This window comes from Tachypleus tridentatus, chromosome 13, assembly GCF_004210375.1.
Source record: "Tachypleus tridentatus isolate NWPU-2018 chromosome 13, ASM421037v1, whole genome shotgun sequence".
In the NCBI taxonomy this organism is placed as follows: Eukaryota; Metazoa; Arthropoda; class Merostomata; order Xiphosura; family Limulidae; genus Tachypleus; species Tachypleus tridentatus.
Genome location: NC_134837.1, coordinates 221,734,970 through 221,879,148, shown reverse-complemented (window position 1 = coordinate 221,879,148; position 144,179 = coordinate 221,734,970). Strand labels below are relative to the sequence as shown.

Below are 144,179 nucleotides of genomic sequence, written 5' to 3'. Positions count from 1 at the left end.
TGAATTTATACGCATAAGACCAGTACTTGAAATGGGCCAGTGTTTGTCGGTACACTGCTATACTGTGAACAGTATAACATACCAATATTTCTCTATATCCGGAAGGATGTATTCCATGATAATAGAATGAAAAACTGTAAAGTCAAACAGTTTGTTGAACACTTGATTTAATTGCCTGAGGTTATTTGGTAAGATATGTTTATAATGATAGAAAAACAAAAAGGGTTTATATTTGTTATAAAGTTCGTTACAATTCGTAATGTCAAAAGAAAGAAAACTAGAAAAAATAGTTTGTAAAGGATTTGAACTAAATCTAAAATAAAATTCTGGAAAAAAAGAGCATAAATGTAAGAGGAAAAGTGCCCAGAATTAATTTCCAAAGATAAGTTCCAAGTTGAAACCAGTTAAAGCTAACCACGAAACTTCGAACACCCGATTAGGCCCGACATGGCCAGGTGGTTAAGGCATTTGACGGGGATTCGAACCCGTGCCCTGGAGATTACGAGTCGAACGCCTTAACACACCTGGACATGCCGGGCGCTATTTGAAGTCGTAATACGTAACATAATAAATTGGCGACTCGTCCGAAATCAATTATGATATGTAACAATCATCATTACCGGATCCACACTTTCTAAGCAAGTACTTTTCTTGCATTGCTGGATTCAAATTATGTAAACATATTATATATATGCTTCTGAATTAAAAATATCTAAAAATTTAGCTTCTCTACTGCTGGATCGATGTTAACTAACAATTTTATTTATATACGACTGGATAAAAGCATCCGTCATGGCCAGGTGGTTAGGGTCCTCAACGCATAATTTTAGGAACGAGGGTTCGAATTCCTGTAACGCAAAACATGCTCGTTCTTGCAGCCGTGGGGGCATTATTATATTTTAGTCAATCCCACTCTTCGTTGGTTAAAAAGTAGCCCAAGAGTTTGCAGTGGTGTTCATGGCAAGCTGTCTCTATCTGGCTTTACACAGCTAAATTAGGTACGGATAACCATTGTGTAGCTTTGCGCGAAATAATCACAAACAAATACGTATCTAATAACATTACTTGTATGTTTATTAACGTTGTTTTTGTTCTCCTAGATCTAAGTTATCTAAAATTGTTACTTCTATACTGCTGGACCATAGTTATTTAATACTGCTTTACTCAAGTCATCTATCAGTGTTATTTACATTATGCTAGATCGATTTCTTGTTTGATTGTTTGAAGTTAAGCGCAAAACTACACAATGGTCTATCCTTGCTCAGACCACCACGGGTATCGAAATCCGGTTTCTAGAGTAAGCCCGCAGACATTCCGCAATACCTCTGGGGCCTTCTAGATCAAAGGTGTCTAATAACTCACTCGTGAATGATGGTTTAGAGTTATCTAACGATATTACTGAAACGGGATGGAGCTATCCGTCTAAAGTAATATCTTGATCACTGAAACAGGAAGAACGAACATTTCGAATTAATGTATTACATGCTTTGTTCTAATGACGAGGAAACATTTTTTTTTCATAACCGGATTTTAAGAGCAATACTTCTATTAAAAATCTCACGATTTGAATAAAAAGAAAAGAAGGAAGCAGAACTAGTGGTTTTAAAGTTCAGAATCGACAGCCTCTATTTCAATCACACAGAAAACATAAATATCTGGAAAAAGTTTAAACAATCTATATCAACGATGTTGTTTATTTTTTCCTGAAACGAAACTGGACTCTTTACCGTTCTTAAGATAAACTTAATAAAATAAATACTATGAAATAATAAAAATCAAGTAATCATCGGTTTTCTATTACTAAGTTCAGATAAATTATGAAATTAAAAAATTTCTTCATTAAGTGCGAATTTTAATATTTTTACAGATAGTTTTGCGAAAACATTTTATGCTAAAATATTTAAAATACTGAAAAAATAAATATAACACTTGTTGATCATGTAACCACTCAGTTTACATACTTAAAAATTACGCCATCTACATATAATTTTATTTTCTAATCCATCATCTGTTTTTAAAGTAAAATTATGTGTTTATTGTTTCGTTATTCCTATGATTAACCATAATGTTAAAAAGGTAAACATTTTATTTGTACAGTAATGACAGCAACAGTATATTGTGACATAATTTTTGATAGGTTAAAATACACTCACAAATTTAAACTTTTTTTTTTCTAAAAAATAAGTAAAATGCTGCCTCCAAGTAGCTAGCCAAAAAATACATAGGTCACATACATTAAAACAAAAATATAAAAAGCTGTAACACTGTAGGTCACAAACCCGATTTTGTCCAAAACAATACTTCAGAATGAGTACCTATGTTCTAAAGTAATGGTTACTGAAATAATATGTTGAACATTCAAATACTTCACTTAAACGCTGTGGTAGCCTAAAGTACCTTTGCTCAGTAATTCTTTCGTGCATTGTCTTTAAGTAAATGTGACATTCACTAACGTGTTTCAGTAACAACCTAAACAACTAATTCCTAAGAAGCTAACTTCCAAATTTCATCGGAACTATATAGATTTGAAAATATCAAATCAGAAGCCATCTAACGAATCGAATTCTTAATCTTGATTCACAATTGGATGCTTCTTAAAGGCCATATGGTTATATTTTATATCATATTCTTTATTAACTTTGTTTTGTTCTGTTCTTTGGTTATTGTTGTACATCTAAAAACCTGTGCTTTAGAAATAACGTTAAACAAAACAAAATATAGATGATTATACCAGATGACTATACTTTGAAGTGAGGACCAAAATTAAGTCATGTGTAAGTGATACATATAAACTGAAAATCATTGTATCGGACAAGAATTTATTTGAGTTTAATTTCGATTAACTGAGCTAAACCCGAATATTTGTAATTCTTATTTCAGTGAAATGAGCTGCTGTATTGATCTGAAAATGATATCAATATTATTCAATCAGGTGCAACCCGGGTTTATGGAATGTAGTATTTGGTGGAGAATATAATCTTTTCTTTATTCGCAAATATATACATTGCTCTAAGAAGTCTTGTATATGCAACAAGAAACACTTCAACAGTGTGTATTTATTTTTGTTTTGTTAAAGATGGAAGTCCGTTCGTTCGTTTGGAGTTAAGTACAAAGCTACACTATCGGTTATCTGTGCACTGCCCATTACGGACATCGAAATCCGATTTCTAGCAGTGTGAGTCCGCAGACGTATCACTATACCACCAGGGGAACACTTCAACAGACATTCAAAATAGTTCGAGCTGATGCCAAACTGTGCTAAAAGGATGCACCAGTTATCGACTCTATCCACATTTCACTTGATTCATCTTTTAAACTAATATCGGTCACTTCTATTCATCTATAGTGTGAGTTGACAAGACACAAAAGTAAGCGTAAGAAAGCGAGGCTTAAAGCAAGTGAAAAAAAAAAGAAGATTGATGAACTCACAAATGTTTCAGAGGAAAGTGGTTCATCTTCCATTACTGACGAGTTCATATCTCAAGCACTGTATATAATAACAATGTGAAAATGTCTGAAACTGATCTATTAGAAGTTAGAACAAGGATGTTCCTCACAAACAGGACAATACTTCTATAGCTTCTCATCCAAAACAAAATGTCTTTATGTAACACCTTTAAAGAGCTTCTGTTGTTACACAAATAGACAAAAATATACATTTTACCAAACTATCAATTTCTCTTCTCGATGACTATGGATGGACAATGAAAGGCGACCAGTTTACCTTTCATGTTGGCCAGCCCACATCTCTGATTACAGGAGATAAACCAGTCAATTTTATGTGGTTGTAACAAAGGCTACAACCAAAACTGTTCTTGTTCCAATAATTAAATACCTAGCTACCTTGTTTACCCTGGATCTCTGTAGAAATGTTCTAGAACAAAGTATCTCGCTCAGTGTGAAGAAACCAACACTTCTAAATCAGATGAATAAAGTAAAAACTCAACTTTATCTTATTTTCACGAACATTTCTAGTGATACAGCTCATTCTGTTGTTGTTTTTATACTGAAACTGAGCTTAGTTCGCATTTTTGTTGTCTATTTTACTTGTATGTTCAATACTTTGTATCAAAATACAATTTATCATTAAACCTTGTGTAAAGATACATAAATTTTGATACGTGCATGATCTTGGAAACCTATTAATTACACTGGTCAACAAAGTTTTTGTTGCATTTATATCAAACACTTGGTATTACATAATTTCTTGCCCTGATTTCAGATCTGAAGTTAGTTTTTTCCTCAGTGCTCTACTTTTTTTGCAATCAAGGTATTTGAAAATCTCAAAATTTCGTCATCATCACATTGACGTCGTAGTCTATCATGAAAAATATGTGATAAAATATAAAACTCTTTAATATAGCCGGGTAATAAAAAAGAAAATGCAAGATAGTATAAATGTTTTCAAGTTATTTATATAATTTCAATTTTATATCATGTTATAATTCAATTTATTTATATAAAACTGATTAGTAGATAAGACATTTGCTACTATGAGGAGGCAAAGCTCAATTGCAGTCTACTCAGGCATAAATTTCCGCTTGTAGCTCTTGCGTTTGTGGACTGTCTCAGGACATTCTCGTTTAATGCTCCAGCAGTAATCTGCTATCATATGTTTGTCCCATCTCCCTTGGTGACGCTCTTCCATGGTCTTGAGGTCCTGATGGAACCGCTTGCCTTGCTCGTCACTTACAGCTCCTGGGTTCTCAGGGAATCTATCAAGATGACTGTACAGGTAATGGAGTTTGACACTCATGTTACATCAAGATCGCGAAAAGCTGACAACATATTCGCTACAAGGGTTTCATAGTTGTCAGCTTTTATTGCCGAGAAAGTTTGCCATCACCGCCACAAATGAAAGCCATGCAGTCCTTTCCTTGTCGTTCATCTTTCTGGCAAATTCTTGATCACGCACAAGTGCACGAATCTGTGGTCCATCATAAACACCTGCCTTGATCTTCTCGAAGGACAAACCAGGGAGCACAGAAAATATGTGTTGGAAGCATTCACCGTCAGTATTCAACGCCTTCATAAACTGTTTCATCAAGCCCAGCTTGATATGGAGAGGAGGAAATATTATCTTTTCTCGACTGACAATTGGATCGTTGACAATATTTGGCATACCCGCCTTCAGAGTCTCACGTATGGGCCACTCCTTCTGGTTCCAGTGCTTTTCTCGAGCTCGGCTGTCCCACATGCAAAGATAGCAGGGGTACTTTGTAAATCCTCTTTGTTGACCTAGGAGGAAATTAACCATTTTGAGGTCCACACAAATTGTCCAGTTGTGCTCGTGGAATTTTAGTAGGTCAATCACAGTCTTAATGTTATTATATTCCTCTCATAAATACACAGAGTGTCCAATTGGAACAGCTGCATAGACATTGCCATTATGAAGTAGAACGCACTTCAAACTTTGCTTAGAACAATCTAGAAATAATCGCCAGTCATTTGGATGGAAAACTGGCATCCCTAATTCCTGGAGAAGACCTGAGATATTATGACAATAAACAAACATATTCTCCTCTGTAAAAAATGGCACAAAAGCCTGCTCCCGATTTTAGAAGTATGACACTTTAGTTGTATGGCTCAGCTGATTCTTTTCTTGCATCCTGGAAGCTAACACTTCAGCTGCATTTTTGGAGAGATCCAAATCACGCACAAGGTCATTCAACTCTGGCTGGCTAAACTGTTGAGGAGTTAATGACTGTGGGGTCTCATAAGAAGGATTGCCAGATTCTGAAAGTATTTCTTGAGTTTCATCAGCAGTCTCTTGCTCTTGGTCACTACCCACATCTTCAGATGGAAGAAATCCTTTAAAAACTGGGATTGGGAGCTCATCAGAGTGCAGAGCAGGTCGGATTGCTGAGGGGATACTAGGATATGAGATTTTGTGTCTGTTTTTCTTGCCAATGCCCTTTGTATTTTACCAGACAAAAATAGCAGTCAGTTGTGTGGTCCATCGGTTCTTGCCAGGTCATGGGAATTCCGAAAGGTAAACCCTTACGTTTCCCTTTTGTCCAGTCACGCAGCATTTCCTCGCAGTTATGACACACAATATGTGAAGCCCATTTCTTGTCTTGGTCACCAAAAGCAAGTCCAAAGTACGCTTTATAAGCACGCCTCACAAACGATGTTATATTACGCCTTTGACGAATAAGCGTGAAGCATCCGCAAATATAACAGAAAGCGTCCGGCTTGTTCTCACATTGACGTCTCCTTGTAGCCATGATCAGATCTGAAACAAAATCAAAACAATTTTAATATCTCTGTTTGTTAATAATATAAACATGTAAGTAATTAATTTGACCACAAAATCTAAACAATTTTAATATCTCTGTTGATAACATAAACGTGTAAGTAATTAACACGTTTCCTGCGATGGGACCCACCGGTGTCCCACTATTGTCTTACCTTTAACTAAGTTGCAGGCTAGAGACAAGTGTAACGACAACCTCACGTTATCATAGCTCATGCAGCACTGAAGCTGTCAGATGTACAAGAGCATCGCAGCAGTTGCCGGTTTGCCAATATAGGCATCGCAGGAAACGTGTTCATTTGATCACAAACGACTAGAATGAAAAACTTAAAATTGCATTAAAACTAGAGCATGTAGAGCTGAACCGTTTTCATATTTGAATTTAGCAGGTCACAAAGGGTAAGAATGAGTAAAAAAAATCTTATGCAACTGAGATTTCGAAAAAATTTGTTGACCTGTGAATTATCTATAAATGGATAAAAACTGCAGTTGCTATTTTTATTGATATGAAGTGTTCTGAATGTCTCATGGTATGTTTGGTAATATCACTTATTGAAGCTAATGTGCATAACTTGGTCCATGTATCCTACACTAATGTGTGTAACTTGGACCATGTGTCCTACACTAATGTGCATAACTTGGTCCATGTGTCCTACACTAATGTGTGTAACTTGGACCATGTGTCCTACACTAATGCGCATAACTTGGTCCATGTGTCCTACACTAATGTGTGTAACTTGGACCATGTGTCCTACACTAATGTGTGTAACTTGGACCATGTATCCTACACTAATGTGTGTAACTTGGACCATGTGTCCTACACTAATGTGTGTAACTTTGACCATGTATCCTACACTAATGTGTGTAACTTCGACCATGTATCCTACACTAATGTGTGTAACTTGGACCATGTGTCCTACACTAATGTGTGTAACTTGGACCATGTGTCCTACACTAATGTGTGTAACTTTGACCATGTATCCTACACTAATGTGTGTAACTTTGACCATGTATCCTACACTAATGTGTGTAACTTTGACCATGTGTTCTACACTAATGTGTGTAACTTGGACCATGTGTTCTACACTAATGTGTGTAACTTGGACCATGTGTTCTACACTAATGTGTGTAACTTGGACCATGTGTCCTACACTAATGTGTGTAACTTGGACCATGTGTTCTACACTAATGTGTGTAACTTGGACCATGTATCCTACACTAATGTGTGTAACTTGGACCATGTGTCCTACACTAATGTGTGTAACTTGGACCATGTGTCCTACACTAATGTGTGTAACTTGGACCATGTGTCCTACACTAATGTGTGTAACTTGGACCATGTGTCCTACACTATTGTGTGTAACTTGGACCATGTATCCTACACTAATGTGTGTAACTTGGACCATGTGTCCTACACTAATGTGTGTAACTTTGACCATGTATCCTACACTAATGTGTGTAACTTTGACCATGTATCCTACACTAATGTGTGTAACTTTGACCATGTATCCTACACTAATGTGTGTAACTTGGACCATGTGTCCTACACTAATGTGTGTAACTTGGACCATGTATCCTACACTAATGTGTGTAACTTTGACCATGTATCCTACACTAATGTGTGTAACTTTGACCATGTGTCCTACACTAATGTGTGTAACTTGGACCATGTGTCCTACACTAATGTGTGTAACTTGGACCATGTGTCCTACACTAATGTGTGTAACTTGGACCATGTATCCTACACTAATGTGTGTAACTTGGACCATGTATCCTACACTAATGTGTGTAACTTGGACCATGTGTCCTACACTAATGTGTGTAACTTTGACCATGTATCCTACACTAATGTGTGTAACTTGGACCACGTATCCTACACTAATGTGTGTAACTTGGACCATGTGTCCTACACTAATGTGTGTAACTTGGACCATGTGTCCTACACTAATGTGTGTAACTTGGACCATGTGTCCTACACTAATGTGTGTAACTTGGTCCATGTGTTCTACACTAATGTGTGTAACTTGGTCCATGTATCCTACACTAATGTGTGTAACTTGGACCATGTGTTCTACACTAATGTGTGTAACTTGGACCATGTGTCCTACACTAATATGTGTAACTTTGACCATGTATCCTACACTAATGTGTGTAACTTGGACCATGTGTCCTACACTAATGTGTGTAACTTTGACCATGTATCCTACACTAATGTGTGTAACTTGGACCATGTGTTCTACACTAATGTGTGTAACTTGGACCATGTGTTCTACACTTTACTTCAATTTGAAGCATTTGAGAATAAAAGTTTTTAATTCCTTTTCATATTTGTTCTGTTAATGTTCCACGTGCCAAGTGGAATATATTTTAAACATATCAGTTATTTGAGGTTGTACATAAAAATTGATTCATTCTACCAGCTTAACTAATGTTATTTTGGATCATTTCTGAACGGGTAAGGGTTTCTAATTGTTGCTTAATCGTGTATATTCATTATTTTATATTCAACTTATGTCTTCAAAAATGTTATTTGTTTGAAGCCGTATACACACCTCAATTTTTTAAGGCCTCAGATGGATACAGATATAGTAACGTATCATATCTATGTTACTGTATTTTAGAATAAAATACTCCACCAGGAGCTCATACGTTTATAAAACATTTCCAGTAGCTGTCCGGTAATGACATGGAATTGGTTGGTAATGTCCGAATAATACTTAGCATAAGCGTAATAATAACGTAACTTCTTTGTCAACCTGAAGATGATTTAGGAAGGTCGAAACGTTGTTTTCTGCTTATCAATAAAGGTACCCATACCAGCCGTTCTGAGATACAATAACGTAACTTCATAACATTGTGTCAGTACATAGTCAGTATGTAACTTTACAGTACATAGTGCTTGTAAGTAGCAATAACATGAGAATATTAAATTGTATACGAAAACAAAAAACAATGCATCACCTAGCGGTGTAACTCATAGATTATTAGGTATTCCACATGTAGTATTTCGTTTTGATCTTTAATTATTAGTTTCATGTATTTAATATCACATTAAAAAAAATACTATAAAACATGTAAAATATTATGAACGTGTGGAATATGTTATGTGAAGTAATTTCTGTAAGATTAAGATGTCTTGAATTAAAGACTTTTCACAACCTGTATATTTCCGTTTATTTATCAGTAGCAGCACACCTGAATTGATGGTGAGATTTACCATAACACGGTGTAATCTACAATAGCTTTCCAGTGGCACAGCGACGTGTCTGAGGACTTAAACGGTAGAAACCGAGTTTTGATACGCTTAGTGGACAGAGTAGATATACCCATTGTGTAGCTATGTGCTTAACTTCAAAACAAGTGAACATAATGTACCATAAACCAAACAAAAGCTTATTTCTAATATATTTTTTATTTATCTATCCCCAAGAAAAGTGAAGATGGTTAGGTAAAACAAAACGTGGACAATGATTGTTTTTAACAATAACTTTACTAAAGTCATACACTGAGGAACTTTATTAAGATTACAAAATTTTTCTATGAGAGAAAAGGAATTAACTAAGTCCAATAAATTGTAGACTTGTTGATTTCGTTTTTATTGTTACAGACAATTAGAATAATTTTACAAAAATTAAAAATTTATAAATATTAATCAGCAGGTACCCAGGATAATTAACTTACTAAAACTGTTGAATTACAAAAAAGATGTTTATATAACTTAATAACATAACTCAGAATTGTTTGCTTTATTTTTAAGTAGTATAAAATAAACACGATATGCCACAGGATTTTATCTCTTACAGTGAAGTCACCCAGGATTTAATAATGTCTCCACATATAAATAATTAAAAAAATTAAAAATTTCATTGTTCATAGATATATATAACATGGTGCTAGTGACAGTACGGTAAGTGTTTGTGTACCACTTACATATTGGTTTTGTTTGTTTTAGTACAACTTCTGTTTGTGTAACTATGTGCTTTACTATGCAATTTCGGTAAATTTCAAAATTTCTTATATATATATTCTTATTATAACCATAAAATACTCTAGCCACAAACCAAAACACATTAACATGAATGTTTTTAAAAATACGCTGCACATTTTTATTAAAAAGGGATCCTAGGGTACAAGCTACAATGTGGGATTATTGTACACTAGGATTCCTTTTTTCTTAAAAAAATGTGCATTGTATTTTAAAAGATTTCATGTTAATGTGTTTTGGTTTATGGCTTGAATTTTCATGGTTATAATATAATTAATCAGAAGTTGGGATTTACTCTTTGTAACGCAGTCCTTCCTCATGATTTTGTTTATTCATTTATCTTCATTTAGATATAAATTATTTAATTTCACTATATATATATTTTTATATGTATACCTTCATCGTATTGTTGTTATTGGCTCATGTTGCCAACTTATTGTCATAACGGATAATGCCTGTGATAATAGCATCCAAATGCATTGGGTATATCCCATCTATCTATGACTTTCCATGACGTCTGACTAGACCGACATTGGTATTTGGATTTTGTCTTGTTAATGAGTTATCACCAACGCATTCGGGTACTTTATAACAGGCGTTATCAATTATGATAATACGTTAAAAACCTGGACCAATAGTGGTAAGGAGATATTTAATTCATTATTGCTTTATACTGCTGATTTAATTGCCTATTAACAATAAATGTAATATATAGTTTGTAAGCTATTTATATATAGATATTGTGAAACAATGTCAAAAGTCACTTTCCTAATCTGAGGCCAAAGAAAATCCTTTCTTTAAGTTTCGCTTCTGAAAAAGTTGGAAACTGTCCATACAGATTACTTGAAAGAGTTAACATAACTTGAAAGAATTAAGTACTTTGAACGTTGTTGTATCGAAAACCCAGTCAGACAAAGTTTTCACGTTTCTTTGTGTGAAATGGAACAACATAACACAAAATCAGCACAAGATAAAGAAGTAATGACCACGCAAAATCAGCCGGATACCAGGATTGAAATCATTGAACGTGAAAGTCTAGTTGACGCAAAGAATGTCCTATTACCTGCTCTTTATATAAAACATGGCTTAATGGATCACTTTGTAAAGGTCTTATACAAAGATCGTGACTGTTTCAAGTATCTATATGAGCAATTCCCAGCACTTTCAGAAGCAACGTTTGAGGGGAATTTGTTTAGCCTCAGAGTAGGAAATTGACTTAAGATGAACATATTTTAAGGAAAGAAAGAAGGCCCAAATAACGATAATATTGTCAATATTATGCTTGATAAATTCAAAAGGTTGAGTTGTAATAAGAGTTTGAAAGTTAATTTGTTACGTTCACATATTGACTATTTCCTTGAAAATGTCGGTGACTTCAGGGGAAAATAAGGTAATTTTTTTTTATTGAAAGAAGATGCAATATCTAAGTCTGTTTGTTTGTTTGAATTTTACATAAAGCCACTCGAAAGATATTTGTGTTAACCATCCCAAAATTAGCAATGAAAGACCAAAGAAAATGCAGCTAGTCATTACCATCCACTGTCAACTTTTGGGTTACTTAATACAAAAGAATAGTAGGGTTCATTATAATATTATAATACCTCCTTGACTGAAAGAACAAGCGTCTTTGATTGGCCAAGGATTCGAACCCGCAACTCACAGACTGCAAGTTGAACTTGCAATATGTAAGACCATAACACATAGTTTTGAGACTAAAAGACGTAAATTTCATAAAAATATCAGAATGAATCAGAATGTATATTCGTTTGACATCAACGTTCTTCTCTTTTATTCATTTTTTATTTTTGTCAACAAAAATAGCAATAAAAATGTTTATTGTGGTAAACAAAATAGATTCCGAGTCGAGCGCCTTACATACCAAATCATACTAAGTCTACAACGGTTGCACATAAGTTATTAGAAAAGTAGAGTGTAGCGCAGCGATTCACGACCTCTAATCTTGTACTTGATCTCAAAATAAAGGTTCTTGGGTTTGAAACGTGCGTATTCAGTTTGATAGTGTATTTATAGAAGTGGAATGTTTAATGTTAAATTTTAATATAATCACGATGCTAATATCTGGATGTATTTCATTACTCACAATCCCCAACTGTTACAGATTAGAAGTTTGGGAACAATTTTATTATGGACTGTAGAGTGATATATGAACACCTAACTATTTATTGTAAGAAAACATAACTTGAGTATATGTTCAACCAGGTAAGCGATAAAGATTGTAACACACAACGTAAATATTAGCGATCAAAACATAGGTGATTTTTTATCTAAGCAAGTACCAGAGATATGAACATAGGTTACTATTTATCTATACGAGTACTAGAAATCAGTAAAACGTGCGTATGTTATGGACGACGAGAAGAATCATGCACTTTGTTGGTAACAACACAGCATGGCATATAAACTATAAAAGCAAGAAATAAAAATACTTGTTACTTTTAATTTCAGTGTTATTTTCTCTGAACTGGTTTCTTTGAATTTCGCGCAAAGCTAGTCGAGTGCTAACTGCGCTAGTCGTCCCTAGATATTAGCATCGTGATTATATTAAAATTTAACATTAAACATTCCACTACTATAAATACACTATCAAACTGAATACGCACGTTTCAAACCCAAGAACCTTTATTTTGAGATCAAGTACAAGATTAGAGGTCGTGAATCGCTGCGCTATACTCTACTTTTCTAATAACTTATGTGCAACTGTTGTAGACTTAGTATGATTTGGTATGTAAGGTGCTCGACTCGGAATCTAAGGGTCGCGTGTTTGAATCTCCGTTACCAAAAATATCTGCTCTTTCATCCACAGAGTATCATTATATACGACGGTCAGTCCCATTATTTTGTAGTAAAAGAATAGTCCAAGAGTTCGTGGTGGATGGTGTTTAGCTGTCTTTCCTCTAGTTTCTAGCTGCTAAATTATGAAGAGCTAGTAGAGATAGCCCTCGTCCTGCTTTTCGCAAAATTCAAACCAAAGCGGATTTGGTCTGTGGATTTAGAACGCTAGACACCAGGTTTTGATACCCGTGGTGGGCAGAATACGGATAGCTCATTGTGCAGTTTTGTGCTTAACTTCAACCATTTGAAACCACATTTTATGTGTATCCTATCCTCCGCTATGGGTGAATTTCGTACTGGGGGTTAATGTTATGTCTAGTTATATGGTATTATCAGAGTACCTGGCGTTGTTCTGATGAAAATGTCTTTAAATACGCCGAGTTATTTTTATTATATCAACCATATTAATAATTATTTACCTAACTCGATTGTTTGATTAAAATCAATAAAAATAACAATGGGCGAGGAGAAAATAAAAATTTGCTAAAGCTATTTTAATCAAAGAAAACCCAGATACATTTCTCCTGCTTCTTGTACGTGCTTTGCATGGCGTATCAAGTTACCCAAACAAAATTTCTTACCTTTTAGTGTCCTGATTTGTAACGTGTGGTAAAGTCCCGTTTGCAGCGTATTTTGCTTTTATTATTGTCCCATTCAATGAATAATTCATTTATTGTTTTTCTTATCTATTTATTATTATTTGCAACACAAGGTAAAAGAAAAATTTCCGATACCAAACGTTTTTGTAAAGTCATCGTAAAACTGATTAAACGCAAGCAAAGCAGAAGGTATGTGAAGTAAGTCTATTTAACTGAGGGAGTGAAGGTACGTATTAGAGATAAACAACTGCTTTTTTCAGTTAAGGTGATTTGGAGAGCAGGTATGAAAGTGTAGAATTGTTTGTTTGTTTTTGAATTTTGCGCAAAGATACACGAGGGCTATCTGCGCTAGCCGTCCCTAATTTAGCAGTGTAAGACTATAGAGGGAAGGCAGCTATTCATCACCACCCACCGCCAGCTTTTGGGCTATTCTTTTACCAAAAATAGTAGGATTGACCGCACATTATAACGCCTACGCGGCTGAAAGGGTGAGCATGTTTGGTGCGACGGGAATTCGAACCCGCGAACCTGAGTTAACGAGTCGAATACCTTAACCAACTGACCATGCCGGACCAAATTTATACGGAAATCTCAAATTATATTGAGTAGTTTTTAAGTGTCATATTCAACCAAAATATATGAAAAATATGCCATTGTTTCATAAAGAATTATTGTTGGATTGGTCTGATATAGGTAAACCAGGTTCTATATTTCCAGAGAAATTACAAAGTATTATGGAAGAACCATTATTTTTAAATCCACGCATTAAAATAGTTGAAGGTAATTATTTGTATGGTGAACTAATGTTTAAAAGTGATATTGTTTGTATTAATGATTTATGTTATGAAGTAATGCCTGGATTTTTTAAAACATACTATATTAATTAAATGTTTACCGGAAAATTTTCCATCTTTTACTAACATCACAATTAACAACTTTGAAAGATATTTTCAGACATTACCGAATGCTATTCCTCAGAGTTGGAGAGAGGCAATTCAGAAGTTTACCTATTCAGTTGAATATGGTTTGAGAGTGTTGCCACATACAATTTATGTTCAAGTTAATAATAAGCCTATTGATGCTGTTAATATCACCGTAAAAATCATTTATGTATATCGTGAAATTTAGCTAAGTAATAATAGAATAAAACTTGGTTGGGATCCACATTTCAAATCTATAGAGACTCTACAATGACGAACTATGTGGAATAGTGTATATTCAGGGTATATTGAAAATCTAAAGGTTGATATATATTATTTATTTTTATATAAATCATTGATAACTAATATGAATCTCAAAAAATATGAATTTAGTCGATGATGACAGTTGTTGTCTTTCTAGCAAATGTAGTGAAACAATTGAACATCTTTATATGGAATGTGAAGAAACAATGTCTGATTGGAATTACGTTAAGAATCATTTGTATTTATCACAAATAAGCCTGTTAGTAATCAACAATTTAAATTAGCAATAATATATGGATATTACAATATAGAAAAGTCACTACACCAATAACGTGTTTTGCCATCTCATTAGTCAAATAAGTCGTGTTTACATCTAAGAATTAATAAGAAATGGTAAAACTAAGCCTAATATTTTTGTATAATATAAAGCCAGACTTGTATTTCATCTCCTTGTAATTCTGCTACACCTGTTTCAATATACCAGTGAATAAACATTTGTATTTGGTCTTTGAACTTGAACTGCGACTAATCAAAATACCATAAAGTTGTTTATTTTCATGAAAGTGAGTTTTTTTGTAATATCAAAATTTCTTGAAAATGTCAGATTTTTGTATATATGTATTGGCTTTTATCTTTCAATTTGGATAAGAGTTATAATAAAAAAACACTCGTTTAGTATGTGAAACGAACCGGGATTGATACTCGGCGTTTCCAATCTATCATTTTCGAAAGGTTCCACAGCTAATGGACTTTCATTCCGTAAATAACTGTCTGTGTGTTATGAGTTATATATTAACAATTTACTTTATTCAACATAGGATGAAGTAATTTATTGTTTTTGAGATATATATATATATATTCAATTATGACAGTTTATTCATAACTAAAGTCTGTTGTGAGTGTCTTCTAAACCCTCAAATTTGTATTATTTCGTTAAGATTGTATCTGAAGTTGTTTAACTAGAAACTACAATCCTGAGATGTTCATGGTTTGTATTTTTAAGTTATAGCTAGACCAACACGTTTCGTATTATTTGTTAAACTGAAATAGCAATCTAACTTACATAACAGAACCAGTTATCTTTCTTAACCTTTTTTACTCATGCTAATTGTACTTTGTAAAATACTTGCATTTTCATGTTCAAACTTTGGTCTCGGTGGGCTTTGAGTAAAACTGTTATATAATTAAATGACTTGGGAACTCCAAAGAAATATCTCAACTTTATGTGTCAACCAGTAAAGAAGCTGATATCTTTGCATAATGACACTATACCATGAAGTGGAGGCATTCGGCAGAAATATATTTGGTGTTTGTTACTATGGTTACGTCACTTTGGAACTCAGCTAGTCTTTGATCCATTTCGTACTAAATTATTTTTATGTGTATTATGTGCTCTAATAAATACATAAACTAATGTTAGTGAAGAAAATTATAATAAAACTTTTTTATTTGTACTTAAACACATTGATGAGAAACGGAACGTATATGATTAATAAATTTAAAACATGATCAGTTGGTAATTCGTTGTGATAATCTTGCACTAAATGTTGTGTGCATGTTTAATTAAAAGTTTATTTTTAATTTATTACTTGTTCGTTTCTTTGTTTTTTGAATTTCGCGCAAAGCTACTCGAGGGCTATCTGCACTAGCCGTCCCTAATTTAGCACTGTAAGACTAGAGGGAAGGCAGCTAGTCATCACCACCCACCGCCAACTCTTGGGCTACTCTTTTACCAACGAATAGTGGGATTGACCGTCACATTATAACGCCCTCACGGCTGGAAGGGCGAGCATGTTTGGTGCGACTGGGATTCGAACCCGCGATCCTCGGATTACGAGTCGAACGCCTTAACACGCTTGGCCATGCCGGGCCCTTTATTACTTGTATACAAATGTGTATTCAGGCACATGATGTAGACATATCTGACTTTCGAGAGATGTTGCAGTGTAAGATAAAGGACTTCCCAAAACAATGAAAGATTCGAAAATACAATAGCAACTAAATTACAGACATATTCATTGAAAGTTTCGAAGATATATTTAAAAATCATTTGTTATTTTTACAATTAAAAAAATCTTAGCAATGGTCTAGTTATATGTAATACGTTTCCTGTTAAGCTTTAGTAAGCATCACTAACAATGTTTACAAATTATCATATAAAAATATAAAGTTACAATGCTTCTTTGGAATTATGTTCAGCGTTTGTTTGAATTTTTTTACAATCAGTCCTGTTAGTATTACACAATTTAAGTTAATCATGGCACCTGGATGTTTCAAGATAGACAAATCTCTACAACCGATTATGGTTTACGTTTTCTTGGTGAAATACATGTTGTTAAAATCCACAAAAAATTAATAAAAAATAGTAAAGCTAAACATAACCTGTCTTCCTATTATAGAGCTGAACTTAAGAATAAAATTTATTGTGATTGGTTGAGATATAAATATAAGGATCTAATACAGTCGTTTATTCAATGGTATGTTGAGGTTGGTGTGACTGAACAGCGAGGAGATAAGCTACACATTAAAATAACTTAATTAAATGTAGGAGATTTAAATATATGTATGAAGGTAGTTTATCTGGTATCTTGGATGAGTGTAGTATAAAAGAAGTGCCACTTAGTATACGAGAAGTACCAGAATTGCTACCTGATGTCTCCTAGTTTTCAAACATTTATAATTTTACGAACTTACTGCACGTAAATATCTCTGTGTGTTAACAGTAGAACAAATGACAGTCAGCAATGTAGTAATAGATAACATTTATGGTTTGAAAATTTAGTGAATGGTAGGACCTGTAAAGTGGACGGAACTTATGTAACTTCTTGATTAAAGAAAGGTTATCTCAGAACAGAAAGGCTGCTTCCCTTATACGTAATTGTGAGAAAACACAAAAACACCCATAAAAACCGAAAACTTGTATGTCTCTTGACATAGAACCCACGAACCTCCATAATGTTCTTACTGACGATCCTTCCACATCTTGGATTATTTTGTTTTCATTTTTGAATTACCCGAAAAGCTATACGAGGGTTATCTATACTAGCCGTTCCTAACTTAGGAGTATAAGACTAGAGGGAAGGTAGCTAGTCATTATCGCCCACCACCAACTCTTAGGCTACTCTTTTACAAACGAATAGTGGGATTGACCGTCACATTATAATGCCCCACGGCTGAAAGGTCGAGCATGCTTGGTGTGACGGGGATTCGAACCCGGATTATGAGTCGAATTCCTTAATCACTTGGCCATGGATGGAGGTAGGTGTTTATTGCAAGATGGGTGGGTGTTGCAGAGGAGGGAAGCTGGTTAGGAAAGGGGTGAGCAAAGTTTTTTATAATAATTGAGGAAACAGCTGTGATAGGTTGGAATGCAGTTAGTTAGGAAGATGTTACGATCTTGACCAAACGAAGTAACTTTTGAAATTAAGCACAAAGCTGTCTATAGGATATTTGTGCTTTACCCACCATGGGTATCGAAACCAGGTTTTTAGCATTGAAAACCAATAAGACTTGCTGCTGTTCCACTACTTATCAAAGTACTTTTATATGTGACAAAGAAAACAGTTAGGCTTTCTATCTTTTTATGACTAATACACAAATAGTTTGATGTTCAAGTAAATGTTTGGCCCTATATGGCCATATGGTTAGAGCACATGACTCGCAACCCGAGGGTCGCAGGTTTGAATCCATGTTACACCAATCATGCTCGCCCTTTCACCCGTGTTGACGCCATAACGTGACGGTCAATCCCACTGTTCGTTGGTAAAAGAGTAACCCAAAAGCTGGCAGTGGGTGGTGATAGGTAACTGCCTTCCCTCTATTCTTACACTGCTAAATATGGGACGGCTAGCGCAGATAGCTCTCGTGTAGCTTTGCGCGAAATTCAAAACGAAACGAATAAAACAAACTCAGTAATTTTTATCAGAGGTAATATATAGACTCCATTATTTTCTTATTTAAAAAAAGAGCAATGGATGCTTAAAATTGTAAAGTTTTCATCACAACTGCCTGATGTCTTCATTTAGTGTTTTCATCACAACTGCCCGATGTCTTCATTTAATATCAATTTGTGATAAGTTTGGTACGGTTATTCGTGGTACAGAGAACAAATCACAACAATGGCTTCAAAATAACACCAACATTCTGTCATGTTGAACTGATAAAATCATATTTTCAGTTATATTTATCGACAATGTACGAACTGTTTTATTATCACATGACAGCTACTTATTCAGTTTCGGTTTTATATCCAGAAGTTCTAACAGCTGAAGAAAGATTATGTGGCCGTATTTTCTGTGTGTGGAAAGTAAATGTTGATGTTGTCTTTATTATCGTATAAGAACCAATCGCTTATTTAACTTATCCTTCACAAACATGCAATTGAAATAGCTTTACACAAGTTAACTCTTTATGGCTGAAGTATATTTCTAAACAAATATGCCATGAAAAGTCTTTCTGTGTACAGAATTGCTCATTAAAGCGTAATATTTTAGGCTTCGTTCATGTTAATTTCAAATGTACTTTAGGAATTTAACAGAAACAAAAAACCACACAAAGACCAATACTTTTACTGTATTCTATATTAACTAAAAAGAAACAGTAGTTATTAATACAATCTCATTTGTAGTAAGGAAGTAATATTTATCTGAAGTTGCAAACTAGTGTTACGCCCCACCCCGCTAGTACAGCCGTAAGTCTACGAATTAACAATGCTAAAATCAGAGGTTCGATTCCTCTAGATGGACAAGCAGATAGCCTGAAGCGGCTTTACTATAAGAAAACACATATCTAGTGTTACGGTACTGTATTTTCTTTTGTTTTCATATCAATTACGTTAAATGGAAAAGATTTTTTTTTAGATTAACAATTTAGTAATTTATTTTAATGTAAACTGATCTGTATCTTCAGTTTTGACAGTTACACTATTCCCACTTTCAGAATGGTTAACGATAACTTCTTTCGGGATATATTTGCCATCATTTTGTGTAAGGTTTATTCTACACCCTGTCGAAGAAACCAGCGTATTTTCCACTTGTTCTAGAAAAAGCGTCCTCACAACAAGGCCATTCATCTACCGGAGACATATATTTCTAATATATGTTGTTTGGGTATACTGAAATCAAGGTTAACGCTACTTCTGAAATTATAAGTAAGAGGTAAACTATGTCAGTACAAACGTTGTAGGACCCAGTAACATTATCACAGAAACGTTGGTTTCCATATGGATTTTGTACAAATTGCACAAGTATTTAAATTAAAAATATATCACTTTAATACATAGTGAATTATAAGATTTTGCTAATATGTGTATTTGAATAACATTCATTTCATCTTAATAATTATGAATCATGGAAGACTTCAACCGTTATGCGACCAAGTTCTGCTTTAACATTATGATGGATGGTTGGAATGTCATCAAAAATTTTTCCTTTCAATTAATTTTGAATTTTGGGAAAAGAACCACACAGGAGTTGGGAGAATACGAGGGGTGTGGTATCACAGGAATGTTTTTGCTGCCAAAAATTCTTGAACAGATACAGAAGTGTGTGAAGGCGCGTTGTCATGATGAAGAAACCAGTGACCATTCTTCCACAACTCGCGGCGGTTTCTTCTAACTTTCTCCCTCAAATGAATTAAGACCTCTTTGTAAAAGACGTGGTTAATTGTCTGGCCACTTCGATTTTTTTCTTTCACCTTAGCAACCATTTTTTCAGTGGACGATGTCAACGGTCGCCTAGAACATGGGCCATCTCCCGTTTTTGTTTCTCTTATATATTTGGTTGAATTTATACAAAGTTTCGTCTAAAGTATGATCTTATAGTGTGAGTCCGTAAACATACCGCTGTACTACTGGGGTCTCACTGACTGGTTAATACATCAGAAACCTTTTGACGTATTAACTATATTGCTAGTGTTTTACGAGAGGCCCTTTCAACGTCTGAGATGGCATATATAATGTGACTAACATATAACATATTCTCCTTTGCTTTCAATTATGCGTTCTTATAATTACCATAACATGAAAAGTATCTTAATGTTAATATACTAACTGGAAATGACCAGTCTCAGGATATAAGAAATTCTATAAACTAATTTCCCAGTTTTGTTAAACTGAAATAAGTTTTCCAGAACTTAAAATTCATTATTTTAACTTGCTATTTTCATTTTTTATATAAAATTTTGTTTTGTTGTTACTATGTCCACTACTGTATAAAAACATTGATGTCTGGAGATAAAGGTTGTCAACAGCATGTTAACAAGTGTTTGTGTGTATGTGTTTATTATATATTTGTATTCCCCCTCGGAACCAACAAAGGCTGAGCAGATAGCCTTTGTGGCTTTGCTAAAAGAAAAACACACAAACACACACATATATTTGTATATTACTTTCAAGAAAACACTATTTTAGTTTCACAAAAGTTAACATTTTACAAAACTATTATAAATGTCTGCCATTTTTAAAACAAAATGTATAAGGTATTAAACTATCTATATAAAATCTTATATTTTTATGAATATTTTAATTCCACTACACGTTTATTTTGTCATGTGTTTTCAGCTTTAAGGTAACAGGGTATCTGTTCCCATAAAGATAATAGAAGTTGAAATATCCTGCAGTAACATAAAATTAATTACTAAACCAATCGTGGTTCTCAACTGCCTGTGATTTGTATGATTGGTTAGTAACAACAAGGTTATACAAACAATGTATTTTATTGGCTGATTCACTGTGACAGTTACCTGCCCCTAATATTATTGTATATGTATTTTTTTACCATTCAACAAAATGGAAACCAAACAATACATGAAATACGTTTACACTTATGTTATTTTTAATTTAATTGTCTCTTTAACTTACAATTCTTTAAAATAATCAAACTTTGAATATTATGATATGAACTAAGCACTTTTCTGTCGCATATCAAATGGAAGATATATCACACCTGGTGTAAAAATATGAGAACAGGGTGAACAAATATATTTCTTTACCAACCATGTTGCCTATAAAACAAAATTATCATAGAACTCAAGTTACCAGTAAAAATCGCTGCATCAGAGGAACCATTCCATCAGTTGATAACAGATATAATAATGGAATAATCTATTTAGTAGACCAGGGTGTCAAACAGATTTTACGAGTGATTTAAAATTACTTCTCAAAAACAACAACAAACAATATCCACAAGGTCCTTAGTCCAGGGTCAGTATTACGTAACAAGACATAAATATTTAAGTTCAGTTTTTATAAAAAAGGTTCTACTGTTGAGTATTATGTATTATAAACGTATACACTTTGTTTCCTTTTCTGTGAATCATAATCAATGCTTCTATAGGCCTTTCTTTCTTTCTTTTGCTTGATAAAATTCCCTGTTATTTAATATGCTGTCATCCAGTTAACGACAGCCCAGGTCTTGCTGTTTAGTTTTTGTAGTTAAGTTTACGTACAAGGACTTAACAAAACTTGAACGCTAGCCCTTACCATTTATAAAGCCATTGTTTGAACTCCTTAAGTTTACTACTTCCTCTTCATTTGAAGACAAACCAATCCAAAGACTAACTGACCTCTTAGAAAAACAAAGTTGTCTTGGCTTAATATCACTTTGAGTCTATTGTAGGTTTATTTTTTGTATCCACTAGTTTTATTATTAAGTAAAACAAGATAATACATCACAATATCCACCCCTAACAGTCTTGAACAACTCAACCAAATTGTCTCCAACCATTCTTTTTGTCCAAAAGAAAAACTCTTCCACAGATTATAGCCTCTAATTATAGGACAATTTTTACATCTGAAGTACAATTCTAGTAGACTTTCTATGAAATGTTTCCACTAACTCAATGTCCTTCCTAAGGTAAGAAGGCAAAGACTGAACACAATACTCCAAATGTGGACTAACCACTAACCTATACAATGAAATTACAGCCTCTTTAGACTTATATTCAATATTTCTGTAGATACAACCTAAAATCCTATTTGCCCAACCACTAGAAACAGCAAACTACTTGAATGGCTTTAGAGACTGAACGACTATTACACTAAGATCGTTTTCTTTCATGACCCTGTTAAGGTTATTCAAATTAAAACCCATTTGTAACTTATTTGCTCAACTCACTAAATGATCTAAATTCTTTTGTAAAGCAGCAGCAACACCAAAGATCTTGACATCATCACCATATTAAAGTAACTTTTTACCATTCTTTCTTCTGTGGCATTAATGTAAATCAAAAAGTACAATGGTCCTAAGACTGAGCCCTGAGGTACACCACTTACAACATTAATTGAATTTGACTGATCTCCATTTATAACAACCCTCTGATTAATTCCATCATGTCTGCTGTAAAGACCACATATCTACAGCTTTTCTCTTGCCAGTACTAGTGATCCAATGTTTGTTTCGTCCTTTTGGTGTAGTGTTCTCTTCCAAGTTCACTGAGATTGGTTACTTCGTTGGAACGTAAATCTTACTATTTTATGGGAACAATTAAACCTTTACTTTTATCAAAGTCCACAACAAGATATTTACTCTACTATTGACTCTATGTAAAGAATATAGCCTAAGAAACTTACGACGTCTTGTGTACATCAACCACTTCTGTTGTTAACAGTGTCAGCTTATAAGTGTCTACCATACCATCCAAGTGTCTATTGGATCATAAAAGGTTGGACTAGCTTATCACATTGAAGTCCATATGTCAGAGTAACGTATAGGAGACTGTTATAAAGGTTATGCACCTGGCCGGTTTTGTTTATTCCACCATACTGGACCTAATAATAAATTAATGAAATAACAATGACCCTATTTTCAGTTAAATACTTAGAATTGAATCGTGTAATAATACCAGTTTTTTGTGATGCTGATGGTTGAACAAAATACAGGGTTGACCTTTGGTCATCTTTGGTGGTGTCTCCATGTAGAATAATTTTGCTGTTGCACGTGAGTAACACTATCATATTCCTGTTATACACGTGCAATGTACAGTCAAGTCCTGACCCTCTAGTTGAACGACAACTCATACAAAAGGCTGTCGGACAGTGGTTGTGACTGACGTAGTTACAAACATATTCGTATCGGGCTTGAAACGTTTTATTTCAGAGAATGAAATTATCATGAATATTGGGCTATATGTTATGTCTACCGAGAGGAATCGAACCACTGATTTTAAAGACGTACATCTGAAGATGCACCACTGTTCTATCGGAAGACATCACGAATATTAATATTAGAACCACAAAAGCTTCAAAAACAGAGACGTTATTTGATACAGACCTAACCAAGCCCAACTAAAATAATACTGTATCCCAGCCCACAGTTATGATTATATATATAGGCTAACATTTGTAATATAGCATTAATATATAAACTTTTGTTAATGTGTGAACTACTGGTAATTCAATAATCGTGTTGGTTCTGATGTTTTTACTATTTTATTGTTAAACAGGATCAGTAGTTCATAATATGAAAATATAACTTTTGTTATAACTTATAAGTGTTGACTCATTTTAACAAATTAATTACACATATATCATCAACACTTTATATAATTTCAGAAACTGTAAGATTATTTAGCAGCCTGTAGGTGGTGCTTGTTTCATGCGAAATGTAAATATTTGGATACAATCATACATTAAAAACTTTACTAGTATATGGTCTATAAAATAAAAATGTACATGTAGCGTAACGTCAGAATACAAGCGTTGTGTAGATAAACAATTAGATCTAGATTCCAGGTCTAACGTACCGGCAGAGCCAGGTGATTAGGGTACTCGACTTGTATTCTGAAGAAAACGGGTTAAATCCCTGTCACAACAAGCATGCTCGCATTTTCAGTCGCGGGGGCGTGATAAAATGAGTCAATCCCAGTACTCGTTGGTAAAATAGTAGCCCAAGAGTTGGCGGTGGGTGATGATGACTAGCTGCCTTTTCTCTATTCTTAAACTACTAAATTAGGGACGGCTAACTCAGATAATCTTTGTATAACATTGCACAAAATTTCAAAACCAAACAATATAGATCTAACACTGATAGATGAGGTAAACGTTATCGAACACTCTGACAAACAAGCTGATTCTCTTTAGGTAAAGAAAGATATCAACCATTAGCACGCATGAAATACTGTTACGTAAGTAAAGGCGATTATGTAGAACACATCTGGGTCCAGATTAACAATTTTGTGCCAGTTGTTTACTTTCGACTGCATTACCAAAACGAACGAGTATGACACTGCACACCCAGCCTATTACAAGACATCTATACTTTTTATACCTTCAATATGAGGAACTGAACCCTAGGTAACTGAAAATATCTAGGTATTCCGTGTCTGGAATGTTTATAACTGTGTCTCTGTGAACAAGTGAACAAAACTAATGTATCGGCAGCTAAGTCTGTGGTTATTGTTGCAAGGTTGGAATAGGAGTTCGTCAGAGACATTTCAAATTACTAACATTTTACCTTATCTAAATCATCAGTCAAATATGTAAACACGAAGTTTTTCTGTATGCAATAAACGTTACAGAAACTCGTCATATTTATACACAAAATGTCAGATAGTAAAACTAGCTCCGCTTTCAGTCACATCACCTCTACAAGTGTCACTGTGACTTCTGAGACATCAATAGGGGTGTCACTGTGACTGAAGCGAAGCTGATATTGGTGTGAATATTGTAAAAATGGTATTACTACAGTAGCTTAAACATCCACTTCAATGAAACTATATCGAAATAAAGGTCGAATATATCTCTTACAGAATAAGGTATACCACTGATATTGTGTTAATTGGTTTGGTGTAGCTTGAACTTTGCTCAAAGTTATACGAGAGTTATCTCCGCTAGCCGTTCATAATTTAGCAGTGAAAGACCGCCAACTCTTCACCTAATCTTTTAGTCATGAATAATGGAATTGACCGTACTTTACAAGGCCTCAATGGCTGAAAGGGCAAGCATGTTTGATGGGACAAGGATTCGAACCCGTCCAGGGGCGTAGCCAAAAATAGTCATTGGGGGTTTAGTTTGAGTGCTTGATACAAGCGCTGCAGGCGTGAAGCTATGCTAAGGTCGTCCGGGGACGTGCCTTTCCGGAAAATTTTTAAATAAAAACATAAAAGAACAGTCTAAATTATGCATTCTGAGACCACCTTTTTGGCAAATTTCAGAATTTCAGAATAGCGCACAGAGGTGTTTGTCTTATTTTTTAAATCATAAATAAATATATAGGCCTATATATTAAAGTTATCAGGCCCAGCAAAGTAAGCCTACAGTCCTGTCATCAACATATAAAATGTAGAGTCACTCAGGAGAGTGCAAAATATATGTATAGTGTTTATAATATGTATTCAAATATAGATGGCACCAATGGTGATGTGAATGTGACGATGACAAACAGAAGTTGTGATAAACAATCATTCACTCTGTCAAGACTGAAAAAGCAAAAGACACTGCATGGTTTTTTTAAAGCCATTCATGAGGCTGAACTTGATCAATCTGCTGCAGCCAATCAGGTTGAATCAGAATTGTCAACTGAATTATTAGAGTCATCACTGTGGTCTTCTACCAGTGCTGCCACTACCTCCTCAGGTCCAGTCTGGGACATTGAAAATTACATTTCTGATGATGTTAGCATTGGCAAACAGGTAAGTCGACTCCTCATTATATTAATTTTGTATTAAAAATCATGCAAACATTCTGCATCATTGACTTTCACAGTGGACATGGCTACTCTACAGTCAACATGCAAAGGGTGCTTTCTGCAAGTATTGCTGTCTTTTTGCTCCTGATGGTGCTGGTGTTGGAAACCAGAAATTGGGACAACTAGTGAAATTTCCATAAACAAACTGGAAAAAGGCTGTTGAAGACTTCAAGGCACATGAATTGAAACAGTACCACAAGACAGCAAAGAAAAAGCTAACAATTTTCTACAGGTCGTAAACACAAGTTCATCTGTGCACTTCCAGTTTGATGTAACTTACAAACAAGAAATTGAACAGAACCGGCAATATTTAATGCCTATTATTGATACTGTATTGATGCGTGGGAGACAGGGTTTAGCTTTGAGGGGAAAATATGATTCTGGTCCAATGTTTGTTGGTGAAACTGATGAGGAGCCCGTCAATAATGATGGGAATTTTCGGGCAATTTTGCGTTACATGGCAAAGGGTGATGTCAAGTTTTCAGCAAGCCTTAAGAGTACAAAGAGAAATGTTACGTATCTGAGTCCTCAAATTCAAAATGAAATCATTAATGCCTGTAATACTCATGTTCTTGATGCTTTGGTCAACAGGGTTAATGTTGCAAAGTGTTTCTCAATATTAGCTGATGAAACAACAGATATTTCAGGCATTGAACAGTTTTCGCTGTGTGTTAGATATTTTCATGCCAATGACAACTCTGTTGCAATGAGAGAAGACTTTTTGCAATTTACACCTGTTTATGATGTGACAGGCAGAAATTTAACTGATGTTATAATAACCAATCTGACAAAATATGGTATTGATATGGCTTACCTGCGAGGACAAGGGTACGATGGTGCTGCCTCTATGAGTGGGAAATTCAATGGTGTCCAGAGACACTAAACTGATAAATTTCCACTTGCACCCTATGTACACTGCAGTGCCCATTCCCTAAACTTGGCAATTTCTGATGCTTGTAAAGAAGTTCCTGTGCAAAATTGCATGGAAGAAATTTCTAGCATTGAAAACTTTCTCAATACACCCAAACGAAAGCACGTTTTGGGACTTTCGGTAGAGAATAAAGTACCTGAATCGAAAAAAAAGTTTGAAAGGTCTCTGTCCCACCCGGTGGGTTGAGAGGCATGACTCAGTCATTGTCTTTCTAGAATTAATCCATGCAGTTGTAGATGCCCTTGAGACCATATCAGGTTGGCAAGACAGAGATTCTGTCACGCAAGCCAATCAATTGTTGTGTTCTATAACACAGCCAGAATTCATCATCACTCTACTTACCATTGCTAAATTGTTTTCCTTTAGTTTACCTCTATGCAACTTACTGCAGCAACAGAACATTGATTTAGGTGCTGCGATGCATCACGCAGAAATAGTGGAAGATTTAATCCGTTCACTCAGAAATAATACTGTGAATGAATTTCACAACATTTTCTATGAGGCTCAAACTCTGTGTAGTGAGCTTCAAATTGACATCATAATGCCAAGGCAGGCTAAATGACAGATGTACCGTGTTAACCCACAAACCACTACCCCTGAGGAGTACTTTCGTGCTGTTGTAATTGTACCATTTGTTGATCACTTTCTTTCACAAATATGTGACCGTCTGTCCAGTCACAAAACTCTCCTTACAAACTTCATGTGTCTACTTCCATCAGGATCTACCACAGAACGATCAGAACCTACAGCATAAGAATGTGATAAAATTAAAGAGTTGATCAATATATACAAGGCTGACATTGACAGCACTTCACTAGCTGCAGTAGGTGAACTTAGGGTTTGGTACAAATCACTTGCGAACAACAGACCAAAAAATGTCATAGATGCATATGCAATGCAAAAATGTTCCCAGTCATTTCTAGACTGTTGAAAGCATTTGCCACGCTGCCTGTGTCAACGAGCTCAGTGGAGTGTTCGTTTTCAACTCTCACAAGACTCAAAACGTATTTGAGAAATACCAACACTGAAGATCGATTGAATAGACTGGCCTCATTATACATTCACCGCGACATTAAAGTTGAACCAAACTGCTTTGTAGATGTCCTGGCAAGAACAAACAGGCATTTGAGCCTTTCATAGATATTCGATTGTATTTCTCTTGTTGTGACAAAACTTGCTGTGTTAAAAAGAGTGTTCAATCAGAAATTTGCATTTGACCATTTGTTGTGTGTGAAATTATCTGCCATGCAATCACGGATCTTTATGAAATTTCACAGGTGGCAACTGAACTTGTCTGAAACGTTTGGGTTCATGGGGGTTAACCCCAACCCCCCTTGGCTACGCCCCTATCTCCGTTATTATCTGCTTGGTCATCATGGCGAACAGGAAACAACTGTCCAGCGATTTAAAAAAAACGAATTATTGTAAAATAAAAGTCTCTTGTGTCTCTTTCCGGTATTGCTACACAACTTAATGTGCCGAAATCTACTGTGCCAAGTTTAAGCTCACAGGATCAACTGCTAACCTGCCTTGTTCCGGACGCCCCACCAAAATTCCAGAGTGAACCAAGAGGAAGGTTCTCAGAGAAGTTAGTAGGAGCCCTCGTTTAACACATAATGACGTACAGAAACTGGTAAGGGAAACTGGGGTTGAAGTAAGTACCTCTACAGTTACAAACACGTTATGCTCTTCTGGATTCAAAGCATGCCGTCCTCATAGAACTCCATATTTAAAGTCTGTTCATTTAGAAGCAAGATTGAGGTATGCAAGAAAGCATGTAGATAAACCCTTTACCTATTGGAAGAGTATTCTTTGGTCAGATGAGACTAAAATCGAGCTTTTCGGCCACAATGATGTTCACTATATTTTCCGTAAGAAGGCGGAACGAAATCTTCCAAAGAACATCGTCCCTACAGTTAAACACGGAGGTGGCTCGATCATGCTATGGGGTTCCTTCAGCTCTTCTGGTGTAGGCAGCCTTCACCGTCTCAATGGAATCATGAAAAAAGAAGAGTACGTTGATATATTAGGCACTTATATCAAGAATGATGCTCGGAACTTGCAGCTTGGGGTCGTTGTATCTTCCAGCACGACAATGACCCTAAGCACACATCGAAACATGTGCAATTCTTGTTGCAGAGGAACCATATAAGAGTTCTGGAGTGGCCATTGCAGTCACCCGATCTCAACCCAATTAAAAACGTTGGGCACGAGTTGAAGACTAGGATTCATCAGCGTCATCCGAAACACTTGAAAGAGTTGGAGGCCTTCTGTAAAGAAGAATGGAAGAAAATACCAGTCGAGTACTGTTAAACGATCATGGAGGGCTATGAGGAGAGATTTCTCCAAGTAATTCACCTGAAAGGCTACACAACTGACCATTAAAGTAGACGCATGAACACTTTCTGCCCCTCCTATGTTTGGTTATTTGTTTATAAACAGTTTATGTGTCGTTCAATTTACATAAAAAATTAAGTAGATGTGTGTTAGTATAATATTTATAATATACTCTAGTTGCATCATCCTAATCATGATACTTTTTAAGTTATGAGAAAAAAAACTACTCACAACGCAGGGGTACGAACACTTTCTGTCGTAACTGTATACGTTTATACATAGATGTAGACGGACAGGAATTTAAATAGAAATGCTGTTGGTTGTTGTTTTTTTAGGTAAACACTGTCTTCTTAGTTAACGTTGTACGAATATTGGTGACGAAGCTACGTACGAACTACTACAAAGAAACCGCGCATGTCAGGTAGATATTAGTGTTTGTTAGATTTAATAACAAGCTCAGCGATGGTAAAAACTATTTCGATATTTGAAGAAAAATAAGCATATGAATATCTAGAAAACTATGGGAAAATATCAGTATATTTAGTGAAGTATTTATTGTATTTTTTTACTTTATAAGCAATTCTATCTTTTTAAGAGTAGTAACATAGAAATTAAAAAAACGTTCTGGTGTTTGTCCTGTTTGGAATTATTTAGATTTTTATTGATTATTTCAATGACCACTCCTCAACATATTTCACACCTGAACATTGATGATAAACTGTAAACAGTTTCAGGTTTTTTTGTTGTTGTTTTTTTTAACTAACAGCTTAACCTTTGAATGTACTTCTATTAATCAGAATCCACGAATGTTGAGAGATTTACAGAACTGTGTATTCTTTAAACAAAACCATTAACTCTTTTCAATAAAATTTATATCAGGCTGTGACTGTTATGTAAGATTAATGTTAAAATAAATAGATACAAGGATTTATCGGAGTTTTCAAAATCTATAAAATAAAAATCAGTCGTAGCCTTAGAATCACTAGAAATGAAAATCCATGAAACATATTAGGGATCTTATTCGAATGAAATGTAAACAGCTTTCCAAAGGAAAATAAATGTCAGAATAGAATAAATAACTGTTTTTACAGGAAAGTCATCAAAGCTACTTCGCTTCTTTTCCGTTTACTCGGAATCACTTATCTTCTGCATCAGTCCTCATAACGGTGGTCACCAACGTCTTTATGTAGTCCTCCAAGTAAGTCTTTCAACGTTAATTTTATATTAACGGGGAAAGCAAAAATTGTGGGTACGATTCTTACTGGCCATAAATCTTATATTTTCACATCGCTTCCAGGTCCTTGACAGTCCTGGATATTAAACCGTCTAGTTACCATTATTTCTGTATCTTACACAGTTCGTAAGTGTGTGTATGTGTCTTTTCTTATAGCAAAGTCATATCGGGCTATCTGCTGAGCCCGCTGAGGGGAATCGAACCTCTGAGTTTAGCATTGTAAATCCGTAGACTTACCGCTGTACCAGCGGGGGGTAGTTCATAAGTATAAGACAAGTTCTATTCGCCTGTCGCTTCAGGATGTAAAATTTAAATAGCGCATTGGGATGACAACTTGTGGAAAAAACTTTCCGACTCTGCGTGTGTGTGTGTTTTCTTATAGCAAAGCCACATAGAACTATTTACTATATTCACCTAGGGGAATCGAACTTCTGATTTAAGCGTTGTAAATCCGTAGAAGAACGTTTCGACTCTTTTTTACTATTTTTGACAAGTTCACATCCAAGTCGATGACACGTTTACTGAGTCTTACTCTTTCAGTCTAGTAAGGGAGTAACTTTTAGAGTAAAGTATTACTCTTAGTTTTGAAATAATTTAAGAAGAGTTCTCAGTAGCACAGTGGTATGTCTGCAGGCTTATACTGTTAAAATCCGGGTTTCAATATTCGTGGTAGGCAGAGCACAGATAGCTTCTTGTATAGCTTTGTGCTTAACAACAAATAACAATAAGTTTAAGAAGAAGTGTTTACGGTATAACACAGTACTGCTCCTGAACATACAAATGAAAATCTGTGATGGACTGCTATGGTTAGAATTTGATTCCTGTTTACCAAAACGAAAACTGTCTGACAGAATATTTATTAATCATTTCTCTGGTATGCCAATGTATGTATAACCACAACTATCTGACTATAATTCTTAAGCCTCCTGAACTGACTAAAAGCACAACAATAAAAAATTATCATTACTTAAACTTAAGTCAAATTATTTATCGACAAACTAACTCAGTGTAAAATCTAAACTAGTCATCACCAACCATCGCCAAATCTTGGGCTACTCCTTTACTAAGGAATAGTGTTATTGAAGGTCACATAATGACATCTCAACGGCTGAAAGAGCGGCCACGTTTAGTTTGCCGGGAATTCGAACCCGCGACCTTCAGATTGTGAGTTGAATACCTTAACCACCTGGCCAGGCTGGGCCCAAGACTTACAGAATTGAAACGTTTGAATCAATTACTTTATGTGTGTGTACTAAAAACCTATAAAATAATTAGAATTCTTTATCATCTGCAGATTTTGAGGCTTCTAATGATTACATTTCCCAGTGTATTGTTATCTATCAGTTTACAAGACAAATGTAAATTTTTATTTACAGTGGGCGTGTGCTCGTTACCTTCTGAGCTGTAATAACAAATTAGTGATGACATAGCTTTTAACCTTACAATTTTATTCTTGAAGTAATCTAAGTTATACTGATAAAATCTTAATAACCAATAACAGAAAATTTGACACAACACTGTAAGTTCGTAGAAACCTGGTTTCGATACCTGTGGTAGGAAGAACACAGATTATGTGTCGCTTTATACTTTATTACAAACACATACACACTATTACTCAAGGCTTGCCTCTCATGTGACATAATTCACAGACTTTGTTAAATGGTAAACTATTTTTATAATTATATAAATGTTTTGAAACGACCACCTTTGAGTGAACTAGACCTCATCCACAGTCCTGAATGTGCTACGTTACCATAGACTACTATTTCTTGCAGGACTAGAATCGTAAGCAGTGCTGCACTAAAACATTCACTAAATAACGACTTAGTGCCCGTTATAATGCCACAAAGTTAACTTACACCCAGCGGACAAGTGACCATGAAGACTCAACGACAGAGATAATTACAGTAAAGGTATAACAGACCATTGAAACTTCCACCGATCTCATACCTTAGAAAGGCTACTGAGCTTGGTTAAAAAAAAAATGAAAGAGAGATTACAGGCTGTTGACCATATCATCTGTTTAGTGTGTGTATGATATTCTTCCAAAAAACTAATTTTAGGCGTCGCAGTTGTTGTCAATGAGGCCCAATATAGAATTTTATTGCATTGTATTTATTTGTATAATTAATATTATACTGAGTGATGAAATATAAATAATCGTTAATTAATACAATTTTCTTTATTAAATAAAGTTCCGCAGACATGTTTGACTTTACACTTTCGCTATCGCATAATAAATTAAGTATAAAAATAGTAAACATTCAAGAGGTTCAAAACTCATAACCGCAAGATAAATTTGGCTTTGAAACGTAATTGTTTGTAATCCAATGACATATCACGCGGTCTATAGCTAAAAGTAGACTGAGACCCATCAGTTGGGTTGACGGCAGCAGACGTGTGAGGTATCTTGATCCTGTGTATTGTATGAGTATGTAAACACTTTCCTTTAACTCTGTTGTTGATTTTCTTAATGTGCATTATTAAGCACAAAGATTCACAAAGGGCTGTCTGTGCTCTGTCTACCACGGGTATCGAAACTTATCTTCTAGTGGTATAAATCCTCAGACATACTCTTTTCAACTAATATTAATATTGAAATTAAGTATTTCAGTTCAACTGAAACATTTATAACTGTAATTAAATAAAAATGAAATGGTGATGAATTGGTTGTTGTTAAGCGCAAAGGTATACCACGAGCTATCTGTGCTCCGCCCACCACGAGTACTGAAACCTAATTTTTTGCGTCGTGAATTTCAGACTTAACACCGAACTAGTTGAGGAATGTAAAAAACGTGATTATGTTGAGTTATTTAGTATACATATGTAAACTGTTATTTCGGCTGGTTAATTGTATGTTGTGTTTCTACTGCGTAATAATGGTCCAATATGTCTTGTGATCTGTACTATGCGATCAAAGATATTCTTGGTTTTATTTCGTAATGCTAAGTTAAATGTGTTAACTCAGATTGTATATGTAGTACTGAAACGAATTATTATTATTTTTTACATAAATCATTTCAATTTATTCGCTTATATATTTCTAAAGTTTTTTTAAAATTATTATTTGGTATTTGCCTTTACCAAGACGTTTACAATTAGGCAGTTAACATAGACAGTTGGTGGCTAATTGTATTTCGATAACTACAATATGTTTGAGCATCTATTCTATCTTGTTGAGGATAATTAAAAAATTACAGCTTTACAATTCTATATATTTGGTTAAGTTGACGTGTTTTAGAATAGTAGTGAAAAGTTAATACTTTTTTTTTCCTGTTGATATATACTGGCAATAACCTTTGAATATTTAGGCGTATAAGGGAAGGATGTAACATTTACTTTTGGTGATGCATGTAAACAATTGATCATTTCACTTATTTTTCTTGCATCTTTTTAGGTTTAGGACTGTAATGCATATAGTTGCATTATTAAGATTAAGTTCTGCTTAAAAAGCATCTTTTTTTTCTATAACAATGGCATAGAATGAACACTTATATTTGTAATCGTAATGTTTATTGCCTTCAATGGTTGTAAATGATATTTTTTGAGGTATCGATTTAGAGTTGCGTCAGGTATTTTTGGAAATATTACTTTTCTATAATCAGTGATGTCGAGAAAACCCACTTATAGAGAAATATATATGCAAAAACGGCTCGTTTGGGTTGAGAAAATATTTTCCGAAGAAGGTCGAAACGTTGTTCGCTCTTTTACGTAAAATATTTTCTCAACCCAAACGAGCCGTTTTTGCATACATGTTACTTCTCTATAGTTTATTAGCATCATGAATGAGTGGATGCTGACGTGTGTGATTGTTATTATTTACTTGTTTTTATGTCATATTATTCTCTTGGGCTCCAGAGGTTTGGGTATTTGCCAAGTTAATTGCCGACATAAAATGTTTTATAGCTCTAATGTAACGTCTTTATTATATTAAGTTTTTATCGTGTGCAGTAAAGGTATCGCACATGTGTGATTTAAAGTTTATGAATCAATTGTAAACGTCAGTCCCATATGTGACATAAGATGAAGCTGTAACATTTACATGAGCCACATTCCTCTTCTAATTACAATACATTGAGTGATTGTAAAGAAGAATGTATAACAATACGTCATGAGTACTGTACCTCCCATACACAGCGTCACTAGACCTTTTGCCAATATCAGAACTCAATTGACCAGTTAGGATAAGACAGACACAGTTGTTGAGAGGCTGTTCATACCGCAAAACTTCAGTGGGAAAGCAGAAAGTTTATGGACTTACAACACTAAAATCCTGAGTTTTATCCGAGTAGTAAACACAGTAGATAGTTCATAACAGTACGTGCTTTTGAAAACTTAAGTGTTTAAGTCTCAGCATTATCTTGAAAATTACATAATAATTGAATAACTAACAAGACAAATATCGTGAAAATTACATAATTGTGATTCACTTGATATATTATATTTATATAAGATCGTAATGTTAAAATGCATCTTATGTAATTATAATTTTCTTCATATGATAAATAACGAGTTCCACCGTTTAGAGAACGTACATGGATTAGTTTTGATAATTCGCAATACTTCTCGACACCCTTTGTATATAAATATTTCTTTTCGTAGTTATCCCATTACAAATTTAAGGCCAATTAGACCAGAAGAAAATCAGTAATTTCAATAGTTTTAATCACATACAATTTTAAGAATTACAAGAAAAAGCAAAAACCATATGGTCCACATTTATAAAACGCAACAATGCAAAGTTATTTTTTTTAACCAAGTTACGAAAGATAATTTGTAGGCCTGCTTATTTATGTACTCTAATGTAAATCAATGCCAAAACTGAGATCCGCTTTTAGTTAATTACCTTTAAATATTTTCGCGAAATACTCAGGTTCCTCACTGAGTACGGGTGAAGTTTTACCTTTGTGCAAATCTCGCGATTGAGACGATCCATCTGGTACCATTTAGAAGTCTGTGCGACCAGGTAGGAGGAATTACGAGGGCTGTTCAAAAAATACGCGGACTAACGTCATAAAACAAAATGTACTTTATTTAGAAGTTACAGGTCTGGGACCCCTTCAAGGTACTTTCCTGCCCAACGCACACACTTATCCCAACGGTGTTTCCACTTGTTGAAACAGTCCTGGTACGCTTCTTTTGTAATGTCCTCCAGCTCCTTCGTCGCATTTGCCTTAATCTCGTGAATCGTCTCAAATCTTCTTCCTTTCAAGGGTCTTTTGAGTTTGAGGAACAAGAAAACATCGCAAGGAGCAAGGTCAGGTGAGTAGGGGAAGTGGGGAAGAACAGTGATCGAGTGTTTGGCCAAAAACGCACGAGTTCTGAGGCACAAATTTCGCAGCAACGCGGTGCATCTTCAATTTTTCGGTCAAAATCTCGTAACAAGATCCAACTGATATCCCAAACTCTTCAGCAAGCTCCCTAACAGTCAGACGTCGATTTGCCCGCACCAGGGTGTTGATTTTGTCGACGTGGAAGGACGTCCAGGACGCTCATCATCTTCAATGGACTGTCGACCATCCTTAAAACGTTCATGCCACTTGAAACATGCCGTACGCTTCATAGCAACGTCACCGTAAGCCGTGTTAAGCATAGCAAAAGTTTCAGTCGCAGATTTTCCAAGTTTAACACAAAATTTCACAGCAAGTCGTTGCTCCTTCAGGTCATTCATTCTGAAATCCGCCAAACGAAAAAATCGCACTTCACTTAAAACCGCGTAGCTAATACACAAATGAAGATATCTGCAATCGGGAAACGGCGTCGTAATCAGCTGATCTGTGCGAACCTAGCGACACCAAGCGGATTCCACTGGAACCAACTGGAGCCGCGCAATTCAAACAGTCCGCGTATTTTTTGAACAGACCTCGTATGTGATATACACATAATATTGTATAAATAATTCCACCCCAGCGCAATATGCGAGACTGATACATTAACAGTATTCGGGTGTTCCGGACAACTCTCGCACTTATTAGAACTCAAAAAATTGGTTTGGGATAACAAACGGTTTAAAACTGTTGTATTTTCTTAGCGTAAATTTAAATACAATTGGCTATCTGACTTGTCTACCACAGAGAATCGAATCCCGGAATTTAGCGTTGTGAGGATCAGGAAAATTTTAATACGGTATTATGGCTTAGAAATACAAAATAACAATAATAATCCAACAGTGTAATCTTGTTTCGAAATCAGGTATATCAAACAGACGATTTACCAATAATTTAAAATACCGTTACTTTTTAATGTCGCAGAAATATTTTTGAATAACTGAAAGCAGACAAGTGCACCGAAAAATAAGTTGACGATTTCACGCCAAATTTTAATATCAAGCTTTTTACATTAGACTTATGCAAATTAGCATAAACATCACAAAGCTTTCCACAGCCAATTATTTTGATATGATTTATTTAACTTTCTTCGAACTACTTTCACAATTTAATCGTAGTATTCATAACACTTACAAATTATTATCAAATAAAGGGAATCCTGTAACTGAAGAAAGACACACGCACACACACAAAAAGAAATCTGGAAATTATCAGACATCACCGAAATTACTAAATATGTTTTGCACTTAAAATTCCGTAAACAAATTTAGAAAATGTAAAAGTCAGCTACACATATAATCCAGCTCAAGGACTTTAGCGTATATTTGCAAATATTAGGCCTGTTTATATCATTTAAATACGAGATTACCTGTATATAAATAACTAATATATGAATAAAGTTCTTTTCTTATCTATTCAGAATTTGCTTAGAAAATGCTAGGTGAAAAATAAAATCAATCATTCATTCATCTCAAGTACCACAATTAATTTTACACAACATATGATGAAGCTTGATTCTCAACTGACAAAGCCTGTCTCATATTTTAAAGTTTACTTAGTATCTATCACTGTAACGTTGCAACTTTTTTATCACCTGAATTTTAGGCAATATTTTATAATACTTATGACCTGATGCAACATATTGGTTAAATGACCAAGTCAAATCTCTTAATGTTCAGGTATAAATGTTGAAAAGAGAGAGGACAATCCAACCAGCAACAACCACCACATACATGGCTACTCCAAATGAATAATGTGATTGAATTCTACAATTCTAATGTATAAACACCTGAAAATGTATGATTACAGTAGCAAGTTACCTTGGATGTTCAGATTCGCAACACAACCTGTACACTATGACCACATCAGCCCTTTAAAGGAGAATCAAAAACAAGATAATTTACTATGAAAGCACAAATATTTTAATCAAGTTTCCTTGGTCATTCTAAAAATATTTTACTTTTAGTACATTTTTTTGCTGCATTATTCCATAAGTTTTGAAATTAAATATTACTCGAAAACATTTTAGTGATGATGATACTTTATAAACTATTGATTTTTAAAATTATTAAGGACTTACCTAAATGCATGAAATGAGAAGTGTAATCTTTCATATGTTTGAACTTATTTACCATGAAAATATACGAGTCAATTCACTGTCATTAGTAAACATCCTTTACCTACTGATAACTTCAAAATAGTAACACCAGGTTCAAATTTTGAGCTGCTGGATAAAGAAAGCCTGTGCGTTAATTTAATATTCTTAAACTTTCTAAAATATACTTATTTATTCTCTTCTGTACATCTTGTATATATTATTTATCTATATTAAAACTTGTAATCACTGTTTTGTGTGTGAAAGTACTAATATGTACATTGTATGAATAAGGTAAATAGATGACTAGTAACTACATGATACGTTTTCTCATAAACACATAGCACACCTTTATAAAACTCAACATGGAAAAGAATACCCTCAAACATTTATCAATGCTTAACATTGTCTCTGCATTATCTTAATAAGTCTCTAAATTACAATCTTTAGCAGCCAGTCCTGCTCTTTTACAATGAAATCTCCCAGATCATGGATAGTCATCACTTGTCTTGAAAAGAAATTCAAGCTTGAGAGAACGATGAGTGGGCTCAAATGGATTCAGGTCTGGAGATTGAATGAGCCACTTCACACTAACAACAGTCTTCTCTGATATAACTGTGTTGCCTCCAAGTAAGATCATAACAATTACTCAGATATGTGGCCCTAAACACCACCCAAAACTGAAGACATTGTTTCTTAATGTTATTTTAAACCTAGTTTTATTTACACCATTATAATTGAAGATTCTTGTTTTGGATGTATCAAACGTGGCCAATAGTGTATAGAAAAGTTTAGAACTTCACATACTTTACCGGACACACACACAGAAATAGATAGATAGAGAATATACAAGAATTTACTTCCTATCTATAATACTTCTTACATATTTTGAAAACATGTGAAATTCATAAATACATATTTACTATTTAGGTTACAAACTTTAATTTTTTAAATTATCTAAGTTTTTTATTTTATGGGCTAAAATAAACAAAAAGAACTAAAGATATCCCACAGTATAACAACAGATGTAATATGTTGTAAATATATAATATTTACTATATGAACACCAAAATATGTTAACATAAGCAAAAATGTAATTAACTAATAGCAGTTACTATTATTAAGTAAGCTTTCCAAGAAACATGGTATAATCAACCAATAAAATCACCAAAACTGAAACAAATTCTCCAACCCAACACACACTAACATGCATGCAACACTAAATAATCTTAACTTGAAGCAATGTTTTTTGCAGGAAAACAAAATAATTATTTATGTCTAACTTCTCTATATACATTTACATTACATACAGTGAAAGCTTAACTTCATGAAGCTTTTTCTAAGTTGATAGAAACAAACTTTTACATATACTGTTAACTTATGCACAGCAATATTTCTACATTTTCAAAAACGTATTTTCTACATTCAAATAATATTTTTTTTTAAATTTCCTCTTGAGCTTAAAACAATCTTCAATCAGCTAGTAAATCCTTCCAGAAAGTATAAGGGGTTCTTATGATGGAGTATTCTGGAGTCACTCTACCAGTCCATCTGAGTTTCCAAATATTTCAAAGCTGTCAAAAATGATGTCAGACAATAACCTTCTTCTCCCATCAAGTATCTAAGAAAGCAGGAACATTCATCTTTTAGAAGTCTTTTGAACAAATATCAAAAACAAAAAGGCTTCAAAGAGATGTGGAATTCTGTAGAGAATAAATAGTTTAGTTTTAGACTTAGGCACTAACAATATGGGCTTATTTACTGAAAAGTCAAAAGTATAAGAAAACCTAAATGAATGGCTTTTAGGATAGGTTATACTCAACACTATATGGCTATAAAAGCACAATATAAAGGGAGAGCATGTAGATGTCTCATATAAAAACATGAAGCATGATAATACGAAAGAATGAAAACTTTTCATTTTTGAATTATACAATGTCTGTCCTATGTGTAAAAATTAATATGTGAGAAACTATTCTAAGGTATTCACATAACAAAGCTATAACACTGCTGAAAAACATGTTAAATAAGACTAATTCATGGGACATATAGGAAACTTATTCCATAATTCTGCCAAATGAGTTTTAATTTCAGTAAAAAGATAAGATTAATTAACCATTTCATGACAGGCCAGGAGCAAAAGGTCATGTCATCATGTTTGTTGATTTGCAATCAAAATTTTATTGGATTACTACAGCATGAATTTAAGTCGGTAAGTTTGGAATCAAACTGTAGATTATAATTCAATCTTTAATATTATATACAAGTTAATTTCTTGGTTTAAAAGTAAATATCAAAAAAACACACCTAAATATAGATGCAGCACTGTTTAAAAGCAGATGTTTGTGATGTCTAAAGTCTATAGTTTTGTACAAATTAGTAACTCAAATTACCAATATTAACAAGCTGGAATATATAATCAGAACCTCATATCTTTTTATTTTTCTGAGATATGGCTTATGTACTGTATCAAACACAGTGACCCCATTCAACTCTAATTTTGGAAACAGTCCCTTATATATATATATCCTTACTTCAATATATGACATGTGAATAACCAGCTGACAGTTTTGAATGTTCCCCAAGAAGTTTTTTAAAACATTTTATGCTGTGAAAAGGCTACTACGTTTTTTTCAAACCAAGAGATTTAAGAAGGTAGGTTGTGTCTTTACATTTTAGTTTCTAAGCTTAATAAATTATAATGGAATTCTAAGGAATCAGTATAATTACGATTTTTTTTTCGTTATTCAACTGTGTATATATATATAACCTAAAAAAATTTTTGTTTGATATCCTTCATGTGCAAAATTTTAATAGGCTTAGCAACCTATATCCAGCAGCAACCGAGTTCAAATGTTGTAGCTAGAAGAGATAACTGTTTGCTTCACTTCTTTATTTATTATGCTGCATTTTAAGAAAAATAAGTTTAATAATTTGTTTCTAAATAGTCTGTATACATATATAATGTATAATAATTGAAATGTGACTATATATTATAAAATACCAGTACACTAAAACACAGCCAAGACAAAGACAAAAGGTCACTTTTATATTATTGGGTTTGTGTGCATCACATCAAAACAAGTTATGTAATGTTAGCTAGGCATGACTGGAAGGTTAATATAATAACAAATATATATATATTATAACCATAATTTTTTTAAAGGCCAAAACAAAACACATTAATATTAAAAAATAAACAAAATACACTGCATTTTTAAAAAATGCATTATTGAAGCTTTATGCAGTTAAGTACAACAGCCTTATTATATTGCTGTAAATGTAATAAAATGTAATAGCAAAAGATGTCTCTCATGTCCTGCTCTAAAAAAAATTTTTTTTCTTATATTTAATTTTTATCTTTATCTTTTTCTTATTTTAACTTGGGGGAGCAGTCACCTTTCCACAACTGTCTGCAGGCAGAAAGGGTGATATAGATGTGGGACATTATGGATTTGGGCACCCACATCTCACTCTCTTGTTTCTAACTTTTTTATGTGAGACTAGACTGACTGATGGTGTATCCCCACTGCAATGTAGGTTCTACTTCCACAGCCATCTCCAAAACCGAGGATCACTTTATAATCCCATATTTTAGCTTGTACTCTAGGATGTTTTTTAATGCAGCATAATTTGTTTATTATTTTAATGTTAATGTGTTTTGTTTTGGTTTTTAAAAATTATGGTTATAATATAATTAATTAAAGGTTGGGATCTGCTGTTTCTAATGCAGTCTTTCCTCATGATTTTGTTTACTTATTTAACTTCATTTAAATGTATTTATTTAATTTCACTAAAATATATGTAATATTATGAGACTTAAGCTACTTACACTAAAAATTTGTATTTTCATATTATAATATTTAGTCATTTTAGCACCAAAAAGAGCATAATTTATATTTATTTCTTCATTTTTTATGACGGCTATGAGGTAAGTCAGACCTCACAGTTATTGTATAGAAAACATAATATAAAGTGTTACCGAAAACAAACAGTTGAAATGTATTTAAGAGGATTTAGAGATTAAACAAATAATATTTGAGATTTTTGGAAGAAAGAGTAGTTTTTGTAATCATAACATGAAATCACTTTTTACTCAAACTAATAATGAAACAAACTATTTTCACAAACGAATCATTAGTCATAATATTTCATTAAAAAATCTGATTTTTTGTGTGTGCAAAAAAAATTTGTAGTGCTTAATTTGCACTATAACTTTTGATGCAACATATGTATCTTCAAAAATTTGTAGTGCTTACTAAGAGACTACAAACTTTTTTGAGGACACATATGTTGCATCAAAAGTTATAGTGCAAATACTTAACATGTACAAATCTACAGACAAACTTGTGTATTATTATACTGCCCCCATTGTGAAAGGGTTAAGCAAACAGAGAATTGGTTAACCTTGTATCATTTACACTGGTATTTTAGGTTCTTTCCTAGTGTTATATATCTTATGATCTAAATTCAAATGTAATAGTATGAAAGTATGATAACAAAGGTCTAAAAAGATATCTATTAAACTTACTTAACCCTTTCGGCGCGGTTGGTGACCGCAGTCTACTTGAAGGCTCAGTGCAGCAGGCGACCTTCCTTTATTCCTGTTATTCTTATGTATTGAATTTAACATATATAGTATTGGGTACAATCACTGAATATTTCAGGGACTTTTGTTGAGTTATTGCCGAGATATCATGCTTTTAGTACTGATATCGTAATTAGTTGAAGTATGAAACATATATATTCAGTGCCATGCCAAACATCAAAATTTTTTATTCAGCACTGAAAGGGTTAAAAAAGTACTCATCCATCATTCAGTTCATCAACATTTAATAATAGATCTGCCTGGTTTTACCTCCTGTAGCTTTAAAAATTACCTACTTTAACACTTAAGAAGTATTTAACACAATTAGTATGCTATGCCTGGCTTTAAGACACAGAACAGATCCACCAAAACAAATTTTTATTATTATAAACTCTTTTAACTCCTGACCTTTGGTCCATGAGTTGGTCCAATAACTGACATTCTGAAAACAACTGGGGAAGATCAGTTTTTATCAAAATGTAGCTAACCACAGGAAGTAACTCATCAGCACTCCTAATAATAATAATAACAACAAAATATATAAATAAATAAACACCCTCATTTGCAGAGAAAAAATATGATAAATTATTTATGAGAACCAAATGTATACTTGAAGAGGTTTCTTATTAGCACATTTTTGTAAAACAGTTCTTAAAACAATTATAATTCTTATTACCCAAATCAAAAGATTTAAACTGACAGATCAACTGGTATCAAAAATTTAAAGTTTAACTACAGTAAAACCTTGATTAACAGACAATGCACCATTAAGGGCAGATAAATTCAGTCTTTCTTTTTCTATTATTTGTAACCAAAATAAATCATTTGTTTGGAATTAAACACAAGCTACACAATGGGCTATCTGTGCTCTGCCCATCATGTGTTTTGAAACCCAGTTTCTAGTATTTGAAGTTCACAGACATACCACAAAGAGACCAAAATAAATCATGCAATAATGAACACCTCGATATTTCAGATTAAGTGCAATGTCTTTAGTATCCTTTCATCTATGGGCACTCAATTTGTATGCCTGTACTAAAATCCAAGCATCTCACAAGGACGACCAATACTCAAACACTTTCAATGTTTAATGGATCAGCTCCAAACCATATGCTATAATAATCACTTTCATAGATTGAAAGTGCAATCTTACTACTCTAAGGAATTCTTGTTGTAAACATAGTAGAATACATACACTGATAAATTCCATATTGTGTTCTTGGAGAACAAGTTAACTTATTTTTGTGCTTGTACTTTGTTGCTCTTGGAAGTATAATTTTATGGTGTCATTTAAACAATTTAATAACATAAGCAGTGATCTACTGCTTTATTTTCAGTGAATTTCTACTTTGGTTGTTTAGAGTAAAATAAGCACAGAAAATTAATGTCTAATTTTTAGTAATTCAAACTCTAAAAAGAAGTACTCTGAAATTTTGTGACTAATAACATATTTAAAAAAAAAGGCACAGCTAATCCACCTACTAGTATGTCTTGTTGACAAAACAAACATATTATAGTTTCTATCAGTTTATGAAAGTTATCTACTTAAGTGTGCCTCACTTTGAACTGTCTAAATGTATCATATAGTTATATTTCTAATAAAACTAAGTTTCAAACTTATAAACCAAAAACAAAATTTAGTCATGGAATAATTTTTCTTTGATAATTTTTGTGACTGGTTAACTTTAAAAATGTAATACACTCAGTCTTCTAGGTTGTGGTTTTGCAAGTTTAATATCCTTATCATGATACTCTGAAAATTATATATGTGTTTAGTTGCTGCTGGAATACAAGACTTATCCTATGTTATTAGTCAATATAATGTTTATAGACAGTAATAACCAGAATTCTAGTAAGCTATAGAAACTAAAACATACTACACAAAATCAATTTTCATAACCAGTCAGTTTGATATTTGATCTTTCTTTCATACATATGAACAAAATATTTTGTTATTAAAAATTATAAGTATCTTGTATACAAAAAATATTATATTAATTATTTCTACTAGAAATATGTTATTTATCTACTGTAGTTATCTGCACTCAAGGTGATATACTTTTATTTTACAGTTTGAGTTTTATTTGCATAACCTCTAGACTTTTTAAATGAATATCAAAACGTTTTTTAAGGTAAATGTTAATATTTTAGTTTTCATTTTCTCTACCATATCACTAGCTGTAGATATCATCAACATACAGTGTACTTAAATGTTTAAAATTAAGAAACAGAAAAAATGTATAAATCTTTTTGTATTTTGTAGAATATCTTAAAATACCTTCTTTTGGTTGTATTAGTTACTTCAGGCCTTTTTTCTTTTCACATACAGTTAATTTTTAATATTTTCTTTCTCTTTTAGTACTTATCTCGGCATAAGTCAGTATATCTTCAGCAGCGAGGTACAAGTCTTTGGCAAAATTATTTTACCATAATACAAAAACTTAAGTTTTGAGAACTGATGCAGAGTATGATGTATATTTATAAAATGTTTAAACCTTTCAATTGCACATTTAAAAAAATAAATAATATATAATTAACTAATATATAAAAGTAAGACCTAAATACAATTTAACTGTCTAATTACAACATACTTAGCTAAGCAAAACCTGCAAATCCTATTGTGGATAAAGCAGCCAATGATACTGCAAGAAGTTACATCTTCAAGATGACAAATGCATGTGAATTTTAAAATAACAAGTTAGATTATAATGCAAAATGAGTTCTTTCTTATGATTATACACATGCATATGATAATACTCAAGCAAAAATATAGAAGGTGGACATGACACTCATCAGGGGTTGACAAAATTTATTACTTGTTTCTACTGCATTTAGCCACAGGGACATTTAAAACTTACTGTGTTCAATAAGCCAAGTAAATTTCTTTATTGTCTGAACATACATCTACACAACTGGTTATCTCAAACACAAATGAGATTGTGAAAGTTTAGATTTTTCACAGCTTGTGAGTCACATGACAATAAAACCTACGACTAAGTATTTTTTCAAATAGTTCCTTTTAAATATAGGATTTAAAATTTATATTGCACAAAACTTTGAATCTAACATACATTATAATGTTAAATTCATTCACACAAATCAACAGTAAAGGTATTTCATTAAATTCTGAATGTAACTCAGTGACTTGTGCACAAAGGTATTTAAAGGGGCACCTGGGACAGAAGGATTAACACAAACTGGAGTTTATAAGAAGAATTTTCTATGAATGTATATAAAATAATGATGTATATCTCCCAAATGTATCTTTATTAGCTCAACAGTTTGTTATTACTGTTGGTAGCAACTAATTATAACCTACAAGTTCACTATTCCAGTTGAATTTATAGTTTAGAAATTGCTGAAACCAAAAAAACAAAACAATGCTGTTAGTATGCTTTAAGAACCTACCTTCATTACTCCTTTGATACAAGAGTCTTATGTATGTACTTTCTTTTTCCAAACTCTTGTAGATTGTACTTCAAAACTGAAACTAACATGTTAATGTAGAGTATCCAGGATCATGAGACATATGACCAATCTTGGCTATTACAAAAAATAACAGTTAAGGGATAATTGATTTTTCTCTATCCTAGCTATAAAGCACAATTTGTGTTATTAAATAATGTCAATGGCATCCCTGAGTTAAATTTACAGCAAAACAAATATCAGATAAGGCTAATCATATAATATATGTAGACAACTACTATGGTACCATAGATATGATAGCTCAATATCTCATAGACATTACTACAAATCATGCACTGATGTAGCATGCTTGAAAATGAGTGAATTAGTAGCCTATTAGAACAATTTGGCCTATTCCTCCACTGACAGTCTAGCACAAGCCATGGTTATGCACCACATGCTATGCTTAAAGTACCCAAACTTTTTATTTGGGCAAATAAACCACTGACTAGAAATTCATTTCAGAGCATAAACATAGTAGTACATTCAACTCTGCTCTAGTGGAGCATTTTTGCACTATCAGTCATACAATTAACTTAAAATGATACAAAATCCTTGATTAAGGTTACAACCAACCTATAGTAAACTTTCTTGAATCATGGTATATTTGCAACATCAAAACTCAATTGTGACAACATATTGGGTTGAGGAATAATTCATGAGAGTTTTTTCAAGTTAAACAAATATATTCATAAATGAAACACTTTCACAAAATATTTCATGTCATTTGGTAGATAATTTTTTGCTCTAATAGATGGTGTGTTTGATTTTCATATGTTTTTAATTTTTGCTTTCATTTTCAGCTCATTAAATGGACTGTCAAGTGGACAAAATCGAGCATTTTCGACACTATCTGCTTTTCGCATTTAATTTCTTGCAATTTCGTTTAAAACAATGCATACTATATACCTAGGTATTACATGAAATAAAGTATCATAATAAATGTTTTGGGTGTAATGTGTTCATGCATTGAAGTATTGTATAGTCTTGCATGTAATGCTTGAATGAAATTATTTAAAAATGCTCACGAATTATTCCTCAACCTAATACCTTATCATAGCCTTAGCCTATATTTTACTTTTCTTCAAGTCATTTTCACATATTTCCAACAACTTCCTTCTTATACATTTGCTGGCACTTTTCTCTTCAATGTCACATGTGATTTTCTTTTTAATTTAAAGATGTTTTATAGTCTTACCATTATTCCTCCTACTGATAAAAACTGTTCATGTTTTAAACTTTGGACAGTGTTAAATATTCTTTTAGTAAAGCTACTTACCTCCTTCATGAACTAGTGCAGTAGGTGCACAGCTTTATTTACCATGTATGAATGTACATTTGCTCAAATCCTTATTTTTGGGTTACCCAATATAGATTGATAACAGATAACCATGATTCTATCATATTGTAAACAGATATTTTAATGGATATAAAAGCACAAACATGCATTTTATTTTTGTTTTTCTACACCATTTATGCTTGTTAAATAAGCTAGTATTAGTTAGTGTCAATCACTCATAAATTATTAGGCTCATATTTAAACAAACTTAGCTGTACTTGAAGTGTTTTTAAAAATCCTAAGCTATAAAAAAATAAAAAAATGACTTGCCATAAAATACAGCCTAGATAATATCCTGAGTATATAATATGATGTAAAGCTTTATGTATGATAAAGAAAGAAGAAATACACACTGGTTAATGTAACTGCACCATGACTAGCTAAGAACTAGAATTTTGAGTAGTAACTACTTCTATCTTATGTTGTAATATGCAACTTGGATGACCACATGTAAATGGTAATATTTGTTATTTTTATACTGTAACCAAGAACTGCTTTTCCATGTGTAACTGCACATTCACTATCCTATAAAAATAGAACACACAACGTTTCATGATGACATGGGACCTATTGGTCAGTTTTGATTGTTTCACACACTAAACTAAATTAACTTCAAAACAAAAACAGATTATACACTTATCAAGCTCTTTCTTTTTTATAGTTGCATTTATGTATTTTCATAGATTTAGTATGTCAACTAAATTGTGCTTGTTTTGCATTATATATTAAAGCACAACAAGTTGAGTAAACCCAACATTCAAAGCTTGAAATCTATTAGGTCAAACAAGAGTTTACACAACTTAGCATTACCATTATTGTTCTCCATCAATATTCAACTTGGTTAATTTAATCTAAAGACAACACATTCTATATTAAGTTTAATTATTGAAATTTCATAGTAATTAACAGAACTGAATTAATTTTGTCATCTATCTGCTACACAAGTGTCTAGAAAATTGAATAATCTATTCTATTCCATTTTAGCTATTCATGGTCAAAAACTGCCTACTTCTCAACCATTTCACAAGACTGCTTTACTTAGTTTTACCTATTCATGATAAACAACTGCCTACTTTTCAAACACACTACACAAGACTGCTTTACTTAGTTTTAGCTATTCATGATAAACAACTGCCTACTTCTCAACCACTTCACAAGACTGCTTTACTTAGTTTTACCTATTCATGATAAACAACTGCCTACTTTTCAAACACACTTCACAAGACTGCTTTACTTAATTTTACCTATTCATGATAAACAACTGCCTATTTTTCAAACACACTTCACAAAACTGATTTACTTAGTTTTAGCCATTCATGATTAACTGATATCTATTTCTCAATCACTTTTTAAAAACCTCTGAATACACAAAGCTTTGGGAAAAGCTAACACCTTTTTGAGTCTTGATTCAATATTATTTTGGTAGTATTCAAATGCAGATTCTCTAATGACACATTAGCATTTTTAAAACTTCTTTGCATATTAAGTTACTGTATTTTAGTAATGTTAAATTTTTACTCAATGTGAAAAGGTACTTTACTAATTATGTATAGTAACTGTATATTCAGATGATAAAACAAGTATTTAAAACATAAAATCCTTTAATGAAAAAAGTTTAAAAAGTAATCTGATTGAACAACTTCAACAAATCATAACAGAGTGTCACTATTTAGATGAATTTTTTTTCCTTCACTAAAAATTATAAAGAAAATTTAGTATCATATTTCAAGTGTTGGTGTTCTGCAATGCAACAAATTTAGAATCCACTTATGTCAGTACCTTGAAGTAGTTATGTGTAACAAGAATATCTTCTTAAGTTATTATTTTATTTAAGAACAAAAAGTATAAATAAAAAGGTGCATAAGTATTACAGGAAAGTGTTGCAAAAGCAACAAAAACAAATGATGTATCACTAATTAGCAACTTACGTTCAAAATAAATATAAGCAATTTAGCATACATAATTTGAAATGACTATTCTATGTCACTGAAGATAAAATTTACCCCAAAATTGCTACAGCCTTTTTTTATGGATTTTATACATAAACATGAACTTGTTTCAATTTGTTCAACAATTTTCAAGTTATGAATTAATTTAATAAACTAATGCTATTTAAAAAATATAATTAAAATATTAAGAAGCTCACTAAACTGAGATTAAACTAAAACAACAGAGAAGTTTAATAACAAGCTGACAAGAATGATTACTTTTAAGTATCTGAGAAAAAAATAGCATATTTGAAATTTTTCTTATGCAATGAAAAAACATCCCAGACTGTTAATATTAGCAATCTTGTATAATTGTATTGTCATATATTACACAAAAACAACAACAAAACACAAAATTGACTTGAATAACAAAAGTTTCAAAAAATATAGCTCCTGGATAGGGTGGTGTCATTGAATGACAATTTCTAAAACAGTTTTCAGACACAATGATGTTATTTGAACTATTGAGTGATGATTCCAGACACAGCTTCCAGACAGAATGACATTGCTTGAACAAGTGGAAGACAATTTCCAACTCAGCTTTCAGATGGGATGGTACTATTGGAACTACTGGATCACAGTTTGTAACACTGGTTCCAAATGGAACAATACAGTTTGAACTATTAATTGATGATTTCTAACACAGCTTTAGCAGAAGCGATATTACTATAAACTGGAGTTCTCAATTAAGCAGGGTTTTATTATCCATTGTGAACTACTGTTTCATACAACTTAAACAATTATGAGGTCATGTACCTCGAAAGTTAGAACAGGCTGAGAAGATAAGCTTGAAAAATTGTTTGTCAATGAAAAGGTATATAACTTACAATAAAAGCAAAACATGTATGTTCAACACATAACAGTAAGAAGACTAGAGTAAATTAACTAAACCAGGAACTGCCTTTGTAATTTCATAAACACCAACATAATAATAATTTAATTTAATTAGACAACCCTAAAACAGGGATGAAACAGAATTTATCACAGAACTTTAGTTTTTTACTATCAAATGTATCAACTTGATTTTCATCAAGGCACGAATAGCACTATATTCCACACATTCACAGAAAAAGACTTCAAAACAAAACACTTACAAGGGTTGTATTAAACTTGAATGACAGTCTTTTGAAAAATCAGTTGTTCCACATATTTGCTGTATAACTGTTACTGTGAAAGAATTTAAATATTTGTTTTAAACAATGAAATAACAAATTCTGGAAATGTATAGCAAGACAATAAATTTTGAATCTGAACTTGTTTAACAAATTATTTTATATCTGTGTGTTTCAATGTTCCAAGACTATTAATACACTTGCATGCTTTAAAAAGAAAATCAAAATATATTGCCTTTTGCAATTTATTTAAATAGAAGTTTATGTTGGTAATAACAGAGTAAAAAAATTATCAAATGTCATTAGCACATTCTGTGGTTTTGGTTGTGAAAAGTATAAAAAACATTCTAACACCATTAGAATTTACCATTGTTTTTCATAAGACTGCAAGGACTAGGGATTAAACTTACTTTTGGTAAATTTAAGTAATCTGTTCAGCCTCACCACTGAGTTTATACTGCCTGGGGTTTAGTACAAACTATAATCCAAACTTGTCATACCTATGTATGTCGGTGTAGCTAGCCATAAAAAGCAGGATACATTTATTCAGTGATGAACACAGCTATATAAAATTAGAACTGTGTACAACTTGATTATGTTGAGGGAGGGGAATATATATTCAATTAAATCCTTGTATTCAGTGTGGTTGATCAAAACATGTTAGAACTAAGTATATTTTACAATGAGGCAGTCACAAAAACTTGTACATGTTTATGTACCTTCATCATAGTAATTAAATATGTAAGAATACATGTACTCAGTGGGAGTTTCAACATAAAGTTTAAACAAAATGCATCTACTTTAGATAAAGTCAAATGTTGTCACTTAAGTCTCCAAATACAGCAAACCTCTTGAAAATATCTATTGTCTAAAAACATTTAGGAATAATATATACAATGATGGTTTTTTCACAAAAAAAACATCATAACATGTTATTTTATCACATACTCTTTCTCAATAGTGGGTATGCATAAGTGTAGAAGCCTCATGTTCAAAATGAATCCTTACCTAATAGCTGAAGTTTACTTAAAGGGGATTTAATATCTATTATTTTTACAATTTTCAGAATGATTTCTTGGTAAAAAGTCAAGTTCTTCTCAAAAAATGAAGAAGGTATCCCCATATCTTCTGGACAGTTCTCCTTCTGCTGAGATATTGATCGAGCAATACGTTGTTCTGCCTCACTATATGCCAATCTAAAACACCATCACAAAATAAATATATTTTTAATTAGCAAAGGGTGCAGAACACCATCTAGACTTGAACATACAAGCCACAGATGAGTTATACTGCATTTAAATATTACTCTAAGCACATAGTCATATAAAACTATAAAACAAGACTATTACTGTTTATCTAAAATTATTTAAGAACATTTCTATTTTCCCTAATAGTAATGCTTTTAGTGCTAAATAAAAAAGTAACTAAATTACAACTTGTATGAGTTTTAAGTAATCTGAAAATAAACAAAATTTCAAAACATTATTACATTTTAAGGAAATTTAACCATTTAAGGATATTATTATTACTTGGATTACTTCAAATAACAAATAAAACTGTTGATAGGATTAATAACCTTTAATCATTATAAATACTTTCTTTAATAGTTTCTCAAACAAGTCAAGTAATAGCTAACTTCAATCTCATAAAACATTTTAAACTGTAATAATAAAGCATACAAATCATGAAAGATGTATATTTCACTGGTAAAATTCCCACTCTCAGAATTTATTTTGAGCATCTTATCTGTATGAACATCTACTAGAAAAAAGTACACTAAAATTAACAATACAAATTTAAGGATACTGGACTATTACAACATATTTCTAGATGAATTACTTATAAAAGTACTTCAGCTACTGATGTTATAAAAATTACTTGTATAAGACTACCAGAGCTACTAACACAATTTATGTTAATTGTATAAGAATAACAACCTAAGCTATTACAACCATATGAATTACTTGTATAAGACTACTAGAGCTACAGACAATATAAATTACTAGCATAAGAATGAAAAAAGATACTACAGCCATATGAATTACTTGTATAAGTACAGAGCTATTACTGATATAACATAAATTACCAATATAACAATGACTACTTAGGACACTAAATCTTCATGAAGTACTTGTATAAAAACACCCGAGCTATTGATACAATCTAAATTATTGACATGAGAATGAATACTTACTATCAGAACTACTGACAATCTCAATTGTATAATCTCAAAAGTATAAGTAATATTTTGAAACAACAGAAATGATGTAAGGTTGGTTGGTTGATTTGGTGTTTTATGGCACAAAGCAGCTAGGCTATCTGTGCCAAACATCCGTTAAAAAGTTAAAAGTAAATTTAGTAAAATTCATAAAAGGAAATTAAGGTAAAACAAAACCCATAAATACCATAAAACCAATGTTTACATCTAGTCTACAATGTTAAGAGAAAAACTACAGTAATTCAAGTTGTAAAGGGCTTTCTGTAGCAGAACTGTAATTATCATAACTTGCCAGGAAGACTAACAGGTAAGTACAAAAACCACTGTCAATCACCTGAAGTTGGCCTTTCCAGTCCTGTTTCCAAGTTATTTGACATTATAGCCATTTTCAAAAAGGAAAGTAATAAAATGGTATTAAAGGACATGTAGCAAAATTATAATAATTCACCAGGATGACTAAAGGGTAGTCCAAACAGCAGCGTTAGTCACCTGAAGTTGGCCTTTCCAGTTTTGGTTTCGAGTTATTTAATGTTACGGCCAGTTTCTAATTTCAAATTGAACTAGATGAACTGATTTTTAAAAAGGGAGCCACATTAAAAAGGTATAATGTATAAATTAAAAAACTTAAATGGTATTAGAAAGATTAATGGCCTTTAAAAAACTAAAAACATTACCGAGGTGGACAGTGTCACCATCACCAATAGAACTGTCTAACGTTACAGATAAACCTTGGGACAAAACATCTTTAAATTGGTGCTGGTGTTAAGAGTCATAATGAAGACAAGAAAGTAAAATGTAGCTTATTGTGATCTGAGTGTTACACACTACACACTGGTGCATCAGTTCCAGATAAAAGAAAACAATGAGTTAAAAAACTGTGATCAATGCGTAGTCTAGTTAGAACAACTTCCTCCCGAACCTTACGGAAGCTAGATGGCCAAAGTCCAATATACGGTTTTATTTGGAAAAGCTTGTTGTCACGTTGCTCACTCCAAATCGACTGCCAGCTGGCACGCAGCCAAGCCTTGTATACAGGACCATAGTCCATGTATGGGACAGGCACAGCAGTGATAGTGCCAGAGCAGATAGGCTTAGCTGTAGTGTCAGTGAGCTCGTTCCCACAAGTACCAACATGTCCTGGTATCCAGAAAAAACTGGATAGAAGTATATGTTAAAGAGAAATGGGCCAGTCAGTTTTGAATATCAGAGAGAACAGGGTGTGAACCAATGTGAAGCGATTCCAGGGCCAATAGAGAATTAAGCAAGTTGGTATAAATAGTGCAGTTTGAGTACTGCTTACTTTCTACGTGAAAGTGATTCATAGACCAGTGATTCATAGTCGAGTTTTGATTTAATAAGAGTACGATATATCTTTAATATGGAATATCAATCCACTCCCCAAGTGGTGGAAGAGAGGACACGGAGGATATTCAGTGCTCTTATACATTTGACCCGTAGCTGCTTGATGTGTGGTATAAAGGTCAGCTTACAGTAAAAGGGACCACAGGCAGCACAACTTCACTGATATGGAGGTGAATACACCATTGACAGCAAAAGTGCATGCAAACAGTTTTATAGAGAGTTAAAGCCATTTGCTGTGGTCCACTTCAGTAAACGATTGAGGGTATTCTATAGCTGCAACTCAATGGACCTCATGTTCGACAACTGACATAAGATGTGAAAGTCATTGACGATAGAGCCCGTTTGCAACAGTAAGAGGGAACTGTTCAGTGATGGCATTAAGTTTTATACTGAAAAGTATGACACTCAGAACACAGCCCTGAGGGACTCCAAGTTCCAGTAGAAAAGAATGGGAAAGTGTTGAACACACACGAACTGGGAATCTCCTGTCCATTAAAAAATTAATAAAAATGGGCAAATGGCCATGTAATCCATATACATGGAGGTCTTGCAAAATGCCATACCTCCATGTTGTATCACAAGCCTCCTTAATGTCAAACAATAGTGATACAAGATATTGTCATTTGAGAAAGGCTTCTCTGATTGATGTTTCAAGTCGAATCAGGTGGTCCAATGTTGAGAGCTGTTGTCAGAGCCCACACTGGGTGGGTGAGAGGAGGTTGTTTGATTCGAGGAACCAAACAAGAAGAGCATTAACCATCCTCTCTAAGGTTTTACAGAGACAGCTCAAAGCAACTGGACAGTAGTTGGAAGGAATCTTGGGATCCTTTCCAGGCTTAGAGAAAGGTAGGACAATAGCCTGGTGCATTAGGAAAAACATTCTCCTGCCAGATCCAGTTAAAAACAATCAGAAGAGAAGCAAGAGATAGATGGCACAGCATGTCATAGTGTATATCATCAGGTCCAACCGATGTACTGCCAGACCAATGAAGGGCCAATTTGAGTTCCACCAGTGTAAAAAGATTATTATAGTCATAGAGATAATCAGCTCAAAAAGAAAGAGGCAATTGCTCTGCCCAAGTCTTGGTGGCTAAGAAGGTGGAAGAAGAAGCAAAAGTACTAGATACCCGGCAAAAGCTTTCACCTAGAGTATTGGCAATGCTCTGGGTATCAGCTACTTCCTGGTCATCAGAGAGCAAGATCTAGAGGGGGACAGAATTATATTGCCCATTGACCTTTTGAATCTTGTCCCACATGACTTTGGAACTGGTGATAGAAGATATGGTGGTTGTGAACTTAATCCATGATTCCTTCTGGCTTTGATGTCTTACCCATCGAGCATGTGCACGGGCCCACTGAAAAGTGATGAGGTTCGAGAATGTGGGATATTTACAGAAAGTATCCTAGGCTTGTTTTTGAGCCTTCCGTGCCATGTGGCAGGCAGGATTCCACCTTGGACGAGGATATAGTGGAAAATGTGTCGAGGTTTTAGGAATACATTAAGCAGGTGCTTGTATAATACAGTCAGTTACTACTACCACACAGTCATCAATTGATGGCTTACAGATGATGGCAGGATCCAGCTTCCACTGGGGCACACAGGTCAGGTGACATCGACCATGGCCTGTCTCTCTCAAGAATATAGGAAAATGATCACTGCCTCATGGATTATTGTCAACCCTCCATGAAAAATGGGAGAATAATGAAGGGGAGCAAATTGAGAGATCAATAGCAGTAAAGGACTGACTACGTGCATGGAAATAAGTGGAAGAACCAGTATTGAAAAAAGGTTGTGAACAGAGAGCATACGCTCTACAGAGCAACCCCTCCTATCAGTATCAGCACTTCCCCAGAAGGGATGATGTCCATTAAAGTCCCTATGAATGATCATAGGTCTCTCCAGGTGACAGATAGAGAAAAAATAGTCATGGTATGACCAAAGGAAACACGGATGGCTACGACCTCCAAGAGTGTTTCAAGTGGCAAGACAGGGTGAGCACATGCTGATCAACCAATAGTGCCACCCCTCAATGCACTCATCCATCACACAGCCTGTCATTTCTGTTCAAAGAAAACCACCAAAAGGTGTCTGTATTGACAGGTTTCAGAAATGTTTCTTGTAAGGAATGATATACAGAATGAAAGGAAGCAATCAGTGTTTTGATGTTATCTAGAGTAAAATGTAAACCTCGACAGTTCCATTGGTAGAGAACCTTTCTGTTTACGACCACATCTTTTTTCCTTACTGTCCTTATTCCATGGAGGTCAATAGACATCCATGGATCTTGCCCTGGGTTGATTAGGCAGGTCTTTGCTGTTGGAAGGGGATTCCAGTGACTGAGGATGTGAATGAATGACTGTTTTGCATCTTGGGGTGGGAGAAGAAGATGTATCCAAGAAAATGCCTGCACCTGAAACCAATGGATGTAAATCTTGGGGTTTATTGGAATGTATGTATGGGACAGAGATAGGTGTTGAAGTTGATTCACAACTTTTTTACCCATGGAGGTCAAAAGACTTTTCATTTGTTTGGAGGCACAGAAAGATCTGTCTGCACTCCCACTGTAGTTGTGGAATGAAATGCAGTAGCACACATGCAAGATGAGGTGGTAGACAGCAATTTTTGAGCTTCAGGATAAGTAATGTTATGAATCGTTTTTAAATGCTACTCCTCTTTTTCTTCCAACCATTTAAGGCAAGAATGAAAATAGGACAGGTGAAAGCAATTGCAATTGATGCATTGAAGTTCCATTTCACACTCACAGGCATCATGGTCCTTGCCGCTGCAACAAGCAAATGTCAAGGAACCCTGACATGACGTCTTTTAATGACCAAACTGCTGACACTGGAAACATCGGAGAGGGTTTAGAATATATAGCCATACTCTGCAATTAAGATAACCTGCCTTGATGGAGGCAGGCTGATGTGGTGACATAAATGTGAGAATGAGGACATTGGTCAGCACCATAATTCCATTGTTGCGAGTGGATATATGCCTCACTGCAGAAACTCCTTGGGTGGAGAAACCAGAGAGATTCTCCAACTCTGGGATGTTCTTCAAATCCCTCTCACCAATAACTCCTCATGATGAATTTAAAGTAGCATGAGGCATAACCTCAATAGGTATATCCCCAATGGCCTTTGGATGCGAGAGGAGTTCATTGTGTTGAGATGTGGATGTTTCCACCAATATCACCAGATTGAAGCTTTTTTACTGACTCTGGACAGCCAGCAAGTCCCTCTTGTCCCCCTTCTGAATGAAAAAGGGAGACAATTGCCCTAAAGGTTTGTCTGAATGTGAATGCAATATAAGAAAATAAGATACAAGAGGTGGAACAGATGGTGAGGATTGCTGGCTCAGGATCTTCAAGATGTGGTTGCTTACTTATAGACTGTTTTTTCACTATTTTATTAAGATTTTTAATTGGAGTATCCATAATAAAAAAAGGGATATTTTGGTGCCCACTGACCCCACCCACCATGGAGCCCTACAAGGGGATGCACTACAATATCAAACAAGGACACTGCAGCAACACCAAGGTTTTGTTAGCACTATACCCAAACACCAGCATCAGATACAATGTCCACAACACCTGTTGAGAACATCCAACACTGGTACTTGGTTGATCCTAGCCTGAGTGGACCAGTCGACTGACCCTAGTTGGGCCACCCCAAGGCTGCCTGTCTACAGGAATTCAAGGCCAAATTGGTGTGTTAGGCAAATACATGAGTGGATGTTTAGATCCCAGAGGAGGTAAACTGAAAGAACAGAACCTTTCCTGGGAGGTCCCCTCACCACGTGCAAGAATCCATACCGAGGGGTGATGAAATGATAGAAATGCCAAAAAGTTCAGAAACGACGTGCATTTTAATCTACTTATAGTGAAAGCATTATTCAAGCAAATGCATAAATGGTTTGAAAGCAGTTCCGTATCTGATAATGACACTCTGAGGCATTTATAGCCAATTAACTACAACTCATTATGCTTGGCTTGCTTCCATTTATGCTATGGCTCTTCACAAGTAAAACATCCATATGTTCATTTTGGAGATCTAGTCAAGTTCCTGAATAATATGGAATACTGCTCTGTACTTCATTTTGAAGCTGTATGGTTTGGTTTGTCTTAGAACAAAGACACACAATGTTCTAGCTGTGATCTTATTAAAAGGTTAAAATTCAAAGAACTTGTGCATATAATTAAAATATTAAAACCTACAATTAAACAAATTTGTATGATACCCAATTAAAAATCTTTATTAAAACAGATCAACAGTTGTAGCAGTTTCTCAGCATGTTTCAATATGGTTTCATACCATTTTCATAAGTGTGAAAAACAGTTACTGGATGTTACGTAAGTACAAAAGCCATGGTCATATGACAACTAGTTAACAATTCCAAAAATAAGATGACACCACCTACATAGTTTCTGATTTTCTAACTCTTCATTTTTATTTAAGATCAAGTTGTTTTTCTCGTTTCTTTGTTTCAATGGCTTCTTAGTATTTCTAGCAGTCATATTATTCAGTTGAACCAAAACAAGCACTCTTTCTCAATGGATAATATTTCCATTATAACTTACATGTTAATTTAAAACTCTGCATTAGTTGTTTTAAACTTTTCTTTTATGTTCATTTTTTGCAAATTTTAAGTTTCTTTTAGTTTGACCAATGTATTCATGACCACATTGACATTGAACTTTACATATACCTGTTTCCTCCATTAGGTTTATTTCAACTTTAGTTTAAAATAATATCAGACTAATTTTATTCAATGGTTTGTAAATGGCAATACTTTTTTTCTGAATTTATGAAAAATTTGACATGATAAACCTGAAATATACAGTAAAAACATTTTATTAAATATATTTTATCAAATGTTGATTTTAGTTTATTATTTTGATCAACATTTATTTTATTAAATTTCTTCACAGCCCTATCAACAATATGAGGTGAGAAACCTTTATCTAATGCAAGATTGTTCATAAGCAACAGTTAATTTTTAAAATCTGCTGAATTAGAACATACCTTTAAACACCTGTAAACATAAGAGTAAAAAGGTGACATTTATTGCAACTTTGTATGGCATGATTCTTGGTGTGGCATCATAACAGAAAAAAGGTTTATGATAGACCAAACTTTAACTTATTCTTGTTTTTCTTAAAAATGGTAAGCTGTTGTCTTTGTTAGCTTCAAGAGTAAATTGAATAGAAGGTTTGAGGCTATTTCAGTAATTAGCAAATTATAGCAAGTTCTCTTTACCATGCCACTACAAGATGTCAACATACCTAATCCATATTTTCAGTTTAAGTTTAGCATTTTGTAAATCATCATCTTCAAATCTATCCATCAAAAGATCACATTACAAAAGAGAACCCTTGATGTTAATTCAAAAACCAATTTAATCTAAAAAGTATGATACCCTATAACTAGAATGCTTTCAAGGGGTCTAACTTTTAAAAGCACTCAGGTTAAAGGGTACTGTATTTCTATGTAAAATCTAACATAGGTATTGATAACATCTACCTCAATGGTATAAGGTTATAATAATGATGCTATTTAAATTACCTGTATAAATCTAATACTTTAATTGATGTCACTGGATTGAATAGTACAATTTTATAATTAATAATGCCATCTAAATTATTCCATAAATCTAACATATATATTGGTATGATCTTAGGATGTGATATAATGTTATGGTTAATAATGCCATCTGAAATATTTCCATAAATCTAATGCATGTATAAATGTATCATTACCATCTCAGAAAATGGTATAATGTTATGATTAATGATGTTTTCTGAAATGTTTGCATAAATTTAATACACACATAGATGTCTTGGTAACACCTTAATCATTGGCATAACATAATACTTTGTAATACAATATGAATTAATTTTCTTACATCTAACAAGGTTACTAGAATTACTCCTAAAATAATATTACCATAATCACCAACATACCTAAATTAATTAAGCATAATTATAATTACTGGTATCAGTAACACACTGCAATATGTCAGAACACCTGTATCCTCAAATTACTTGTTTTTAGGTATTGATAATAAACATCTAGAAGTAAACATTTACCAAAAGGAAAATGTATTTTCAACAGATATGTATCTCACAAAATGCTTTCTCAACTTAAAATGTCCTTTACTGGCACAAACATTTGCTTGTCACTAACCTTGATACTTCAGCTTATTTTTGCATACTAAAATGCAAATAATTATGCAGCAACCCTCCACCAATAGAAGTGCAACACTATCCCTATCATAACTAGTACCTTCTCTAATCTTGTGGCTGTTAAGCATTTTGATATTGGTCAGATCACTAAACCAAACTAGAAGTGGGGAAGATAGGTAGAAAGTGTGAGAGGAGATAAGAATCTATCAGAAATATATTTTCAATTTAGTAAAACATTAACTTACAACACAATATCTAACAAAAAGCTAGAATCCCACAGTCAGCCAGTAAGAAGACAATTCTCCTTTAAAAAGTGCCCAAAAGAAAGTCATAGGGTGTGAGAAGGAATTAAAAATAACACACCTGTGGGAGACCATAATCACTTCTAAGCTGGGTATGCTCTTCATCTTGTATAAATGTGTTGCCTAAAATATGTTTGGAAACATGAAGGGACCCAGAGAAAAAAAATACAGAAATAATGGGACCACCTGGTATAGAATGATTAGGGCATGACAGACTGTAAATGGAAGTTCCACTTCAACCAATAACTGACAGCATTTATAACATTCATCAGGCCTGCAGGAGGAAAAAGGTTTGTACCTTTTACCTCAAAAATGGATATCAGCAGGGAAGAGAAGCATTTGTACAAAGAAACCACTTCTCATGTGTGCATATGATCTGTGGGAACAACATCTGGGGAATAGTAGAAATAAGGGTGCCTCAGCCAGAAGATAAAACTGCAATATATGGCAGAATGCTACATTCAATACCTGGTGACATCTGATTTATATATATATATAGGCCCATGATAAAAAGGGTGTCACACCATGATTAATAGAAAACATACATTCCATTTCTTTTAAAACTATATTTGAAACTAGTTAAATATACATACAACAAATTCTTTAAACAACAGAGATCACAGGGATACCAAAAATACTATATGGTTCTCTTATTCTTGTAAAACGTCCATTGAGGCCTATTCAGTTACTTTAGAATTTCAGTTGAAAAAGCCAAACTACCCATCCCTGTTTCCATCATGATAGTATTCTGTGTACATTTCCCTTACAGTTGTGATTAATTTTATCAAAATTGTATACTGCTCTTTTAGTAATAGTTTGATCTTTTTCAAAATATCCTTTTTTGTCAAAATGTACTCAGGCTGATTCAATTACTTTAGAACCACACTTTGATGGAATAAATTATTCTTTTTTTATCCTTTTCTATTGTTAGTCTTACATATTAAAGGTTAGGTCTACATTAATCATCAGGCCTTCACTTCTACTGAAGTTAACTTTACACTGAGCCTTTTCTTGGCCATATATTTACTCTCTTCTCCTATTGTCTTTGTCTGTCTGTCTGTTGTTTCCTTCTCCTCTCATAATATTTATATGTTTATCACTAGATTCTTGACACCAATGAGTTACAAGCACAACTTCCAACAACTGTCTGTTTTTAATTCTTATGGTAATAAAAAACTAAACATTCATACAATATTCATTCAAAAAATAACATCTACACTAAACAGTCTTTATGTCCCAACAAGGATGTCCCCCAAAGGTGAAAGATCTCAAGGGAAGAAAACATGATAATTATCAGGAGAAAGAGAGGAAAAAATGCCAGGCAAATTAAATGGAAAATTCAACTTCAGAAAAAAACAGGAAAAATGAAGAAATGAATGGTTTCAGGAAACATAGAAGAGAGCAGTACAATGTGTCATATACCATCAAAGATCCTTAACTGAGCAAAGGAGGCAGGCAAGCTTGGAACAGTCTTAAAGATGGGAAAAGAAGAAAGGGAAAACTGAATGAAAGGAGGAATAGCCTCTTGAGTAGCTAAAGTCTTGAACATAAAGAAATGATCAGGAATGAGAATTACATAGAATCTAATAGAAAAAATGTGGCAAACACATCAGAAGAATAATGTTTGTTTTCTAACAAGTCAGGAGCAGGGACTGCTAGACAAGGTGATTCAAAGAACATGAATAGAAAAGGTCCAATGGAGGAGAACAGAGGTGTCAATCTAGAAGGGAAGCAGAACTGGGAGGATGGGAAAACAGAAGGAATGCAACAACATGGATAAGATTAGAAACTGGAAAACACAAGCAATGTGACTAAACTGAAAATTGGCAGACAGTGCCACACTGTAGCCCAGATAAGGTAGAAAGTGAAAGACACTATTTCAAAGCATCAAGACAAAAAGGTCAGTATGTGAGGAAATATACGATGAGAAGGACTATAACACATGTACCATTTTTGTCTGTTCTAAGTACCACACATGTAGGTAAACCTTCATGGAGGAAGAAAGAACAGGATGGAAAAGAAAAGAAACTACATGCAAAATTCCAGTCTTTTAGACAATGGTAAAGACAAAGCCATGCAAGAAGACAGAGTAAAGGTACAAATGAATGATGCATGCTGGAGTGTGGCTGATGAAGAACTGTCAAAGATAAAGAAAGAGAAAGATATATAACACCAAAAACCGGTACAGCTGTAGAACACACGAGTCGGTGAATGTGTAACCAGTGGTATTACATTACATGGAATAGTGTGAAGTATTTGTAAGGGCATGTGGGAAAGTGCAAATACAGATACCCACCCAACCAATCCAGACTGAGAATATCAACTGCTTCCATCACAGTATGAGAAACAGGAGACCAAAATCAGAGAAGTGGTGTATTGAGAGAGTGACAAAAACATCCAAATCTGACACACCCCAACCCCCCACCATTACTAACTTGCCCCTAGAAGTTCACAGAAAATATGTAGGAACCTGACTAACAGCAAGAAATTCCAAAATTGATATGGAGAGAGGACTTTGAAAGATAACACTAGTCCACAAACTCTCAATTGTCAAGATACACTCCCAACCAAAAAAAAAAAAAAAATGCATCCATAAAAGGTGATATTTTGGAAAAAATGGAAGAGGAGGAATATCCACAGTAGTATTATTTTGTTCTGACAACAAGTCAAAGTTGATATGTAAGGGTGAGAAAAGAAGAAGAGGAGCAATGAAAGGATCCCCAACAAGGCTCCATTTATCTATAAAAACTCACTAATGATACCTTACAAGGACATGATCAAGAGGAATGAGGGCTTCTAGAGAAGCCCATGTCCCTAAATGTAAGAAAGCCTCCCACTCAGTAAGTTGATGAGAGAATGAGATGTATACGAGACATTTCACACCTTGCAATTAAAGTGAAGCAGGTAAAGCCTAACAGATGTGGAAGTGGAAAAACACTGAGATGAACCAAAACATTGTGGGTGTCAGGAAAATTTCTCCACTCTTACAAGCCAAACTACCATGACAGTGTGCTGGAGAAGTAACTAAGGATGGTTGACTGAGTCATCTTGTGAGGAAGTAAAAAGCAACCATATGTTGATAGAAATGTCCCTGGGATGAATCAGACAAACAAAAAATGAAAACCTATAGAGGAGGGAAGGAAATATAATTGTAAGATAATGAGAGAGGCAAAGGGAAGTATAGGACTAGATTTACTGAAACAACTTTAAGAACATGTTCATCAACTGTTAAGGATCTCCAAACATGGGAAAATTGAAGGAGCCTGGTCCCCATCAGTCCCAACCAAGAAGGATAGTTAAAGAAATACAGGGAAAGGTAATCAAATTATTAGGGTCAAATTCCCACTAAGAAATAAGAAACACTTATCCTTTGAGTCCAAATAATGGAATATAAAATGATGATAATCAAAAGGACAATCATCCATAGCATGTGGAGATCAAAGTATACCAACCCCTGAACCAAAATGACTTGCATGAGCCCCAGCATCCAGTGAAAAAGGAATCACTAAAATAATTACCTAAAGGCTGGAACCAAAGAAGAGCAGAAGAGGAACATAGGAAATGGGAAAAAAGGACAGTATATAACATACCTGAATAATCAATTCCACCAAAAGAAGATGCCTGTTCAAGTCCTCCAAAATGACACACAAATGATAAGCATATTCAGATTTAAACAATCTAAAACTTCCTTATCACTGAAAACCAAGATAGGACAATCATCAGTTTGTTCTGTTTCATATATGAAATTGATCAATTCCAAATGGACCAGAGTCATTACTTCATGGAGCTCTGAATCATGATTCCGACCCATTGGACATGGTCAGTAATTTTATTACAGCTGATGTAGTCATAAGCACTCAGAACTGTGAGTGTATATATCATGAAATTGACAAAGAAGAGAAAATAATTTGCAACTCTTCACAAATGAGAACACAACTGGTAAAAAACAGCATAATTAAATAGAAAAATTAGAACTTGTGAAAACTAGGTGAAAATATGTCTATTTATTGAGACTGCCAATCAAGAAATTGTTAAGAGCAGCACGATTAGAAAGGGTACTATTTATTATAGGGGTAATGTTACACTCCTATTGGTCAATGGTTGCTGCATAATCATTTGCAATGTTAGTATGCAGAAATAAGTGGGAGTATCAAGGCTAGTAGCAAGCAAAAATATGCACCAATAGAGAGCAGTATAACTCAAGACAGGATTTGTGAGAAGAGGCAAGACACCACGTCTAAAAATTACAGTAAACACTAGGACTAAGTGTAAATATCTGATATTGTCTGAGAAAATTAAGCATAAACAATGGTTTATGTAACTTAGAGTAAGGCTCAACTAACTACTGAGTAGAAACTAATGATGTACACTTTCCTAGTTCTAGAACAATAACACTATTAATTTCATTTTATTTACCTATGTAACGCCAGCAGAAACGGCCACAGTGGTTGCAGCAAACATACTTCCACTGCTTTGTAACATATATCCTGTGCAATCTCTGTGTTTAACTGTTCATGCATCAGACCCAACATCTGTAATACTGTTTCTGTTGCCACATTCACATCAGAAACAATACAGTCAACATGACGCTGTAGAGCAGAGTAGGTTTCTTGTACAAAGGTACTTGATTTGTTGCTGGAAGACAAAAACTCAGATGGTAGAAGCTTTTCATTAGAATATCTTCTATCTGTCATCTTACACTGATCATTTACATTTTTTGTTTCCAAATGAGTACTACTAACAATGTGTCGACAAGCTATATTAGTTTCTTCTGTGTCTTGATGCAAAGCTCCAGTGGTAAAAAGAATTTTTTCTGGCAACTCTTCTGAACAAGTTACTAAATCATTCTTGGGTATTTTTAGATTTTTGTAAGTACATGGTTTTTTGTCTATGCAACTTTCTATAGACTGACTAGAATGTTTCCTGTTTTTATTCAAATATGTGTCAGTGGTTGAACAGGATAAATCCACATCATGTAACAATACTATGGAATCAGGCAGAGAGTCATTTGACAGGCTACTGTTTTCAGGATCACTTACACCATTAACACTGAATGGAGCACGGTTTAGAAGAACATTAATCTTGTCCTGCAAATGAAGCACGGTTTTTTCAACCCACTGACTTAGAGGATGTGATGAAGTTCTAGTTCAAAATCAAAAGGTATAGATCAGTATATACCAACATCACTTGTCCTTTAAAACAGTTGATTAAGAGAACAATATGAAACTTGATAACTTCAGAAAACACAAAAATGCATTAAATGTTTTCATCAGTAGCTTATACAAGTGCCCAACTATAATTATTAATTAATACCTTTTTTTTTAAATGTAACTAGTTACTAATTACTAGTTAGTTTTATTTTACATTTTAGTTGTTATCCTGCTGCCAACTTCTGATAAGGACTATTTCTATGCTATGGTAGTCAGGATTTGATCCTAGGTCTTTAGGGGTGGATTAAGGATCAAATGAGTCGGAGGGTAATTTTTTTTTTTACTAGGACTGTTATGATGGCTGTCAAAGATTAATGTTGAAAATAAAAGATATGTTTTGTTTTTGAATAAATTGGAAGGATAATACTAAGAGATATGCAACTCATCTACAAATTGACGAACACTATTAGATGTTTCTTGTACAGGAAGAGTGGTGCTTAACACAAGACAAAATTTGCATTTTAACAAGAAAGCATATGAACAAACTACTTATGCATAAACTCAGCAACTCACACATTCAAAAGATTCACATTGTTACTCACATAGTAAACCCAGTAGTAACAGCAGACCATGTCACCTTTACTTTGTTACACTATTGTCCACCTGGCACCTTTGACAGCTATGGCACATGTGATTTGTCTGGTGTCAAGTAATTCTTACAAGTCATTTTCTATGTACAAAAGTGTCAGTGTATTTAGCCTATCTTTGTGCATTGTTGTCACTGAGAAGGATCTTTCCCCCAAGTAATTGCTTGACATGAGGCACAAACAAGTACATCCTTAAGATTATAAAGACGTTTGGGAAAGTTTATTTCAGAAATTGGTTGTGTATCATTCTCAGCATACTTTGTTTATTAGATTCTGACAGCTGTGAAACTCTCCAAGTCCATTGATAGAATACATATTAATCTATGTTTTATTTAGTGTATTACAGAGATCTTCTGAAGGCATGGACTCTAAATTTGTAGAAATACAAATTTGCCACTGATAATTTCATATACCACTTCCTTGTTGTCTAGTGCACATCAAAGTTTGCCAGTTGTTGCTAAATAAGTTCGACCTATATACCAAGTAGTGTGAAAATTATCGTCTCCAGCATTACATTAATCTCATCTTATATTTATTTTCCTTGATATTTCAACCTTACATGTTTTGCTTCCTGACAGTTGTTTACCCCTTTCCTTATATTTAGGAAATTAATCTTGTAATTCCTACAAGCAAATCTTAAGAGATTTTGGTAGATGATAATTTGTACTAGGAGTTCTTTAATGAAAGAATAACCCTCCATAATTTCATCATTATACCTGTTTCTAGTTATTCCAAATGTATCATAAGACTTCTCAACTCTAACATATTCCAACATATTTGCCTTTAATATTGGATGACTGTAGTAAGACTATCCATGGCAATCTTGTATTCTTATATTATTCTTTTCAATAAAATTAATAAAAACAACTTTTGCTCCTGTGTGGTTGCTTATCAGTAAATTTGTGGCAAATCTTTCTATAGAACCATCACCTAAAACATATCTTAAGATCGTCACTTGATCCACATGGGATATCTGGTGAAGAATCATACTGATTAAAAGGTTGAAAAACTACAATTATACTCCAGTTAATTAAAACAGAACATTTTATTTTAGCCAATGCTTTGCCTTTGCAGCTTCTAAACATGTGTGTTTTTCTTATAGCAAAGCAACATCTGGCTATCTGCTGAGGCCACCAAGGGGAATCGAACCCCTGATTTTAGCATTGTAAATCCATAGACTTATCGCTGTACAAGCAGGGGACCTTTGCAGCTTCATCAGAGTTAGTAAATGACAAACAATCAGTAATACTTGGATGTTTTAATTTCCTGGTTAATGGTAGTAAGAACTTTTGTGTAGGACTTCTATAGATTCATCATGAACAGTTGAGAAGTATGAAGCAAAACATTTTACTTTATTTATGTGTTTATGAATGTGGTCAGCAAAAAATTTACCATACTCCAGTACTGCTAAGTAACTGCCATTATGCACTGAACCAACTACTTCATCACTTCCTCTGTATGCTAACCTGCTGTATGATAGAAACTTTACAAATGAGATAATGTGTTCTATAACTTAGCACCTGTTCTTTTATCTCTGATCCCATCTGCTGCATTATAGTCTTGTTGATTCATTCAGTTTTGGTCTTATGAAAAAACAAATTTGGTGATGTAATTTTGATGCAATGACTAAAGTACTGTGTAGTCAGGGTAACCAGCTGTTGCTGAAAACAATTTGCATATAATACAGAAGATATCCTCCTTCGACAATGAGTAGCAAACCCAGCCTCTCTTTTAACATTTTCTTCATTCAACTGCTTGTGATTAAAAATAAATAAAATATGTGAGTATTAGCAATTATAATTGTCATCTGGAATCAATTTTGCAGATGCATTAAAATCTACATCCATGTACTTGCAAGAAGTAATCTTCAACACACAAACAAAATCTCTGATTTCATCAGAAAGTTGTGTCCATGTTCCTATATCAAATGTAAAAGGTAGGTTAGTTAGGATCTTCACTGGTATTAAAATAATTTATTTTTTCCTTTTAATAAGGGCTTAATTCAATTTGATCAATTTGACAATGTTGAGAGTCATCATCATAGAAAGTTATCTCTACATGATTGTTTTCAGTCTTAATTGGAGGCTATATTTTCAGCATATTATTTTTTAAGGCAATGGCTGGATTTGATATGAGTGATGGTTATCCGTATCCAGAAATTTAGTCTCTCCACTGTCTTAGTTTCATAGTTTTAGTTACTACTTTCTTGAATATTTTTTCCTCTTTCTTTAATTTTAGCTTTTCCAACTGCTTATGCTTGTGTGTGCACACACACAAGCATATGTGTGAGCGTGTAAGGACAGAGGGAGAGAGATGTCAGAATGAGATACTTAACAGTTTTGTAACAAATAATCCCATCATTTTCTGTACTTATTTAAAAAAATTTTGTAATTGTATGGCTTGATTCTATACCTTCCAGTTAATGATGTTTGTCAAGTTGACAACATATTTACAGATAAGTGGGTTACTATAAGCCTACAAGTAATTATTTTTTTAAGGAATGATAATTTGCAAATTTTGTTGAAGTATAAAATATTCAATACAATATATCCTAAACACTGAAAATACTTTTAATTATGTTGTTAGCATTAACTAAACTCTTTTCTTAAACAAAATCTAAAGATTATGAGAATGAAAAATCAAAAGATTTAAATGTCTTCCATTTAACCTTGTAATTTAGGTCTAGTTATATTCTAGGGCTATTCTTGATCACAAAATAAGCAAGAAACAGTGTAAAAGGTTCAAGTTTCTAGGAAGAAGCTTGGCTGACAGTGTCATGAAATCAGGAAGAGATTTCGATTGATTGAGGACTCTCAACTGATTACTATCACTGAGTGTAGTCTTACTTAGACCTAGCACACTTGCATTGCAAATTGTATACAAATGTGCAAGGTCAGAGATATGACTACACCTAGTCTGCCATTTGGAGACAAGCCAATTATGCCAACCCAACCCACATACATTATTTTTCTCTTCTAAAACAAGTACACTTGAACAAATGATATTTATTAAGCATTTTTCTAAACAAAAATGAAGTCAGGTCTTTGTTGTTGTTGTTGTTGGTGGTTTTTTTTTTTTTATTTATAAGGGGCCTTTTTTGACCCATGCCTGGGGCTAATCCCAAATGCATCTGCATCAATCCACCCCTGGTCTTTCTGGTGGGAATAACGTACATTAGAACTCAACTAAGGTATTCATCATTTAGACCTTGAATCAACTAACAATCTAATTGTTTTCAAAAGGGGAGGTATCAAAGTTTTGCTTACATCTATTCTAAGTTGAATATGTGTGTTATTAGTTAGGTGAAAATACAAGGCTTATGTTACTTTTGTTGTATGATTCTTCTACTATTACACAGATACAGATAAAACAACAATTTTTTGGTTTATACAGTAAAATCTTTTTTTTTCTTTTGAGACTGACCTACATACCCAAATAAAATAATTTTTACTGTGTACATTGTTCAATTGAAGAATATTATTAGTGTCCTGAAACTCAAACTGAATAAATACCACACTAAATAGCAGCAACAAGTAAGATGGAACATAGTCATGGATTACTGTCACATACTGTTCTAGGTAATTGCAAACAGATGGAAGAAAGACTAGCTGATATTCAGAAAATAAATATGCTTAATAATGTGACAAGTGAAGATGCAAATACCACAAACTCTTATTTTTGTATACAAAGTTCATTCACATGCTAACCTTATCAGCAATATTTCAATCAGTCATTTTGGAAAAATAACATTTTAAAAGGTTTGTAATGTAAAAGAAACTGTCTCTATTTATGTTGATGTCTGTGAACTATTAAAATGTAGTAATATACTATTAGAAAAAAAAGAAATATATACTGAATTCCAAAAACTGCTGGTGATATTTAATAATGCATTCAATTTTATTTTTTAATATAGTTTAATATTTCACCTTCAATAAAACTACAACATCAAATTACTGAATAGAGATGAATAACTATTCTCTTGCAACATAATATTATCTATAAAAATACCACTTTCATTGATAATTTGATTCTACCTTAGTATTGTCATGGCAATTTGTTCAATTACATCTGAGTCTTCTGGTGCTTCTTCAAGTTTCTTCCATAAGTTAGATGGCCAGTCCTAAACAATTTTATTTACATGATGATTATGATGAAAACTGTTTTAACTTAAAACACAAATAAGAAATGACAGTATTAACAAAAAAGTATGACAACATACTGAAAATCAGAGTGAGTTATGTGAATGTGCAACAATCTTCTCCATTCAGCTATAATTCACATTAACTCCTTCCATAGTTTACTAGAGATAGCTCAGATACCCTCCATGTTTGAAAAAATATTTGCCTAAGTTAATTCAAAATAAACCATTTCTTGCTATATTGTTAATTATTTGCCAGAATTTATTTGCATGCTATCATGCATTACAAGTAATACTCATTTAACAGCACTGGAAATGCTGTTTATGCAAGTAACTATTATATTTATTCTGAATTATGTATCAAAGATCTGAAGAAAAGCATTCTTATTCTTTATTATAGCTTTGTTGAAATAATATATATCATGTATAAATCCAGATCATGAAAGAACTTTTGCTTCATTATTAAACAAGTATAGTCCATCAAAAAATACACTAAAAACCTGACTTTTTTTAGCTCATTTCCAAAAAAAAAAAACCTGACATAGTAGAGGATAAATAATTTTTTATACTGTTTGCAAAAGAAACAAAAAATGTTTAAATCTATAGGAGTTGTTTATCCAACAGGTTACACTCTTTCTACAAATTTCCCCTTTACAATATGCTCATGTCTACGACTTAAAAAATTATTTCAGTACTGTTGATGATGTGCCATTATAGTTAGAAGAAAAATTGTTAACTCAGATGATCAAATTTCTATTGGAAAATATCTAAATTTAAAGGAAGGAAATCAAAGGAAGGGTATGAGATAAATTCTATTCATGTTATGGTTTTGTTTACATTTCATTTATTATTCCATCTATCATTTAATTATACTATAAGCTTTTAGTCACAATAAAGCAATAACTCACCTTCTATCTGGGGCATGTTGATTTTGAATATATATGCTCTATGAAAATAGCAACAGCTAGGACTAATGGTGATGAACAGATATTAATGTTGTGAAATATGTAGATTTATGGTAATAGTTGGTCACACAAGATGCGACTTCCTGGTCACCCACAAAATAAAAAGCTTTTCTTGATCTTCTAGATACTTCTTCAAATTCAACACATTGAGATTTAGGTTGTATTGTTTATTAACAACTTCAGTACTAGTGTCTCAGCCAAACACAGGTTTACTAATTCTTTTGTAAGTGATAAAATTTGTGTTATATAGTTGTTTGAAAGTTTTCCTTTGAATTTCTGGAGTTATATTTAGTAAACTGTTTTCATTTAGCCCTAGTAGCAGCAGCATTTTGTTTAGTTCATCACAAAGGGTGTGTAAATACTAAACATGTATTTCATACAAAAAATACAGTTTGAAATCAAATGAAATAGTAGGGATGGCACACACCAAAGTATACTTAAAAACATACTAATAAACAATTAAAAAGAAGATCAGTGAAGGGTAATTAACCATAAATAAACAATTCAATAAAATTAAAATTTAAAAGAAAAAATTCTGATCTTCAATGTTGTGTCTTTTCACAAATGACAAAAATTGAAGTATTGAAGGATCAATGCAGATCAAAATGTATTAAACACAAAATGCACAAAGCAATCTTGAATATCGACACACTGTGAAATTCAGAACACAGTCAAATAGTGTAAAGATAAAAATAAACAGTGAGGAAAATCAACTGAGTCTGAAGATTCATACAGATTTATATCAGAGCAGTAGTGAACAACTACAGATAAAAATTAAGCAACAAAGAACAGTTCTATAGATCAACTGATACTGAAACAGACAAGTGATCTTTTAAAACTATCACCATACCTCAGTTTCTTCAATCCTAAGAATCTTGGCATACAACTGTTGTTTCTTTTCTTCTTCAGAAGGAAGTTTTCTGTGAGTAAGATGCAGAAGGTACATAAATTAGCATGTACGTGTGTCCTTAGACTCTCTAAATTCCACTTTAGAAAAAAAAAAAAAAGATGATTTAAAATGTCTTTTCTTTTTATCTAAAGGTCAGTTAATGAACTAATGAGTGACTTTGATAGCATACACGTGACAGAAATAATTTTACTTTAGCTCTCTCAACAGGAATGTGGTCCAAGAGAAAAACCACAGAACCATTTTTACTTGTATATAGTTGTAATAATATAGTGTTTAATACAATGTGTGCATCTGCACAAAATTTGGCAGATTTTTACACACATTGCAAGTATTTTGCACAAACAAATTTTAATAAAAAGTATTTGTTTTAAATGGTCCATATGAAAAAGAAGAATATTCTGTTATGTTTTTCAGAGAATTATTGAATGTCTCATAATGCTCTTCAGTCTTAAGTGACATCATTTTTATTGATCAATGGAAATGCATTTCAAGTGACAATGGTAGTGAATATGTACTGATGTGTTTGATGATGCTAAGCCTCAACTAGAGCCATGATAAGTGCATAATTTTAATGGGATCAATCTTACAGCTGGCTTTTCAGTTTACAGGAGTGTTGTACAGTGTACAAAAAAGTTTATTACAAGAAGTTATAAACCATATTTTATGTTAATCCACAAGCTAATTGAATTGTAAAAAATATCCAGTGTAAAGATGTCGCTGCAAATATATCATTTATGATATTATTTATATATTATAAATATATCATTTATGTTTCTTGCTCTATTTTTATACTGGAATATGTAAATATAGTGATATGAACTAGTAGTGGGTAAGAATACCCTATGAACCAGACATTCATTTTTTCTGTGCTGCCAAAATGAGAAGTGATGGGTGTATATCAATTATAAAATTTTTACATTTTACCAATGAAAATGATGTGAAAACAATGCATCTTTTACACACTTGGATACTTTTTAGAAAACCTTTGATAAAAACTGAGGATGCAGGAGAACAGATTTCAATTGATGAGGCAGATTATTAAAAGGACAGCTGGGATTTAGCCAGTTTATAAAAATTAAAGGCACAAGATTTTGAATGACATTATTTGTGATGTACAACAGTGAAGAAAATTTGATGTGAATAAAACTAACTTTAGAGTGAACTATGGAAAAGACTCCAACCACCAATTTTCTTTGCCTGATGTTAAAGGAGTAAATTAACTTGCATCTAGTGAAAAAATAGTTGTCCATTTATTAGAATCTGTTCTTGGACAGGGCGTCATGCAAGCATGGACAGTTTGAGATGATGAGAAACCCATTTGAAGTAACAATGTATCTCAAGATGACTGGTATGGGTATTAAAACTTTTATGAAAATAAAGTAAAAAATAATGTTTTGGCCTTATAGCATCTTCAGTTAACCTGAAGATGATGTAAGAAGGTCAAAACATTGTTCTCTACCTTATTTTAATGAGTTTTAATACCCACACCAGCCATCTTGAAATACATAATCATGGACAACTTATGTGCAAGTACTCAACTGGCACACTTTTTGGAGACTCAAAGTATAACAATAGCACCAATTCACACTAAGACAGGAGACACAACAGAGTTTGCTAATGAACATCTGGAACATTATGATGTGGCTTTTGTTTGTAAAGACAATGCTCTGATTGTGAATTGGTTGGTTGGTTGATTTAGTGTTTTATGGCACAAAGCAGCTGACTATCTGTGCCAAACATCCGGTAAAATGTTGAGTAAATTTAGTAAAATTCATAAAAGGAAATTAAGGAAAAACAAATCAAAATTAAAAAAAAACATAAATAGCATAAAACCAATGTTTACATCTAATCTACAATGTTAAGAGAAAAACTACAGTAATTCAAGTTGTAAAGGACTTTCTGTAGTGTAACTGTAATTATCATAACTCGCCAGGAAGACTAACAGGTAAGTACAAAAACCACTGTCACTCACCTGTAGTTGGCCTTTCCAGTCCTGGTTCTCAGTTATTTGACGTTATGGCCATTTTCAAAGTGGAAAGTAATAAAAAGGTTTTAGAAGACCAGAAGCAAAATTATAATAATAACTTGCCAGGATGATTAATGGGTAGTTCAAACAATAGTGTTAGTCACCTGAAGTTAACCTGATAGTGAAATGGGAAGACAGAAGAGCAGTACATGTGTTAATCACAAAATATTCAGCTGGTTTTGTTGAAATGGATAAAACTCACTTTGAGGGGGACCAGAAAATTTTACAAAAAATAATACCACACAGAAAAGTATAATGAATACATGGAAGGAGTTGATATAGCAGATCAGTTGGTGGAGCCTTTTAAACCAAGTCATAAATTTTTTATATGATTCAAGAAGTTAGGCCCACACTTGCTGATGCATATGCTGTTAAACAATTTTCTTATTTACAAAAATGTTGCAAATGAAAAATTTACTTTCATGGAGTATATCATAAGAGTCATACAGCAACTGGTGGAAATGCATGATTCAGAAGGAATTGATACTCAAGTGAAATTCATTGGCAGCAATCCTCATGCAGATCACAAGTGAAAGCCTGAAAAAGCTGTCCATGCTTTAGTTCCTAGTCCACCTTTGGCTGGTAGTCCAAATATGCATCCAAAAAAGTGATGCAGAGTGTGTTATCCATAACAGAAAAAAACAAGAAAATGTTGCAATGGATGCCCTGAATAACCAGGCCTATGCAGTAGAAAACACTTCAAAATATGACATATTAAGCAGGATTATTCTAATCATGTAAGTTTACTTCATTTATATATTGATATATTCTTATATTTTAAAGAAAGGGCATGTTAAATAAGTAATAAGTTTATAAATATGTTTGTAAGATAAAACAAAAATTAATGATTTTATTGGTAGGCAAGTAAAAGTTGTTTTGCTCTACACATGGCAATTTTCATAATTTGTACAGAAAGGGTTAACATTTTCATAAACTGAAAATATATTTCCAATAATACTTACCCCACTATCAACATATATATCCTTCAACATTAGTTTTGCCTATTTAAGCATTGTTCTTGCATACTGCACTCTTTTATGCCCAACTTAAACCCTTGGTAATATCTAATTTGCAAATTTCTCCCTCTCTTCAATACGCACTCTTATTCTAGGACTGTATATTAGCATCTCACTTTGATAACGATGACATTTTTCAGGCTTACACAAGCTCTTAGTGGAGAGGCAAACCAGGAGAATGTCAGCATAGGTAGGTTTATTGAAAATACATTTTCCATTTAGGATAATATTAACTTCCAAAATATACTTACCATCTGCTGACAATGTAGCTAGAATCCCACAATTAGAAGATGGAGAGCCTGGGGCTGGCATGATCCATACAAAAATTGTCTGCATGAAACAGTCTTGTACCAAGATAATAGTAGTACACAAGTGGGGGAACCACACTACAGCTAGAACAGGTATGCTCTTCCCCCATAACCTAATTCCTGTATCACAGGTGGAACAGTACACAAATAAATCACCATAATAAGCCACCCACAACGATATAACCGAAGTTCTAAAACTCAATGTTTGAATTAAGGGGTCTCAATCCCTATATTTCCCATTGCTAGCTAGGGTTATTAGACCACAATGTCATGGACATGTATAGCTTTCATTGGATTCCAATCTGTAGCTATACTGTGATGCATTTCATATTATCAAAATCATGATGAGAAAGCAATGCAAAAGAGGACAAACTTTCTCCTCCACCTGAAGAAGTCCAAAAGGCAACACCACATGCTCAGTATGGCAGAATCATGTAAGCCATACTTAGCCAAGGGAACAGAACTCAACCAGTCTGGAATTATGAACATCTATCCTTACTCCCCAACCAAGGAGCATTTCACTTGCACCTGGAATTTGTGCTCAACTAAAGGTCTATGATGAGATCACTTAGCATTAAAGTAATGAGAATATACTGGACCTCCTTCTATAAACAATATATGAAACTAACATTGATCAAACAATAGAGCCATACACACTCCAACCAGATAGCATAGTGTCAAATCTGAGCCATAGTAGTCTCCCACAGAGGCTAGTGCCACTCCTGCTGATATCATACAAGGAAAATATCCAAGGACCTGAGTAGGAGGGCCCTCAACTTTGCACTGTTCTCCAAGAATGGAAAAACACACAACACTCCAAAGGAAAAGTCTCTATGTACCACCTTAGGAACTGGAAACTGGGTTTGGTGAAGCTAGGAGGTGAAGCTCACTGGGGAGTCCTGAGAAGCAGTGCTCTGAAAATAGTGCAACAGGTAAACAAAGTTCCCTAAATATTTAATAGCTAAGAGTTGAGTGACACCAATTTACTCAATCTAATGATCAGCACAGAAGCCCCTTCAGCTTTATTTATGATAGTCCATGAACGACAGTCCATGTAATATGGTAATACCACCTAATAACTGCCTAGATGTTATAATGGAACTCCTCATTTCTACAGAACCTGTTGCAACTGCTTGTAAGAATAACCAAACTGACTGCTAATGGAACATCATCCATAAAGATCTTTTACTGGAGACAATTCAATGGATGATTGCAAAACCTTATTTTTAAATATGAGCAAGCACTTCCCAGATACTGGGTGTTTCCATGGTAGTTAATGAATTGGTTGGGCTGGTTCGTTGGCATTTATTGGTGCACAGAACAACTGGCAAAAAATTACAAATAAAAGTAAAATTATTAAAATATGTAAAAAGGAATCATATTAAAACAAAACAAAGATAAATTTTAGAATTAAAAACTTAAATAGAATTAAAAAGGCCAATGGCCCTTAAAAATTTTAAACCACAGCTGAGGTGAGGTGTGCCACTATTGTCAATGGCACTATCCAACATCATGGATGAGCCCATGGTAAAAACATGTCTGAAATGGTGCTGTTACTCACAGTTGTAAGGATGGCACACCAGTAAAATGTAGGCTATTGTGACTTGAGTGTCATAAAGACTATACATTGGTGTATCAGTCCAGGATAAAAGGAAATGATGAATTAAAAACAGTGACCAATGTGCAGCCAAGCCAAGAAAACTTCCTCCTTCCAATCCTTATCCAATCAAAACTGTCAAAAAACAACTGAAGGTTTGATCTGTAAAAGCTTGTTATCACTTTGCTCACTTCCAAATAAACTGCCAACTGGTGAAGAGCCAAGACATGCATACAGGACCGTGGTCCATGTTTCAGACAGGCATGGCTATGATAGCACCGAAGTAGACAAACTTAGCTGCAGTGTAAGCAAACTCATTCCTGCAAATACTGATGTGGTCTGGTATCCAAAAACTGGATAGAAATGGGTTAGTTTTGGATATTAACAAGAAGATCGTAAGAACTAATGTGAAGCAGTTCCAGGGCCAAGAACTAAGCAAGTTGGTATAAATAGTACAACTAGTGTAATAATGCATAGCTTCTACATGATCTAGGGTAAAAGATATGGCATAATTTAGCAGTGAACACAGAAACTGTAGAGGGGATCCTGTGTGCAACCACCAAACCACAACAAACCATGGCAGAGCCCACAGAGTCATCTGATTTCAAACCATCAGCATAAATGGGAATTGAAGGATGGTTCAAAAGGTGTTAGGCAAACAGAAGACAACCTTTCTAATCCAAGTATCAGCCTTCCTCAGACGACTCATGGAAAGATCAGGTCAAATTTAGCCAACTGCTCCTGGATAAAAAGATTAAAAGTGACAGTGGTAGACTATTTATTCTGAAAAAGCATGGGCAACTGAGGTAGGAAAACACAACCCCAGGTGGTATGCTCTGGTAATAACTGAAGTTCTGAAGCACAGAGTAAAGAAAGTTGCAAACAGCAGAAGTGTAGAGGAGATTCATAAGACTCAGTGTAGAAACTCTGAACTGAAAAAATGCAGAAAGTCCCCATGCAGAGCCAAAGCCCCAGATGGTGAATGGGATCCAACATCTTCAAGATCAAGGTTTTGGCAGAGCCTCAGACCAGAGATCCATCGTCCAGTTTTGATTGAATAAAAGTACGATAGATCTTTAGCACAGAACATCAATCCACTCCCCAGAAGAACATGAGGGATGTTCAGTGCCCTGGTACCCTTGATGTGTAGCTATATGATGTGTGAAATGAAAGTCAGCTTATGGTCAAATATATGTCCCAAAAACTTTACCTCGGGTCCACAGGAAACAACTTCACTGAGACAGAATATGGAATAGGGGTGAATACTCTGTTGGTGGCAAAGTGCATGTAAACAGTTTTAAAAGAGAAAATGTAAAATCTTTTGCTGTGATCCACTTCAGCAAATGATTTAGGGTAGTCTGTAGCTGCCACTCAATAAACCTCATGTTCAACAACTGTAGAAGTCATCAACATATACATAGTCCCTTTGCAACTGTAGGAAGAAATTGTCCAGTGATGGTATTAATCTTTATAATGAAAAGTGTGACACTCAAGACACAGCCCTGAGGGACTCCAAGTTCCTGTGGGAAAGAATAGGAAAGTATTCAAGCTACACGGACTTGGAATCACTGGTCCATGAAACAAATGTTTAATAAAACTGGCATATGGCCATGCAACACATATGAGCAGATGTCTTACAGAATGCCATACCTCCACATAGTACCATAAGCCTTCTCAAGGTCAAAAAAAGAGAGAAACAAGATGTTGTTGCTTGAGAAAAGCTTTCTCATTCACATTCCAAGTCAAATCAGGTGATTCACAGTAGAGCACTATTATCAGAACCCACACAAGATGAGCATTAACTATCCTCTCTAAGATCTTATGGAGACAGCTCATCAATGCAGTTGGATGGTAGTTTGAAGGAATCTTGGGATTGTTCCCAGGCTTTGAAAAAGGGAGGACAATAACCTGGCACCAAGCATCAGGAAAAGCATTATATTGCCAGATTTGATTACAAACAACAAGAAGAATAGCAAGAGAAAGATTGTGCAGCATCTTATATTGAAGGTCTGACCAATGTCCTACCAGACTGATGGCAAACAAATTTGAGTTCCACCAGTGTAAAGGGACAATTATAGTCATATGGATAATCAGCTTAAGAGGAAAAAAGTGATTGCTCTGCCAGAGTCTTGATGGCTAAAAAGGTGGGAGATGAAGGAGAAGTGCTAGATGTATGAGAAAAGCTTTTGCCAATGCTCTGGGAATCAGCAACATCCTATCCATCAGCAAGCAAGATCAAAAAGGGAAACAGAAGTACACTGCCCAATGAGCCTTTGACTCGTGTCCCATATCACTTTGGAACTGGTTGTAGAAGAGATGCTAATTGTGAACTTAATCAAAAATTCATTCTGGCTTTGTTGTCTTACCTGGCGAGCATGCACACAACCCCACTGAAAATCAATGCAGTTTGAAAGTGTGGGATACATACATAAGGTACCCCAGGCCCATTTATGAGCATTCTGTGCCAGGTGGTGAACAGAACTCCACCACAAACAAGAATATTAAGGAAAACACGTCGAGGTTTTAGGAATACATTAAGCAGTGCCTGAATAATACAGTCAGTCACTGCTGCTACACAACTGTCTATCGATGGCTTACAGATGATAGCAGGATCAAGTTCCAAAAGAACAGTGAAAGAAAGTCAGTTTGCCTGGTCTAGCTTCCACCGAAGAAAGCAGGTCAGGTGGCTTCGACCATGGCCAGTTTTCCTCAAAATGACAGGAAAATGATCACTACTGTGAGAATCACTGAAATTGAAGAAAACAGTGAGGATCTCTGAGTTGAAATGTTCTTTAAATCCCTCTCAACAATAACTCCTAATGATGAATTCAAAGTAGTATGGGGAGTAACCTCAATAGGTATATCCATAATGGCCTTTGAATGCAAGTAGAGTTCAGCGTGGTTTGAAGTGGATGTTTCTACCAGATGCCCTCAGAATGTAGCTTTTTGACTGACTTGAGAGAGCCAGTAAACCTCTCTCATCCCTTCTAAATAAAAAAAGAGGAACATATGCCCTAAAGATTTGTCTAATAAAGAATGTAATATCAGAAAATGAGGTATACAGTTGTTAAAGTTAAAGACTGTTATTCAGAATGTTCAAGATGTGGTCATTTACATATGGTCTGTTTTTTCATTATTTTATTTTTTGGTTGGATGATTCATAATAAAGGAAGATAATTTCAGTTCCCACTGGCCCCACCCACCATAAAGCCATACAGGAGAATGCACTACAATGCCAAACAAGCATACTGCAGCAACACAAGGGTTTCATGAGCACTATACTTAACACCAGCATCAGACTCAATGCCCACAACACCCATTGAAAACATCCAACACCAGTACTCTGTTGAACCTAGCCCAAGTGGACCAGCTGACTGACCCTGAGGGGGTCACCCCACGGCTGCCTGTTTACAGGTATTCAAGGCCAAAGTGGTGTGTTAGGGTTAGACCCATCAACCATCAAGATGCTCTTCTCCTCTTTATGGGGCACCACGTATGGCAAACATGTGGGTGGATGTTCAGATTGCAAAGGAGATAAACTGAAACTACAGAACCTTCTCAGGGAAGTCCCTTCACCATGTACAAGAATGCACCTCAAAAAGATAGTTCAGGGAATTACTACAATCTGGATTGGACAATTAAGTAAAAAAAAAAATATACCAGAAGGATATCTGCTCTCATGGAACACCCCACCTTGCAGAGGTCATTAGTAGAGCCACAGTAGTTTGCCTGTTTGAAGTTAAACCCAAAGTGGTACAATGTGCTATTTGTGCTCTACCCATGATAAATATCAAAACATAGTTTCTATCATGTAAATCTGCAGATACCCTCCAGTCTAGATTTCGATTTTACAAAAAAACCTGGAAGGCAACATTAGCCTTGTAGCAAGATCCTGTTCAACAGAAAGGGATATGTATTTATCCATCACAGAAAAATGGGTTATTTGAGTACAGTAATGAAAATTTCTCAGAAGTCAAACAGCAAGATGGTGAAGAGAAGGAGTGATGAATGTGTGGAGAGTCATACACATGCCTGCCTGGAAGATCTTGTCTGAAAGATGGGAAAAATAAAAGGCAAAAAAATGAGAAGGTGACAAATTGGATGCAAAGAAATGTGAAGTATTTTATGAGCATCCAAATCTGGGGAAGAATAAACCCACATGAAGAGTAGTTGATAGACCTATCCAATAAGGATAAAAGTAGGTGAGGTCCTGGAAGAAGAGGGAGCCCAGAGCAGGAAGAGACAATGGCAGGAACCACTAAATAAATATTTCCATATAAGTGACAGTGAATAAGTAACAGGCCACAGGGGTGAATACAAATTTGAACAACCAGAAAGATGAGTGAGAGAAGAGAAAGGATGATTATCTTCCTGAACAGCAGAAGGCTGAGAAAGCAAGACTGGTCTGAGTAGAGGAGTGTATAGATGCAATGAAATATGATGCGAGTAGCATCAATAGCATAAACATCAAATAAACAGTGATCGCGTAAGAGAATGAGGAGGAAATAAGATGCAAGTGAAACGTTGTGCAAAGAAAAAAAAAGTTAATGACTAAATTAGGAATGTGTATGGTATAAGCCATGCACAAAAGTCAGATGAAACCAATGAAGGAGGAGGAAGAAGAGATTGGATAAGAAAGGAGAAGAAAACACCCTAAGTACTAGGAAAAGTGAAATTTAGTGGCATTAAAGAAGTAGACTGACAAGCCATGGTTACAGCCAATTTAAAAAGGCAGAAAGGTAGCTGACAGTACAATGAATGGGTTCATTGGTTGATTTGGTGTTTTATGGCACAAAGCAGCTAGGCTATCTGTGCCAAACATCCAATAAAAAGTTAAACGTTAAAGGAAAGTTAATACAATTCATAAAAGGAAATTAAGGTAAAACAAAACAAAGTTTAAAAAAAACATAAATAACATAAAACCAATGTTTACATCTAGTCTACAACATTAAGAGAAAAACTACAATAATACAAGTTGTAAAGGACTTTCTCTAGCATAATTGTAATTATCATAAATTACCAGGAAGACTAACAGATAAGTACAAAAACCACCATCAGTCACCTGAAGTTGGCCTTTCCAGTCCTGGTTATGAATTATTTGACATTATGGCTATTTACAAATTTAAAATGAAACTAGATTTTGATGCTTTCCTTTGATGCTTAAAAGGGAATCACATTAAAAAAAGGTCTAATGTATAAATTAAAAACTTAAATAGCATTAAAAAGATTAATGGTCATTAAAAACTAAAAACATTTCTAACGTCAACAGTGTCACCATCGCCAATAACACTGTCTAACATTATGGACAAACCTTGGGACAGAACATGTTTAAAATGGTGCTGTAGTTGAAAGTCATAACGATGGCAAGAAAGTTAAATGTGGCTTATTGTGATCTTAGTGTTACACAGACTACACATTGGTGCATCAGTCCCAGATAAAAGAAAATGATGAGTTAAAAACTATGACCAATGCTTAGTCTAGTTAGAACAATTTCCTCTCCCCGATCCTTACGGAAGCAAGACTGCAAAAGTCCTATAGAGGGTTTTATTTGGAAAAGCTTGTTTTCATGTTGCTCAATCCAAGCCAACTGCCAGCTGGCACAGAGCTGAGCCTTGAATACAGGACCAAAGTCCATGCAGGAAACAGGCACAGCGGTGATAGTGCCAGAGAAGATAGACTTAGCTGCAGTGTCGGCAAGCTCATTCCTGTGAATACCAACGTAGCCTGGTATCCAGAAAAACTGGATAGAAGCAGATGTTAGAGAAATGGGCTAGTCGATTTTGTATATCGGCAAGAACAGGGTGTGAACTCACATGAAGAGATTCAAGGGCCAGTAGAGAATTAAGCAAGTCAGTATAAACAATGCAATTTGAGTACTGCTTAGCTTCTATGTGATCCAGGGCAAGAGAAATGGCGTACAGTTCAGCAGTGAACAAAGAAGCTGTAGAGGGGATTGATTCTGCACACAACCACCAAACCACAACAAACCATGGCACAGCCCACACAGTCACCAATTTCAAACCATCTTTATAAGTAGAAATGGAAAGATGGTTCAAAAGGTGGTCAGCAAATAACAGACAGTATTTCCAATCTGGAGTGTATGATTTCTCAAATGACTTAAAGATAGGTCACATCTGGATTGACTAGTGGATACAGCAATGTATCCAAGGAGAGACCCAATTTATCAAACTGCACCTGGATATGAAGGCCAAAAGGAGCAATAGCAGTTCATCTGTTCTGAAAAAGTATGGCCCACTGAGGAAGGAAAACACAACCCCAGGTGGGATGTTTTGGTAAGGAACAAAGTTTCAAAGCATATATAGTAAAGACAGTTGCAAATGGCAGAGGTGTAAAAAAGGTTCGCGAGATTCTACTATAAACCCTAAACTGGGGAAGTGCAGAAAGCCTTAGTACAATGCCGAAGTCCTTGATGATGAATGGGGTCCAGCATCTTTAAAGCCGAGATCCTGGCAGAGCCATAGACCAGTGATCCTTAGTAAAGTTTTGATCAAATAAGAGCATGATATATCTTTAGCATAGAACATTGATCCACTCCCCAAGTGGAGGAAGAGAGGACATGGAGGATGTTCAGTGCTCATGTACAACTGACCTGTAGCTGCTTGATGTGTGGTATAAAGGTCAGTTTATGGTCAAAGATAAGCCCCAAGAACTTCATTGATATGGAACTCAGGATCAGGGTGAATACCCAGTTAGCAGCAAAAGTGCATGCAAACAGTTTTAGAGAGAGAGAGAGAATTTAAAGCCATTTGCTGTGGTCCACTTCAGTAAACGATTGAGGACAATCTGCAGCTGCTGCTCAATATACCTCATGTTCAATGGCTGATATGAAATGCAAAAGTCACCGACAGAGCCCGTTTGCAACAGTGAGAGGGAGTTGTTCAGTGATGGCATTAATCTTTATACTGAAAAGTGTGACACTCAAAACACAGCCCTGAGGGACTCCAAGTTCCTGTAGAAAAGAATGGGAAAGTGTCGAATCCAAATGAGCTTGGAATCTCCTGTCCATCAAAAATTTAATAAAAATGGGCAACTAGCCATATATCCCATATATATGGAGTTCTCACAATATGTCATACTTCCATGTTGTATCATAAGCCTTTTCAATGTCAAAGAATACTGATACAAGATGTTGTCATTTGAGAAAGGCTTCTCTGATTGATGTTTCAAGTCGAATCAGGTGGTCCAATGTGGAGCACTGTCATCAAAACTCATACTGGATGGGTGAGAGGAGGTTGTTTGATTTGAGGAACCAGACAAGACGAACATTAACCATCCTCTATAATGATTTACAGAGACAACTCATCAAAGCAACTGGATGGTAGTTTGAAGGAATCTTGGGATCGTTCCCAGGTTTAGAGAAAGGCAGGACAATAGCCTGGTGCCAGGAATCAGGAAAAAACATTCTCTTGCCAGGTCCCATTAAAACAATCTGAAGAACAGCAAGAGATAGATGGTGCAGCATTTCATCGTGTACATCATCAGGTCCAACCGATCTATTGCCAGACTGACGAAGAGCCAGTTTTAATTCCATCAGAGTAAACGGACAATTATGGTCACAGAAACAATAAGCTTGAAAAGAAAGTGGTGATCACTCTGCCCGAGTCTTGACTGCTAAGAAGGTGGAGGAAGAAGCAGAAGTGCTAGATACCTGACAAAAGCTTTCACCTAGTCTATTATCGATGCTCTGGGTATCAGCTACTTCCTGGCCATCAGAAAGCAAGGTCGAGAGGGGGACAGAATTATACTGCTCACTGACCTTTCAAATTTTGTTCCATATGACTTTGGAACTGGAGGTAGAAGATATACTGGTTCTGAACTTAATCCAAAAGTCCTTCTGGCTTTGATGTCTTACTCATCGAGCATGTGCATGAGCCTGCTGGAAAGCAATATGGTGCGACTGTGTGGAAAACCCTTCTGTTTATGACCACATCTTTTTTCTTTACTTTATTTGAGGGAGGTCTATCGACCTCCATGGATCCTGCCCTGGGTTGATTGGGCAGGTCTTTGCTGTTGGAAGAGGGTTCTAATGAATGAGGGTATGAATGAATGTCCACTTTGCATCTTGGGATGGAAGAAGAAGATGTATCAGAGGAAATGCCTGTACCTGGAACAAAAGGAAGTAAATCTTGGGATTCGTTGGAATGTATGGAAGAGACAGAGATGGGTGTTGAAGTTGATTCATCAACTTTTTAAACCATGGAGGTCAAAAGACTTTTCATTTGTTTTGAGAACGATTCTTTTGAAGGCTGAAAGAGATCCATCTGCACTACCACTGTAGCAGTGGAACAAAGTACAGCAGCATACATCCAAGATGTAGCAACTTTCAAGCCTCAGGATAAGTAATGTTATGAATCATTTTCAAATGCTGCACCTCTTTTTCTTCCAACCATTTAGGGCAAGAACGAAATTAGGACAGGTGAGAGCCATAGCATTTCATGCAATGAGAGTCCATTTCACACTCATAGGCATTGTGGTTCTTGCCACTGCAATGAGCACATGTCAAGGAACCACAACATGACATCTTCAAGTGACCGAACTGTTGATGCTGGAAACATCTGAGAGGGTTTGGAATGTATGGCTGTACCGTGCAACTAAGATAACCTGCCTTTATGGTGAGAGGTGGACGTGGTGATGTAAATGTCAGAATGAGGATAGTGGTCATAATTCCATCTTTGTCAGTGGAGATATGCCTCACTGCAGAAACTCCTTGAGTGGAAAAACCAGCGAGAATCACTGACTCATAAATGTTGTTCAAATCTCTCTCAATAATAACTCCTCATGATGAATTCAAAGTAGCATGAGGTGTAATCTCAATAGGTATATCCCCAATCACCTTTGACAGCGAGAGGAGTTAACTGTGTTGAGATTTGGATGTTTCCACCAATAATGTCTCCAGATCAAAGCTTCTTTACTGATTTTGGAGAGCCAGCAAGTTCCTCTCGTCCCTTCTGAATGAAAGAGAGAGATATTTGCCCCTTTGTCTGAAAGAAAATGTGGGATAAGAAAATGAGGTACAACAGGTGTTACAGATGTTGAATACTGCTGCTGTGAATCATCAAGATGTGGTCATTTACCTATGGACTGTTTTTTCACTATTTTATTTAAATTTTTATTTGGAGGATCCATAATAAAAAAAGAAATATTTTGGTGCCCACTGACCCCACCAACCATGGAGCTTTACGAGGGGATGCACTACAATGCCAATCAAGGACACTGCAGCAATGCCAGGAACTCTTGAACATTATAGCCAAACACTAAAATCAGATACAATGTCCACAACATCTATTGAGAACTTCCAACACTGGTACTTGGGTGACCCTAGCCCAAGTAGACCAGCCAAATGACCCAAAGTGGCCACCTTAAGGCTGCCCATTTACAGAAAGTCAAGGTCAAAGTGGTGTGTTAGGGTTGGGCCCCTCAACCACCACGATCCTCTCCTCCCCTTCATGGGTAGTCACGCACGGCATACACGTGGGTGGATGTTCAGATCCCAGAGGAGGTAAACTGAAAGAACAGAACCTTGCCTGGGAAGTCCCCTCATCACGTACAGGAATCCACACCGAGGGGCCGGTGGGTGGGAGGTAAGCTGGATCAAGTGACAGGTGAATCATTGATGAAAGACCAACATTTTTCTCAGACAGACAGACAATTTGGAAGGAGAACAGGAATGTGAGAAAAAGTTTGATCCAATGGGCACTGGAAGAAGCATTGATACAGTTAAGCCATCATGACAGTTCTTTGTAGGGAGGAGCAGTTCACAATAAAGAACAATGGAACTCAACAAGAAAGAATCCTTTGGATCTACAAGGTCCACCACAAGAGGCATGTGTATTTATATTCCAAAGGAATAAAGGATTCTACAGAAGTTAGTCTTCAAAAGCAAAAGAACTCTTTAAACAAAATGAGAATAAAAGTACAAATCATGAGGACCAGAGACTCCATAGCTTGCAAGTAAAGAGATGAAGGACGAAATTGGCCAAGACAAGTAACGAAAAAAATGCCCAGCTGTATCAAACATGGAATGGATATGAGAAAACACTTGAATATCTTCACAAACCACCTCAACCAATTAGCTCACTGCAAAAGAGAGGTGTGAGAATATAATAACACCCAAAAATGGTTCAACAGAAGTCAATCATCCAAGAAAAGGAACTACAGATCCAGGTTACTAAGATGGTAAAAAAAAAAAAAGGCTTTTATGATACAAATAAATACAAAAAAATGTCAATTCTTGGTCAAAGGCTAGAGTAAAGATTTGGAAGACCCAAATCTGATGAATAGAACATACAAAACATCCAGAGAATGGAGAAGTATGGATATGTGTGCAAAGGTGTTTTGACACACTGAACATGGTCAAGAAGATCATGGGGAGAAAGTGTTTGTTTGTATGAAGTTTACAACAAAGATGTATAATAAGGTATCTGTGCTTTGCCTATCATGGGTATCAAAACCCTATCTCTAGCATTTTAAGTCTGCAGACAACCCACTGTGCCACTAAGGAGCTGGGTGAGAAAATGTAAAACATCTCTACAAAGAGGGAAAAAAAGATACCCATAGGGTCTAATATGACAGGATTGTCAATGATAAGAAGAGCAAGGAATCAGACATAATGTACAGAAACAATGATGAAAAGAGGAAGATCTGTAACATGGAATGAGAAGGGTTAGGGGTAGATAGATTTAGATGAAAAGTAGAATTAAAAGAACAAAGAAAGAAGAGAAACTTGGGAAGATAATGATGATCAAAGTCATACTACTGCATTCAAGCCTTTAGTAAGAAATGAATACCAACAAAGATGTCCAGGTGAAGAAAGGGAGCCTAGAGAAGATCATGTACACAAGAAGGAAGAAGATACAAAGTAAAGAAGAATGCAACATGACAAAATGAGTCCCAAACTAAGTAAGGAAGGAGAGAAGAAGTAGAGCATGTTAAACTGGTAAGTTTGGTTTGTTTTGAATTTTATGCAAAGCTACACGAGGGCTATCTGCACTAGCTGTCCTTAATTTTGTAGTGTAAGACTAGAGGAAAGGCAGCTAGTCATCACCACCCACTGCCAACTCTTGGGCTACTTTTACCAACAAATAGTGGGATTGACTATCACATTATAATGCCCCCACAGCTGAAAGGGCGAGCATGTTTGGTGTGACAGGGACTAGGACTCGAGACCCTCAGATTATGAGTCAAGTGCCTTAACAACTTGGCCACACCAGGCCTAAATTGGTAAGAGAAGTAGATTAAGCTCCACTGAAAACCCCTCTTGGACACGATGAAATGACTGAAAGAAAGGGATGAATGAAAACAGGAAAGTGGCAAGAGAAAAAAAAGATACAAAAATGTAGAACTGATCCCAAAGAAGGCCAATTCGGTACCAAAGAGAGGGAATCTAGAAAGGAAGAATGTCTGCAAGTCAAAACAAAGTTATAAATGTAAAAGGAAGGATGCATTTTGCTGTCAATGAAGAGCTGTTAGAGAAAGGAAACAGCATAAATTCTAATAACAAGCAAGAAAAAAAGACAGAAATCCCAAGAATTGGGTTCATGAATGAAAAATGGGCAATATTAAAGGATAAGTGTGAAAGATAAGGAATGTAATATACCTGAGAATAAAATACAGAAAGATTGGAAGGTTAAGGTAATTCTTTGAATTGTAAGGTGTTATCCTGAGCAAATAAGGTTAAATTTATAGTCCAATAAGCTATTCTTGACTGAGGAGGAAGTTAGCCAAGGGAATGGGAATATGATACCTAGTAAGCATATGATCATTTACAACACACTGAACAAAGGCTGAAGCATCCCCAACAATCAATAAGCCTTCAAAAACCATAGTAGAAGAGGGATGCATAACATCATCACTCATACAGGACTAAACATATGTCATCATCATTTGAGAATTCAAAATAACCAACACAAAAGCCAATCTAAAACAAACACCAAATATTCTGTTAATAACATTTGAGTACATCTGTTCAGTGTAATGCCTAAATAAAAAACGTTCACAAATGCAAGTGCATAGAGGGAGTTACTAACAAGATTATGGGAGTTTTGTCACATGATGAGATTATAATGAACCAGTATAATTCATGTTAAACATGTGAACGTATGTGGAAGTTATTTCAAGGCTAGTAGCATGCAAATCTCAAAGGCAGATATGTAAGGGAAATAACATTTGTGTGTGTTGTGTGGAGGTGAGCTATCAACTTGGAAATTTTCTTTTACAAAGAATTATGCTAGATAAATAAAAATTATCAGAATACATACTTTGTTGCTCTTGCAAGAGCTTTTTTTTCTTTTCTTTCTTGATCTTTTAGAAACTGTGAAATATTAAGGAAAACAAATTATACACAAAACTTTTACTGTTATAGAAACAATCATAAACATGGCTCATAGAGTTCAGTTATTGGAAAATAATGAATAACATAAAACAAGGAAAATATACAAGCAAATTAAATACAAGTATACTGATCATACTTAAACACACATTATATTTAAATGTTATTCAGTTCTTTGACTTTCAGGTGAATTCAGTGGATCATATTCTACAAGAAGGTATTAACCCTTTCCAGGTCAATAGAAATGTGATGAAATTTCTCTAAAATGTTATTTTAAAAATAAATAACTCAGAAAAGTTATACTTTTCTAACACTAAAAATGCATTTTCAATAGATATATACCTTTTCTCACATAAATAGCTACTTTTGTTCAGTGTTACCTTCTGTATGTAAAATAGGTGTTGTCCCTCCACTAATGAAAGTGCAAAATACTTTCATGACACATGATCCCCTCCATTCAATTCTACTGAAATATCACATTGAATTTTGGCAGAAGATGGAGGAATCAATTTTCAGTTGAGAGGAAGGGAAATACATTTTCAGTGTAGGAAATTTATAATTTCAGATACAGTACATTACCTCCATTCACATAAATAGTTAGAATTCTATATTGAATAGATAGAGAGACTTGTGTGAGGGAAAGAAAATGTATCCTTCAAATGTGTTTAAAGGACACCCCCTAATATCAAACAGTCAGATTCTAAAACATGATCCAGGGAACCTCACCACTTCTAAACCAGGCACTTTTCTTTGCCCATCCTAGAAAGGTATCATATATATAATCTGATAATATGGAAGCACATTCAATTGGGAGAGAACTGTGGCTGGAAAGTGATCTGAACCATGCAATATTTATGAAACTCAATCTCAGAAATTTGAAAAGTAGACATAATAAGAAGGATGTAGACTGGCTAGAGTACAGTGGACTGTACAGAGCAATTCATCCCATGCTAGTGGGAACCAACATCCATATGGGGGTGAATGAGGATCACATTATAAATAAGTTAACTAGAACCCAAAACCTGGCTGCCAGGTACCAACATCCATGTGGGAATAGGGAAGGAGGATCATACCACCAGCAATTTGACTAAAATCCAAAACCCAGGTAACTGGAAACCAAATTCCATATGGGGTTGGAAAGATGATCATACCAGTAGCAAGTTAATCACAATCCAAAACCCAGTGGGGTTAGGAAAATAATCATACAGCCTTCACCTCAAGTTCATGAGACCAAAGGGAATCAAGTATTTCACAGCTCATGAACTGAACATGTGAACATGATAAATTGATAGATTGATCTGGGAACCTGATAAGCAGTACTGAAAAGATGTCTACATAATTTAAAACAACTTCCTCAAAAGTAAAATTCACAAGAAGAACCTCAAACACATTAAAATTATCCAAATAGGAAACATTGTGGGATAGTCGAAGGAAAAGAACTGTAACAATCTGCAGTTACCTCCACCATAAACTACACAACACTGATGGGGTATAAATGAGGAAAGAACATAGATATCTGTAATACACATGTACGAGGACTCATGTTGATTGGTTCTACTCCAAATCCAAAACCCAGCTGCTGGGAACTGACATCCATAGAGGTAGGATGTGGTATTCCAATCAAATGTGTGAACTGCAATTTTGACATTTCAATCTCATTTGTTTTTATGTTTCATACTGGAGAATCTCACGTCATCTACTCAAGCAGACCATTACCACCAAACTCTGAACTATTTTATAATCTCTTCTATATTTTGTTTGTATTTCAGTAACCCTTTCAAAAGAATGCCTTCATGGTCCACTACATCAGTGGCTTAGAACTAGAAAGTCATAACAGCACTCAAACTTCAATAAAAGAAAAGGGAGGTAAAATGTAGTGGGGAGTCCAAAGGAACAACAACGCCTGAGAAGATGCAATGGGTGACTGCAATACTCTAGTTTTAAAAGCAGGCTATAACAATTTATTCAATACAAGGAATGGCAAGAATGGGAAGCTATCCCCTTCTGCTTTACATGGGTGGGTATAGTCCAGGACAGACAAACTTATAAAGCAATCCTATCATGAAGATAAACCTATAAGCAATAATGTTGAACATTCAATCTCTTCAGTATGCATTCCATGGGTATAGTATTATAATATGCAAGTCAACATGGCTTGACAGTACAACTTTAAAAAGATAATGAATAGCTAGTCAGACATCACTCAACACAGAGCAAGATCCAAACAATGAACATTAATAAAAGGGAAAAGGAAACCAAAACCAAGGCAATTTGCAATTAAGGAACATAGCAAAAGCCTCAATATTGAGCACCCCACTGAAGTCAAAGCAACTTGAAAACAAAAGGATCAAGAGACTACTTCATTGGATAAATTTTGTCTGGACACATCCTATTCACAAGAGTGAAAGCACCCAGAATATAACATGCAATTATGAGAATACTGAACTTGTGGGCTGAAAAAGAATATCCAACATGTGAATACAATGTGATAGAGAACATGTGCCACCCTGGTGAACAAGATAAGCAACTACTGAAAAGAAGTTAGAATGGATCATTACCAGATTATTTGTAGCCAAATGGAGAAAATGAACCAAAACGTAGATCACATGCTCAAAAGCAACAAAGTTTCATCAAATGTAATCTTATTGAAAACTCATGGAATGAAGTCATAGAGGAGAAGGTTGGGTCTAGCAGAGAGGTGTGTAGAAAAAAAACACACACCCAAATGAAGATTTTGGATAAGTAAGGACTTTTTCAACTTTTATTGTCAACCCATTAAAACCATCTTCAAAAGCAGCTGATAAAAGTAACAGGCATATTCTTTGAACAAGTGAACAGAAGGCAGTAAACCAAAGAAAGAGGAATGTGACACCCAAGAGCCTATTAGAAATGAATGATTGCTCTGAATACCTGACAAAATATTTAGGACCAAAGCAAGTCGAAAGGGCAGTGCACAAAACAGAGAAATCACCCTGTGGAGAATGAATTACAGAGAGGGTAATGAATGATGAAATATCTGGATCTGCAAATGAGCATTTACAACATTTCTCTTTGTCATTGATAAATCTGAAGAATAAAAATACCAATGGGCAAGAAATGTCTCCAAGGTAAAATAGGGCAGATTGAAAATTAGAATGAGGCAAGAGAAATCAAATACAGACTTCTGGTCTCTGGTTTGATATAAGGACAACAAATACCCTGGAGAAAGATGAACAGGTGCAATGGCCTGTAGAAACAGAAAATATTTTACTTCCTCATACTCTAGTGAAAGATCATCAAAGGGTAACTATATAGTCAAGATCCTACTGGACATGCCCATCAACTATGAATAATATGACAAGATGAGAAACCCCTGTTAGAGATGATAAGGACATGTAGATAAGTACAAGGAAAAGGAATAGGAGCATGCCATGGTTCCAAATGCAATGGTATGCAACCAAAGAGGAAAAGACTGAGTGTTAATAATCAGTTTAAACATGAAATTCCAAAGTCTCAGATACATAATTAAAAACATATCACCAAAGAAGAAATACAAAAATCCCAAAAACAAAAAAGCAGCAAATATACTAGGGACAAGGTTGCATCATGATCCAGAAAATTTCAACTACAATAGAAACACGTATAAAGCAAGGGATGAAGACAACAAATGAGCCAACATGAAGGTAATGAAGAATTATTCAAAAATCATACAGAAATCCAGTCAGTAAATGCTATATTATAGCTAGCTGACTGTGCAGATTCAGTTTATTCAGGAGGATTAAAAAGGCAAGTTCAGGAATAGTTTTAGGCATATGATGATCAATCTCAATTGATAATAGAAGAGAAATCAAATGATGAGTTTTCCCCACCTGCAGCAGGTGAAAATAGTGCTAGAGATATAACAACAAAAGAGGGAGCACGAATATTAGAATTCATGGTAAAAACACGTAAAAAAAATATATATATTTTAGGTAAAATATGGAAGTGTGAGAAAAAGAATAAAGACTGGGAAATTGAATAAAATTAAAAGGTTTCTTCAATATAAAGAAAAGAAATTATAATGAAGAAATTCCAATTTGAAAATTAAAATATTAAATTAAAAAATTCACACCAAAAGATAAAACATCTGAGCATGAGTGGTACTAAACAAGAAGTGATAATTCAGTAGAACTGAATGAAAAGAGTCACATGCATCATGACAGTATGTTGTACTGTTATTGGTGGAAGATTAATGAATCATGATTTGCATGAAAGACACAATGGAATCAGTGAATTCCAATGGGGAAAACGTCAATGGCTTGTTGCATGCATAATCCCCCTCCTACAGAAGGCATATGGTAACATACCACATCAGAAATTACTATATTTGAAAGAAAAAAAAAGATGCCTAATGTAATGTACAATAGTCATCAAATGTTTTTAAACCTAAACTTAATTATATTTGTAAACTAACAACAAATATGAAATAACATGATAATGATATACAATGTTCATTCATGACATGGAATAGTTTCACTATGTGACATAGTTATATATATATATGTTGTTACAGAATATGCCTGTAAGAATGGACTTGAAAGTTAGGTTTCACAGAATATAGTTCTATTAACTTCACAATATCTAGAGCTAAGTATATACCTACTGAAATTTCTCTTTCTTGCCTTATTCATTTTATAAAATAAGTAACTTTTACCCAGAAAGAAAATTTTGTACTTAATATTTAGGCCAATTTTTGTATGTTTGCATTGCCATGTTGTTTTGTATCCACTCATTATTACAAAATAAACATTAAAAAAAAACTCTTTGGTTGCACACCATTGCATTTGGAACCATGACATGCCCCTATTCCTTTTCCTGGTATTTAGCTACACATCCTTATCATCTCTAACAGGGGTTTCTCACTTTGTTTAATTTTTTTTGAAATAAATATTATTTATTTCATTACATCATATTTATAAAAGTTACTACTGTACTCCTTTCATTAAGTATATGCAATTGTTTCCCAAACAAAAAAAAACCTTTGCTTATCCCCAAACACTATAAGAAGGGAAAATCCACTATAAGGTTGGTTGGCATTTATTGGCACAAAGTAGCTAGGCTAAATGTACCAAACATCCAGTAAAAATCTTAAAATTCAAATTGTTATAAAATGTAAAAATAAATAGAGTTAAAAATAATGCCAAAAGTTTTTACTAACATAAAATATTTAAATAGAATTAAAAAAGCCAATTGATCACAAAAAGTTAAAAAGACAATAAATTTGGATTATGTCATCATCCTTTGTCAGGACTAAGCCCTTAAAAAAACATGTCTAAGATGGTGTGTTCTCACTAACTCAAAGTCATAATGACAGCAAAACAGTAAAATGTGAGCTACTGTGATTTGAGTATCACAAGGACTACACATTAGTATATCAATCCCCAATACAAAAAAAAAGATGATGGGTTAAAAACATTTGAACATATAGCATAGCCAGGGCAACTTCCTTCTTCTGATCCTTAAGGAACCAAGATAGTCAAAGAACAAACAACAGAAGGTTTGATCTGAAAAAGCCTGTTATGATACTCATTCCAACTCAAATGCCATCTGGAATAAAGCCTAGCCTTCAACATAGGACTCTAGTCCACATGCAGGACAGGCACAGCTGTTAGAGCACCAGAGGAGAGAGACCTAGCTTCAGTGTTAGCGAGCTTGTTCCTGTAAATACTAACCTACTCTGGTATCCAGAAAATTTGGATGCTAATACTAAACAGAGAAAAGGTGGCCAACTATTGTTGAATATCAATGAGAACAGAGTGAGAAATAACATGAAAAAATTCCATTGCTAGTAGAGAGCTAAAAGGGTATGGGTAAATAGTACAATTAGTGTAGTGCATAGCTCTACATGATCCAGGGCAAAAGAAATAGCATACAACTTGGCAGTAAACACAAAAACTGTAAAGGGATCCTGCAAGCAACTACTAAGTCACAGCAAACTTTGAAAGAGCCTATACAGTAGCCTGATTTCAAATCATCTGTACAAATGGGAATAGAAAGATATTTCACAAGACATTCAGTAAAGAGAAAATGATACTTCCGATCATGAGTCTCTGCCTTTTTCAGATTATTCAAGGAAAGGTCACATCTGGTGATGGAAATAAGTTATAGTAAAATAGGCTGATCACTAGGGACAGCAATGTCATCCAATGCCAGACCCAATTCATCCAGTTGTCTCTAAATATAAAAGCTATAGGAAAAGCTAAAGAGAAGGAATTGCAGACCAGCTATTCTGAAAGAACATGGCCCATCAAGAAAGAAAGACAAACCCAGGTGGTATGATGTGGAAAGGATCAAAGTTTGATAGCATACCGTATAGAATGTTGCATACAATGAAAGTGAAGAGGTTTGTGGGACTTGGTGTACAAGCTCTGGACAGGAGAAGTGTGAAAAGCTACAAAGCCCCCACATAGAGCTGAAATTCCAAACGATGAATGGATGCAGCATCATCAAGGCCAAGGTCCTGACAGAACAACAGACCAGAGACTCATTTTCTAGTTTGGATCTAATGAGGGCATGATAAATCTTGAGCATAGAACATTGATCCATTCCCCAAACAATAGAAGAGAGAACATGGAGAATGGTCAGTGCTCTAGTACACTTGAAACATAGCTGCTTTATATGAGAAATGAAAGTTGATGGTCAAAGATAAGCCCCAAGAACTTTGCCTCAGGGACCACTGCAAAAACAACATCATTGAGAAAGAGCTCAGGATTGGAGTGTTGATCCTGATGGTGGCAAAACTGCATGCAAATGGGTTTAGAAAAAGAAAAAGTAAAACAGCTTGCTGTGGTCTATTTCAATCAAGTGATTGAGGGCAGTCTGAAACTGCCACTCTTATTGAGTGTTTGATGATCAACACAATATATGAAAGTCATCAACATGTTGCCTGTCTGCAATAGCAGGAGGAAGTTGTGCAGTGATAGCATTAATCTTGATACAGAAAAGTACAATATTCAAGACAGCTCTAAGGGACTCCAAGTTCCTGTGTAAAAGAATGTAAAACAGTCTAACCCACAAAGACTCAGAATCACCTGTTCGGTGAAAGATTCTGATTAAAAATGGGTAAATGGCCACACAATCCAAACAAGTAAAGGTCCCACAAAATGCCATACCTATACATAGTGTCATAAGCCTTCTCAAGGTCAAATAACACTGAAACAAGATATTCTCTCTTGAGGAAGGCTTCTCTGATCAAGGTTTTGAATTAAATCAGGTGGATCATGGAGAAGTGCTGTCAACAGAACCCACACTGGGTGTGCAAGAAGTTGTTGTTTGATTCAAGGAACCAAAGAAGACAAGCATTTATTCTTCTTCTCTAAGACCTTACAGAGACAGACAGTCAAAGCAGATGGATGATAATTGGAAGGAATCTTGGTATCCTTTCCAGGCTAAGAGAAAGGGATAACAATAGCCTGGAATCAAGCATCAGGAAAAACAAACATTCTCTTGCCAGGTATAGTTAAAAACTATACAAACAACAGGAGAAGGATGGCACAACATGAAGTTCAACCATTGAACTGCCAGAATAATAAAGAATGAGTTTGAATTCTACTAGTATAAAGGAGCTATCATAGTAATAGACGATTGGTCCCAAAAGAAAAGAGGCAATTGCTCTGGCCAAGAAAGAGAGGGAAGAGACAGAAACACTGGAAAAATAAACAAAGTTCTTGCCAAGAGTATTGGTGATGCCCTGTACATCACCAATTTTCTGGCCATTAGAGAGCAAAATGGAAAAGGTATGAGAAGAATACTGAAAAGAGAAAGGTTGTGATCTGAGAGCATACACTTTACAGAATGACCCCTCCTATTAATATCAGAACCAACCCAGGGAAGATTATGTCCATTAAAGTCTCCCAAAATTAAAAATGGAAATGACAACTGTTGCACAAGAGCATCAAGGTCTGACTTATCACAAGTCTCTCCAAGAAACATGTAGAGAAAACAAACAGTGATTGTATGACCTAAGGATACAGGGATTACTATAACCTCCAAGGGAATAGTGAGTGGCACAGACAAGGTGGGCACATGCTGGTCAACCAGCAGCTCCACCCCTCCATGCACTCACCTATTACAAAACCTGTCATTTCAAAATAAATAAAACTACTGAATGGTGACTATAAGCAGGTTTCAAGAATGTCTCCTGTAAGGAAAGAAGCATTGGATGATAGGGATCAATCAAGGCTATAATGTTATCCATATAAAAACCCTTCTGTTTATGTTCATACCATTTTTATTAATTAGAAGGTGGTCTATTAACATAAATGGATCCTGTCCTGGGTCCAGTTGGCAGGTCTCTGTCAGCAGATATACGTTCCAGTGACCGAGAATGTTAATAAATAATCATTCTTCATCTCAGGGCCAAAGAAGATGTAACACCAGAAGCTGCAGTCTAGGGAAGTGTACCCAGACAGTGATCTACCTGCAGTAACCTATCATTTCAAAGAAGACCATACACTAAATAGAATAAAACCACACATGAGAGAAAGATAGATAAAGGCAGCTTTCTTCAGTTACTTAACTTGTAGCACAATCAGTCATCATCACACAGTAGTCAACAAAACCTAAACACTACTCTTGAAAACAATCTAAATATTTATTTATTTCAAGCCTTAATAGGGGAAATCTTGGAAATGTGAACATTACATCAACCTTTCTGTCAAGATCCAGGATAAAATTCCAGCCATTATCACTTCAAGCATAGTACTTCACTGAATGTGCCTGAACATAGCAACAGAATATCAGCCACAAAGTACAACAAAAACTGGTTAGTAATTAGCATCCAGTAAAAATACAGTAACAAGTAAATAATAATTAGTTAGAAAACTGCATATTCTACTAAATATAACTTTTATGTAAATATGAAAAACTGTGTTTTTAATTCAATTTTGCAAACAAGGAGTTCATTTTAACAATAAAGAATAAGCAGTCATTTGTCATCTTAAGAAAACCGAAGCTATACCACCTGGTATTTGTCTAATGATACAAGTAAGGTCCCCCCCCTCTTCAATGACCACCTTATAGTTCACATTAATTGTGGCCTTTCAAAAGTGGTGGTAGAGCTTCAAGACTGGACTACTGACAGAAAGTTGTGATTAGATGAATGGAGTTACAAGTACAGTAATTACTTCTGTATTGCACAAAATTTGTTATAATCTATATATGCAAGCCTATTTTATTCTACCACACATTGTTGTACAGTACATACATAAACACAGTGCATGCTAAAATGAGAAAGAAAAGAAAATGTCATACATTATAATGTTCTGTTAGTTTAGCTTGTATGGCTCATTTTGATTTCCACAAAAGCTTTTCAATGGCATCCTTGCTCTTGCAGACATATTGTAGCAACTAAGAATCTTGATGAGCAACTGTAAAGTCCCTCAACTGTTCCAGATGTCAAACAACTGTACCTGCAGGCACAACTGGGGTTGCTACACAGTCATACTCTTCCTCCTTATCTAAAGAAATGGTAGAAGTTCAGCCCCTGGCATCAGCCACTTTTTCTCCCAGCCCATCTTTATATTTTGTTGGTGGCAACATCAGCATCAAAATTTTCAAACTCTTCCCAGGTTATATATGAATTATCCACAAAAGCTACAAGATAAATGTTAACTTCATAATTGTCTTCTTCACCATCTTCAGGCAGATCCCATGAAAAACCACATTTTGAAAAATATTTCAGAACTCTTCTAGGTTGTATGCTGTCCCATGCACTCTTTAGCCACATGTTAGTAAACAGCATAATTTTCTTCCTGGCCAAGTTAGTTATACACATGGCTTCATCAATGCGACATAAAACATATCACATGAACAGCTTCCTGTAATACATTTTCTTGTTCTGGATAATTCTAGCATCAAATGGCTGAAGCTTGGATGTGGTGTTTGGTGAAAAAAAACCAACAAAATATAGCTTTATGTCACTATGGACTACATCAGGGTGGAAAGGGTGCAACTGTACACAAACAATAAGAAAAGAGCACTATTCAGTTCTAATTTTGCAACAAATCTTGTCAAAACACTACTTGAGGCAATGAGGCTTAACATTGTTCCTTACGACAAAGGGTGTCAGCATTTCTCCAGCTTTCATCCTTTAACCACCACTGAGTGTAAGGATAAAGCTCTATAGAAGAGGCCAGTCTCATCTTCATTAAATGCATTATCAGACCTCTAGCCAACGTATACAGACTTCAAATATTTACTTTAGTTGTCTACAACAGCTAGGTCTACATCGGCAGCTTCTCCAGACAGAATAAAAATGTGAAAATAATAAATGTACAATATTAAAATAAGTTATGCATTGATTTTAGTGTTGTATATTTATTATTTTAATATTATACACAAGTGTCAATATAAATATATAGGGTAGCAATGCCCCCATCATGGCACTTCTTCCACCATCCACTAGAAGCATAAAAGGCAAAATGATAAAGATTTTCTGAATAAATCTATATTCTCCCTTGAATTATTCTGCTACTAACAGGTATGTTTTTGTCTTGGCTATAGTGAACAACTCACAGATGTTCTATCCTATTCTTCATAGCCTACTGTTATGAGCTTACTCTACTTTCTCTCTAAACACTCTTTGCTCTTCTAATTCTTCAAAATTTCTGCTCTTTCTTCCACTATGTTCTGGATTTGCATTTTACCAATTCAACCTCAATCACTATTGCACAGCAAGATTTTCCTTTGGCAACTTTCTTCTGCACTGCTACTTCCACAGTCTTCCATTTCATAGACATATCAGACTGCAGTATTTACATAGGATGATCAACAACGAGACTGATAGGTAACTGCCATGAGGAAGTGCATGAAATTTTGTTTTACAGATGCTCACATGCAAAAAAATAATCATTAATTTTATTCATAAAACTGGTCGGTGGTGGCATTCTTTGGGTGGTAAACAGTAGCTACATCCATATTCAGAAAAAGACAGGAGTTGGAAATTATGGGTAGTCACTGGTCAGAAGAGTCTTTCAAAATGGAGATTGATGTACTATTATCTATAACATAATAACAATTTTGAAGAGTTATTTGCAATTTCTAAAAAATGCAAGGGACAACTCTATGGAAAAAGAGAGGTGAGATGTTATTACTGATTTCAATTTCGTAATTAGAAAAGTTAATGTGCTTCTAAACAAAGAAATTTAATACTTGTCATGAAACTGTAACCTCAACTCAATTTTTTTTATTTATTTACACAATATGGCTTTAAATAGTTACAGTATGATACAGAAACAGAACAAAAAATACACTGAATATTGTGTCCTTCAGGCAACATCAGGATATATATTTCTAATGCTTTTGTTTCATCAAAATTACACTAATTAACAAAAAGATTAGAAGCAATTTTAGCTGGAGAATTGAAAAATCTTTGTCATTTTATTTGGTTATAAACATTTATTGGTGTAATATTAAGAAACCATTATCGGTTTTCAAAGTACCTGTCATACAAAGACCTGATGTCTTATAAGCAGAAAATTTATGTCAATGTATTCTACACAACAACTTATGCCGTTAGTGTAACCATAGACAGAAGTACAACAATATCTTTTGATGAAGCTAAAATTCTTTATTAGTTCTTACATATTTTCAAATAATCACATATTAAGTACTTACAACCTATAATTTTCACAATTCCAGAAACTCGTTACTTTAGATTTTTAAATGAAATGTATATGATAAGAATAAAAGCTGTTACCCTTCTAAAGACAAATCCAAAATCCTAATTATTTGAAAATAATAATTACATACCCAGAAAATTTAAAAATAAAGGATACCATAATCTGTTTTCTCCTAGCAACCATCATATTTTCTGCCAGTCGTCTTTCCAGTTCCAGATGCTACATAAACAAATCATCTTTAATAAAACAATTGTTTGAAACTGTAAGCTAATTATTATAATCATATGAAGGCAAGTGAAATTATAAAATGATAGATAAAACTCAAACATATTGAAATATACAACTTAAAATTTAATTCAATATTTAAAATGAATAAATGTAAAAAATGCTCAAATACCACTCTGAGAACCAAGTTCAATTAATGGTCCAAATGTAACATACACAAGTTAGCAATTAAACATATATCCCTGGATAATGAAGGAATTGACAATGCCACTGAATCATCATGCACAGACCTGGTTACAAACTCAACTAAGCAACTCTTAATGATACATTTTAAATATTCCACTTATATTAAACAGGATGTTTTCTACAAAACTTCACTAACAAATTTTTCTAACCAAACCAAATTCCCAATAACAAAGCAATAGCTATTACCAAATTAACTTTAGTCCGGGAATCAGCTGCTCTGGCCATCCGACTTTGGAAGACTTTACGTAGAAGCAAGTTTTCCTTTTGAGACTTTTCTAAAGGGGTCATCTTCTTTCTAGCATAATACATTGCTAGTTAAACTTATAAATAATAATAGATTTCTGACAATTCATCAGTTGTCAATGTATAAAACGTAAAATTCATCATTTTTTAATTTACAAATGCATACCATTTTAATTTTTGTTATTCAAAACAGACTTTCATAATACATTATCAATTAAGTTTTTCTAAAATCCACATCACCTCAATAAAACTAAATGCAAAAAAAGTGGAAAACATCTCTGCTAGCCTACAGTCTACATTTTTAATTGTTTATATAACAGTAGTATTTATAAAAAATGCAAAAGTCTCTTTATTACACAGAAGCATGTTCAAAATATAAAATTAAACAATAAATAATGTCAGCACACTAAAATTTAACCTGCAATATGAGTTCATGCTTTATTAGTCCAACACAAACTAAACTCAACCTGCAATACGAATGGATGGTTCACTGGTCAAACACAAACAAAATTCATTATACAGTACGAGTTGATGCTTTGTTAGTCCACCACATAAACAAAACTCAACCTGAAGTACAAACTGATGCTTTGTTAGTCCACCACATAAACAAAACTCAACCTGAAGTACAAACTGATGCTTTGTTAGTCCACCACATAAACAAAACTCAACCTGAAGTACAAACTGATGCTTTGTTAGTCCACCACATAAACAAAACTCAACCTGAAGTACAAACTGATGCTTTGTTAAACCACCATATAAACTAAACTCATACAGTAAGAGCTGATGCTTTGTTAGACCATCATGTAAACAAGACTTGCACACTGTAGTACTAGTGTATACTTTGTTGATCCATGCTGCAGCACAAATTGATACTTTGCTGATACATCATATATAAAAGATAATAATCTTCGAAAGAAAACTAGACAATCAAAACTGATGCAAGCACATAAAGGTTAGTTTGAGCAATCACTCTTAGGTAAATACTTAAGAACAAACTCTTAGTTCTTTTTTATTTCTCTGCAAGAATTTATTAGTATGTGTATTTTAGTTTTAAAGTAAAGACTTTCTATGATAAACTCAGAACAAATATCAAGTTCAGTCTACATTTACCCCTCAAAATTAAAAGTTTCTTTACATGCCATTAGAAATCAGCTGAGTCCATCCACATATTGAATAATTTTGTGACTTTGTCTTTACAACACTGGCCAAAAAATTGGGTGAAATCACTTATTTTCTCATGTGTAAAATACACAGGTGACCCAAGCAGTAATGAAATGCAATATTGATGGTATTTTGTGGGGATTTGCACATTATTAAGAGCCCTGAAGCCAACAAAGTTACATGTAAAAACAGTATGTTGCATAAACACTTCAGAAAAACATTTCTAAAAAAAATGGAGTACAGACCTCATTGGTTTCTGAAAAGTTAATAGGTTTTAAAACCGTGTGTGTGTGTGTGTTTCGGATATTTCTCATCTCAGTGAAAAGAAGCCATAATAATATGGATGGTTCAAAATATGCATGTCATTAACATTTTACAAAATAATGTTCAAAATTTACTCAAACAACTTTATTACATGTCAATAAACTTGCTTTTAAAATAATTTTATGATTCAAATTTTTATATTATCAAAATTTGAATTTTCTTAATTCCAAAGAGAGAGAGTCGTTTTTTGCTTCCCAGCATCATATGACCCTCTGAATTTTGTAATCTCCTTTTTATATTTTCTTTCTTTATATGGGTTACAATGCCCATTAATTACATACACAAAACATATATTTTAACACAAAAAATAATATAAGAACCTGTCATCCACTTCATTTTCTAAGATATCAAATCAATAAATTTATCATAGTAATATTCTATTTTATTGTGGTGAAAACCATTATTTTGCAACTAAATATCTTGATTTTGTAGACTGAAGTCTATGCTCCAAAGGGTAATGGAATTTTTTAGCTTACTTATAAGCTTAGTTTGAAATACAGATAAACTACAACATTCATTTTTTATTGCCTGAAATATTTATTTCTGTACTAAAATATATATTTAATTATTATTATTTTTCTTGGTGCAAAGCTACACAATGGGCTATTTGCATTCTGTTAACCATGATGAATCAAATGCTATATGTTTAGAATGTAAGCCTGTAAACCTTCTGTCGACTCACCAGAAGATGTATTTGAAAGCTACATGAATTAGTTTTATACAACAAATACAGTAAGAAAAAAGAAGACTTGCCTACAAAACAGCCTAAAGGTTAAGGTAAATAGGTAATTTATCGTTTTTGTATATATTTTTTAATTTTTTTAAGTAACTAGGTCATACAAGAAATCTGAAATTAACAAATATTATAGAAAAATTTTTTGTGATCACTTTTCCAGGTTGTAGCCTGAAACTTTATTGGCATAAATCTTCCACACTTTCTAAAATGATATATTGCTTGTTATACATGGTTCAAAGACCAATAAAACAAAAATTTAAATGAGAACACTTGTGTAAAGTTTTTAGCTATTCTAAGAAGAAATAGTCATTTTTGATTTTATTGAAGATGATTTCACTGGAAATAATATTAAGGTAGAAAAGATAAGAGATGGAGTATAAAGTTGTTCCAATAAAACTTGATATTCACTTAAGAGGTTATACAAAACCACCTGTTATTCAAACTTAGTATATTTACAGAAAAATCCTTGGACAAAATACTGTAGTAATAATTATTTTTTTTATGTACAACAAACTTGTAAAGTTACCAAATTTTGTCAAGACACACTATATACATTCAGCATTATAATTCACAGTTTCATGACTAGAAGACAGTTAAAATAGCTGTCAAAATTACTGAGTTCTTATATGCAACAGAATAACCAAGAAGTATGTAACCATCATCAATGAAAAAATATATACAAGAAACTTCCTTTGAAAACTGTAAGAGGTTTTTATTTTAATTATAAATGCTCATTTTTAATTTACTTTCTTTTATTAATACCTACAACACCCACTGAAATAGAAAAAAATAGCAGCAGTCTGCAATATAGAAGTTATAACTTTTCTATATTGAAAATATATTTGCAAAAGGTACTTAATTCCTCTTACATAATTATATTTTTACATGCCATAAGCCTTGAACTCCAATGTACATTAAAATTAACTGACTGAAATGTCTTGAATGTAAATCATCGTGCAACAACCTTCCACAAATAACAGTGCAATGCACTCTCCTGATGCATGCAACTCCCTCTACTCACTTTTATCAAAATACCACTCTGAATCGTGATAGAGAACTGAAGCACTGGTTTTCAGTGGAAAGTGTGAAAGGAGGTAATTAGTCATCACAAATAAATTTTCAGTATAGAAAAATTATAACTTCCAATACAGTACATTACTTCCACTTACATAAATAAGTTGAATTTCACAATTAATACATAGAAGGACAGTGCAAGGGAAAAAAAGCAGAATTACTCAAAAACATTCAAAGAATACCCTAAAAGTATAGATCCTCATAGGAAAGAATTACATGTGGGAGACTTTACTGTATCTGTACCATGCACACTATTTGTCGATAAGTCAACTACAAACCAAAATCCAAGCCAACAGGAACTGACATCCATTTGGGAGTAAGAAAAATGATCATTCCAGCAGCAAGTTAACTACAATGCATAACCCAGCCATCTGGTTGGAGTATGAAAGAGGTTCATACCATCTCCAACTCAATCAGCAGACTGGAGGGAATCCCATACCCCCTGGACTACAAATATGTATCATGATAATAATATGATAAAGTGATTAACCAATCCACAAACATTACATTTAGATTATTGGTATCGTAAAGAGATATGTACAATTTAAACTCTTTCACTGAATGCCAATCTGCCAGGAAACTCCCCAAGAACAATAACATTCGCGGGATAATAAAATAATTGAATAATATATAGCATAAGAAGAAGAACTATATTAATTTGCAAGTATCTTCACCATGAACCAAAACATGGATGGAAAAACAAGAGTATAGCTGAGTGCAAAAACAGAGGTTCCAGTAATATATAAGTAAGGACTTAGGTTGATTGGTTCTGCTCTGAATCCAAAACCTAGACATTGGGAACCAGCATCCAAACAGGGATAGGGTGAGGCATGGCAGAGATGTTCAGCTATCCACTTCTGCTTGTAAAACCTAAAAGCAATCTTGTGGAATACCCACCTCAATAGTGAGTATGTTATGGACATGGAAATTAGAAATAAGCAGTCAACATGGGCTGACAGTGCAGATTTGACAGTAAGAGGCATATCTGATTAGGCATCACTTGGCACAGAGTGGGATCCACAGAGTAAAAGAAAAAAATGGAAAAGGTCCTGAAAAAAGAAAAGATGCATAAAAGACAACTTACCAAATCACAGTTCCACTGAAGTCAAAAAATGGTTACAGGTGTAAGATGATAACCAGAAGATAAAGATACAGTAATCCAATGTAGAAGATGAAATATGAACATATGTGAAGTAGTCCATCAGCTTGACTGAAGAATCCCCCCCTCCCCCCCCCTCCAGAGATAACCGAGATGAGATGCCAGGGAAAATGTAAGGTATCTGATCTGATGAGAGGACACCTGGAACAAATTATGGGAAAATGAAAAGCAAAAATAAGCAAACCAACTTAAAAGCTGATCCTAAAGGGTCAGGGTGAAAGTGGAAAGGTCATGAACAGAGAATGTCTGCAATGGAATGAATAGGTGTGCATGGGTACAATTGAAGAAAGCCACATTAGTAACATAATAACAAAGAGCATAGCCAGGATATAGTAACTCATCTGGATCAGACTGAGGATAAAGGTGAGAAATGGAACAAAGACAAATCAGTGAGAAAAAAGAATTATCTTCCCTGGTAAAGAAAAGGAAAGATCATTCTTAATAAAGGATAATATATGCGGGAATGATATATAGTTTGAAACAGAGATAGTAGATAAATCTAACATACAACTTCAATAAGCTAAGAGAAGACAGAAATAAGTCTTAAGACACAAGTCCAAATTGAGCACCAGAATAGCACTTCAGACAGAGGCAAAGTGAAGCAATCAATTAAGAATCACATTAACATCTCAATCCAGAAGAACAATGTACCAAAGTGGATGACTGACCCAAAAGGAATGCAACAAGATAAAAAGGGTGAGACAGCTAAAGGTCTTGTGGTACTGATAAAAGAAAGAGTGTGAGATAAAGCAGCCCAATAACTTGTGATTAAGGAGACAGGAAACTCATGATAAAAGAGGCAATTGAAGAAAAAAATCCATAAAATAAGGAGCAGTAGGTCTAGCAGGTGAAAACCCCTGACCCAACAACCAATGACAGAAAATGTTTCACTTGCATTGATAAACATCCTCAGAGGAAAGGTGAATGGAACAAGCTAATAAAGTGGTGACCTGCTGAAACAAATTATACCTCCTCAAGTATCAAATGAAAACCAGGAATAAAGAGAGAAGATATTATGCTAGTGACCAAGGTTGATGCAGAAGTGATGGAGTAAGAGGTAGCAGCAGAGCAGTAGAATGGAGTGAAGCAGCTGCAGGAATCACAGTTGGGCTGGCCAGTAAGGAGCAATAAGAAGCATTTAACAGTGGTATGGATGACACCAAGATCAATTACCCTGTGAAAAAGATGAAGGGAAGGATAAACATACAGGTATTTGTTGGTCCAATCTCAACTGAAAGCATGGACAGCCATAGCAAGCGGATGAGGAACAAGAGACCAAACCAGAGGTAACTTGATAGTGAGGGAAGTGGCAAATGCATTCAGGTGAAGAATAACCCACTAAAAGCAGAGCCACTGTACAAAAAGACAATTAACAGTCTGAAGTTTTCTGAAATGTAATAAACAGCCTGGAGTATAAGCCTTGAAAAGGATAAGTGAGAGATTTGATAACCTGCTGGGATAAAAAATCATGAACTACCAGATAGTTACTGACTTGTGATAGGTTGGTTGGTTGATTTAGTGTTTTATGGCAAAAAGCAGCTAGGTTATCTGTGCCAAACATCCAGTAAAAAGGTAAAATTAAAGTAAATTTAGTAAAATTCATAAAAGGAAATTAAGGTAAAACAAAAGTTAAAAAAACATAAATAGCATAAAACCAATGTTTACATCTAGTCTACAACATAAAGAGAAAAACTACAGTAATAGAAGTCTTAAAGGACTTTCTCTAGCATAATTGTAATTATCATAACTTGCCAGGAAGACCAATAGGTAAGTGTAAAAATCACCATCAGTCACCTGAAGTTGGCCTTTCCAGTCCTGGTTCCGAGTTATTTGACATTATGACCATTTTCAAAAATTAAAGTAATAAACGTTTTAAAAGACGTGTAGCAAAATTTTAAAAATAACTCACCAGGATAACTAACGAGTAGTTCAAACAGCAGTGTTAGTCACCTGAAGTTGGCCTATCCAGTCTTGGTTAAGAGTTATTTAATGGTACGGCCATATTCTAATTTCAAATCAAACATGATTGACTGTGATTCTTAAAAGGGAACCACATTAAAAAAGGTTTAATGTATAAATTAAAAAAACTTAAATGGCATTAAAAAGATGATTGGCCTTTAAAAAACTAAAAAACTTTACCAAGGTGGACAGTGTCACCATCACCAATTACACTATCTAACTTTATGGACAAACACTGGGACAGAAAATGTTTAAAATGGTGCCGTCGTTAAGAGTCGTAACGACGGCAAGAAAGTAAAATGTGGCTTATTGTTACTTGAGTGTTACACATATTACACACTGGTGCATCAGTTCCAGATAAAAGAAAACAATGAGTTAAAAAAACTGCGACCAATGCGTAGTCTAGTTAGAACAACTTCCTCTTTCTGATCCTTACAGAAGCAAGATGGCTAAAGTCCAATATAGGATTTTATTTGGAAAAGCTTTTTTTACGCACTGCTCACTCCAAGTCGACTGCCAGCTGGCATGGAGACGAGCCTTGAGTACAAGACCATAGTCCATGTATGGAACAGGCCCAGCAGTGATAATGCCAGAGCAGATCGATTTATCTGTAATGTCATGGCCCAATATCCAGAGAAACTCGATAAAAGAAGATGTTGAAGAGAAATGGGCCAGTTGATTTTGAATATCAGCAAGAACAGGGTGTAAACCAACATGAAGCGATTCCAGGGCTAGTATAGAACTAAGCGAGTCAGTATAAATAGTGCAGTTTGAGTACTGCTTAGCTTCTATGTAATCCAGGACAAGATAAATGGCGTACAGTTCAGCAGTGTACACAGAAGCTGTAGAGGGGATTCTGCACGCTATCACCAAACCACAACAAACCATGACAGAGCCCACAGAGTCACCTGATTTTAAATCATCCATATGAATAGGAACGGAAAGATGGTTCAAAAGATGTTCAACAAATGAAAAATGGTACTTCAAATTGGGAGTATCTACTTTTCTCAGATGACTTAAAGAAAGGTCACATTAAGGGAACTGTAATAAGCCATGGTGAGACGGGCTGACCAGTGAATAAAGCAATGTTATCCAAGGACAGACTGGATTCATCCACCTGCACCTGGATATGAAGGCCAAAAGGAGCAAAGGCAGATTGTCTGTTCTGAAAAAGTGTGGCCCACTGAGGAAGGAAAACACAACCCCAGGTGGGATGCTGTGGTAAGGAATGAAGTTTCAAAGCATATAGTAAAGACAGTTGAAATGGCAGAGGTGCAAAGAAGGTTCATGAGACTATATGTATAAGCTCTGAACTGGGGAAGTGCAGAAAGCCCCAGTGTATAGCCAAAGTCCTTGAAGATGAATGGGGTCCAGCATCTTTAAGGCCGAGATCCTGGCAAAGCCATAGACCAGTGATCCATAGTTGAGTTTTGATCAAATAAGAGCACAATATATCTTTAGCATAGAACATTGATCCACTCCCCAAGTGATGGAAGAGAGGACACGGAGGATGTTCAGTGCTCTTGTACATTTGACTTGTAGCTGCTTGATGTGTGGTATAAAGGTCAGCTTACGGTCAAAGATAAGCCCCAAAAATTTTGTCTCAGGGACCACAGGCAGCACAACTTCACCGATACGGAGTTTAGGATCAGGGTTAATACCCTGTTGGCAGCACAAGTGCATACAAATGGTTTTAGGTAGAGAGAAATAAAGAATATATGAAAAAACACTGAAAGTACAAAATTTCAGATTATGGTTCAGAACAGTACATACTTGTTATTTATAATCTTATTCAAATAAGAACTCTTATAAAGCTTGGTCTAGTCTATCTTCCAAACATGCAGATAAAATGTATGGAATGGTAACCATGAACACCAAAAATCAATTCAACTTACCTTAAGAATAGAGAAAAGTCAATTTATACTGCTAAACCTGAAGATAAAACCTTAAATAGTGACTGTAAAAACTAGCTACTTAAAAAAAACCAAAACAAAAACAAAGATGTATTTGAGTAAACATCACTAATGTTTAAAGAGTCCACCTTGGAAGAAAGTGCTTACCTCAAATAAAGAATTGAAGTATTTACCTAGTTATTCTGAAATAAGTTATTTTTAATTCCCTAAACACATTTATAAATTTTCACTGCAAATACACACACACACAAACATATATATAGTGATATCTAAAAGTCAGTTATTACATCAATATTTTCTCAAATGGGTTCACATCAAGTAAAATAGAAAACATAACACCTTGAATATTTTGTTAACAAAAACTCTTCTCACCTCACATAGCTTGGTAGATTTTACTTATCGCAATCTTATTTTTAAACAAAGTTGTGCATCCATCAGTGAAGTACAAATTTAACAGAATTAAAAACTAAACAAACAGTACTTTATCTCATTATATTCTGCTTGATACTACAGAAGTAATATTGTTTTTGTTAAAGAGTAGAAATATCAAACTTATCACTTCTTATGTAGAAGTGCTGGTGAGAAATACTGCCTTTCATTTCACTGAATCATAACAGATATTGGACTCTTAACAAATACTTAGCTGATTGCCCATCATATGGTGCTAAATATCCATTTTTCTTCTGAAATCATACCTAAATGAATACTTCTTAAACATGTTCTTAAAAAGTAATTATATGTATAGAAAATGTTTATCCTCTTCTTCTATTTAACTAAAGCAATATTTTTTGGATATTTCTAGTCATCTCCTCTTAGTTATCCTTTATTATAATTTTGATTTTTAGATATATTTATGTTACATTGAAATTTCCTTGATAATTATCATATGTTGAAACACATGAAAAATTGATTCTTGAAGAGATGCTCCCATGTGGTCAACTGTGTGAGCCTGAAATTTATTGCAATGGCAAAGGTAATAAATTTTAAGGTGACAGGAAAATTCATAAAGATATACAAAACAGTTATACATTTTTGACTAAACTTTTTAAACACTACTTACTGAAGTTGAAAAAGTAACATCATCTATTGCATTGAAGAGATACTTAAATTGTTTTTTTACACAATTACTCATGTCTATCATACTATCCCTTCTTTAATTTATAACTACATTCGTACTTTACTGAATATTCAAATACCTTGATAGAAAATATCTTAAAAATAAAATAATAATAAAAATATTAATATAAAGTCCTCACTCAATTGGGATTTGAACTCAAGACTTCCACATGAAGGCCGAATATTATAATCACTGTGATACTCAGTTTTTGTAATTTGATGTTAACAAATAATTGAAATTCCTGATGTAAACTGTAATTTTAATGTATTTTTCTAATAAATAAATACCTTTCTCTATATATGATGAGTTAATTTCTACAGCCGATTTGAACTTTAACAGCAGAGTCAAACATCAGCATCAAAGGGAACATTCCAAACAGTGAGTGGTTTTATATATAGAGATAAGTAGCTGATATATACCACAACCTCTACAGACAATCTGTTGTCATTAAGTTCTACATTTTTCTTTTGAATATAATTTAAACTAAATAGTACACACTGTTATAACATAGAATGAACTTTAACCTAACAAATAACTACCAATCTTCTACTATCTCTTTGTGGTTTTTTAAACAATCTTCGTAGTTACTATATTACAGAAATAGAGATAAAGACTACAAGTCCAAAAATTGTCTGAAGAAAAACATAAGTGAATGCTTAGAGTTAATATGCTGTCTTTTAATTTACTTTTTAAAAAAAGTAAATGATGAAAATAAACAAATTAGTAATTAGTAAAAAAACACATCTGCTCACAAGCTCATTCACACTAATTACAGATTTATAAGCTATACATGATAATGTTTACAAAAACTCTCAATTTCATAAATTTATCTTCATGAAGTTTGGCACACTTTTAGTAAATACTAAGTATGTTGTAAACAAAAACAAATTTTCAATAAAGTATTTTTATTAAAGATTTATGTGAACTTAAAAACCCTTAATAAAATGGTGTTTGTCATTACAACTCCAGTTTTTTTCTTTACCCTAACAACAACTATGAGGAAATAACTGATGAATATGAAAAGTTGCAAAAATATGAAATAAATCATACAATATTATATTTTTTCCTATAAACTGATTGTAGTACTGATCAGAAAGTTCCAAAATACTTATTTTCATCTGTCAGCCTTTTCACATTTTCATTTAATTTTATGGTTTTATTGCTATACTTTGTACTTACTCTAGCAGTAATCCTCCCACCAAAAGCAATAAATCAGTGAGCCCATTATCTGTTTTTAATAGACCTACCATAAACAGAAAATGAAATATGACACATTATGATTAGACTTCAGCTTTATTGTTGTTTAATTAAGCTAAGCAGAGAAGTATCTAATTTTTACATTAGGTACTTTTGTAAAAAACATATACAGCAATATAAAATTGTCTATAAAACCATTTTCCCTTAACTCTCACAAACTTGAGTGTCCAGAAAAGTATTTATGTAGTTTTAAAATATACATTTTGGAATACAAAAAAGATAATCACATTCACTAGAACAGATTGTGCCTAAAGAACTAATTTTTCTGGCTTTTTAAGTAAGCTATAAACAGTTTTAAAAATTCCATTAGCTCAGTTCAGTTCAAGTTCAGATCCATCCCACATTAGGCAACCCAACATTTGCTCTTATACCTTTTTGTGCAATTTATTGTAGTTTCTCCAATGTTGTTCAAGTAGATTCTAAGTTATTCTCAACAGTTATCTTCCAGCTCAACTGTGGACTTCAACTCTTGTACTTCCCACCTTCTGGCAGACTCAAAAACATCTGCTATTTTCTTCTATCCACTGCCATACAGTAGACATATCTGAGCCAGTTGTATTTAATTATCTCTCTGATGATTTATGTAATGGGTGACTGCTTAGTCCTCCTAAGAATTTTCTCATTTGCAAATCTTATTTCTCCATGATATATATACAATTTTCCTTAACCATCAATGGTGGGCAGCCTCCAGGGTTTTTGAAGTTATCATAAGAAAACCCAAGTTTTACATCCACATGGCATTGTTGAGCATACAACAGATTGATATAGCTTTACTTTTATCTGCAAATTTAATTCCTTATTTCTATAAGCTGTTCAGTGTATGATAACAATTATCACAGACAAAGAAACTGTATTTGATTCTAAAATAAGGTTTTCCAGAATCTAATAACTGTAATAAGCCTTATGTAGAGGATAATCTACACTTCTTGAAATATAGAAATCACAACTCAGATGCATCAAAACACAGAAAAATGAAAACTGGAAATGTTTTAATGTTTCCTTTAAAAATTAAGAAATTAAAACTTAATATAGGTATTTGAATTACAAACTACATTTCAATGCAAAGTGTATTGACATACACTGACAATAAAGTTTAATTAAATTTTAAAAGTTACAGTGTAAAAGGTTATGAATTAAACAACAGAGCCACAGTTGGATCAAAATGGTTAACAGAACTACTGATTCAAGGATAATTTACTGCAAGCTATATTTATACAGTTGTAATACCATAATTAAAAGCTATATTATATGTTATGTTAAATTTCAATGTTTCTCACCTAGGCCATGTTGTTGGCAGAACAAAACCTGACATTTCATGGCTTTCTAGTTGAAAAGTTGCACTATTTTGTACTCCACTAACAGATGTGAATGCTTCACTTTCATGGCCACATGCTTTATCTATGCTTCCAGAACTTCCCTCTGTAAAGAGAGTTTGGATTCCAAATTTGGGTTTTTCAACATTTGAATCACATAGCTTCTGATCATCCAATGTGTCACTTTGTGAATCAGTACCTAATTACAAGAAAAAATAAATGGCAAAACAGTAACTTATGTTATGTTTTTGCTCCAAAATTATACATTGTAATTTTAACATAGATTTACAACAGGAACATTTCTTACTTAAATAGTTCAAACATTACTGAAGAGTATTTACAGTTCAATGAAAAAAAAAGAAGTATTTAAAGAGGAGACTGAATACAAAAAAAATTCTTTCTTGAACACAAGTAGACAAAAACCACAATTCAAACAGATATGTTCAAACAATAATAGACTGTGCAAAACTGGAGATTTCTACTTCTGTTCAACACTTCTTTAAGAATTTTCTTAACCCTTCATGAAAGCATTGCATTATATACAAGATTTCATAATGTTATCCCTCTCACACTGTGAATGAATAACTGAAATCACTGTTAGGCATTTCAACAGAAAAATAAGGGAGGATACAACCTCAAGGTATCACCTTACTTACCATCATAAAATATCGCTGTCCTCCTTCACTGGAGGAATGCAGTTAGATCACAAAAAAAATACATATGACACCAAATAGGTATGATTCTCTCAGAACAACATATTACAAAAGCAACAGCAGTTTAGCTTGATTTCAAAATCAACTCTCTTTTGTTTGATTAAATCAATCCAAAAATGTATCTGTGATAAAAAATTCAAAATACTCAATCAACCCAAAGCATTCATCTATCTAAACTGGAAAGAACAAACACTCAGTATTATTGAATATTACAAACTTTATTAGACGAAATATAGACAAGAAAAGTTTATTTTACTAATTTGACTGGATGATAAAAGACCTTTCTGTCATGTGAATTTTATCTTCTAATAGTTTTACCACTACTACAATATAAAGTCCATTTATACTTTAATCCATTGTGTGTGTCAAAATATCTCTCACATTTTGCAGCACACTTCACCACAATCTCAATTTGAACAATTTAGAAAGTATTTGTTTTGTATTTGTTTGCAGTTAAGCACAAATCTTTACAATGAAATATTTGTGCTGTGCCCACTAAGGGTAGAAAAAACACAGTTACTGAAAAGACATTGAGAAAGTGAAACAGTTATGAAAATCATATACAAAATAATAAATTTCATATACAGACTTCATTAACAATAACTAAGGCTTAAGTTTCAAAAATAGTTACATGGGAAAATGAAATGTGTAACATGCCAATAACAATAATCTTGGAAGCGATAACTTACAGAAGTAGGGTGAAAGTTAACCTAAACTCCAAGTCTGAATATAAGATATTTTGAAAAGAAAAAAAAAGTTCTAGTACAAAGTGGGACATACTTAGGATCCATCCTATGAAATAGAACAAAAATAAATATGCAAAAGTAATGGAATTGGGAACACTGGGAATGCATACAGTTACTTTTTGGCAAACTAGTAAAGTGGTCCTATTCAAAACTATAATAAAATAAGGGGGTAAAACATCATGTAGAACCTAAAAGTATAATGCTGATTGCAGCTGTCAGTATTCTTATTGGTTGAAGTTAAGTTGATATTTGCTTTTGACAAAATAATCAAAACTGCAAAAGGTAACCTTTTTATGGGTTTTGTCACACTAGATTCAAAGTATTTTTGTAACAGAATAAAACAAAGCACCACTACAACCAATGTCATACAACCAAAAGAATTGATTAAACTTGAACAACTACAGAAACCTACAACAAAATTTTCAAACAATTGGAATACAAAGTGTTACAATCACCGAAAAAGTTAATAAATATATGTCTGGCCAGGAGTTAATATTAATGAGCAAAACATAAATACCAATATTATGAATTACTTCAACAATTAAAATAATTAGAAAAAAAGAATCAGAAGAAGAAAAACCTAATTTTTGAAAGAACACAATATTCCAAAATTAAACCACTAAGAAATCATTAACAATAGAGAAACATTCACCAATAATGCATTCTAAGTATATCTCATAAATAAACTTGTTACAAATAAAGAGGCCTTCATTCAAGGATTAGATTGTGAGGTTACATCTCATAAGGCTAGATAATTTACATAATCTTTCACAAAGTTAATATCTGTATGCCACCACTAGGGTAAGTTTGTGTCAGTTTCATAATACGAACATACACAAATTCAATGTGTTCTAGCTAGAAGGAGAGTTAATACTTTCACGTAACTAAAAATTCATAGTTCAACTAGACAGTTGAAGGAATAATAAATGAATAGTAAACAAAATAATACTAAAATAAAAGTATACTTTTACTGCCTATGTGAGAATGTTAGTGATCTCAATCACTTAAACTTATTGAATTCCATAACACACAACAGTTTCTAATCAAACATTTATCATCTGAATACAAAAACTCTTTTGCCCAAATAACTTATCCTTCAATCAAAAAGTTTTCATTTTTAAATAAAACATTAATATAAAACATTTACAACTGAACTTGAATGTAATAAGTGGTTCATGCTCGTGTTGAAAATTAGAATGGCAAGATAAGTGCATCCTGTAACAAATTCAAAACTGCAACATATTTAATAAAATAGTTTTATTAATTTATGTATTAACACACAAAAAATATTAATTTCAATTTGGGATTGGTTTCAGAATAACTCGAAACAATTGACATTTGTGAAAATTTGCCATGAATAGCCTTCTAGGAGGAAAGTTAAAATAGCAAGAAGGAAACAGCAGTAACTTAAACTTTATAACTTCAGTACAAGTTTTATTTACCTCAGATCATCACAGTTTCTCAATCTCAGTTGTCATAATCTGATATAATTGTCTATATCACAAAGCAAACCATAAACTATGTTTTAAAGATATAATACAAGCTCGTTTTTTCTCTTTTCTTCAACAGTACAGGTCAGTAAGGCTTCCAGTTCAGTATAAACTAATCCAGAGATTTGGAAAAATGACAAAAGCTTAGCTTCATGATATGTTGACAGTAGAAAATGTGCTTGTCAACAACCTCAACCATAATTGGTTCTGATGATAATGATGTAATGATAGTAAATCGTTTTTTATGAAACTAGATAAATATGCTTAATTAAATCATTCTGCATGTGACCATGTTTTGTTTTGCCATCAAGGCTGCTCTTTGTTAGACTATGTTTATATTAGGCCTTATCAGCCCAAGCTACTGAGCAAAGAAAATTACCAGAGAGTTTAAAAAAAAACAACAAAAATCAGTTAATCTTTTCCCAACAAGCTTAGTATACACAAGTTCATCTATACTTTTGCACATGTTAAGTATTTGCACTATAACTTTTCATGCATCATGAGTAGCTAAATAAAATGTGGTAGACTTTTAGTAAACATTACAAGTATTTTGCACACAAAAAAATTAGATTTTTAATGAAATTTTTACTAAAGATTTATGTGTGAAAATAGAGTCTGTTTTGATATCAGTCTGAGTAAAAAGTGATTTCATGTTATGATTAAAAAAACTATCCTTCATCCCAAAAGCCTCAAACATTATTTGCATAATATCTAAAACCTTCTAAATACATTTCAAATGTTTGTTTTCAGTAATACTTTATATTTTACATTATTTTCTATACTCTAACTATGTGGGGTCTGTCTTTTGACCAACCCTTGTAATCATCATAAAAAATTAGGAAATAACTATAAATGCTTTTTTCATGCCAGAATGACTACATATTATAACATGAAAATACAAATGTTTACTCTAAGTAACTTAAGTCTCATAATGCTATATATTTATACATATTTATTATTTTTCATTCTGTTGACCTTCCAGTCATGCCCAGCTAACATTACATATCTTGTATTGATGCAGTACCAATAATATAAAACTAACCTTTAGTCTTCCCTGTCTTAGCTGTGTTTTAGTGGACTAGGATTTGGTAATATATAGTCACATTTTAATCATTATATTCATATATTGTTTATTACTATTTAAAAAATAAATCATTAAATTTATTTTTCTTAAAATATAGAACAAGAAACCAATAAGTAAAGGAAACAATTATCTGTCTTGCTACAATCTTTCAACTCTGTTGCTACTGAACACAGGTTGTTAAGCCAAAAGGCTGCATGTGGAGGATATCAAACAAATTATTTTTTAGGTTTTTATACATGTATATACAGTTGAATAACCAAAACATCATAAATAACTATACTGATACCATAGAATGCCACTATAATTTAAACTCAGTAACTAAAATGTATGAAGATACTAAAAAATATGAAACTTCTTGAAATTTTCATTTGAAAGAATAGGGTAGCCTTTTAACAGGTTAAAAACGCTGAAAAAACTACTGGGAGGACATTCTAAGCTGTCGATTGGTTATTCATGTGTCATATATTGAAGTAAGTGAATATAAGGAATCATTTTCAAAAATGGTAAGAGGTGAATGGCACCACTGTGTCTGATTCAGTACATAAGCCATATCTCAGCAAAATAAAAAGATACGAGGTTCTTACTTTATATTTTAGCTGTTAATATTAGTAATTTGAGTTCTTATTTGTAAGAAACTATAGACTCAGTATTTTGATATCACAAACATAATTTTTGAACCAACTACTTCATTGCTTCCTTTGAATGCTAGCTCTCTAGATGATTGAAACTTTGAGAGTGCCAGTATATATTTTGTCTGACTCCATTTGATCTGTTATAGTTTTGTCAATTTATTTGCTTTTGATTGAGTGAAAAATAAATTTGGTGATGCAACTTTGATGCAGCAAGTTTGTTTTGTACTGGCTAAAGTTCTCTGCAGCATGTTTCTAGTCAGAGTAACCAGCTGTTGTTAGTAAAGTAGTTTTCATTGCTACTGAAAACAATTTGCACATAACACAGAAGACACTCCCCTTTGATGGTGAGTAGCAAAGGCAATCTCTTTTGACCTTTCAACCTTTCAACTGCATGTGAAGAAAAAAAAAGGTCTTTGAATATTGGTGTTTATACTTTTCACATCGCATCAATTTTGTAGAAGTATTGAAATCTCAACCAAAATCTTTCATTTCAACAGAAACTTGTGTCCATTTCTCTGTGACATATTTAAAAGATGAGTTAATATACTCAATACCATTACAATAATTGATTTCTTCCTGCTGGCAGAAGCTTGATTCAGTTTGATGAGAATGATCGTCACGAGCATTGAAAGTTGTAGTCTCAAAACAATTGTTATGGTGGTTATGTTTTCTGATTTTATTATTATTATTATTATTATTATTATTATTATTATTATTATTATTATGAGTAACAGATCAATTTGATGTAAGGTTGATAGTCATCAGCATCAAGAGATCCAGTGCCCACAATAACGTTGTTTATAAAATATTGGTCTGAAGGTTTCAGCACCAGAGGACAAGGCCCATAAACCTGTTATTTTCATAGATTTAGCCAATACTTCTCTTATTTTTCTTCCTTCCTTTGTTCCTTTGACTTCAGCATTTACCAAATGCTCATATTTGTACAACTACATAATAGATGAGAGGAACACTTAATGAATAATATATCCGTGTGCATATGTAAACACACTATGTGCATAAAAGATAGACTTCAGAATAATAGTATAGAATTTCTATACTTACTGACAGAATACAATTTTCTGTACTTAAACCAAAAGTTTCAAATTTTGTACTTCAATGGTTTGTATTCCATACCCTTCAGCTAATGAAGTTTGTCAAGTTGCCAATGAATTACTTACAGCTGGTAAGTAGGGCAATTTGTGTCTACAAGTTAAGGTTTTTTTACTATCTACAAATTATTTTCAAGAAATTTGAGACAATATGTCCTAAAATGCTGTTACTTACCTTGACAGCAATGACTGAATTCTTTTTTGAATAAAATCACATGCATTTAGGAATGAAAATCAAAAAATATAAATACCTTAAACCCAGCCAAACAACTTAGATCTACTTATGTTTTAAGCCTACTGCTTGATCATAATAAAAAAACAGCATTTTGGGCACAAGTCATAAGCAGAAAGCCTAGCTGACAGCATCAGAAAATGTGGAATAAAGAGATTTGATTAGCTGAGGTGTATCATTCAATTAGCATAATTAGGTCTAGCCTCACTTAGAGCTAGTACATTTGCTCTGCAAATTGTATGCAATTGTTCTATGTTAGAGTAGAAGTGCATCTCGTTACATCATTAAGAGGCAAGCCAATTACACCTCAGCACTTCCCATTGCATGATAAGCCTACACACAAACTCCCTTTCTTCAAGAAATAAGAAGTTTTGTTTGCATGATTTTTTATTAAGCATTTTGCCAAAAATAATGAAGGTAAGACTTTTTTGGGCCTGTGTATAGTGCTACAACCCCAAAATTAGCCTTAATCCTCCCCTGGAAACACCAAGAAATTAGAGTAAATGTCAAATGCACTATAACTTAGGTTATTAACTAGGTATTTCACTATGAGGCAAAATTATCCAATACTGTTTGTTGGACATACTAGATAATTACTGAAGGTGCTATTACTTATTTTGTGAGTTAATATTAATGTTTGATTAGTTTTTAGAAGAAGAAAGCCTTCATCATTTTAAAAGGTGATAGTTATGACAAGTTTTGTTACATAACTGGATAATAATGCTGAAAATTAGTGCCATTTGTGGATTTTACAGAAACTTCAATGCCTCAGTGATTAACATAAATATAAGTGACCAAGTAAGTACAAGGTAAAAAGAACTAAATTGAAACAAAGTAACTTGAAAGTGCAGTTCAATCAGAAAATTGGTTAGCATGAAGTTAGCCATAATGGGCAATATTTTATAGGGAGTTTCACAATTTAACAGATATAACAGAATAATTTTTCTTGTCAAAGGGCATTATAAAGTAATTGAGCCCATCAGTGTGAACTTTAATGAAAAGGAGACAATCGTTTAAAGTTCATATTACAACTGTGGTAACACATGGAGTAATGTAAGTGAATATATAACAACTTGTACAGCAAGAAACAGTAGAAAAACCAGTCTGTCCTGTCAACTGGATTCTAAAGTAATTTAATCAGCCTGAACTCTAGATAAAGCTGTTATAATAAAAAATCAAACAATGTACAAATACTCTTTACACTATAGAATATATTATTATAAAACAAGTGGATTTTGTACTTCCACTTATTTTTGGAATTTAGTGCCAACAAATTACAAACAGCAACTGTAGAAGCCCATATATATATAAAGCCTTGACACTAATGTATAACAGAAAAAGAAATGAATTAAACTAACTACATGGTAAAAAAACAAACAAAACCTTTATTATCTGTATGCATGTACAATTAATAATTCTTTTGGAAATGAAATCAAAAATGTAAAACTTACATAATTTTTCAAGGAGCACTTCCATTCTACCAAGACATTCTTTACTTAAAGAAAATATTTTCTTTGTATCCCTTGTTTTTCCTTCACCTTGGGGTACTCCTGCAAACAAAGTAACTTAATTATATTTCTTACTTTGTTAATCTAGCTGAATCAATTTACAAAACAGTAGAATTGCTTTTAAAGACTATCTACACTAGTTATTAATGAATATGTTAATAAGAAAAATTTGGCAAGCAACTTGTACATAACTTCCATCATTATAAAATATCAATATGTATCAACTGCAAATGTTGACAAACAGTTAACACACAAATATTAGGTGGATTTCCTACAACCATAAAAAAATTAGTTTTAAGCACAAAACTGCTTAAAATACATAGGGGTAGACTTGAGAAAGGCATCTAGCCTGGAACACCCTATTTCTTGCAAGGTAATGTGTTTTTTTCCATAATCAAGTACACACACACATCAATAAAGTGACATACGACATTCCTTGTATATCTACCGTTATCTTAACCAAACAACCAAGCAAAGTCTTCTATTCCATATCACTATTATTTTAGAAACAATAGCAAATGCAATGTAATAATTCTAATATCTTTATTGTATTTTAATTTATAAACAGTTGTGTATTTTCACACATACTAAATATATAAAAAATCTGTAAACTTATCTTTTAATACACAAAAGGAGCTTACAGTGAGCAACCTACTTTAAAATCAATCTACCCCACCAACTGAAAACTGAAAATCCTGAATTAACTCCTGATATGTATAACATACATGTAATGTGGTATAGTTTGAACATTTGGAGCTGTCCTGCACACAAACCTTCAAAAAAAGTGTAAATTAAACTCAACCTTTATTTTTCAGGAAAAAATTATCCACTAATACTAGAAGCATAAGTTAAACACTTTTTAAAAATACAAAAGTACATTAACTGTAATCTAGCTTATCCTAAATTTTACATTTGTGCTCTCATACCCTAGAAGATCATCTCTTGCCTTTCTTTTTTTCATAAGAAAATAATAATAAAAATCTCAATATATCCCAAAGATAACCCATTCAATCATCCTACTGGCCATCATTTGAACCCTTTAAAGAAATCATTAACTTTTCTTTGGTAAGAAAACTGACACTATGTACACTATTCAAAGTGAAGATAAACTTATGGTTTATATATATATAGATAGCAAATTACCTTCTTTGACATAACAGTTACTAGAGTCCACTACAAAAGTAACACTAATTACTTCATATTACCCAATGTAACTCTTAACATTCTCCTTAAATATACGAGCAATATTAGCACATTTCCAGCCTCCTAGCACTTGTCCACTGTCTGTTGACCTTAAATACAGAAAGGATCATATATCATGTACAAAATATCCATGGTCGCTACTTGTAATTTATCTAAATGCATTAAATCAAGAAAAGAAGAGTAAATCAAATCATATGCTCCAAAAATCAATGACTCAAGATTATGAAGTGAAATATAACTTCAATATCATCAAATCATGCTAATTTCAGTTCAAGACTCCGTGTACCACATGTGATCGTTTCAGGCTTGATAGAATGCATCTCTTGTAACTTTTATATATTCCACTCAACTTTGACTTCAAAACAATAATTTAACACATTTTCTCCTTATGTATCAAAAATCTTTATCAATTCATCCAGTCAGGACTCTTGCATTTCTTTAAAACTCTACATTTGTCTTACACAACCCAAGTAGTTCTATGTTTAATAGAGGTGTCTGTGGTTGAAAAATGAGTTAGACAGATAAAAACTCATGGTCTCTCTTTCTGTGAAACTGAGTACACCTTCACCCAGTAGGGATGCTCAAATATCACTGATAATTCTACATTTGTCCTAAACAAAAAAAAAAAAAAAAAATTCTCTACTGGAACTCCTTTAAAGTTTTGCACTTTTAAATGATCAAAGGATATTATCTGGTAGGTGATGATGACTTGGAAGCTTCCTTTCCCACCTCCACATTCTTCTTGAATAGCATTAGTAACATTGTGAACAAACCTACCATTATGACTAAATATATCAGTTCCCACCAGGATGAAAATCATTTACACTTTATTTCATGTTCTGGTATTTCCATTGCACGGTCATGTAGTTGATCCTATCCTTGGACATTTCTTAGGTATTTCTTCAATGCCTACTAACTTCATCAACTGTATAATTCTCTGGTCATTTTTGAAGTACTGTCTCAAGAGTATATTCTTTCATTATACATATCTGGACTGTTCTCCACACAACCTTCAACTGTAGGAACAGAAAATAGTATTCCTCCTACTTGTTTATGCCACCATCTGCCTTATTGTTAATTTCACAGGTTCAATACACTATTACTTCTCACAAAACCAACTCTTTTGCCTAATTAAAGAGCATCAAGGGGGAAAAGTAAAGAATGCATTTTTTTCTGTGTGTCCTTTAAACCCAATCTTATAAGCCCAATCATTCTCCCTTCAATTCAGTTTGGCATTATTTTTCAATTATTCTAACAATTAAATCAACTATTAAAAAATGAGCATCAACGTTTTCTGAAACTAAAAATGTACTTATGAATATATACCTACTCTCACAAAAGAATTTTTGCAGCTTCTACAGCTTCTATCTGCACAAATTTTTTCCTTGCACTAGCCTTGTTACTTCCAGTTGTTACTGCAGATTAACATGCAAATGATCATGCAATAACACTCCACTAACAGAAGTGCAACCCCCCTATCATAATTAGTGCTCTCTCTAATTATAATTTGAGATTGGTCATCACTTACCAAACCAATTCACACTGAAAGTGGGGAGGAAAGATGGAAAATGTGAAGAAAGGTAAAAATCTATCAGAAATACTTTTAAAGTTTAGGAAAATGTTAACTTTCAATATGATATCTTACCTTTCTCACATTAAATTATAATTATACATTGATTTGGTGGAAGGCTAGCTTGAAGTCTATTCCCCTATAAAGCACCCAAAATAAGATGAGGAATTATAAACACCACCACAGTGGGAGACTACACCACTTCTGAGCCAGATATACTATTCACTTTTCAGTAACATGTTACCAAATTGTAATGGCAGGAAATAAGAAATAATGGGACTCCTTAATACAGAGTAGCTAGAGTGCAAAATAAAAAGCAGATGATCCCTCTTCAATCAAAAGTCTGGTGGCACTGGGAATTTTTCATCTAGTTCACAATAGAAGCAAGATACCCAGTCAGAAAAATGAAATACGCAAGAAAGAAAAATCCAGTTTAAACCCATATAGGGTCTAGAATTCCATCAGGTCCATAGGAGGAAGAGTGATTCATATACACAAATAGAACTCTATTACCCTATTCTTAACTAAGTGGGACTGAGCACAATTAGGAAGAAGTCTCCATTGCCCACCATCCCAGAGGTTAGAAAATGGCAATTGATATGTACTCTCACATTCACTGGAAGATGCAGAACTCAATTATAAGAATATTTTTAGGTTGTCCTTAAAGTTGTATTGGTTGCTTAGTAAAATAAAAATGCATAGATCCTCAAAAAGGTTAAATTACAACAATAGTAATGTAAATACCCTAAAAGAAGGGCCAATGACAAGAATTTTGATGTATTTATATCTTATTTATTTCTAAAAAATACAATTAATTTTTAATTAGCAATTATGAATCTCTAATTTTTGAGGTTCTACTTCCTGAGAAGTTACATTACATTAGAAAAAATATGCCTAAACCATGCTAATGTTACATAGTATCTTAAGAAAGCAAACAATCAATGATATGTAAAATTTTATACAGAACAGAATTCTGGCCAATCATATCTGATGTTTTCACTTTAACCAGTTTGGGCTGCCCACCAAATAAAGTAAAGCCTGTAGTAAGACTAGACTTGCATCAAATCTTTCACACATACTATTATACAATATTACACATACTGTATACATATACTCACACTGCTTATATATGTATATATATATACTGTTGTTCATACTCATAGTTTGTATTGACCAGGACAGGGATAAAGCTGATCAAAACTTTTCTAATGCTATTTGCAATTATCATTATGTTCTGTTTAATCTGTAGATTTTCTTGTTTTTCTCATAGTAAATAGGTCTTCCATACTTCCTAGACTCAACTAGTTTTGTCTAACATTAGCCTTAAGTCTATACATGCCTAACTGAAAACGGAAAGTCAGTGTTTCAACTGCAATGATTAACAATGAAAATTCAGAGTTTGATTTTTGTAAGTTTGATCATTTTAGTTCTTTCTCAAAGTTTATTGATAAGAAGTTGAAACAGCCATGTTAGTTTTACTGTTGTAAGCATTTATACTAAAAATTAATGTCACTAAATATCTGTATTACTGGTGTTCATTTTCATTGTGAATTTCCATCCATCCATGATACATACACAAACACCATGTAATAAAGTGTGTGGTAATAGTTTCACCTAGAGTTTACTTACTGATTTTATATATGTGTATTTCACACTGGTTAAATGTTGATTTAAATGTTAAATGTTTTCTTCTTTTTTTAAACTGTTAAAACTTGTGTACTTGAAAATGACTGCATGCCTGTTTTGGAAACACATTTACTGTAAAAACTGTGACTCAGAAATGAAAACAATTGTGTGGTAATGTAACTTGGTTATATACACTACACTGTGTTACAACACAATTATTCACACTCAGAAGAACTCCATACAAAACTTACAAAGGCCACCATGATAGAAAAGTTTATCACAAAAACAAGGATTTAAGTTGGTCATCCAAAGAAATTTTTAGTCATATTGGATGACTATTAAAACTGAACTATGAGAAGAGTGGAGAATAAAGCAATGGAGAGTCTAAATGATGCAGCACCATTGAAGGTGCAAAGGGCAACTGAAAAATCCTATTTTGAAATGCATATCATTCCTGATTTATGCAACTGAAAGAGCTGCAGGTGCAGACAGCATCCACCTTGTGGTTTAATCATATTAATTCATGAGTATACAGTCTGAGACAGATGCAAAATGCCAGAAGGAATAATCTACTAGCAGTCTTGTGTAACACCCCACCTCAATGGTGAGTGTTATGAATCTCATTGGCCACACAATTTAAGAATTTAAGAATAAGTGTACCTGGACAGGTATCACTTGCCAGAATGGCATCTGATATAGAAGAGGAGTGTAACCCTGGTCAGTAAAAAGAACAAATTAAGGAACATACTAATTTACAGTTGAATTGATGTGTGTAGTGAAACAACAGGCATAATGTAATACCTGGATGAAGATGATATAATCACTAAATGGGGTTAATGGTAAATGAAAATGTTGGGTAAGGTCCACCAGCTAGCATGGATGTTCTTCCCAAGTGACCCTTCTAAAACATAATGTGAAGATCAAAGGCATAAGGAACAAGTCTGAATGAGTTTCAAGAAAAGGCATAAAAAACAGCAATAATTTTCCAACTGGAAGGAGTAGATGATGAGGAGGCTGAAGGATCAGCAAAGTATTACAGCAATAACTATCCAAGTCATTTCAAATTAACCAAAATTTAACCAGACAAATAAATATCAGGTCTGGACTTAGAAGAAACAGCCAGCTACATGATTGACTCTAACTCCTACTAAGACTGCAACCTCTATAGCCAAAAGTATAAGACACAGCAGGTTAAAATACAATATTCATCACTACTGCAGTACTGGTAGAAAAATAAAATTCAAATTTCATGTTCAACTGAAGTGAAGTTCAAAATAAAGAAGCAACTGTAAAATTATCTGTGTACATGAGGAATAAAAAACAACAGTTTGAAAAATGATAAATACAAATTAAAGTAAAAACATTAATTACCACTACTGTGCCAAATCATAAAATAAATATTGGATTCTACATTATAGAGGGAGTCAAATGTGACAGAAAAGTGTCATACTCCTATTGGCAAAGGATTGTCACATACTTATTTGCATACTAAAATGCAAGTAAGCCATGTAGAGACATGGAATAGGTGGGAATTTCAAGGCTAGTGGGGAGAAAAAATCCTGAACACATAGCAGGCAGCACTAAATAAAAGAGGCTTTTATGCGAGAGGAGGTAAAATATCATGTTGAAATGAGTCCAATTAATACTCCAGAAATCAGGCCAAGATTTAAAGATTAGTTTTCTATTTGTTGAAGTAGACAGAGCAAATATCCTTGATAAGACATAAGGTCTCTTAGCATCTTATAATTTATTATAAGGAACCCAAGCTCATCAGCTAACACTCACTCTGATGACTGATGTTCACAAGTTGAGTTACCTCAAACCCAGAGATAATTTCTATCATAGACATCACAATGTCCATCAAAAAAGTATCCTTGCTAATCACTCAGTCAACCAGTGTACTCAACTCAAACTCTTTTGCTTTAAATCTGAGGTGATGAAAATACTTTTGAAAATGATTTAAATTTATATTAAAGAAAAGTAGATTTTTTATATAAAACAGATTTACCCAGTACTTATTAGAAAGAAAAACAAGTTAGCAATGAATTGAACTTACCATTCTTTGAAAGATCTTCTAGCAAATAAGCACTAAGACTATTAACACTCTCCAAATATTTTCTGTAAGCTACCTGTTGTAGAAGAAATTAACATGTATTGTTCAGAACATGACCATACATGTAAGGCAGGAGAATAAGTGATTTTATTTGTCAATTTATATGAAACATTCCAATACCAAAGATGCATCATGTCTATAAACATGGTCTGGTTGAATTCTCAAAAATGTTTGAAAATGTATGCCAAAAATAATCTTCAAATTTACAAACACCCTGGGTAAGAATGGTAAGGATTATATTTAAAGGGAATCTCATTTCCTGTCATGTGGAAAGAAAACCCGTGTATAGCAAAAGTTAAATTTAGCTATTGAAATTTATTTCACAAAATATACAGTTCAACCATGTAAACTATTTCATCAACTCCTATGTCTATGAACTATAGAATAACTTTTGTTTTGAGCAATTCACATGTTTCTTTAAAAAAACATGAAAAACAATCAGAATATTTAGCTGTTTTCTCAAGAAAACTTCCACATAGTGACAACCATGGAAGACAATTTAAAAATTATAATTTTACTTGGTATAATAATATTAAAATGTGAAAATCAGAAGTAATTTATGAAATACATATATAAACTATACATAAAACCATTAGAATGCTTTTTATATTGCTCAACTAATTTTTATCAATGTTTTCATATTAAATTACAATGAAAAACTTGTAATCTACAAAACATTCCATGATAATTACTTTATTACATCAATTTACAAAACAATTAAGTGCAAGATATTACTAGAACAACTTCAGTTAGTTCATAATTATCTTATAAAAATATCAAAGCATAGATTGAGAAGAGGAGAGACATTTCACTCATCAAGAAAAAAAAAATCCAAATGAGTTATGACGCATACTAACTAAACGGATCATACACATACTATACAATATATATGTATGATAAAAAAAACAACAACACTGTATTACAGACTTAGATATGGTGAAAATGGATACTTGTTCTTTTGCTATCTGGATTGAAAAGTTACCAATTAACTGCAAAAGAAATTAAACATTTAGGTACATACTAGTACTCTTACATGGAAGACTCCTCAAGTGGTATATACCATGTCATTACTGATATCATACTATATGCTTTATGGTTTAGTTGGAAAAACTATGTTTATTACAATAAAAATACTTTTTTCCTTTCAAGAGAAAAAAATCTTCTAATGTCAATGATAAGCTTAGTAACCTTTTATAGTACTTTGTTTTTTACACTAAAGGACACACAATATGCCAAAGCTCAATAAAAGCTAACATTCATTTTCCTCACATGAAAACATGTTTGAAGTAGATACCCATCTCTATGCATGGATAAAAAGCTATTACCTCACATGCAACCAGAATTCCAGTTAATTTTGGGGTTTATGGTGCAAAGCAACTAGGCTATCTATGCCAACCAAACATTTGGTAAAAAGTTAAAATTTAAGTAAAATCAATACAATTCATAAAAGGAAGTTATATTAATTTAATATATCATTAAAATCAATGTTTACATCTAGTCTACAGCTGTAAGAAAAAACTACAGCAATACAAGTTGTACAGAATTTTCTGTAGCATTATTGTAATTATCATAACTAACCAGGAAAACTAACAAGTTCAAAAACCACTAACAGTCACCTGAAGTTAGCCTTTCCAGTCCTTGTTCTGAATTACTTGACATTATGGTCATTTTCAGAAAGTAAAGTAACAAAAGTTTTAAAAGACTTGAAGCAAAATTTTAATCACAACTTACCAGGATGACTAACTGATAGTTCAAACAGCAGCGTTAGTTACCTGAAGTTGGCCTATCCAGTCCTGGTTTCAAGTTATTTGATGTTACGGCCATTTTCTAATTTCAAATTGAACTAGACATACTTTGATTCTTAAAAGGAAAAAATCACATTTAAAAAAGTCTAATGTATAAATTAAAAAACTTATATAGCATTAAAAAGTTTCATGGCCTTTAAAATACTAAAAACATTTCTAAGATAAACAGTGTCATCATCGCCAATAACACTGTCTAACATTACGGATAAACCTTGGGACAGAACATATTTAAAATGGTGCCATCCTTGAGAGTCATAACAACAGCAAGACAATAAAATGTGGCTTATTGTGACCTGAGTATTACACAGACAACACAATGGTGCACGAGTCCCAGGTAAAAGAAAAAGATGAGTTAATAAACTGTGACCACTGTGTAGTCTAGTGAGAACAACTTCTTTCCAATCCTTATGGAAGCAAAATAGCCAAAGTCCAATAGAGGGTTTTATTTGGAAAAACTTCTTTTCATGTTACTCACTCCAAGTTGACTGCCAAATGGACAAACCAAGCCTTGAATACAGGGCCATAGTCCATGTATGAAACAGGCACAGCAGTGGTAGTGCCAGAGCAGATGGATTTAGCAGTGGTGTCTGTGAGCTCATTCCTGCAAATACCAACTTGGCCCAGTTTCCAGAAAAGCTGGTTAGAAGTAAATGTTAAAGATAAATAGGCCATTCAGTTTTGAATATTGGCAAGAACAGATTGTGAACTAACGTGAAGGGATTCAAGGATCAGATTCGAAAGATGTTAAGCAAATAACAGATAGTATTTCAAATTAGAAGTGTCTGCTTTTCTCAGATAACTTAAAGAAAGGTCACATTTGGGGACTCTAAGAAGCCATGGTGGGGTGGGCTGACCTGTGGATACAGCAATGTTATCCAAAGACAGACCCAATTCATCCAACTGTGCCTGGATACAAAGACTAAAAGAAGCAATAGCAGATTGTTTGTTCTGAAAAAGTATGGCCCACTAAGGAAGGAAAACACAATCCCAGGTGGGATGTTTTGGTAAGGAACGAAGTTTTGGAGCTTATAGTAAAGGCAGTTGCAAACGGCAGAGGTGCAAAGAAGGTTCAAGAGATTGTGTATAAACTCTGAACTGGAGAAGTGTGGAAAGCCCCAGTGCAGAGCTGAAGTCCTTGATGATGAATGAGGTACAGCATCTTTAAGGCCATGGTCCTGGCAGAGCCATAGACCAATGATCCATAGTCGAGTTTCAATCGAATAAGAGCACAATATATCATTAGCATAGAACAATGATCTGCTCCCCAAGTGGTGGAAGAGAGGACACGAAGGATGTTCAGCCGTCTTGTACATTTGACCTGTAGCTGCTTGATGTGTGGTATAAAGGTCAGCTTACATTCAAAGATAAGCCACAAGAACTTTGTCTCAGGGACCACAGGCAGCACAACTTCACCAACACGGAGTTCAGGATCAGAGCCAATTACAGCAAAAGTACATGCAAGTGGTTTTAGACAGAGAAAAGTTAAAGCCATTTGCTATGGTCCCCTTCAGTAAACAATTGAGAGAAGTCTGTAGCTGCCGCTAACCACACCTCATGTTCAATGACAGACATGAGATGTGAAAGTAGACAACATAAAGCCCATTTGCAACAGTAAAATGGAGTTGTTCAGTGATGACATTATTCTTTATAAGGAAGAGTGTGACACTCAAAACACAGGCCTGAGGAACTCCAAGTTCCTGTAGAAAAGAACAGGAAAGTGTTGAACACACACAAACATGAAATTGCTTGTCCATTAAAATTTTTTTAAATAAAAATGGGCAAATGGCCAACTGACCCATATACATGAAGGTCTCGCACAATGCCATACCTCCATATTGTATCATAAGCCTTCTCAATGTCAAAGATATTGATTCAAGTTGTTGTCATTTGAGAAAGACTTCTTTGATTGATGTTTCAAGTTGAATCTAGTGGTTCATGGTAGAGCATGTTGTTGGAACCCATACTGAGTGGATGAGAGGAGGTTGTTTGATTCGAGGAACCAAACAAGATGAGCATTAACCATCCTCTCTAAGGTTTTTTCACAAAGATAGATAACCAAAGCAATTATACAGTAGTTTGAAGGAGTCTTGGGATCCTTCCCAGGCTTAATGAAAGGTAGGACAATAGCCTGGCACCAGGCATCAGGAAAAACATTCTCCTGCCAGATCTGGTTGAAAACAATCAGAAGAATAGCAAGAGAAGCAAGAGATAGATGGCACAGCATTTCATAGTGTACATCAGGTCCACCAGTGTAAAGGGACAATTATAGTCACAGAGATAATCAACTCAAAAGGAAAGAGGTGATCGCTCTGCCTGAGTCTTAACAGCAAAAAAAGGTGGAGGAAGAAGCAGAAGTGGGAGATACCCAGCAAAAGCTTTCACCTAGAGTATTGGCGATGCTCAGGGTATCAGCTACTTCCTGGCCATCAGAAAACAAGATCAAGAGAGAAACAGAATTATATTGCCCACTGACCTTTTGATTCTTTTCCCATTTGACTTTAGAACTGGTGGTAGAAGATATGCTGGTTGTGAATTTAATCCAAGATTCCTTCTGGCTTTGGTGTCTTACCCACCGAGCAGTTGCACGGGCATGCTGGAAAGCAATGCAGTGCAAGAGTGTGGGATACCTATGAAAAGTACCCCAAGCCTGTATTTGAGCTATCTGTGTCATAACAGGCAGGATTCCACCACAGACGAGGATATCGTGGAAAACATATCGAGGTTTTAGGTATACATTGAGCAGCTGCCTGTATAATACAGTCAGTTACTGCTGCCTTACAGTCATCTACTGATGGCTTATAGACAATGGCAGGATCAAATTCTGCAAGAGCAGTGAAAGAAGGCTAGTTTCCTTGATCCAGCTTCCACTGGGGCACAAGGGTCGGGTGGCAATAACCATGGCCAGTCTCTCTCAAAATTATAAGGAAATGATCACTGTCTCATGGATTATTGTCAACCCTCCATGAAAAGTGGGAGAACAATGAAGAGGAGCAAACTGAGAGATCAGTAGCAGTAAAGGACTGATTAGGTGCATGAAAATAAATATAAGAACCAATACTGAAAAGAGAAAGGTTGTGATCAGAGAGCATAAGCTCTACGGAGTGACCCCTCCCATCAATATCAGCACTTCCCTAGAGGGGATGATGTCCATTAAAGTCTCCCAGGATTAAAAAGGAAGACAGCAACTGTACAATGAGAGCATCAAGGTATTATTGATCATAGGTCCCTCCAGGCAACAAGTAGAGAGAATAAACAGTGATGGTACAACCCAAAGAAACATGGATGGCTGTGGCCTGCAAAGGTGTGTCAAGTGGCAAAGACAGGGTGAGCACATGCTGATCAACCAATACTACCACCCCTCCATGCACTCGTCCATCACACAGCCTGTCATTTCTGTACAAAAAAGAATGCCAAAAGGTGACTGTATCAGCAGGTTTCAGAAATGTTTCCTGCAAGGAAAGACACACAGGATGTAGGAAGCAATCAATACTTTGATGTAATCCACATAAGAAAGTAAACCTCGACAATTCTATTGTATCAAGGTGGCCATTTTTATTTATGTATAGGCTAATTGGATGAAGAGCTGTTCTGTTTACGACCATGTCTTTTTCTTTACTGTCTTTATTCAAGGAAAGTTATTGACCTCCATGGATCCTGCCCTGTTTGAATGGGCAGGTCTTTGCTGTTGGAAGATGATTCCAGCAACTGAGGACATGAACAAACGATTGTTTTGCATCTTGAGGTAAGAGAAGAAGATGTACCCAAGGAAATGCCCATACCTGAAACCACAAAAGTGGATCTCTTGGGATTTCCTGGAATGTATGTTAGGGATAGAGATGGGTGTTGTGTACAGCAAATTTCAGCCTCAGGGTAGGTAATATTTTGAATCGTTTTCAAATGCTGCACTTTTTCTTCCAACCATTTAGTGCAAGAACGAAAATAGGACAGGCAAGAGCCATTGCAATTGATGCAACGAGGATCTGTTTCACATTCATAGGCATCGTGGTCCTTGCCACCGCAAGGAGCACATGTCAAGGAACCACAACATGACGTCTTTGAGAGACAAATCCACTGACACTGAAAACATCTGAGAGGGTTTAGAATGTATGGCTGTACTCTGCAATTAAGATAACCTGCCTTCATGGTGAGAGGTGGACGTGGTGATGTAAATGTCAGAAATAGAACATTGGTCTGCAATCATAATTCCATCTTTGTGAGAGGAGATATGCCTCACTCCAGAAATTCCTTGGGTGGAGAAACCAGTGAGAATCTGACTCGGGGATGTTCCTCAATTCCCTCTCAATAAATAACTCCTTGTAATGAATTCAAAGTAGCATGAGGTGTAACCTCAATAGGTATATCTCTAATTGCCTTTAAATGCAAGAGGAGTTCACTGTGTTGAGATGTGGATGTTTCCACCAATATGTCACCAGATCGAAGCTTCTTTACGGACTTTGCAGAACCAGAAAGTCCCTATAGTCTCTTCTGAATGAAAAAGGGAGACATCTGTCCTAAAGGTTTGTCTGGAAAAGAATGTAGTATAAGAAAATGAGGTACAACAGGTGTTACAGATATTGAAGATTGCTGCTCAGAATCTTCAAGATGTGGTCATTTACCTATGAACTGTTTTCCACTATTTTATTTACGTTTTTATTTGGAGGATCCATAATAAAAAAAAGGAATATTTTGGTTCCCACTAACCCCACCCACCATGGAGCTCTATGAAGGGATGCACTACAATGCCAAACAAGGACACTGCAGCAACCCCAGGGTTTCGTGAGCACTATACCCAAACACTAGCATCAGATACATTGTCCACAAAACCTATTGAGAATATCTAACACTGGTACATGGTTGACCCTAGCCCAAGTGGACCAGCCAGATGACCAATGGAGGAAATACTCTTTATCCAATTTCTTTTTTAAATGTATTCACTTGTATATTTCACATATATTTCCTAAATATTTATAGTAAAGGATATCGGGAATATAGCCAGTGGTAATGTGTTGCAGAAATGTGCAGAATGTTATTGTGTGTAGTGTGGCTAGGGCTATAGGCCATTCTACTTTGGTAAAACAGTCAAGGGATTAATAATGTAACAACAGGTGGAGGGTATAGAATTCTCACCTACACTCTGAAGCAAATCCAAGTTTCATCTACTTGGACATATCCACCAAAAACTTCTTGTAAGATACTCTAATGGGTGTCCTACATCTAAAACAAGCAGTAGGGGTTCCAGCAAATCATTTAATGGAGAAGGGCACCACTCTCAAAAGAAACTCTCCATAACAATATCCCCACCAGCTTGAGATTATGGTCCCCCCAGTTCCAGTAAAAATAATGAGGATATAAGGAGGAAAGAGCACTGAAGGGTGTGCCTGGATCACTGTCATCAAGCACAATTACATGGAACTGGATCACCACAAATAGAAGATGCAACAGGATACTACGACTAAAGACAGTAAGAATGAGCCAGGTGTAATATCATAACCAGATTGTTGCTGTTTTTTGTAAAAGGTGCAAAAATGGTTAAGTTAATTACACATACCTAATACCTAAGCAATCTTGCAGAAAACTCCATCACAGCATTGAACACTGAGCAGAGCAGGTGGATTCAACCAAAACTTTCTGTCCTTTCCCACTCACTGCAGATTATACTTGCATATTCCCTGTGAGATAATGCTGGCTGCACAGCAAGTTCCAATGGTATTAAGCATGAGTAACAAAGTGTAGTTCTTCATAAAATATTTGATCTTGTTAGTCTTGCCTACTCCTGTTTGGTTTGCATTTTCATTTTTTTGTTCTTTTAGTTAATGAATTTGCTATTAACTTGAATGTGTATAAAAATCATGATACACACATAGAGGTGTCATAAATGATGTGAAAATAACTAAAAAACACAACAGGCAAAACTCATCACACTAAAGCCTCTGGGATAGACTGGAGAATGGCAACTAAAGGAAGGTGAAAATCAGAAGCACATGAAACTGCTAAATGGTGCAAGCAAGTTGAAAGAAATGCATTAGTTGTTGCTCATATACCAGCCTGTAAGATCTCCAAAGGCTGGCTGGTAGCACAAAAATAAAAAAGGATACAATATGCCAAAACTAGTGGAGAAGACAAGAGTGTACAGTTAGATTTGACCAAACAAGATACTTCACAAAAGGAACTGTTAAACCCAACCGTTAGAGTGCAATGGGACAAGTTTCAAACGGAGGAGGTTAGCTATGATAAAAACTAGTGATGATGGTTTCCACAAAAAGGAGGGGGGCATTCTAACCAAAAGAGCAATAGACAACCCTTAAAAGATACAAGGTGATCAAGATCAAAATGATCCTAAAATGAGAAAATACAGGTGAGAGAGAAAATGGAGAAAACATCCACTCATCCTCCTAGAAAGCTCATATATTAAGAAAAAAGAAGCAAACCACAAATAACATTAAACAGTTGCTAAGGCAGAGGGCACAGAAAACATCCAAAGCATAAATGTCCAAATGACAACAACTAAAACAATAAGGAGGAAGATGGTTTGAGATATGATGATACAAGAAGCAGGATGTCAAGGATTCAAAGATGGTATTTATAAGCCCAAAGAACTATACAAAAATCAAAATAGGATGAGGAAGCAACCAAAGAAGGCTTTAAAGAGATATGTAAGAACAGGCAAATGAAAGGGATTATCACCTTGCAATAACTAGAAAGTTGTGGGCAATGCTGCTCAGTAACCTGTAATGGTCCAGATAAGTTATTGTTGAAAAGCCAGGAAATGAAGAAAGTAAGAAGTGGAAGAGTAAGATGATCTGGCCAAAGATTAATAGAGGGTGAGAGTGGAAGTTCTATAAGAAAATCCCATGTTTGACAAATCCTATGCATGAATAGGAAGGTCTAATATCTTGATGTGAATAATGATCAAACGAGAAAAGACCTCTAAAGTTAGAAGTCGCAAGCCATCGATTTGAGAGATTTCAAAATGGGAACAAGTCTGATAAAAGACCATTGGATGGAATGATCAAACTGTGAGAAGGATCTCATCAAAGGTAAGTAGCAATACACATTCAGATTGAAATTCAGGGACATTAAATGTTGTAAGCTGAATACAATGAATGCAGGCCCAAGACAGGAATTCTTGAACAATAAAGCACAAATTCTGACAGCAGGCACCTCTCTGATGGTTGACTGAAGTACGAACCATGGAGGTGTCTTAGTCCTCATAAGATGACTAGACAACAACAAATGAAAAGGATAAACCTAATAAGCTGTAGTCACTTTCAGAAAGTTTATACTGAAAAATGTTAATACTTAATTTAAAACCTACTATTTTACATTAAAAAGACTTGTAATGTTTGCCAGTAACATGCAACATTTTGTAAAGATGTGTACATTAACAAAAGTCATAGTATAATTACTTTTATGGTATATAAAGTATATATAAAAGGATTAACAGCTATATACTTTATCTTACTGTGAAGTTTCTTATCAGTTTTTTCTGGTGGTCTGTGACAAGTTCCAACTTAAAGTCTTCTCTTTTTACAACCACAAACAGAAACCAAAACTGATTCAATCCCATTGCTATTAGATACAATCACATTTTGAATATAAAACCATTCCTTCCTCTCTTTTTTATTAGACTAACCATACTAAACAACCTATAAAAATGTATCTTGGAACAGTTGATATGGGTATTAACCCTATTATTAATAAGTAGAGAACGTTTCGACCTTCTCTCTTTGCTAACCTGAAGATGACCTATGAAGGTTAATCCTCATACCAGCCATTCTAAGATACATTTTTAAGTTGGTTTCTCCTCATCAAGAATTAAACAACCCATAAAACTCTGTAGTTCAAAGAATTTCCTCTAATCAAAACTGTCTACCTTTCAATCAGGTTTTGCTTGTTGTCATTACATTAAAGTCTTCTAACCAGTGCTCTAAACTAAATCATTACTTGTACTACTAGCATTATAACAACAGTTTAGCCTCTCCTTAAAACTACTTTTGTGCTTTGTTTCTACACTATAGTTTTCTCTAAACTTGATTTTATATTTTTCTTCTTCATTCTAGCCATCACCACCATCAAGTTTTAGTTTACAGTTGCCATTATAATTGAGCTAACAGCTCTTGCAAACAAGCTAGCCCATACTTATTTAAATATAAACCATCTATTCCAAAACTCTCTTCCCACTGAACTGACAACACAAATCCAACCAGCCAATCTGCTTGTTGTTACATACTAATCTATGCCTCAGTAGTGCAACTAAAGAAAAGAATTTTGCTATAGTGGAGGACATGTCACTCTAGCCAGAGGCAATGCACCATTATTAATAGGGAAGTTAACAGTATTACATACAAATTTATTACACTTTCTGCTTATTTTGTATTTTTTTTTTGTTTGATTTCATTTAACACATTTTTTTGCTGCTTGTATAATAAACAAATTTAATTACATTACTTTATAAGGTATATTTATAAAAATACTGATACAATAAAGCTCCTTATATCTCTGATCAGTAATGAGACCTCACTTGGAATATCATGTACAGTTTTGATATCCTAAATATAATGGACAATATGACACAAGTTCAAAATTTGAACAAGACAAGGTAGGTGCCACTTAAAAACAGTATTATATTTCTTAGAGGCTGGTGAATAACTCATGGCATGAGTTGTCACCAGCAGTAGCAGGGGATTGGCACCTTCCAATAGCTGAAGGGAATTAATGATTTCCTGAAAAAAAAAATTAACAGTGAGTTTAAACTTTTACACTTCTTTTTGTTAGGTGTGTGTCCAGAGAAAGACTTGAAGGACTATATGATCCTTGTTTTTCATATATTAATTATCATATTGTTGGGTAACTACAGGCACTAGGATTGAAAGTTGTTTTTTTTTTTATGACTACCTTAATCCTTATTGAAAGATAGTATAAAAGTATAAGCCAGTGTCTTTTATCTTTCCTATTATTTGTATTGACACTGGTATGATATCAAATGATGAAAAAGATAACAGGGAAGATCAAACCCAATGGGCTTACTGATAAAGCAGAAAATCAGGAAAAAATGCCATAAAATTTATGAAGTTTAAACTGATGCAGAGGTTGAAAGGTTTTAAAAACTTATAGAAAAACTAAGTATTTATTAATAAAACAAACTGGGTAACTGAAATGAGCTTATTAAAAATAGCTGTTTGATAATGTTAAAAATATGAACTAGAAAATATCTTTCAGCATATTAATGATACACAAATTATCATAACTTCTTTCTTACCTAATCTTTTATGTGTAACCTTATCAAATGCTTTTTTTAAAAGTCTAAATACATTAAGCTCCCGACTGCTTTTATCCCTATAATGAGTAGTCCTTAAAAAAATATATCAATAAGGCAAACTTCCCTATAGTGAATCCTCGTTGACTTACATATAACTATGAACCCATTGAAGAGCATAACTGAAGAAAACTATCTTGGCAGAGTAATGGACAAGTCACGAGCTACTCAAGCAATATTTTGTTCTTTGTAAAACTAACAGAAATTTAGAGTGCATTATACAAATATTGATTACAAATCAAGAGGTAATTATCTGTATATAAATCACTAACTAGGCCTCACTTGTAATACCTTGCACAGTTTTAATATCCTCAGGTCATGCTATATTACTATTACATAATATACACATATTTTAACATAGTTTCGGGGCAACACAGAACCTGTTACTTCATCTCTGCTGTTCCATCCTATAAAGTAAATTTAAAAATTAAGATGAAGATTTTTTAAAAGCCAGCCGTTATTCATATAATTACCAAGGTTGTTGTTTTTTTAAACCTCACTTAAATTTACTGCCTAACAATAACTAAAAGCAACCCATTCTAAAAGCCAAAAACCCCATCAGAAAATGAAAATTTTCTTAACTGGAAATGACTCCTGCACTATCCAAATTTTTGTATGTCCCTTAGTCATACTAGTCTCGCTGTTAAATATGAAAAAAAAAAGACTCATCAACACTATCAATTCCTTTTACAATCTTAAAGATCTCAGATTTTTATCTAACTCTTTACTTTTCAAGAGAAAACAGTGAGAAATTTTAGCATTTCCTCATTTTAGAACCCCTCCATACCAGCAATCCTTCTCTGAACTCTTTCCAACAATTCAATGCCTTTCCTGAACTAAGGAGCCCAAGACTGAATACAATATTCCAAACGTGGCCTAACCAACTACCTATAATGGAATTATAACCTCTTTTAGACTCATATTCAATATTTCTGTAGATACAGCTTAAATCCTGTTTGTCCTACCACTATCAACAACACATTGCTTGAATGACTTTAGAGATTGATCAATTATTACACCAAGATTCCTGTTAATGTCATTCCTTCCAAATTATGATAAGCCACTGCATTATCTTGCATTTATTATACTTAAAAATCAATCTACCTTTTATTTGCCCAACTCATTAAACAATCTAAATCTCTTTGCAAATCCACAGCATCCTCTTCACAGCTAGTAACACACTTAATATTACCTTCAAATTTAGAAAAATTATTGAATATTTTATCATCTATGTCACTGATGTAAATCAAAAATAGCAAAGGTCCTAAGGTACTCCACTTGTGACATTAATCCATTTTGGCTGAACTCCATTTACAACAGCCCCTTGCTTTCTTCCATCCAGCCACCATTCTATCTACTTAGCTAACTTATCCCCAACACCTATAGAGACAATTTGTTGTACAAACCTTTTATGTGGCATCTTTTCAGATGCTCCCTAAAAACCCAGATACACCAAATCTACACCCTTACCCTCACCTACATAAGCTGTAGCCTTTTCAATAAATGTCAAAAGGTTTGAAAGGCAAGATTTTCTTTTATTTAAACCATGTTGACTATCTAATATAATTGTAAATTTTATGCAACAATGTTATACCAACAATAGGTTATTAGTTAATCAATCACCCATCTTGTACTTTGATACTCTATAACTAGTTATAGTAATACAGGGTGTTCGGAAAGTCACTGCAGTTTTGAAAGCAGCGATAACAGCATTCATTTAGTCTATTTCAAGCCAGCAACTGATAGCAGTGTTTAGAAATAAAATAAGAAGGATCCAAGCCTGTATTAATGCCAATGGGGGGTCACTTTCAACATTGTTTATAATTGTCATTCATATTTACCTCCTGTATTCTATATTGAAACATGTCTGTTAATAAATATATAAGTGCACAGTGACTTTCCGAACACCCCGTACTTTACCGATATTTTGCGAAATGCACATTAATATTTATACTCTATATCTTGTTTTGCACAGTTAGCATGCATTAAGCTTCAAATTCAATCTAATGTATATTGGCATCTCATTTTATTGTCCAAACTTCAAGCACAGGATCTAGAAAATGAACAATCATTGAGTTCACTTATAAAGTTACATTTCTTAAGTTTCAATTCTAAGAACAAGACTGTGAAGCTCAATTTGAAACTACCATAGAAAACAGTCTAGTACTACTACCACAAAAATGCTATGATGTTAAAAAATATGGCTGTAAAAGTCTAGCCACATAAGTGGATTCTATATTGAAAATCCATTAATCTATACCTCTAAGAATGAAAAACATTCACTGAGTTTAATTTTTTTTTTCAACTTTTGTACATAATAAGTACAATTGGATGCTGTACTGTAAAACTGATGACTTCCTTAAAAGTAAAAGAGATTTATATTTCTACCTTTTCCCAAAGATGGGTTACCAGGCCAGTTTTAAGAAAGCAACTGGTTTCTTGTTTCCCATATATTATGTTAAAATGAACCCCGAAGTACTGAGTCTTGTAACATGAAAATATTCCCATTATTTTTCTTCGCTTCCTAAAACTTCTTGACTAAAAGAAGGCACACATCAAATGATTTAATAAGCAACTCTCATGCAATAGCATATTTAAAAACATTGCAAACAACTGAAAAGTTTGACTAACAAGTTTCTTGTTCCCAAATACTCTTCATGATTTATCTCTTTAAAAACACAAATCACACTGGGAATCTTAGAGTGATCATAAATTTATCTGATTTAAAGAGATTTTGGAAAAATAGCTCTTGCTAAACATCTTTGAGGTTTAAGGATCAATCTCATAAGGCTTTATTTATAAAAAAAACTTTAAAGCTTTCCAAAACAGAAAGATTTAAAAAGTATATTCCTAATCTTTAAAAAATCTGGCCAGCTCTGAAATTATTTACTCAAACTCATTGAAAAAAATCACTATTAAAAAGTTTAGTGTTCAAGCCAGCCATGATCTCTTTATTTGACAATAAGGCTCTCTTATAAATCTTTTAAACTAAACAACCAACATTATGTGTTTAGTGTTTTTGGTAAAATGAGTTACTTACTGGAACATAATTTATAAATAACTTTAAATACCATAGCATAATAGGAAGAAACAATCTTGGTAAATAGAAGCTGTCTTTACAACATTATAATCACATTGTATTTTCATGAAGAAGTATTGCAACAAAATGGAATAGTTTTATGGAATCAGAAAAATAAGTTCAAACACAACAGGCAAAAACATTACATTGTTAAACTTCCTTACCCAATATCAAAATAAGGCTTGCTATATAATCAAATATTATTGGTAATATTTAATTTTTTTACAGTATGCTGCAGTCATTTATTGTTTGTTTTTTCAAGAATCAAATATATCACAAATTTGTGAACTTTTTCTCACGTCCTGGTAAAAATTAAGAATGCTAAAAGTAAAAACTTGAAACAGATAGCAGTTAATATTAAAACTTTCAAGGAAACATTTACAAAACTACAATAATACAAATAATTGGCATCGACTTGTGGAAAATGGGAACAAATATCTGACTTCAACCAACAAGGCGTCAGATATCAAAAATACAACCATCTAATTTGAGTATTTAAGATACCTACTTTTTCATGTTCGTTAGTAGACAATACTGAATATTGAATGATTTAAGTATTTGATTACGATTAGTACTATTCATGACATAAGTTGTATTAAGTCTTGCTGTACATTTTGCTTACAGTTTACTATTTTATCTTTACTTTTATGGGAAAACTTGATTGTTCTTACCTCATATTGTTTTTCTCCATCTAATTTAAGAGCTTCTGATACTTTCTGAAATACTTTGGCTTTTTGATCCATCACACTTCGAATTTAACATTTAAAGTACCTGATTACCATTTATAATAGTTACTTAAATTAAAACTGAAAACTATAAATTATTCTTTATGGCTTTAAAGAATTCAAAATCAAAACTTCGTTTACCGCAAGATATATTGAAATACATTTTTTTACACTTTTAACACATCATGTGTCTATTCAATCATTAACAATACACCAGAGGGTTCTGCGTTTCAACATTAGTAATTTACATCACTCACTTTAAATTAATAGTACCTTTCAAACACATCTGTTTGAAGAAAACTACGAATCAACTAAGTAAACAGTATAGTTTATTACATATACTGTATTAATCATATATATATTACAAATTGTTTCAGCAGTTGAGTATTCTCACTGTTAACAATATTTTCGGCACTAAAACACTTCCATTTGATAAGTTAGATTACTTTTGATTAGTTATTTGTGGTTTTCTGTTGTTTGTGTGTTTTTCTCATTATAAAGCCACATTGGGCTATCTGCTGAGCCCACCCAGGGGAATCGAACCTCTGATTTTAATGTTATAAATCTGCAGACTTACCGCTGTACTAGCGGGGTGGATCTTCTGTTGTCAATAAAACAATGCAAATATGTGAGTGTATATTTACATATACACTGCTGGCCAAAATCTTAAGGCCAATGAACATAAAGAACAAATATGCATTTTGCGTTGTTA

At 33.9% G+C, this 144,179-nt stretch overlaps 1 protein-coding gene across 9 annotated transcripts; it reads right to left on the bottom strand.

Annotated features, from left to right (window-relative positions):
* Window positions 1–39,315: 39,315 nt before the first annotated feature.
* LOC143240526 (VPS9 domain-containing protein 1-like) lies at window positions 39,316–143,687 on the bottom strand. 9 transcript variants are annotated; one of them, XM_076483092.1, is made up of 16 exons: window positions 143,414–143,678; window positions 130,315–130,402; window positions 128,486–128,558; window positions 123,174–123,322; window positions 121,974–122,072; window positions 114,481–114,715; window positions 102,447–102,555; window positions 101,946–102,008; window positions 90,080–90,132; window positions 72,795–72,864; window positions 70,876–70,961; window positions 65,461–66,186; window positions 51,986–52,173; window positions 50,960–51,032; window positions 43,482–43,586; window positions 39,316–40,106 (listed from the first exon to the last, which is right to left on the bottom strand). In XM_076483092.1, exons 5-16 carry the CDS (start codon window positions 121,996–121,998, stop codon window positions 40,025–40,027), a joined length of 1,815 nt encoding a protein of 604 aa, XP_076339207.1. In that variant the 5' UTR covers window positions 121,999–122,072; window positions 123,174–123,322; window positions 128,486–128,558; window positions 130,315–130,402; window positions 143,414–143,678; the 3' UTR covers window positions 39,316–40,024. The 9 variants fall into 9 exon arrangements, with proteins under 9 accessions (XP_076339207.1, XP_076339210.1, XP_076339206.1 ...); XM_076483095.1 differs by lacking the exon at window positions 123,174–123,322 and having other exon boundaries at window positions 39,316–40,188; window positions 143,414–143,687; XM_076483091.1 differs by lacking the exon at window positions 123,174–123,322 and having other exon boundaries at window positions 143,414–143,687.
* Between the last annotated feature and the right edge of the window lie 492 nt (window positions 143,688–144,179).

Excerpts from the sequence above, each read along its gene's own strand:
- LOC143240526 (XM_076483089.1), bottom strand. The coding sequence starts at position 143,485 with ATGGATCAAAAAGCCAAAGTATTTCAGAAAGTATCAGAAGCTCTTAAA. Across the intron at positions 114,716-121,973 it reads AGTGCTCCTTGAAAAATTAT|GTACTGATTCACAAAGTGAC; the intron begins GTAAGTTTTACA and ends TCTTGTAATTAG. Across the intron at positions 40,107-43,481 it reads GACCAACTCATGGACCAAAG|ATACTTGATGGGAGAAGAAG; the intron begins GTCAGGAGTTAA and ends CTGCTTTCTTAG.